Source organism: Gobius niger, assembly GCF_951799975.1.
Source record: "Gobius niger genome assembly, chromosome: 7".
Classification (NCBI taxonomy): Eukaryota; Metazoa; Chordata; class Actinopteri; order Gobiiformes; family Gobiidae; genus Gobius; species Gobius niger.
The window spans coordinates 26,155,598-26,293,461 of NC_136858.1; the positions used below are offsets into that span (position 1 = coordinate 26,155,598).

General features: G+C 39.6%; 15 protein-coding genes and 1 long non-coding RNA gene across 24 annotated transcripts; 6 read left to right on the top strand and 10 right to left on the bottom strand.

The window, feature by feature from the left end:
• Window positions 1–216: 216 nt before the first annotated feature.
• tmem63ba (transmembrane protein 63Ba) lies at window positions 217–27,207 on the bottom strand. Of its 3 annotated transcripts, none has more exons than XM_079559726.1 (24): window positions 26,801–27,207; window positions 20,527–20,742; window positions 20,189–20,268; window positions 18,000–18,044; window positions 14,801–14,891; window positions 14,072–14,109; window positions 13,593–13,735; window positions 12,357–12,408; window positions 12,163–12,271; window positions 12,012–12,082; window positions 10,412–10,492; window positions 10,201–10,324; window positions 8,347–8,480; window positions 8,105–8,242; window positions 6,623–6,776; window positions 6,335–6,441; window positions 6,163–6,249; window positions 5,992–6,057; window positions 5,752–5,914; window positions 4,522–4,627; window positions 4,178–4,345; window positions 3,821–3,936; window positions 3,667–3,738; window positions 217–2,570 (listed from the first exon to the last, which is right to left on the bottom strand). In XM_079559726.1, the coding sequence occupies exons 2-24, from the start codon at window positions 20,716–20,718 to the stop codon at window positions 2,397–2,399; spliced, it is 2,511 nt and encodes an 836-aa protein (XP_079415852.1). In that variant the 5' UTR covers window positions 20,719–20,742; window positions 26,801–27,207; the 3' UTR covers window positions 217–2,396. The 3 variants fall into 3 exon arrangements, with proteins under 3 accessions (XP_079415852.1, XP_079415851.1, XP_079415853.1); XM_079559725.1 differs by having other exon boundaries at window positions 217–2,573; window positions 26,801–27,206; XM_079559727.1 differs by lacking the exon at window positions 18,000–18,044 and having other exon boundaries at window positions 217–2,573; window positions 26,801–27,206.
• A 224-nt stretch (window positions 27,208–27,431) lies between these two features.
• mrpl14 (mitochondrial ribosomal protein L14) lies at window positions 27,432–28,442 on the top strand. The gene is made up of 3 exons (XM_079559452.1): window positions 27,432–27,495; window positions 27,727–27,824; window positions 28,032–28,442. Exons 2-3 carry the CDS (start codon window positions 27,745–27,747, stop codon window positions 28,396–28,398), a joined length of 447 nt encoding a protein of 148 aa, XP_079415578.1. The 5' UTR covers window positions 27,432–27,495; window positions 27,727–27,744; the 3' UTR covers window positions 28,399–28,442.
• Window positions 28,443–28,571: 129 nt separating this feature from the next.
• Window positions 28,572–40,317, bottom strand: LOC306965194 (calpain-1 catalytic subunit-like). 3 transcript variants are annotated; one of them, XM_079559445.1, is made up of 22 exons: window positions 40,148–40,317; window positions 36,633–36,879; window positions 35,903–35,972; window positions 34,929–35,047; window positions 34,616–34,749; window positions 34,319–34,487; window positions 34,079–34,162; window positions 33,910–33,995; window positions 33,744–33,818; window positions 33,288–33,448; window positions 31,678–31,847; window positions 31,575–31,586; window positions 30,982–31,193; window positions 30,867–30,906; window positions 30,728–30,790; window positions 30,602–30,659; window positions 30,372–30,436; window positions 30,212–30,280; window positions 30,063–30,141; window positions 29,879–29,992; window positions 29,734–29,792; window positions 28,572–29,342 (listed from the first exon to the last, which is right to left on the bottom strand). In XM_079559445.1, the coding sequence occupies exons 2-22, from the start codon at window positions 36,876–36,878 to the stop codon at window positions 29,316–29,318; spliced, it is 2,112 nt and encodes a 703-aa protein (XP_079415571.1). In that variant the 5' UTR covers window position 36,879; window positions 40,148–40,317; the 3' UTR covers window positions 28,572–29,315. The 3 variants fall into 3 exon arrangements, with proteins under 3 accessions (XP_079415571.1, XP_079415570.1, XP_079415569.1); XM_079559444.1 differs by lacking the exon at window positions 31,575–31,586 and adding an exon at window positions 38,387–38,404 and having other exon boundaries at window positions 31,666–31,847; XM_079559443.1 differs by lacking the exon at window positions 31,575–31,586 and having other exon boundaries at window positions 28,573–29,342; window positions 31,666–31,847; window positions 40,148–40,316.
• Window positions 40,318–45,047: 4,730 nt separating this feature from the next.
• LOC306965373 (calpain-2 catalytic subunit-like) lies at window positions 45,048–56,232 on the top strand (the record flags this gene model as incomplete). Its single annotated transcript, XM_079559761.1, has 21 exons — window positions 45,048–45,284; window positions 45,447–45,516; window positions 45,856–45,974; window positions 46,410–46,543; window positions 46,700–46,868; window positions 48,749–48,832; window positions 48,906–48,991; window positions 49,077–49,151; window positions 50,841–51,001; window positions 51,454–51,626; window positions 52,131–52,142; window positions 52,241–52,461; window positions 52,545–52,581; window positions 52,828–52,893; window positions 52,980–53,037; window positions 53,115–53,179; window positions 53,435–53,503; window positions 53,591–53,669; window positions 55,601–55,717; window positions 55,787–55,845; window positions 56,192–56,232. The coding sequence occupies 21 exons, from the start codon at window positions 45,048–45,050 to the stop codon at window positions 56,213–56,215; spliced, it is 2,115 nt and encodes a 704-aa protein (XP_079415887.1). The 3' UTR covers window positions 56,216–56,232.
• Window positions 56,233–56,494: 262 nt separating this feature from the next.
• LOC306965414 (calpain-2 catalytic subunit-like) lies at window positions 56,495–71,455 on the top strand. The gene is made up of 21 exons (XM_079559817.1): window positions 56,495–56,776; window positions 57,543–57,612; window positions 58,149–58,267; window positions 58,493–58,626; window positions 58,821–58,989; window positions 59,064–59,147; window positions 59,551–59,636; window positions 60,779–60,853; window positions 60,922–61,082; window positions 62,380–62,549; window positions 62,633–62,644; window positions 64,112–64,323; window positions 65,303–65,339; window positions 65,426–65,491; window positions 66,932–66,998; window positions 67,075–67,139; window positions 67,218–67,286; window positions 69,302–69,380; window positions 69,795–69,911; window positions 70,364–70,422; window positions 71,173–71,455. Exons 1-21 carry the CDS (start codon window positions 56,540–56,542, stop codon window positions 71,194–71,196), a joined length of 2,112 nt encoding a protein of 703 aa, XP_079415943.1. The 5' UTR covers window positions 56,495–56,539; the 3' UTR covers window positions 71,197–71,455.
• On the bottom strand, window positions 59,339–76,133 carry LOC306965416. The gene is made up of 3 exons (XR_013793021.1): window positions 75,743–76,133; window positions 62,356–62,474; window positions 59,339–59,685 (listed from the first exon to the last, which is right to left on the bottom strand). It is a non-coding gene; the product is annotated as an uncharacterized lncRNA (long non-coding RNA).
• cfl1l (cofilin 1 (non-muscle), like) lies at window positions 75,444–77,606 on the top strand. Of its 2 annotated transcripts, none has more exons than XM_079559806.1 (4): window positions 75,444–75,713; window positions 76,375–76,658; window positions 77,047–77,120; window positions 77,223–77,606. In XM_079559806.1, exons 1-4 carry the CDS (start codon window positions 75,711–75,713, stop codon window positions 77,345–77,347), a joined length of 486 nt encoding a protein of 161 aa, XP_079415932.1. In that variant the 5' UTR covers window positions 75,444–75,710; the 3' UTR covers window positions 77,348–77,606. The 2 variants fall into 2 exon arrangements, with proteins under 2 accessions (XP_079415932.1, XP_079415931.1); XM_079559805.1 differs by having other exon boundaries at window positions 75,445–75,713; window positions 76,372–76,658.
• A 2,394-nt stretch (window positions 77,607–80,000) lies between these two features.
• Window positions 80,001–94,200, bottom strand: rrbp1a (ribosome binding protein 1a). Of its 3 annotated transcripts, none has more exons than XM_079559714.1 (26): window positions 93,363–94,200; window positions 91,556–91,710; window positions 91,355–91,477; window positions 90,659–90,811; window positions 90,438–90,556; window positions 90,001–90,154; window positions 89,182–89,320; window positions 88,882–89,063; window positions 88,688–88,722; window positions 88,545–88,620; window positions 88,429–88,463; window positions 87,673–87,745; window positions 87,528–87,568; window positions 86,640–86,721; window positions 86,478–86,567; window positions 86,311–86,397; window positions 85,024–85,113; window positions 84,835–84,927; window positions 84,509–84,559; window positions 84,359–84,439; window positions 83,369–83,452; window positions 83,121–83,198; window positions 82,161–82,244; window positions 81,988–82,080; window positions 80,866–81,015; window positions 80,001–80,449 (listed from the first exon to the last, which is right to left on the bottom strand). In XM_079559714.1, exons 1-26 carry the CDS (start codon window positions 94,186–94,188, stop codon window positions 80,411–80,413), a joined length of 3,213 nt encoding a protein of 1,070 aa, XP_079415840.1. In that variant the 5' UTR covers window positions 94,189–94,200; the 3' UTR covers window positions 80,001–80,410. The 3 variants fall into 3 exon arrangements, with proteins under 3 accessions (XP_079415840.1, XP_079415839.1, XP_079415841.1); XM_079559713.1 differs by having other exon boundaries at window positions 87,528–87,571; XM_079559715.1 differs by lacking the exon at window positions 83,121–83,198 and having other exon boundaries at window positions 87,528–87,571.
• A 6,176-nt stretch (window positions 94,201–100,376) lies between these two features.
• On the bottom strand, window positions 100,377–106,299 carry snx5 (sorting nexin 5). The gene is made up of 13 exons (XM_079559789.1): window positions 106,142–106,299; window positions 105,227–105,331; window positions 105,039–105,149; window positions 104,844–104,965; window positions 104,643–104,766; window positions 104,251–104,346; window positions 104,056–104,161; window positions 103,882–103,957; window positions 103,762–103,801; window positions 103,596–103,682; window positions 102,460–102,619; window positions 102,294–102,379; window positions 100,377–101,260 (listed from the first exon to the last, which is right to left on the bottom strand). The coding sequence occupies exons 1-13, from the start codon at window positions 106,175–106,177 to the stop codon at window positions 101,210–101,212; spliced, it is 1,200 nt and encodes a 399-aa protein (XP_079415915.1). The 5' UTR covers window positions 106,178–106,299; the 3' UTR covers window positions 100,377–101,209.
• A 478-nt stretch (window positions 106,300–106,777) lies between these two features.
• mgme1 (mitochondrial genome maintenance exonuclease 1) lies at window positions 106,778–110,147 on the top strand. Its single transcript, XM_079559796.1, has 5 exons — window positions 106,778–107,442; window positions 108,671–108,908; window positions 109,603–109,735; window positions 109,840–109,970; window positions 110,093–110,147. The coding sequence occupies exons 1-5, from the start codon at window positions 106,911–106,913 to the stop codon at window positions 110,130–110,132; spliced, it is 1,074 nt and encodes a 357-aa protein (XP_079415922.1). The 5' UTR covers window positions 106,778–106,910; the 3' UTR covers window positions 110,133–110,147.
• Window positions 110,148–110,201: 54 nt separating this feature from the next.
• On the bottom strand, window positions 110,202–111,475 carry LOC306965089 (glycine N-acyltransferase-like protein 3; the record flags this gene model as incomplete). The annotated part of the gene is made up of 5 exons (XM_079559333.1): window positions 111,369–111,475; window positions 111,184–111,294; window positions 111,008–111,116; window positions 110,677–110,803; window positions 110,202–110,604 (listed from the first exon to the last, which is right to left on the bottom strand). The coding sequence occupies exons 1-5, from the start codon at window positions 111,438–111,440 to the stop codon at window positions 110,202–110,204; spliced, it is 822 nt and encodes a 273-aa protein (XP_079415459.1). The 5' UTR covers window positions 111,441–111,475.
• A 3,982-nt stretch (window positions 111,476–115,457) lies between these two features.
• On the bottom strand, window positions 115,458–119,390 carry LOC306965403 (glycine N-acyltransferase-like protein 3). 2 transcript variants are annotated; one of them, XM_079559802.1, is made up of 6 exons: window positions 119,176–119,390; window positions 118,673–118,749; window positions 117,987–118,065; window positions 117,791–117,908; window positions 116,786–116,924; window positions 115,458–115,975 (listed from the first exon to the last, which is right to left on the bottom strand). In XM_079559802.1, the coding sequence occupies exons 2-6, from the start codon at window positions 118,726–118,728 to the stop codon at window positions 115,576–115,578; spliced, it is 792 nt and encodes a 263-aa protein (XP_079415928.1). In that variant the 5' UTR covers window positions 118,729–118,749; window positions 119,176–119,390; the 3' UTR covers window positions 115,458–115,575. The 2 variants fall into 2 exon arrangements, with proteins under 2 accessions (XP_079415928.1, XP_079415927.1); XM_079559801.1 differs by having other exon boundaries at window positions 117,987–118,094.
• A 565-nt stretch (window positions 119,391–119,955) lies between these two features.
• LOC306965654 (cystatin-like) lies at window positions 119,956–121,979 on the bottom strand. Its single transcript, XM_079560174.1, has 3 exons — window positions 121,689–121,979; window positions 120,984–121,085; window positions 119,956–120,232 (listed from the first exon to the last, which is right to left on the bottom strand). Exons 1-3 carry the CDS (start codon window positions 121,887–121,889, stop codon window positions 120,155–120,157), a joined length of 381 nt encoding a protein of 126 aa, XP_079416300.1. The 5' UTR covers window positions 121,890–121,979; the 3' UTR covers window positions 119,956–120,154.
• A 1,819-nt stretch (window positions 121,980–123,798) lies between these two features.
• On the bottom strand, window positions 123,799–125,926 carry LOC306965769 (cystatin-like; the record flags this gene model as incomplete). Its single annotated transcript, XM_079560318.1, has 3 exons — window positions 123,799–123,985; window positions 124,159–124,269; window positions 125,705–125,926. The coding sequence occupies 3 exons, from the start codon at window positions 125,924–125,926 to the stop codon at window positions 123,908–123,910; spliced, it is 411 nt and encodes a 136-aa protein (XP_079416444.1). The 3' UTR covers window positions 123,799–123,907.
• Window positions 125,927–126,170: 244 nt separating this feature from the next.
• On the top strand, window positions 126,171–131,481 carry ephx5 (epoxide hydrolase 5). Its single transcript, XM_079560317.1, has 9 exons — window positions 126,171–126,293; window positions 126,384–126,597; window positions 128,031–128,211; window positions 129,469–129,678; window positions 130,209–130,338; window positions 130,578–130,789; window positions 130,865–130,973; window positions 131,068–131,193; window positions 131,278–131,481. Exons 1-9 carry the CDS (start codon window positions 126,271–126,273, stop codon window positions 131,477–131,479), a joined length of 1,407 nt encoding a protein of 468 aa, XP_079416443.1. The 5' UTR covers window positions 126,171–126,270; the 3' UTR covers window positions 131,480–131,481.
• A 244-nt stretch (window positions 131,482–131,725) lies between these two features.
• On the bottom strand, window positions 131,726–133,523 carry mad2l1bp (MAD2L1 binding protein). Its single transcript, XM_079560370.1, has 3 exons — window positions 133,136–133,523; window positions 132,391–132,671; window positions 131,726–132,321 (listed from the first exon to the last, which is right to left on the bottom strand). Exons 1-3 carry the CDS (start codon window positions 133,503–133,505, stop codon window positions 131,785–131,787), a joined length of 1,188 nt encoding a protein of 395 aa, XP_079416496.1. The 5' UTR covers window positions 133,506–133,523; the 3' UTR covers window positions 131,726–131,784.
• Window positions 133,524–137,864: the final 4,341 nt, after the last annotated feature.

The window sequence follows — 137,864 nt, forward strand, 5'->3', positions numbered from 1 at the left end:
TGTAATAAATCGAGTAATCACGTACCGAGGATACACCCTTTTGGAAATACAGACATTTATGGCATGATTTGTGATTATGATTAGATTTACAGAGTATTGCACATCTCTGCTACCAAAATAAGAGAAACAATACACAATATATAAGCGAGTGTAGATGTCAACATCCTAATCATAAGGCGCAAAGAAAAAACAGTTAAAGATTAAATATTTATTGTGTAAAGAGCTTGGGGGAAGTACAGGTCTGTCAAACAGATGGCCCTTTGGAAAAACTGGAGACAGTCTAGTGTTATTGTTTCTATCTAGCAAAAATGCAAAACTAAAAATTAGACAGAAAGCACACACAACAATACATTCTAACAGTGCACAGTTAAGACAGGCATTTAAACACCCATTGTGAGTACATTGTACAAACTGAGAACTTAATCGAGACTACTCGGCTGCTTAGAGGAAAAAAAAGAAAAGTTAAGTAGAAGAAAAAAAAATAGTCAAAAACAGTCATACCACTGTGCTGTTGCCTCCAAAGGAAAAGCACGGACAGATCTTTGCACAAAATGAAATGCCGTAACAAAAAGGAGGTTTAATAAGAAGCCACATATTTAACACTTCAATGTAACCAGAAATGAGACTCAATCTACATTCAGTGTTTCAGTTTTTTGTATCCATTTGCCGAGAGTATTTCCCTGGAGCTGAACAGTAGGTTATTGTGACACGTCGACACATTCAAGAGGTATAAAACAATTAAGAGGTATAAAAATGAAATTAAAATCACCTCATCATGACCAGAAGAGCAGACCCGATGGTGAAAATATAGAGTACCATATTTTTTACACTATACAAGATGGAGGTATAGCATATGAACAGGTTACGGGCCATTCACCCAAGTCTAAGCTCCTCAAAAATGTGTCAATCATTTGAGTGAAAGTTGGATTAGTGCACATTTCCCAGAATAGTTCTCAAAGCAGCAGTGAGATACTTGGTCACCATTTATCAAATCATGGTCCAACGTCAACTGGTCCACAATGAAAAATAGTAGTGGTACTTTTGACTCTGAAAAGCCATCCTACTATTGGGAATACTCAGTGTTAACTTAAGGTACAGATATCCTGAGTTAGTTCATAATCCTATGGGCTTATATATAAACGGGCATGATTGATTAAGAAACAGCTGATCTTTAGCTTTCGTTGCACAGATTGGCAGGTTTTACCACAGAAATTACCACAGTATTTGTGCGGATACCTTTATCTTATTTTAAAGGACTTTAGAAAAAAGAACAAAAAGCTATATAATTAAAATCAATTATTTGCCCAAGACTCAATCCGTGATGTAACCAATTCACTTTATCGTGCAACTTAGTCTAGAATTTGATATGTTAGCTTAAAAAGTGCGTCATTTTAGCTAGACAATCTAGACAATCTCTAATGGAGGCCACCATGAAGATTTATTTTTTGCTGAACATGATTAAGTGCCTATAAAAACATAATAAGACAGAGGTCTACGTGATAGGCTACACATTACTCATTCAATAAACAATGAGCGACCCCCTTTTAGTCAATGCTAGTTCAAGTGTGCGATTTCTACTTGAAGATGTAAACACACAAACAAATAAAGAGTTGCAATTGGTAACAACTGACCCAGAGAAAAGAGGCCTTTCTCCAGTTCGCAAAGCACCACATGTCCATGGTGTCCTTGTGAGGAGTGCCCCCTACTGGAGGAGCAGTCCAACAGCAGTCCAAAATTAATGTAGTGTGCGAAGATTTTGAAGCATTATACTCCACAGTTTAGGATTGCACCTAGGCTGGTAGCATTTACAACATGCCTACAAATAAATAAGTCAGCAGAGGTTATCTTACAGTGCTCTAGCTGTGCAGGCCCAGGAGTGTTTGTAGCAATCAATCATTTAGTTGAAAGGCCTTAATGAAGCTGGAAGAACCGTTTGGGAGCAATTACACAGACCACAGACTCTGCTGGTGTGGACTCCCCTTGATGAAGCTGCTGAAGCGTCTAGAGCAGTAATAAAGGAAACTGGTCCAGTTTTAGACGAAACGTCGGCATCCCGGACTATTGTATCGCTGTGACACACAAGCTTTTCTAGTGCAACACTAAAGAAATAGATCACTTCCCGAACAGTCAAGGCAACCTTTCTTCATTTGAAGCATAAGTCTCTATCACATCAGAGGGATGTTACCTTTCATAGTCCAGAGTAAACTCCCTAAAACATGATGTGGCTGCGATGAGACCGAGCAGAGACTTTGTCGATTTAGTTCTTAGTAGGCGATGTGCTTCTGTTAGTGTTGTCCCTCGAGCGAGGTTGAGATGCTTTGGAGACCCGGGGGCTCAGTTCAGGTAAAATCATATGATCAGTGCACTCTTGACGTTAACCTTGTGTCCCGGCCGGATCAGTGCCGCACTTCATTGTCGATGAGGCTGTCTTCCCCCGACTGGAAGTCCTCATTCAGGCCGTTCTGGTTAATCAGCTCCTCGTCCTGCGAGGAGCCCTGGCCGTCGTCACCGCTCCCTGAACCGCCCTCCTCTGAATTTGGGTCCTGAAGCACCTGAGCAATGTACATCTGCTGCTGCACGAAAACAAGGGTGAAAAAACGGTTAGATAAAGCACACTACCAGCTCTGAAAACTGTAGCTCAGGAGCACACAGTAGCTCTCCAAACCTTCAAGTAACCAAGTAATGTCTGTTCTCAATTTCTACCAAGCCTTTTATGATCCAAATTTCATTCATATATAGCCGAAACAAATCAATATCACTTTATTTTAGTCCTATTTGGTTAATTGATGGTTAATTAGTTTCCTATTTATTAATTCTTAATTTTATCAGCCCAAAATTAGAACGTTGTTGGACATTAATTATAGTGTTAATATGATTCTGGTTATACGGCCTTATTAGTTGTTAACCTGTTATCTGCCAGCTTAGGGTTATCAATTCTGCATATCCAAATCTCAAAGCGTATTGACCATAGAGTTTACAGCCTATATGCCAGTGTGATACCTCATTTGAAAGCAAAGACCTTCTAGTTTCTAAAACTATGTATAAGATCTGCGTGAGCAAAACACAACAACTTGCATCATACTTGTCGTTCTTAACCCTAAATCTAACCCTCACTCCCTGATTAGGGGTACGGCAAGTGACAGGCTATTACAATAATAACATCTCTCGATAAACATGGACGAAACCTTTAGCAAGGAAATAAATCATACGGCCTAAATTATGTCCAATTACCTCTAAGTATTTGTATCAGAGAATATGTTCCCCATTCTGAAGTAATGTGGAAAGTATTAGTTCGTAGCTAGTAAGATGTTGAATAAGGCCGTGCAAAATAGGTGTTAATAAGTGCTTTACAAATACCAATTAAGAGCTAATTAACCATCATTAGTACCCTAACTAGCACAACTGTTGATAAGTGAGTGCTATGTGTATTAGGTTGCATGTATAGATGCTTTTTCTTTTGTGCCCCAAAGTTATAGCTTGAAAACAATCACAATCACAAATATTTAGTTTAGTCTGGTAAAGTTGTAAGAGGAAACTACATTGTACATTTCCCTCGTTATGTTGAAATATCTTCTTTGCAACCATCCTTATACTTAGTCTTCTAGTCCATCTGTATTTTACTTTAACAAAATGAATGAACACAATACGAGATATCCTGATACTTACCGCTGCCTTCGCCGATTCTGCACTACCCATTGCTCGACCATTCTCCATCCCATCCACCTCCTGCGAGTCGATCTGCAGCGAAAGCATCATCGCGATTAAACATATCACAAATAAAAGCATCGTAGACAAAACTGAGGAGGGCGGTGCTTTTTACCTTGTAGTTGTGGGCACTGAGATATTTGAAGTGTCCAAAACAAACGTGGGAGAGGCAGATGATGATCGTGATGATCAAAACTACAAATGTAAACATGGAAGTCGCTGCTGGAAAACCTAGGGGGGGAAAAAAAAAGGGGGGGGAAAGTGTGACCAAGCAATGATAATAAAACAAGGACTGTACATATATTGGCAAAAAATTACACCATTGCTATATCATATTATCATAAACTTAATATGTAAGCATTTCTGTCATAGATAACAAATACAATTTATCAAATAGGTATTATTCATTTGCTGTTTACAAGCAAGTTTTTGTAGACATGGCAGTAACCAGCAGATGGCGCCCTTGTCTTACCTGAACGAACAGTGGAGAAGAAAAGGAGCCAGAACAGACAGAGGATTGGAGCTGCCACGACTTGGTTAACAGCTCCGGAGTGGATCTTCTTGTCCAGTTTGGAAGGCAAATAGGCGTAATACATGTTGTATCTGTCCGCTAAGTGTTTCAGCAGCATGTACATTAGCCCTGAAACACATACAGTGAATATAATGCCGTTAAGACTACGTGATAAGCATCTCAATGAACCAACAGATGCAACATTTGGCCTTTTGTTCCCAGCCCACTCCTCTTATCAAATTAGGGCACTGGCTTAATATGAAACACTACCCCAGTAATAGACGTCGATAAGAGGCAGCACTCACCGAAGGGCACAATGATTGGGCAGGTGATGCTGTAGGTCATCACCACAGTAAAGACACACATCATCCATGCGTAAGCCGCGCCAAACTGGAACTCATATGCTTGGTGCTGGAAACAGAACAAACAAAAAAGATATAACAAGGAGCGTACAAGCCCTGAATCTGGTGATAGTAGTGACGGATAATAATATTTACGCATTTATATAAATCTATGTAACCTCTTCTGCTGATATCACTCAAAGCCTCCTAACCAAGCTCCTAACCAAGCAGCTGTGCCCACATCGTCATTTGCACAGTTTGGATGATCTGCTAGACTTTCAAAACATTATGAGTGGCTGTACTCTACAAGAATCAAACTATCAAGCACCAACAAACCCACATACAATTACAATTTCTTTTTTTTACTGTGTGTGAGAAATACTTTTTTTTAAATCTCACGTTCCCCTTTTGTTGTTCATTTATACTCCCAGTATCCCATATCTAGGATCTTGCCAATATTATTACAGAGTGACCAAAGATTATTCAGTATTTAGTAGTGCGTTGTGTTCAAAATGCAGCTAAAATATTCTCAAAAACAAACCTTTTGCTGAAAAAAAATAATTTAACCTATCTTTCCTTCCCCCTGCTCAAGTATCCCCATGGGTCCAAGTACCCCTGGCTGGGAAACACTGGCAGGTACAATCTGAACTGTGGAGCTTGAACTGGCCAGAGTCTGTCGGAGCAGACAATAGCCTAATATCTAAATCGCAATCTCTACTTTGGTCAATCTCCATAATCGTCTTTATAAATCGACAGGTTTACAGTCATTTCTTTGGCACAAACCGTACCAAAACAGTGGGAGTTTGGTCGAGACAATGGAAGACTTTTGTGTGTTAAATGAGACTTGATGAAAGCATTTGTTTTTGTTTGAGCTGAGGTTTGAATAAAAGATGTATCTAATTGCATGAATCAGCAAGACGTTTTTAATTTATTATTTAAAAAAAAAAATCGAATCGAAAATCAAGATTGATCAATATGGGGAAAATAATCCTACAATAGCCTCAACTCCTATTTTTAATCGAACAGCAGCAGAATGGCGGACTGGCAAAGCAGCTCTATTTACTGCAGTGTGGGGCAGAGCACGCACACATGATGTGGAATCTGGCCATAACATTCATATATGAACCTAGGGGCTGTAATTGATAAGTAGAAACTGCCATAAATGCTATATGTAGTGTGGAGAAATACACCAACCCGCTTGACGTTTCTCCGTTCAGCCGCGGATCGAGCCAAGCACAGGCGGATCATATACATCAGGAGACCCGGTATCCTCAGCAGGTCCATGGCGTTACCAATGAACGCGGAGGCGATCACATAGTTCACAAAGAAGGCTCCGTTGTCAGGAAGAAACACACATCTGGGGAAAAAGTATAAAAAATTACAGAACTAAAACAAGCTGATATTGTGTAATAAATATGAAATGCTGCAACTTACTCAAATCTGACTTTAGCATCTGCCAAAAAGCGTTTATCAAAGAGCCAGCGAAAGAACACATCCAAGCTGCAAAAAGGGGGGGATTTAGTTATCAACATTTTTTCATGACTGACAAGACCACAGACTGAAAAACCAATGGGAGTAATGGAGTGGTAATGGAGGATGTCATACCTGCTGAGTCCAAGGGAGGGCAGTAACAAAACCATAAAGATGAGGAAAGTGTAGCACTTATGCATGGTGGTCCTGTTCTCCCCAGATCTAAGGTCAAAAAGAGAACATAAAAAACTGAACAAAGCTTTAAAAGCCATAATCAGATAAGGTTTGTTTGTAACGAAGGTCATACCGTGTCCAGTGGGCTTCGAAAAAGGCAGAGTAGTAGACAATAGTAGGAAGTAGAGCCGAGAAGGACCACAGCAGCAGGGTGGGAAAGAACTGGGTGATGATGGGATTCTGAAGGACAAAGCACAGACAAAAGAGAAGGTAATTAAGCGATGAAGCTGGAAAATATACATGACATTTTCAAGTGTCCCCAACAAACCTGTGCCCTTGGATATCGCAGTAAAATATACTAACATGTAATATATGAAGCAGCCAGTATGTGGTGCTTCCTAGTGATTTGTGCCGTACTTACATTGAGGTACTCCACTGGTTTGGTGACGTTAAACTTGTCCATGGTGGAGATGATGATGGCCGGAGTGGTGAGGAAGAACAGGAGCAGGAAGAGCACACAGTTGATGATGAAACAGCGCCCCCACCAGTAGAATCCTCCCATGGACAGATGCTCCCTGTGGATTGAAAAGAAGAAAAAAAATGAATGAAGATGTACAAACAGCTTATGCACAAGCTTGATTATTAAGTTAAGAGTCAAGTGGAAACACTCGGAGTTCTGTGAATTACTGAATGACGTCTCATCTTGTTTGGAAATGGTAATATTAACCCAATTAAATGAAATAATAATACGTGAAATAATATGTCATACTGACTGTCTTGAGGGAAGTGTCACATGAGCGATAAACTAAAAATGTAAGTCATGCATCACAATTTGTTTTAATGTCCATGTTCAAGTCTGGGAAATTTGTGACGTAACAAACAATGTTATAATACAAATTATACAACAAAAACTAAGAACTAGTCAGAACTGTAGAAGAGTAGGTTTGAAATTAATCATCAATTATCATAACAATAAACTTAAAATGTAGCGAGGGTATGTTTAACCTGTTAACCCCATCCTGAACCGAGCACTTTTTCTCCAGTTTGGCATTACCCAAATGTAAAAGCTTCTCAAAAAAACAAAAAAAAACCCATAAAATCGCAACAAGAACAAAAGGAAAATGTGGATGAAAACGCAACAAAAATGTGGCAAAATATTTGACAATAATGCAATAAAAAAGTGACAAATATCCAATGACAACACGGCAACAACAGGAAAAAGATCCATTTAGATCAGTTTAGCAGGTCTTAGGTTTTTGTAGACCAGTCAAACCAGCCAGGGTAAAACTGAACTGAAGAAAATGCACATGGTTAAGGTAAGATGTTAATGTTTTATATGAAAAAACAGAAGAAACAGAAGAAAAACACTGTATCCAAGGTACATAATCACCTGATTATTCCTGTTCAAAATGTGATTTTTTTTAATTCAAACTTGTTTCTATCCTGCACATCCGAATTGTTCAAGCAAATTAATTATATGCACGTTTCGCGCCCGTGAACAACTTTGAGCATTGGCAACGTGAAAAAGTGGAGACCACCACCACAATAAATTACACAAATAAACTCTGCTTCTACAATGCAACGCTTTTTTTGGCTGTGTTTACAACATACTCTGACGTGGCAAAAATATATTTACTCAACAACTAAAAGTCAGGTACCCCAGGTTTAAAACATTTTTTTAATTTGACTTATATTTATTAGTTGTCAAGCTGATAAACTGATCAGAAACTAGAACCATGCTTTGGCCTTATTCAGTAAAGTTAAAAAGGAAGTGTTGTAACTAAACTAACTTTCACTTAACTAAAAGGCTAATTTATTCATTCATATTGTGTGTGTCTATGAGCATTTCCGAGCAGTTGTAAAATAAGCATCTGTGTGGGTCGAGTGCAGACTTTTTTCTCACCAATAAACATTTTGTGGATGTGGGGCGTAAGAAACCGCCCAGTTGTGCGTGTGGAGTTTGCTGCTGAAGTTTGAGCTCTTGGGCTCTCGGCGGCAATAACAGCCGTGGCACTTACAGGCGTTAAAATCCTTTAAGATTCTGAAAAGTAAAAACAAAGACAAAGTTATGTACAGTAAGAAGCTGCAAGACCAATGTAATGATCTTTATATAGTTGTGATGAATGGTTTTAACAAAGTACTTACAGCGCAGTTATGGACTCATTTTGGAAGGTGACAAAAGCCATTCCCAGAGGTTTGCTGTTCACTTTTTCACGCTCCTTTCTGTAGTCCTCCCTCAGATGGGCCTCTAGCTTTGTGTAATAGCCTACTGCTTCTTCCTGTGATCATTCACAATGAACAGATAAGAATCAATACGTACAATATTAGCACAAGCAAAAACTATTCGCCAAAAACAGCTCATACATAAATCAAATAACACAAGGTAAATGGTAACTATTCACAAAACCATGTTTTATAAATTACCATCAAGGGCTGGGATTGTACAAAAAAAAATCAGATGCAGCCTATTTTAAAATATAAAATTCAGGACAAACACAAATTACATTGAACGATAAAAGGTTTCAATTTGTGCATCACAAGATTTAATGTCATCATGGTTTGGAAAATATGTACAAAATGCAATAGTGCACATCACGAGTGACCAATGAGGAATTTATTTAAACAGTTTAAAAGTTGGCAAGGCATTGAGTTGCCTTGTGTATGAAATGTGCGGTATAAATAAAGTTGCCTTGCCTTGCCTAGATGTCTGTTTTTTGAAGTCTATAAAAAGTATGACAAAGCCTGTATTGATTTGCACAAAGCTAAATACTTATTTTTATGGAGTCAAAAAAAATTGACATTTTATTTGGGACCTTTGATCCTGCTATACTCAGGCCAAAATGTGAATGGGCTATAAATGCTCAGCTTTTGAGTAAAACAGCGTCACAACAATATTGTAACTTTCTCTAAACTTGAGTTAAGGATGATCATATTGCTATATTGTATAGCCTCAATGTTTATTGTTTATTGTAAAGCTTTGGTATATTGGAATTAGATATTTTTTTGATGGTATTTGGAAGATTAATATTAGTCTCTTCGATGACAGCTCGCAACGCCATATTGTTTACAGCAGCGAACCCCCCAAGGCGCAATGCATTATGGTATTGCGCAAGTAGCCAGACAAAAAAAAAAAAAGTAGGCTGAAGCAAACAATGCTTATTTACAAACTTTACAGTTGCCGTTTGAAATCAGTTTACATAGTCTTCTGATGTATAGAATCAAAGTCTGCAAGAATGCTGTCCTACAATATATTGCACTGTATATTCTTAAGCATCCAATAGTACTAGGTTAACGCTGCCATCTGATACTGCCCCATGTAGTACCAACATTACCATATTTATACAGGTGCTCGTCATTTAGATAGAACATCATGAAGAAGTGCATCTACTTCTGTTAATTAACTTAAACTGTGAAACTAATAATGATGATAGACTCATTACAAGCAAAGTGAGATATGTAGCGGTTATTTGTTATCATTTTCAGTATTATGGCTCAAAGCTTGTAAAAACCCCAAATTAAAAATCTCAGAAAATTTGCATATTTTCAAAATGGAGCCATAATCATCAAAATAATAACATACAACAAATAGAACAACAGAAGTAAACGCACTTTTTCATGATATTCTAATTATATGACGAGCACCTGCATGTACGCAGACAGTACATGTATAAACACATAGTTTTCTTGTGTGTCTTGCATGTTTTGTCATTTGTGAAATGTGATAACAATGATGCTGGAGATTAACCTTTAGTCTTGCACGTTTTATTTGCATTCCTAAAAAGTATAAAAACCCCAAACAATAAAATGATAAATGATTAATCTGAGCTTTCCATCAAATTGCAGCACAGTTTTACAAAGCCGTTGAGACAGAACCACCTGAACTCTCACTCTGAATAAAGGCTTCTCCTGTATGACGCTGTACTTCCTGCTGTGCTTCCCAGAGCCGCCATCTTGCAACGCTACGTGAGTTTTCGACATAGAAGTTAGGTGTGGTCTGACCTGCTCACAGCCCTTGATGATGCAACAGCAGAGGTGTCCACAGGGCTTGGGGTTGATCATGGTGGCGATGTGCTCCTTGCTCTGCAGGTCAATGAAGAACTTCTTATTGCGTTCAGCTTTCTTCCTGTATACAAAACAAACGCTGTGTCAAGCAAAAAGACGACCACTCCAGTGACGCAAACAGCACGAGATGGAAAAGACTGAGATGTACCTTTCAGTGTTCAAATACATGAGCTTCGCCACGTTGTAACAGATGCGAGCTTCCAAGACGATACAGTTTTCATATGCTTGCCTTAGAAACAAAATAGGAAGGTTTGTGATTTAGCAATAGGTTATTATACAGTTAATAGTTCTACATAAAAGAAATCCATCATATTGTCCCTGCCCCACTGCAACTACCACAACTTTTCATACCAAAACCAAATAAGCATGGAATAAGGCAAAGTATTTTCCACATTATTTAACTACTTAGGGTTTGTCCTTGAAGTCGTGTACAAGACAAAATGTTATAGCCAATAATGGAGCAAAACCAAATATGATTTTAGTTAATACTATTTGAACAAAAAAGAAGAACGTGTCCCATTTATTCATGCGGTCACATGACCTGCATAACCTCCCTCATAGGGTTTGCATTACGGATAATTAAGCATATAGACTCGCCATTGTCCACTGCCACATGGGCCGGGGTGATATAGTGATTTTTAACAGGAAGGGGGATGGCTCATAATGCAGTTACTGACTGGAAAGAGGCTCATTTAATACAACTGTGTAAATATTTAGCAAGACATATTTAGCAAATTCCTTCCCTCTGCAATGTTTTGCATATTGTCTGATGTCAGATTGGTATTTTCCACTTTAAAGCCTCTGCACTAGTTCCTCCTTCTACCAAAAACTCCATAATAATGGCAAGACGTGAGGTCTCACATCCTTGTGTTATTTAGGGATGATTTAATTCTGTGATAAAGTCAATAATACACTTGATAATGATGTTCCACAATTAAAAAGGAAACACACATTCTTAGTACCCCAAGTACCTCTCATCACTGTGTGCGGCTGATTTTCACAAAGTAGTGAACAAAAACAGCTGCATGTCAGTAAAATTTTTAGAGAATATACCAATATTGCATAAATATTTTTTTCTAAATTCCTCTTTACTCATTCAGTGTAGGAATTAGGGCTGCAACTAACGATTATTTTGGTAATCGATTAATCGACCGATTATTTTTACGATTAATCGATTAATCGCTTGGCTGTGAAAGGTGCATGGAAATTGTATTTTTTTTTTTCAATTTTTTTATCACATAAAGCTAAAGTGGCGCCGCTTGAGGACACGTGGATGGAGTAAACTTAAAGTAAACGTTTGTAGGAGGCTCTTTGTGCTAATTCTGCTTTGATTAGACGAGACAAAGACAGATATTTATGAATTTTACGATGTACAAAACACTGCAGACCCTAACTTTAAAAAACAAAGTAGGTTTTCATCCAAAATACATAATTGTCATGTCTTTTTTGCTCAATTTTAGTCTGTGTTTACTAGAAAACGATTAATCGATTACTGGAATAGCTGACAACTATTTTAGTAATCGATTAGTTGTCGATTAATCGATTAGTTGTTTCAGCCCTAGTAGGAATCATACAAAATCTGTTTATTAGCTACCTTACTTCCCCTACATTTATACATTTTACCTCATATAAAACATGATCAACCTTCATTTGAATTTAATATTAAAAAAATATTCACTTTCACCTAAACTGAACATCATTTAAAAAATCCGGCTAAGTAGTAAAAGTATGTAAAAAAAAGTCCTCACTCAAAGTGCTGCTTTATGTCCCACTCTTCGGCGTATTTTGATATTCCATTCACAAATAAAGTGCGTTTCACCTGTGAAAAGGCAACATAAGAAAAAAACGTCTGTTCAATGTTCTCAAAAATAAAAAAAATGCAGTGAAATCGACACGCACCAGGTCGTCCTCTTTGTAGTGCATCTTTGACGTGTGTCGCCTCATGCTGTAGACGGTCAGCAGCAGGTAGAGGAAGGCAAAGGTCGTGTGCAGCCACAACAGTGCATTACTAAAATGGGAAAACGCAGACGTGTGACAAAGGTGGCAGAAATGTGCTGAGAAACTAAACATAATATTTCATAGAAAACACTCACTCTGCATCCAAATTTGCAATAGTGGTTCGCCCAAAACTGTAAGCATTATTTTCTGCGAAGCAAAAAATGTGATTATTTTATGAGATTAAGCAGTTACACAGTTACTCTCCAATGATTTTTGGATAGATGTAGAGCAAGGACATCTGTAAAGCTTTTGTAAAAAAAAACAACTAGAAATTGTGTATATTTCCTTTAATTTATTTGATTTGCAAGCAGGTACATTCTCTATAACAGCCCCAAGCCAATGCAAATGATATGTTGTGACATGTTAACAGAAGCAGGAATCATGTAACATTAAAGGAACAGGCCACCGCTTTTTTCAAACTGAGATATGTTCTTCCCTGAGCTTAGACGAGTTGATGCGTACCTGTCTAGTCTTTGTGCATTTGTCACGCAAAAAGACCAAAGATGTTGTTAGCATTTAGCATTTAGCCTCTCCAATTTCCTCATTTAAATAAGGTCACATAAGTAGTTACACGAGCCAAGTATTGTGACACAAAATTAAAGCAGTACCGAGTAACTCTTGCCCCTAGAGGCCATAAGCGCCAGTGCAGGTGTTGTAGCATGTTGCGTTTTTTTACTCATTAATTGTCCGTGAGAGTAAACACTACGCTGACAGAAAAGACAAAGGGAGAGAGGGATATTGTACATCCAATTACACAATGGAAATATTTTTTTTCACTCAAACTTGGCTGTAATACTGTTTAAGTGGCGCTAGCCCACAGTTAGCTTTACCCGTTAGCTTCTCCTTCGTGATTCCATTAGTGTGTATTGGTGACTTCGACATGGTGGCAGCGAAGTTTCTGGCAAGAGACACCGGGGGGAGATGAAAGACCCCCCAATCATCCCATTAACACTTGAATTACCCCCAGAGGGACTACGAAAAGGATTTATTAAGGAAAACAAGTTACTTAGTACTGCTTTAAACATGTCAACTTTCTAAGCAGAGTACTAAGGGGTACTATATTGTAAGGCTATTTAAATAGGGAAAACGTGGAAGAGCTTGGTTGCTTCTAACTTCACCCCGTTAGGCCCCATAAAGGAGGGAAGGAGAGGCTAAATGCTGACAACATCTTTGCGCTCAGTCAAACAAAAAGACCAAAGACCAGACACGCATCAACTCGTCTAAGCTCAGGTACGAACATATCTCAGTAAGTTCCTTTAAGTATGCAAATGTATGAGATAAGCAAACAAGGTGACCCACTGTGGCGCCCATACGTTCACATTTGAACTCACCAAGTAGATTTCCGGAGAAGTTGACGGGCAGAATGATGCCCACAGACAGCACCCCGACCACGACCAGTAGACCAATGATGTGCCGCTGAAAGGACAGGTAGTGCACGGCATCCTCCCCACACTTCTCCCTGATCTCATCGTCTCTGCAAAATACACGCCCGGAGTTAATATCTCAGTTATAATAGAAAAGGAGAGCATGAGGTGAGAAGTTAAAGCCTTTTGGGTCTGAACAATGTTACTAGGTCAAAAGGGTGAAAACCACATTAATTCTGTTTCATATGGTGCTTGTCAACATTACTGTAGCCAGACATTTGCAAACGGATTCGCCCACACTCCCAGAGACTGCCCGTTCTATTCTAGCACTCAGGTCAGTATTTTAGCACCACCGAGTACAGAGAATGAATGAATAATGCATGAAATTTCAAAGCGACTCTGGAAAAGCGCTGTACAGGACTAATGCATTTACAATATTGACTCACTTGATGCGGAAAATTGCCGTCAGCCATGAGCAGAACCCCTAAAACAGAGGACAAACATGAGTGAAAATGATGTAATATTATAAAAAATATTATAAAAAAAAAACAAACATTAAACCTCTTAACCCCCACCTTAACCAAGAGCATTTTCTCCAGTTCAGCTTTACCCAAATCTAAAAGCTTCTTTTTTGTGTGTTATTTGCTTTTGTTTCCTTTTTTGTACAATTTTCATCACTTTATTTCACTTTTTTGTTGCGTTTGTCAATTTTTTTGTTGATTTTTCATCATTTTTCGTCACTTTTTCCATCACTTTTTTGCTGTGTTTGTCTTTTTTTGTTGCACTTCTGTTGCTTTTTTCATCACTTTTTCATCACTTATTTGTTGCTTTTACTTCACTTTCTTTGCTTCTTTTTCATCACTTTTTCGTTGCTTTTTCATCACTTTTTTTGTTGCTTTTTCATCACTTTGTTGTTGCATTTTTGTACAATTTCAATCACTTGTTCATCACTTTTTTCTTGCTTTTTTCATCACTTTTTTGTACATTTTTCTTGCATTTTTGTTACGGCTTTGTCGCTTTTCGGTACTTTTTTATTGCTTTTTCATCCTTGTTTACGGCTTGTTTTTGATGCTATATTAACCCTTTTATCAAGACGTTTTTAGGGATTGGGTAAAGCCCAACTGGAGAACATGTGCCCTGATCGGATGGGGGTTAAGAAGTCATGCAAAGCTTACCGTGTCTCTCTGGTCGATATCCACTGAGCTCGAGACTGACGTGAGACGCTCGTATCTCTCATTGGCTTCAGGAGTCACTGTTGACGCCACACTAATAATAAAAAAAAACAACATGCCGTCCAAGTTACACAACAACCTTGTATCGGCGTTTAAACAGGAAGGATGTCTCAGCACACAGGAATTAGCATCGACATGGAAAAGACGACAACAATGCACACACATATTTCTGCATACTACGCCCTGGAATCCACTGTAGAGATTCAATGCTGTGTGTCCACTCACTGTTTATTAATTCAATGTCATCAATGGATCTCTACAGTCAGATTCCATGCAACGTTAGGACAGTAGTCATCTAAACTACACCACAAGAAGAAGAGGTCCAGGTTAGAACAGGGGAGAACATTCACAAGAGAAAAAGGTTAACAGGTGATTGTATTACGCTTGTCCAGCAGAGCAACTACCCAAAAACAGAAAAAAGTGGACATACAACCCAACAAGTAGTTACAACAACAACTTACATACTGTATCTTCCGGACTATAAGTTGCACTTTTTTTTTTTCATAGTTTGGCTGGGGGTGCGACTTATACTCAGGTGCGACTTATATATCAAAATATGTAATTTCAGATGTTTGTTATTTTTACACTGACAGCCGCTAGAGCAGGGGTGGGCAGTTCATTTTCATAAGGGGCCACATGAGGAGCCTGAATTGAGTCGGAGGGCCGCACCAACAATAACTCAAACTTATATCGGGATATAAGTATAATATATCGGGAGTGTATCGCCGGGGTCCATAAACAAAAGCTCCAAAATAAAAATAAAATGTTTTGATTGGGAAAATACATTGAGGACTTTTTTTCAATAAATCTATAATGATGAGTCTGGCAGGACTGTAGCCTCATTAAAACGGCTTACACTTTACAAGCCTGTGTCACAAGTCTCTGCTACATTGTAGTCAATATTCATTCACTCCGCACTATGTGGTAGTAAGCTACTATTGTAGCCACAGCTGCCCAGGGGCAGACTGTCCATTTCCCACTTGTCTACAATGTGTTGTTTATATCCTTATATCTTATTATGCCAGTGCCCTTTGCTGGACACCTGTGGAATTCTTTACTTTTAATCTTATTTACTCTGCCCCCTAGTGGCTGGAGTGAGCATTCTGGTAATAAAAAAAAAAATCATAACTCCGCACAGGAATGAGCTAGAGACTTACTTTTTTTTTTGACATGCTTATGATTTTATGTCCTACAAGTTATGGGCCGGACTGAATCATCTCGCGGGCCGGATGTGGCCCGCGGGCCGTACTTTGCCCAGGTCTGCGCTAGAGGGTGCTCTAGGCTTGTGTACCAACATCTGCTACTCCTGTACCGCTGGCGAAAAGCGAAGGTTACTCTAACTGCAATGAAGAAAACAATAAAGCTAATCGCGGGCTAAAAGCTAGATAACCGCAGCTCGAGGAACAAGTTCACAAATGGATGCTTGAACAACGTGCTGGCGGGAGAGGCTTGTCAATGGTGCAGTTACGTCTCCATGCCCGGGTTGGTGCGACTTATACTCTGGAGCGACTTATATATGTTTTTTCTTCTTCACTATGCATTTCTTGGCTGGTGCGACTTATACACCGGAAGTCCGGAAAATAAGGTACTTTGACAAATTACAACTACAGTCTATTACACTACAAGAATTAAACTATTTTAAATGAAGAAGAACGGCAAACTGCTTTTTATAGCCTTGAGTTGAGTCATGAGGGAACAGATAGCTGATTAGCTTATTTTAAATGCTTTTCCCCAAAGAAAAGTGTATGGAAAAAAAGGTTGAATATTTACTTCAAGAACCTGAGCTGAACATTCTTTGCGCTGCACCCAATATGACAAAGACTATAATTTGCATGATACTGTGCATATTAAATTTATGTGCTGACTCACTGGCACAGTACACAGGCTCTGCTTGGATCCCTGTTGCTTAATACTGCTAAGAGGATGACATCACCGTTACTCTAAGACGTCTAGTGGGACGAGGAGTGAGGCAGAGCCCTCCTCTGACACATTCCTATAAGTCAGGAGGGCTAATCTTATCTCTAACACAAGGAGCCTTCTGCACTGTGTCTGCAGTGGGTTCACAAAGTTTTCAAACCTCTTTAAGTTATTTGATATTTATTGTGAAGCATCTGATACTAAAATGACTTAAAATTGTTTTCTAATGGTAAAAAAATATGCACTCATCACTCTAAAAGAAATTCTAACAGAAAGTTCATAGAGTGACACATAAGACTACAGCAACTGCATTGTTTTGCTCTCGATTTGTAATTTGTGTTGAAAAGTTTAAAGTCCATGCAGTACCAAATGATACAAAAAGGTACTGCATCTACAAAAGCCTGAGTGAGTGCAGATTCTTATAAGTTTTAGCATTTTTAGTATCAGACGCCATCATATTAGGAACAAATAGATGGATATGAATACTTCCAGAACCCACTGTATGCAGCGGCACAGATCACGAAAGCTTTACCTCTCCCTGTACACGTCCGGCCTGTGTGGCTCGTGTGGTGCGCTCACACTGAAGAAGCTTCACAAAGAGGTCAATACAGAGATTAGCACACATACAGTAGATCTCATTAAGAAGGTGAGAGGGGACAGAGGCGGCCGGTAGAGGGACAGTGCTGTGGGAAAGAATAGGCCTCCGCTTGGATTTTTTTCCTTTTTTTGTCTATTCGTCACATTATAACCAATGCTTTACTTAGGCAAGACACACATTTCAGTCAGTCTACACCAGTAACTTCAGAAACAGCTGTGAAGACTGACCGTGTGTATGTAAGACTGTAAAGTTGGCTTGTTTTGTGTTTTTATGGCGGCTGTATTGTTTTGTATGGCAACCTGTGTACCCAAGACAAGACAGTATCCACAACTGAAGGTGTAGGAATACATAATCCACGAGAATCTAAATCCAAAAGGCGGCAAATGCTTTTTCGCAGCACGTCTTTAAAAAAAAAAAGGAGGAAAAAAGGAGAAAAGTGAGTAGGTCTGGTACAGCGAAAACACCTTAAGAACAAGGGAGAAAGGTTCAACCAAGTGAGAATAAGAAGAACTAGTCGACACCCACCGCAGCCTGGACAGAGTGGGCAAGAGTTAGGTTTAATGTTACACGATAAAAGAGGCGGAGGGAAAGACGTCGAGAGTTCGTTAAAAATCGACGAAAACATACTATTCCCGATCATCCAGGCGACTGTATCTCTGCTGGTCCATTCGTCTGGAGGAGAGAAAAGCAAACAAAGCCACTCAGCATAATTAGAGGAAATGACCGTTAAGGGCTTTTCTGGTTCAGAGGGAGACTGTAAAGGCAACAAAATGAGCAGATACCAATTGTATAGCCAGTAGTCAGGCAGTGTCATTGTGCAACACTTCAACGCTTTTCTTGCTAGGAGTCTTTATTGTCGTAAGAAAGAAATTGCCTGACTTTACCATACATTAGCACTAATATTTAATGTATAATTTAAGGAAGGTTGTAGGAAGGTTGAAGGAAGGTGCTGTACCCACGTTTCCCTATTTTTAAGCTATTTGTATTGTAGAACAAGGAAATCCATTTTACCCTTCTGCAGTTTATTGTGTTTGCAGACAATGGCCTCTATAGTGTGTGCCTGATTATGAACTATTATTGGCGATTGCAAACCCGGAAGTGGCACTGAGGCCAAAAAAACAAAAAGCCTGGTGCAGTCTGGTTGTTTTGTTGCTCTTTTCCCTGTAGGGTTTGAAACATGCTCATTCCTTGGGTGAGAGAAGAGTTTAGAAATGAGTTAGGAATGAGCTCAGACTAAGTAATTTCTTTTGGGGGGGATTTGACAAGGACAAAATACATGGCTTGCAATCCTGAGCACAAAAGTGGAGTTCCAAACCTTTGATCAACTCTAAATGTAAAACGTTTTTCAAAAAATCCATTTAAAAACGTCCAAAATCTCTCGTATTTTCTCACGACCATGGGATGAACCCTGCCTCTTACAACACAGACATACCACCGTACACATAATCCAGGCATGTACAGCACATCAAAAATCCTCATATCCTATTCCCCTTATAGTTTGAGTGATTCATTCTTTGGCTCAAATTAAGATACTTGAAATGTAGAGAGACAGCAGAGCACATCCGCTCATGAAGTGACATGAGGCCATTTCTAATGTGTGACATAACCATCCCATGCTGTCGCCCACGTCCTCCATGCTGCTCGAATCCAGCTGCAAAAATAGTGGCTTTGGACCGTGCACCAGGACAGCAGGAGATGGAGGTGATCGAGCGCAGTGTCAAGTCTTTTCAGGCCTTAGAGCAGTGGTTCTCAAACAGTGGTGAGAGTCACAGTGTTACATAAGGCTGATTCATTCTGACTAAGACCCTGTTTATTCTTGCCCAGCTTTCTGAAGCAAAAAGTCAAGGCCTGAAATGAGTTAAACCTGCTAGAGTCCTGGTCGGGTCTAGTCACTGGCTTAGGCTTGATATAGTCCTTGATTAAGTTCCTGGATTAGTCATAATGTCCTGAAGAAAAAAATCCCTACCGTGACAATAAAGCACGCATTACCTTTCCCCAATCCTATAATTGACTTATTTTGTTTACACAAGCTTTAAAAATGTGAAAAGCATTAATCGAGCACTTTGCGCATATTGCATTAGTTCCTGTCGACCAGACTGTACAGAAAGCAACAATGTCAGCCGCTTCATGTTTTCGTCATTCACCGGCTGCAGCTGTGAAAAAAACGGACATCACATGAGGATCAGGGACTGAGATGTCAATGAGTGCGTTTGTGAAACTTCTTTTGTGTCGCATACGGTTTATGTACGCTTAAGACCGAGCGGGGAAAGAGAGAAAAAGGTTAATAACGATCCTCACGCTGTTATATCTATGGAGGAAAATAAAATAAAAAGCTTGCAAAACATAACCATTTGTAAGGTGTGAAATCTCAGGTCTTAACAACAAAAGAGGAGATTTTACTATATTTAAAACCGTTTCGGGTGGAATTACAACCTCACAAAATACTAATAAGGCATTACACTACATTTTTCCTAAACATTTGAGATCTGGGTTTAGGTTTAGACTGATGGAAACTGTTTCATGACGCCAATATCTGCACACAAAAAAAGCCTCTACATTCACATCAGTACTGTTGTAGCTCTGTATACGATGCCTCAAAGTGTTTAAACTGCTCTCTTTGCTTTTATTCTACAATGATTGTCAAGTGTGCTGTACAAATAAACTTCCCTTGCCTCGTCTAATGCATAACAACTTCTACATAACATTTGAACAAGGTGAACCTGTTTTGTCCCCCTCTAAATCCAAGACACAATTAAAAATCTAAAAAGGTTTTATGATGTGTCACCTTAAAGCCATGTCAGAGCAGCTTTATTTACCTGTCAGCGTCTGTAACCAGAGCCAGTCGCCCGTAGTCCCATGCAACTTTCCTCAAGAACGAAAACACCACCAGCAGCCCCTAGAAGACGCATAGCAAGAACAATACTTAACACTTGTATACACACACAGCAGCAGCGCATCCCTGAGTGCGGCTTTCATTTACAAAACACTGAACTCCTAAACAAGGGTTGTATAATCTGCTCAGGGGTGGTTTTGTTGCATAAAGTGACCTCAGGAAGGGTAGTAGATACATGCCTTACCTGTAGATATCAACAAACGGTACCTTTATAGTATGCAGTGACAGAGTACATAATTCACTGTGGTGTGTTAGACTTACCAAAAAGCACATGAAGTCGAGGGCGAGGACGGTGGGCACTCCTCCGAAGGGCAGCCCCTGGAGCACAGTGCTGCGGATTCGGGCCGAGTAGCAGTAATCCCTTGACTCTGGCGACGGAGTGGTACAGTTGCCCGTGCTACTGCAGCCCTGTGCCCCCCACGCCGCCATCATGAAGACCAGCACTGGGAGCATCACTTACTGCAGCATGGTGGAGATCTGACAACATGGGCCACGAAATCGATTAGAATGGAGCTTTTAGACAATAATACAAAATACAAATACATTTCAAATGTTAAAATCTCGTCTGTCTCTCCTTCTCACCCTTTGCAACTTGCTATACTAGTTTGAAGAGTAAAGATGCCCCAGCCTCGTCTTTACCCCGTGGAGCTAAACGTAAACAAAACTGCTGACATTGATTAACATGTTTTCCACAGAAATGCCTCGTCATAAGTCACATGTTGGTTTTGCATGTCAAACTCAAGTTTAGGCTTTTGCCCTAAAGTACACTTTCTGTTCCCGTTGGGTTATATGGCTGACAAGAGCCACTCAGTTCCACTTTGGTCTAAATCTAAAAAAAGAAGGGGAAAAAAAGAAGTGCGTCGTCTAGAGTGTTAGTAGCCAAAGATTTACCCTAGGAGCAATTCAACACACAAAATTATAAATAATGCATAAAATTCCTTTTCAACTATGTTATAATTATTAAATAGACAAGCTTAGCAATTTGACATGTCAGATGAAACTTGGACAAAACAAATGGGTATTTCCACAAAAACTGTACTTTACTGCATCATTTTGGAAAAGATATATTGATGTGCACAACATTTCGAAATATCTACTACATGTCTAAACAACAGAATTTGGCGTTTTTATACACAAAACCCCATGGAGACAGAATGTCTTGTGTTTCTCAATTGTACAGCCTAAAATAATTGCAGTCTTTGCGATTTGCCAGTTGCACTTTCAAAATCGATGGTGATAACGTGTGCATGCGTGTGGTGAACCCTCCTTACTCTCCACATGTCGCTTGTGGAGGTAAAGCCCTCTCCCTTTGGCCCTGGAGGTCGCTCTGAAGGCTTGAGCCGTGCCCTTCGCCCCACTTCCAGGGTCCGGCGCGGAGCTGCTCATCTGCCGAACACTGACTCATTTATCTGCTGCCTGGAATGTGTGTGACATCACTGTGGAGGGACGCAGCCGCAGACCAACAATAAGGCGATAGAGCCCGGACCGCACCAGCCTTCAAATGGACCCGTCTGAGCTGCCACAACTCAAATCCCTCTGCTACAAAATATGACTGGATTATACGCAGTTTCTCATTATCAGAGGAGACTATAATAGAGCTCTAGTGGAACAATGAACTGAGATGTGAAATTTACATTTTCACTTCTTTTATCACAAAATTAACTAAACTAGTGTTTCTCAAACTGTGGTTTGGGTATAGATGGTGCACAGGCTGCTTCAGGAGGTACTCGCATAGGTGGTTCCTGTCGTTCTGGTCAGAGTAAAATAATCTTAGAGAGTACAATGACTGACTGATGCTGTCACACAGGTAGCGTCTTTCGCCGATTTCTCAGTTTTAAACAAGAAAATCATTCTTCAGATGCCACGCTCATCCAGGAGCTACAGCTTGTGCCGAGTTCAGCTGAGAGGGTCAATCTCATGGCAAGAGCAGGTGCAGAGCGAGGGGCAGCAGGCCAGCCAATTTGGGGCCCTAGGCAAGATTGAACCAGAAATTAGTAACTGGTGCCAAGATGCGCAAAGTCAAACTATGGGCAGCTCAAACGCACGTCTTCGGAAGAAGATTATAGACCTGGAAATACAGGTCGGACAGAAAACACAATTGCTTCAACAACTGCTGGACCAGAAAACACAGGAGCTGACAGAGAATAGTCTCAGGCTCGAACAGTATGCGCTGCGAGACGAGCAATGCTGCAATGATGGAAGTCCACCAGATGGAGGGGGAAATTAAAACTCTTCTGGAAGATCAGCTGTCCATGAATGCGGTTAATGCCAACACCGCAGAACAGGCTAAGGAGACCATTGAGGAAAGAGTTACAAGACCCCAATAAAGGGGATCTGGACTCACAGCAGAGCACAAATCAGACGCTGCAGCTAAATCTCCTCAATAAAATGGATATAATCAACAACTTGGAAGGCATGAACACTTATCTCGCAGAAGAGTTCAAAAGGTCTTAAACGCAAACATTAGAGACCATTGTACGCCTAGAAACGCAGCTCAAGGAGGCCAAGACAGAGCTGGAAGAATCCGCCCAGAAACTCCAAGAGCAGCTGCAGCAGAAACGGAAACCTGATTCTTAAGAGACTCCACTAGGAGAAGAAGCAGGTGGAGTGAGGAAACAAGCGTTCTTCATGAACAGATGGAGGAACTGTATGAGAATCTGAACCAAAGTGTAAATGTCAGTGTGGATTTCCCGTCCCTTTAGACAAACTCATACAACGCAAGAAGACAGGCGTACAGCAACAGACGGACAAACTGCAAGATCAGCTGAAAATCAAGGGGCCAGAGCAGGGCAAAAAGCACAACGTCTGGAAGGACTGCAGGACTAAGAAAGGCAAGGACAAGAAGATTGAAGCCGTATTTAAGACGGTCAAGATTCAAGGACAGAAAAGGATTTATGCCATAAACAGGAGACTCTCTCTCTCTCTCATGAGGTCTGATGAGGAGTCAGAACTCTTTCTCTAGGTCTGATGAGGACAGATCTCTCACTATATTCTCTTTTCCATCTACTCTTTTTTTCTTTCTCTTTCTCTTTCTTTCTTTCTTTCTTCTCTCTCACTCTTCTTTCTCTTTCTCTCTCCCTTTTCGCCCCGTCTTTCTTTTGTTCTTTTTGGGCAAGACACTTCACCCACCTTGACTCCAGTGTCTGACATTGGTGTATGAATGAGAGTGTGAATGGGTGAGTGGTTCCTGTAAAGCACTTTGAGTGCCTCAAGCAGGTAGAAAAGCGCCACATAAATGTGACCATCTCTTTCTCTTTCTCACATCTCTCTGTTCTAAACTGTTCCTAAACGTACTTAGATTTAGAACATTACTTTTGTTCTTTACCCTCAGAGCAACAGCTTGTCCAGACAAGGGCTTAAATTGATTTCTTGATACCATAAAACAAGGTTGTGCAGGCCTTAACTACAAGCAGAGATGATGAAATACTGCACAAACTTGATGAATACATGCAAGATGGAAACGAACATGAAATGAGTCGGCCACAACCTAAAACAATGTCCTCTTGAAACGCTGGTTTCAGATGGCGAAGATTATTTCTTTGAGACTTTTCATCTCCATGGGTGGTAGATATTTCAGTGTGTAACAATCAAATTTTTATGCTTCAATGTGTCTGTCTGTAAATAAGAATCCTTCAGCTGTGTTAATTCACATAAATTCACATATTTTCCAATTAATTCCCATGTCAAATTTCAAGTGTTGAAAATTCCCGGAAGATATCACATAGATCTGTGTATCATCTTAATCCTAAATGAGATTTGAACTTGGACTTGAGATCTGGTTTCCATGATCAATCGTTCAATAGCCCAAGTTTCTGGTGTTTACCAGCAGCACTCATTATAGCATGACTCAGCAGCTCTGTGCCACATTTCCAAATGATGCTGGTTGCTATGTGAGCAGCAGCTGAGGAGAAGATACCCACCAGTTCACATAAAATCTAAGAGGATTTTAATACATGTCGTTTTAGGTTTGTAGATTATGCTAACGTCACTCACTCATATGGAATAGTACTATTACTGTACTGAATATAGAATTCAGATAAGAAATATCCACAAATGTTGAGCTTGATCTTTTATATTAGAAACATGTAAATAATCCAAATACTGTATTACACCCAAACCACAAAGTCTGCACCAAGGCAATAGTCCTTAAACCCACTGCTTCTTAATTAAATTACACCGACCAATAAAAGGTTGCTGCATCGCCTGAAATACAAGGCTTTATCTTGAACTTTGTAACATGGCTTCTTTAATGCTACAAAGTAACATTACGTCTGCACACACACGCCTCGAGTGGAAAAAGGACCTCATTATGGATTCAAATCTACAGAGGCAGCTGACGGTAACATGACGCCGAGTCCGACATGACTGCAATTAGCTACTAAATATTATCAACAACAGCCAGTTATAGTTGTGGTAGTGTTGTGATGATTTTCTCTGGCTCTTCCCGGCATGTGACAGTTATTTTAATTGTTAATTTGGTCGGGATAGTGCATGTTAATGAACATCCATGTTCATTTATGAGCTTGCAAGTATATTGTATTGCAAGCTCATAAATAATGATCATAAAAGTGTCCGCGCTAATATGTTAGATGTATAAGAAGTTCAACAGATCTGGCAGGAAAACCAATCAACGATAAGTTGGTAAATAGACAGGCCACATTCAATACTGTCCATACTACAGTCACATAGTTTAGTGGTTCTCAATATGTGGCACTTGTACCACTAGAAACACCATGTAATTTATGCCTAAGTCATGCATTGGGTGCTTTTTGCCAAAATAAATATATAGATTAACAAAAGTCAATATTTCTATCATTTAAAATCAATTGAGAAAGAAATACAGTGTATTTTAGCCACTATTGGTCTGAAAACAGTGACGTTGACTGATGAAGCAGATAACGCACATTTGCTTTGCATGTATTAGCCTATTAATTATTGACTAGCAGCAAATTCAACAGGTCTTGAGCTTTGATTACGATAACAGATGGTGATAGCTCTCACCATTGCATAATCAACTACCACTGACTGAAAAATAAATAAAATAAACAAAACAAAATGTCCTTCTGCCTGAGGTTGTAGACATACTAGTGTGTCAGGGACGTTGTGTGCAAAACTACGTACATAAACTCATGCATTGCAGTAAACAAGGATAAACAGAAGTCAAGAGTAAAGACATACAAAATAAATATGGTGTGCAGCTTCAAACAAGACAGACATGTTCCCTCAGGTCACAGAATAAGGATGAACAATAAGATCTTTCTTCTTTTTTTAAAGTGTGCAGCAAACCGAATGATGAGGTTAATACATAAGTTGTAAATTTAACTGCAATACTTGTCAGAAAGAAAACTGTAGCCCTAGAGAACTGTGTATCTGGAATGTAGTTACCGATTAAATGTCTCGGAAAGCTCTTAAAAACGAAAACAAATCCCACAGTCAAATTGATGAAGATATAATTGTCAGGATAAATAGGTACAAGTATTCACATGAGTCGACCATAAATCCAGAAGTATTTGATCATGATTTTGTGGTTGGAATTGAAGACCCAAGAAACAAAAAGGCATCAAGAAACTGAAACTCTAAACGCCTTTGCAACTGATTATTAAAAAGGTAAATGGTCTGGCCTATCATACAAGTATTTTGTCTTGACTCTATCACTTCTACTAGAGTCGAGTGAGACCAACATAAGTTTAGGTAGGATGATACTGTTCTTCTGTTTACACACCAAGTTTCAGTGTGTGAATTGTCCAAGTTACTGTCCATGGTCCAAAGTATGTCAAGTTATCTTTTGGTTTTTCCATTTCAATGTTTTTTGGAATTTTTTTAAACAAGCGATATTCTCTTCTGTTGCAAGATGAAAAATCATTAACTTTATTAACATATTTGTTAACAAAGTATATTATTCATCAGTGTAAACGAAATAAATAAATAAAGTAATCTCCTATACCTAACATTATTGATTTTTTTAAAAAGCCTCTGTTTACAATTTACTATTTATTCTAGTGATAAAATCAATACGTAATTGCTTCATTGTTTACTTTACTAGTTTGGATTTAGGCGTCCATTGCTATCTCCAGAAAATATGTTGCCATTCATAAATGTACCCACCTGTTACTGGCTGGGTATTTTCCATAAACTAGTGCATGATCAGAAAATTAAATAGGGAGCAAATCTTCCCAGGGCAGTAGGTGAAGGCCAATATAAGGACTTAATCCAAGCTTACCGCCACTGCGTTAGACATAAATGAAACCTGATCCTCATGCTAAAACATTGCTATTATTATTTTTTTTATGTTATGATAACTGGTGCGTAAATTGTTCGGCCAAAAGTTAACAACACTCAAATGCTAGCTTAACAAATACACACATCAACACTTTTGTTGATAGACTGTCATGTGTTGAGTCCTTTTTTGTTCTGGGAGCAGTCGTGAAGTAGATTTATAGTTTTATACTACATATGTTGGTCCAAATATTCTTAAAGGCACGGCACAAAACAAACAGTTTTCCTTTGGAGAAGTTAAAACATCAAGTATTCCTACCTTAGTGTGGTCCAAAGGGAGAAACTGTCACAATTGGCTAATAGAGGCTAGCAGCCAAGCGTTGCGTTGTTGTCAGAGCTAGCCCAGTTAGCTCCTTCTGTGTAGCGAATAACAAGTGGAAGCTTTAATCCCAGCTGGACTCAGCCACACCTCGTCCACAGGTCCTGCTAAAAACTAAAGCGATAGAGTCCAGCGATGTTGATCCTGTGATTTCACGGCCAGAAGTGACAAGTGAGTACCCCGGGGATGTAAAAGACTGCGCCTGTCAGACAGACAGCGGCTGAACTGTCGCTAACACAAACCAGTCGGACAGGAGTGGAGAGGAGAGAGGCCGGGAGGGTTTGGAGCATGAAGCCTGACGCACCGCTCAACAGTGCGCATGGATCCGAACTGCGCTAATGGGACAGCGGAAGCTCCACAGTGATCTATGGATATCTATGTGGCGCGTTTTTATGACGCAGGAGAAGTTGCATTACAACAAAAATTAAAATAAAACTTTGCAAAAGATGAAAAAATACCAAATAAAATAGAGAAGGCAATTATACATTCCAGGAGGTGTTAATGTCTTTAAAAATTGTATGTCCATTTATTTATTTTTTATTATTGTTATTTTTTTTAACTTTCACGGTCGAAGATTGTGTCGCAGAACGATGACGACATCATTTTGACATTGCTCATGCTGCGCGTTTACGAAGGTAAAACTGCAATCGCTTTGAATTAACTTATTTATTGCTTTATGTTTGATTAACGTGTTATTAACATTTACGTATTGTCCCTTGTTTTGTATAAACATTATCCAATGAAGACTTATTTGGTTGTAGTTGGTTTGTGGAGTGTTCTTTATGTAAGCCTGCTAATGCTAGCCAAAATAAAATAGCTATGTGTGTCACTTTAAACATTTTAACGTCTTCTCAATGTTTATTCAGGTTAAAACCAATGCTGTAATGGCCCTCTTCAACTTATCAAGATGTCTGGTGGGGCTTCTGGTTGAATCTTCGTCAACAATCCAGCAGAGATCATTTAGGTAAGCTGTTAATAATTTTTTTTAATGATGGGACGGACAATTTAGGGTTAAGAAATGTTTAGTTTGCATTTCGCATAATGATTATTTGATAGTCTAAATTTGCCCGAGTCATACTTGCTGCTCACCTGGCATTGTTAACTGACATTATCTATTGTCTTATTACATATCGTGCTGTAATTTGAATTAAATATTGTATTTTTCTCTCAGAGCATCAGCGGCAGCAGCTGCCATACAGAAAATGTCAAGAGTGCGCGTTGTGGATAACAGCCCTTTAGGGAATACTCCCTATCACCGTGCCCCGAGAGTCATCCATGTGTACACAAAAAATGGCATTGGAAAAGTTGGAGATAAAGTATTACTTGCCATCAAAGGACAGAAAAAGAAGGCTCTAATTGTTGGACATAAAATGCCTGGGGATCGTATGACTCCTCGGTTTGATTCAAACAATGTTGTGTTGATCGAGGAAAATGGAAATCCTACTGGAACAAGAATTAGGGTCCCCATACCTACACAACTACGGCAAATGGAAGGCGATTACACAAAAATATTAGCAATTGCAGGCTCATATGTCTAATAACATTGTTTGCAACATACTTTAATAAACTTTGTACAGTAATGTCGGAATGCTTTGTTGCGATTTACTTTAGGTAAAGAACACATACTGGTTATTTAGGCTTACAGCATTTTAAAGAGGTTATTAGAGCATACACATGTTCCAGACACAGTGTATGAAAACATTGAACCTTAAAAATGGGGCAAAGATTTATTTAAGGCACAACATACATTCACAACACAAAAAACAACTGGCACAATTAAACAGTGTTAAACTGATGTGTGTAAGGCATGTGATCCCTTTAAGAATTATAATAATTAAAAGGGACATTTTACAGCATTTCCTAGAGGTCTGGCGCACATATGCTTAAGCTTATTATTAAAATACGATCTAAGTGCAAAAAAAAATGTGCAAAACCTTGATATCGTTGCTGCCATCTGGAGGTGAAATAACAAAACTGCAAGTGTAACATGTTACAATCCTTCCACAGTGTGATTAGTCAAGTCTTCATGTACTATATAATATGTACACCAGTAATAAAAGGAGCCTAAGGCATCGCTCAAAAACATTTTAGTAACATTCAATGTACTTTTTCATCACAGCTCTGAAATTATTCACATAAATAGACCATTGAATAATCTACTTCATACCCTACGATGCACATTGTTACTTTTCATCATGCTTTGCCTCATGCTGTGACAGTGGCATTGTGCCTGCTTCATATATGATTGCATAGTTTCCCTAGTCAGAAATCAGCTGAAAGCATCTGTAAGAAGCGCTTTGGTGTAGCATTTGCAGCTCTTTTGCTCCTTAATACTGAGGTGGGATGTGTTTGATCATTATTTCTCTAAGGCTGGGGGTCTTCAGAGCTCCTGGGTTATGACGGTCTCCATGGCACTGTACCTCTTTATGCTACTTTCATCAAGCAGGATTGTAATTTATCCACACATGGTCAAGCACAGGAACTAGGAATGAGAAACAGGTTATTGTTAGGAACAAGGTAAACCGATTAATCGTTCATCATGGCCAACAACTGTGGAATGGCCTACCAGAGGACGCTGCAAGTGTCCATATATTTAAGTAAACTTAAAACATCTAGCTTTTAGTTAGCTGTTTTACTAAAAACATTGTTCTATCATTTATTTGTTTTTAACACAATTTAATAGAACATTTTAATATAGGCCTTTATTTATTTATTTTTTTAATTTTTTTAATTTTTAGGACAGCTTTTAAGAGCTTTTCATTCTCATTTAGATTTCAATTTATCTGTAGGACAGCAGCGTTGCTGTTAACTGTTTTGATGTGAAGCACTTTGCACTGCGCTGTATGTTTGTTTTTAAATTAATCAAAAAATACCTCAGTCAGAGACATCTCAGCCTTTCCTGATGCTTCTGTGTCTAACAGCTGGAAAGACCCTGTTGAAATGTTTCCACCATTATTTTAAAGTGTGTGGTAAGAGATTGTATTAGACAAACATTTAAATAGCAACAGCTATACTCACTGAACATTGCTTCAAGTTTCACCAAGCAGCCGATGAAGTTGTCAAAATCAATCATTTCATTCTCTGCATAACGGGCTACTAGGATCTGATTCAGTTTATTGTTCAGTTTAAAACCTAAAATCCAACAATCAGGTTAATAGATTTCATAGGAAGAGTTTCTTAAAATAAAGTGCAGTTTTATTACCTGCTCCTTCCACGGCCAGACGCATCTCATACGAGCTCATGGCACCAGACTTGTCAAGGTCATACTGCCTAAAAATTGTCTGAAAGTTGACAGAGAAAATTAAAATTAATATGAAGTGATTTTTCTCTGGGATCACTGTTTGGACTCACCAGCCATTTCCGGATCTTATTCCAAAGGATCTGAAACTCCACGATGCCCAAGCGCGCACTGCCATCTTTCTGAGAAGCAGTGTTAAGAAGTGAAACCAGACAGTCACATATGCTTTACTATATTCATAATTGAAGGGAATTATGTTGAACGTGTGGATACATCCATGAGGTTAACCATGGTTCGACAGGACTCGATACTGAAGCCGTCTGTTTTCAGATCTTTGTCTGTAACACAATAAGGTTGTCAACAGTGAGGACTGAGGCACTAATAACTGAGAAGAGCCATAAACAGAAACCTGCAATGAACAATGGAATCTCTTGGTACAATGCAAGATCTACGACTTGTATGCAAACTTTCCAGGAGAATCTATTTGTCGCTTAAGCACTCACGTTTACACAGCACTCTATTGAGAATGGTTCTGAGCTCGCGAATGGAAATCTCCATATCCTGTAGATGACAGGAGGTTGTTAAATGAAATGAACATTTAAATCATCAGTCTGATTTTGAACACACACCTCTCCAGCAAGTTGCGCAAACATAGCCTTGAAGGAATCGTCAATATCATCTTCTGTAATCTCCTTTAAAGAAGAACATTAAGTTAAAACAGGCGGTATTTTAGTTGATTTAGAACAATTATGCAAAAAGTGGGCTTACTTCATCTTCCAAATCAGCACAGATTTCGTCATCCAGTTCCCTGTCGTGCACAAAATACTGTATATTAGAAGAAGTTATGAACAAAGAAACAAAAGTCAATCTTAGAAATACACACTCTGTTTCTGATTGTTTCTCAGTGAAGACTCTGAGGACAAAGTCGGCCTCTTGTCCCGCGTCAAAAGTTGAGGGCACGATGAGGTACTCCCCTGGGGGCAGCCGCAGCCGTGTGCTCACCTCGCGCAGGTTTATGAAGGTCTCGGAGCGAGCGCAGGACGAGTGGCTCAAAAAGAAATTCTTCTTCAAGTGCACATTTTGGCAACCTCTATACTATAAGAACAAATTAACAGGTTAATAACACTGTACAACACAAGTTAAGAGAATAATCGGTCTATAATCTACAATCTGTCATATTTACACTGGCTTTGTTAACATGAAGACCAAAATTCTGATTTGTGGTGTTTTCAGATTATTGCAGTGGCATGTAAACGGCATAACCTGATATACATCATCTCATGTAGATGTGATCTGATTTCTTTCAGACCTTTCTTAATTATGCATATGCAAACCAGAACACTAGAGCAAAAAGGCAAAGTAATCTCACAAAGATAAAGACTAAGTGTATCTATTCTAAAGTTATCTATTCAACCCAAATTTGTTGACACAGAAAAAGAGGAAAAGACAAACAAGCAGGATTTTGATTTTACTTACCTCTTCAGGAATCTGCCCAAAAGAAAATAAAGGCATATGATTTAATTAGATACAACTGCAAATGTAGCAGAGAAATGATGAAAACGAAAACAGTGACCATTACCTCATAAAGAGCAAATCCGATGGTGTGCATGTCTTGGCCCTGGCGCCTGTACCTGCGACGGTCCTTCTGCATCAGAGCCACCAGGAAACTGCAGGCCACTTCCTCGTCCTCCGGGTCATCGTCCTCCTCCAGTAAAGTGATCTTATACTGGGGGTTGATCCAAAATGTGTCTGAACAAAAAATAATGGTGTGTTAACACTCAACAGCTACACCTAGAAGTCAGAAGCTCTGACATGTAGCTTGTATTGATTTTCTGGTTTGTTTTTGAGCCATGTTTTGTTGAGGCTTAAATTGAACACAATCAAGTTGTTATCATACAGATGTCCTCAAAACTACACTGGAAGCTCTGAATATCAGCAACAGTATATATTTACTAGGGACAACAGGTGGAAATTAACACAAGTGCATCTATTCTTTTGGAGGTCAAAGCAGTACTAAGTAACTTGTTTACCTTAATAAATCCTTTTCCCTCTGGGGGTAATACAAGTGTTAATGGGATGATTGGGGTTCTTTCATCTCCCCCGGTGTCTCTGGCCAGAAAACCACCCTTGCAACATTCCCTGCTCCGACCCAGAGGCGCAATGCACACCAATGGAATCACAAAGAAGAAGCTAACAGGCTAACGGGCAAAGTTAACTGTGGGCTAGGATTACTTTAGGAATGTTTACAGCCAAGTTTGAGTGACAAAAATGATCTCCATTATGCAATTGGGTTGTGGCACAATGTACAATATCCCTCTCTCCATGTCTTTTCTGTCAGCGTAGTATTTACTCTCACAGACAATTAAGAGTAAAAAACGCAACATGCTACGACACCTGCAGTGGCGCTTTCAGCCTCCAGGGGCATGAGTTCTGCTTTAATATATACAGTATTGTAAATTGTCCCAGTTGAAATAAATAAATAAACTAAATTAAACTGAACTACAGAACGCCCACAAAATCAAACAGTGGCTCATGGTGAAATTGTAAGTCCACAGATCCAAAATTCAATAGTTTGCTTCCCTGTGTAGCAGGTCACTTTAACCTCCGCCGTCCTGGGAGATGAATTGACTAAGGCCAAACTATACCCAGGGTATAAAATAGCCTAGTCTTTGGTCCCTTTAACCCCGGGCAAGAAGCTTCAGTCCTCTTGTCTATATGAATGAGGGTGTGGAGGTGGTCAGAGGGGCCACCAACACAATTTAGCTGGAACACTTTCATCAGTCTACCCCAGGGCAGCTGTAGCTCCATACATGGCTTACCACCACCAGATGTGGAGAGTGAATTCATGTCATAATACTGACTGTTGGAGCCATGTGTCACCACTAGGAGGTGCTGTGGGGGTGATCCATAAATGGGGAGCAACACCTTAGGCTCACAGGTGTTGGCAATCCAAAAGACCACACAATTTGTTGACCGCTTCACTGTGTCTGATTTTAGCCCTTTTTATATGGAACTAATTAACTGGATTTTATGATGATTGTTGGAAATTGATATGAATTTGAACTCAATAAAGCAGCTCTTCAGATTTGTATTGAAGTGCACAGTCAGCGTGTCACTTACTTTACCTGGATTTGCTGATTCAAAACGTAATACTGAACTCCACTGTTTGTTAGACCTGTTGGTACTCACTTGGGTTGTTCCTGCAGCCTCCAGCAGTGCTCCCCCTCCTCCACGTGCCGTAAAACTTCATGGTGTTCCAGTGACTGAGACTATCCTCACACAGAGCATCCGGGGTCAGGTTACAAATCTCCAGCCGAGAAAACTGACGCAGGAATTCACTAAATGACATCCTGTGAAAGAGCACAAAGTGTGAGCTGTGTTTCAGAAAACCTCAACAAATCGACATGGTAACATAAAAAACAACAGAGAGATGATTTAAAAAATACAATATACACCCAAATAGGAGCAAACAGAAGTCCTTGGCCAGGATAGATAAGTAAATGTTTGGATTTTGAAAAGATGCACAGAAATGACCAGCGAACAGTTAACCAAATGCAATGAGGCCAAAAATAGACTCACAACATTGTTGCACACAGCTGCCAACGACATGCCAACACAAAAGCACTGCAATAGAAAACGCCTTACCAAAACTCTCCATCCTCCATTTGACAGTTGAGATCTTCTCTCTCAGACTGGTCGATTTGATCCCATTCAGAAGAGCTACACAGAATCAAATACAGCCACACATTGTGACGACAAAATAGAAAAAAAAATATTCATAGAAGATATCCAAAATCTCTTATGGTCTCACCTGTCGCTCCAGGCCCCAGTCCATTCCACTTGGCCCCAAGGATTACGTATCCGGATTAGGCGCTCCATTCGGCCTCGATAATCGACCTGCACAAGAGCACACTCTGACAATACTGTACATTTAACATCATATCACAACAACAAGAATAAAGTGATCTATTTTGACAAACCTCTTTGAGTCCAGTGACAGAGTAAGCGTGACCCTTCACCAGTTTCTTGAATGTGACAGCCTCCATGTCAAAGGCACTGGTAATCTATGGGTGCACAAGTATACTGTAGTTTTTACTGCAATTGATTCATATTCTGTGTATTATTGTGCATAGTGATACATTTGTTTGTGTTGTAGGCGTGTTTTTCTCATTGATTTGTATTATGTTTCTTGACCAGTGTTGGGTGAATGTGCCATTTACATCAATAGAGCAGCCGAGCAGGGACCCTCTGTCCAGTGCCTTCCTGATGATGCGGTACAGATCTCGCGGTGCTTTGCGGAGCTCGTACATCTCAGACACTCCTCCGGTAAAATCCTCAAAGCCTTCTGTGGTGCTGCCTCCAGACAGGGCCTCATAGGACCCATTCAGCCTTAAAACCACGCACAGATAATAACATTAGCCGCAGCATGCCACTGAAAGCCAGTTAGGAATGGACTGACCATTTCCTGTTGTATCCATGAATAATTTATCATAATGGCGGGTTCTTTTATAACCTACTTAGCATAGGCCTTCTCCAGCAGCGCACTCCAGAATTCGTTGCCCTCAGCGGAATGGACAAACATGAGTTCCCCATCTTTGACGGGAAGGCGGTCATCGATCACAATGTCAACCCAGTCGCCAAACTGCCAGAACTGCAACACACACAGCAAATCGATCAGTGGGGGGGAATTCTACTCCTAACACAAATACTCAATGCTATATATATGAAAATGTGCTCTTCCAAAACAGATGCGTGATTCATATTTAGGGCTTAACTTTGTTGCTAACTCTCAAAACAACGCATTTCATTATAAAGTGAATCTCGGGATACCTGGAAATGGAAGATGCCAGCGTAGTCGTCCTGAAAAGACTGCCCGTGAGGAACAACGCGGTGCAGGAGTCGCTCGTTCAAAGTGAGAGAACCGATGGCAGCTAAAAGCCAACAGTCACCTGAAAAGACGACAATTGTGTTTACATCATGCGCTAGAGTAACCTGGTTATTAGGCATATCCTGGTTATGACAGTATTCTGGATACGATGTTTACATGTGTCTGAGAAACCAGGACACTTAAACCCCGGTTACATGAGCAACTACAGCATTCTGGATATTTAGGCTCCACAGAGGGGCGGAGCTAATGACAAATATAGTTAATACTTTATACTAAACACCACGGAGCAAAGAGATTTCAATGTTTTGTTAATGTTAAGAAGATAATCATTTTTAAAAGTACAGGTACCCGATAAAATGGCCGTTGGAAAGTTTTTCCTCCTGCAGTATCTGATTCAAAAGTTCGCACATTCTCAGTTCATCAGCAATGGTGAAAAAACAAGACGCTGTGTTTACATGATACAGTACTCTGGAAACTGTGGGGAAATCCCAGTGCGAGTATCCTGGAAACCAGGAAACTAAAAATCCCCATCAATAACCTGGATACTCAACTGCGTGGAAACACACTCAATGCATTTAGAAATTAAGGACTATGTGTATTTTTAATCTTATTCATACACATCAGCAACCTCCCTTAACCAAATTACTTATTTGAGACTTGTTAATTATTTAGTTTTGTTTGTGGAGACACCTCTACTTTCAGACTGTTGCTTTTTCTATATTTTATAATTGTGAATGTGTAAAAGTGACACATCACGACACTACATAATGAAACGTTTATCATTGGAATAGTGTAAAGTGACCTTACATAAACTACAAGGGAGGCTTTGTTCTTGTATTCACGTGGGCCTAACGTAATAACATTTCAGGTGAGCCTAAGCAGAGGAGCATTTTTAATGTCATCATCTTTAACTTACCCAGTGCTCCCTGACAAATGTCTGTCCTCGTGGCACCTCCCACAATGAACTGCGGATCCCCTGTCAGCTCCTAAAAATACATAAATATTTATCTCTATCCAATTTATCACCACCGTAAACACAAACATTTGATAAATCCGATCTCAGACTGTGTCCCTAATTCAGAGGCATGTTTCAATGCTCCATGTTATCCCCCGGTGTGTGAATGTGGCATGTGTCGTGAGGGAGTGGTCAGTGACAGCTGCGGAGTCCTGCCCCGACTTGTATCATTATGTCTGGACCCGCACGGACAAAATGCGTGACAGTGATAGGTTTGTTTACACGCGGGGCCAAGGGCTCAACAACAGATAAACAACTGGTCAGAAATAGCACACTAGGATATAATGAATCATCTCAAGGTGTAAATTGAGGATAGTGAATTTTCTGTATTCCTAGATTTAGCACAGTAAGTAAGCGATTATTTTATCACAATAAGAGATGAATCCCCTATTCTTCTGCTTGCCTTAACCTTGGTAAAACATTTTAACATTAGATGAGTTGCTCTTCCTGGCACCTCCTTTTTTAAAACCAACAATAAATATAACACAGAACTGAACTAATCTCACTTTTCCACAATACTCAGACAGGACACTGAAAATGCACATTTAAGTATATGATTAAAATCTGTGTGTGTAATCTTTAAACAAAACAATTTCACATCAATTCTATCATTCTCCATCCTCCGTCTCACCGAGGGTCTCATCCACTCCACATCCCTGGTTTTGGCGGAGTGAGGGGCGAGCTCTTTGAATCCGAGGGAGGGAGGTTCAGCCGGGAACAGGGGGTCTTCGAACAGGCTCCCAGACTCCAGACACTCCTGCTTCAGCGCCTCGTAGTCCTGGTTGGAGAACTTGACGGCCTGCTCGTGGGACCCCATGCCTTCTGAGCGGAGTCGTTGTGCATTAATGCTGGCAGAAATCCCCACACTCGAGTACATACTGGCGAAAGATATAAATATGAAGCAGAGTGAGTATGCAACACAGTGCCAGTGGATATTAATAGCACAAGGCTAATCAGGGAGTCAGTGTTACAGCACAGCAATCAGGTTTAGACGGGGAAACGCTGGGTGTGGTAGTCAGAGTAGGACTGGGTAAGACGGGAGATTGCACTTGAAGAGTATATTGTGAGATTTGACTAATATCGATGTTTATTAAGAAGAAAATATAGCAAAAAAATAGTGATGTATGGTATTGTGTAATAACTGAAATCTTTTATTTCCTACAACTTTGAATTATCTCATTTGGAGCAATAGACTAGGGCAGGGGTAAGCAGCCACTATCTGAAGAGCCTCTGTAGTGCAGCTGTTTTGAGCTTTGATCAAAAAATCCTAGATTAAGATTCATTGTCTATATAAAAAAAAGTAAACACATAACATGTATTTATATGAGTGACGATTTGCAATAGTATGAGGCAAAATCTGTGCCAGAACGAAGACTGTGACAAATAATTTTGCAGGGAAGGACCATCCAGATCCACTAATATTTCCGACAATCATTACAGGACCCCAGGAAGGTTAGCCGGCCCAAGGGTGCCGCAAATGGGGATCCTAATAAATAAGCAAATAAAACGTTTCAGACATTTTACATATATTTATTTGTAATTTATTTATTAATTATCGCACTATCGATTAAACAATGTATATGCTTTGTTTTTTGCAGATAAAAATATTTTTGTGGCTCTTTGAAGGATGCAGATGCCTGGACTAGGCCATTGATAAATGAGGCCTTTACAAAGTAAAAACCTGTGCATCTTATTTACAGTTATGACAAAATATTAAGTGGAAAAAGGGTCTTTTTTTATTTATTTATTTATTTATTTTTCAGAGAAACAGGAGAACCAAATGATTCATTATCCGAGTTCCAACGAGTTCCGAATTCCAACAACAAAAGGTAAACTGATAATGAAGTGAATAGGGATGTTTTTTATGTATAAATCTAGTGAAAGCTATGGTTCTCAAACTGTGGTGCTCCAACCATTGCAACCTCTTTTCGGCTGCACTAAGCAGTTCATGTTAAGTTTTGTTTTAGGGATAGTCTTAAATATTTAGGGTTCTTTATTTACTTATTTTTTTAAAATCTTTTTTGTAGTTTTGTCCTTGTTCTGATTTGTTCAGGCTTCATCTTAAACCCCCAATAACCCCCTTAGTGAGTTTTACTTCTGTGGCATTATAGTTTGAGAACCAGTGGCATAAGCAAATTCAAACTGAGCAGCAAAAAATATGGCAGCAAAAATAATAATAAACTAAAGCTTATCTAGTATACGATGGATTAGACATTGCCGTGTGCTGCGGGAACAGTAGTCACCAACGCCCAACGGTGACAGGACAGACACACATAGTGGGTGGGGGAAAGTAGACAGGTACAAGGAAACATTAACCAAGACCAGCATAGCCTCAGGACAACCTAAAACACCACAAGATGACAAAGGGAGTTAGAAATTGGATACCTTCACTGTACAGGCCGGCTGAGAGAGGAGACAAAAAAACAAAATCACACACGAATGTTTGAGTAGTATAATAAGCTGTAGCATGACGTTGCTATACGCAGAGACATAAGCTTTCTCCAGCTGTCAGAGGGCCCCTAATGGCTTTCAGTGATGAGTCTATGCTACATTACAACCACTTACTTTAATTGAGCTACTGATGGTGCAGAGAAAACAAGCTTACAATAGATTTTTTTTAGCTGTGACGACTGTTAAAAGTCATGACATTTTTACACTGAAGTGCTGTGAAAACCATCATGTGGGACGGTCCTTTATGCAGCTCCACTCTAAGGGAATACCAATGAGCCCCTGAGCTGTAAACAACGAGACTTTTCAAAGCTCAGGCTGAAAAGTTGGACAGAGCAGCTGTGACTGTGAATCTATAGGTAACTTTGAAAATGTAGTCCTGCTGCACGTGTGATTGTTGTTTTCATTATTGTTTTTACTCATCAGAGTTGGTTTACTAAGCCATTATGACAGCAGTGCGCAGAAGGAGAAGGAAAGTTTTGCCTAAGGAATGCTAATTGTCAATGCGCAAAAACATGCAATTTTGCCAAACATGAAGAGATAGACACAATGTGAAGACTTCCGAAAAAGCACTGGTTAATGGTAGAGATCAAAAGCATTTTCCATGGGATCGATCTCTCAATGGTGAAGGATGTGCAAGATCATTTCAATTGCTGAAGTTAGTGATACATTCAAAAGCAAAGTATTTTTTTTAAATTCTAGATCAACAAGGGCTCCTCACAGTTAAATTTGTGATATTCCATAAACCAAATCAACGCAGTGCATTCAATTGAATTTAGACAAAAATCATAAGCAATTTGTTCTTTCGTCAAATTGTGTCAAGCCAAGACCTAACAAAAAACAAAAAATATTGTGTACAAAGTTTATGCATAGGCTTTGCACATAATATTTTAGAACATGTATAATAGACTATTTTATAACATGTGTCGTTGGAAAGTACAACATGAATACACTTTGATTGATGGATCACATAATACATTCACTTCATCACTTCACACACTGTTAATAACTTCAAAATAAAAAAGATTTTGGAGAGTGACCATGGTGAGTGATATCATTTACCCCGGAAACAACCCCCCCTCCGCCCCCTCCAGACAGAGACATTGTTTTCATGAACTGTCCCCCACTGTGAGGCCCCCACAGGAATGTCCTGAGGCTGACACATTTTCACAGGATAGATGTTGAATGGACGCAAACAGCATCTTTTTTAGCCCCGGGACCGATGAGCAGAGAAAGGCTGACCGGGGCAAGTCCAGGTTTGATGATATCACCGAATTTGGACTTTAACCTCACGGTGCACTAAATCAAGCACAATGAAGGGCAGATGCCAATGCAAGACATCGAAATGGGTGCCAAAATACAATGTGTATCCAATCAATGATGACGAAGCTAGGAGGGTGTGACCCACAGCATTGTATTCGCAAGCACCTGTTCAGAGGAGCAAAGTGAAAGGTCTATTATTGTCACAACACGCCACTGGGATTTAGTGCAACGATTCACACACGATTTAATATTTAATTTAAAAGCTTAAAAGTACCCATGGTGTTGCACTTAAGCGTCAACATAAACGTATTATTCCAGGAAAGTAGCAGCTCTGTGGCCTACGCTACAATAAACCAAGATAACTGGCTACACCGTTATGTCAAAGGTTCAATCTCAGGATCGGACAAAGAAAGAAAGAAAGAAAGAAAGACCTACCACCGCGCGCAGAACGGGTCTGGGTCACTTCCGGACGAGTGTACAGGGGGAATAATCGGATAAATGAGTGGAAGAGCAAAGATTTACGGTGGTGAAGGAAAGGAGCTGAATCTCACTAACAGCAGAGTGCACTGCAGGCCCTGCCCATGCGGAGACGCGGAGGGAGGGCCCCCTCACGCCCACAGCACGCACGCATGCCACGCACCACCGCTAGAGGTCGCCAAGCCAAAGGGTTGTATCTTATGGAAAGACATCACTTCAGCCCTTTAACGCGTTTACAAAGAGGTGATAATATGATAATACGATTTTAAGATAAGACTCAATGGAGATTTACATTGGAGATATCCATCCATTACAGCAGCTCTGAAAGGTGCAGACAGCTAGAAGAAATGAGTCGGACTGACATTATGCAGCCTATGTCAACCAATCAAAACAACTTTTAGCCTTCATAATCGGCATATGGGTTTTTAGTAGTTCAATAAACCAACCATGCAATTGTAATCAGTAAAACCATAGCCTGATTATAATCTTCATCCAAGGATGTAGCCCAACAACAGGTAAAGGTAGGCTAATAGGCCTATGCCATGGGTGGCTTAAGTGCGGCCCGTAGACCAATTTTTGGTGGCCCTCAGGCTGAGCTGGCACACATCCCCAGAGAAAATACTTTTTTCTGCAAGTTTCATATTTTCACTCAATTAATACCGTAAGAGACTGAGCGGATATTGGTTCCAAGCCTAAATAAAGATGTGGGGCATCTTGAAATAGGCTTCCATCACTTACATGAGAGTCTGTCTTCTCTGAGCTCTATTTAATTCAATACATTTTACATTCGTCTGTCTGTCTGTCCATCTGTCTGTCTAACTTGAACCATGGCTACCTTGCTTAATTACCCACATCTTTTTAGTTCTTCTTGCTCGGCTTATTTTTGCTTTAATCATCTTTTTTATAGCCTACCAAAAAATTGTAAACCTTTTCACTGTTTGTCTTTTATTGATAACACCTACTCAGCTCTTACATTCTCACGTTGTTGTGTAATACAAATACTATTAACTATTAACATCTATTAACAACTATTAACTCTTGTGTTGCGTAATACAACAACTATTAACTATATAACTAGGCCTATTAGTCCACTGTCAATAACATAATTGTAAACCTGTAATGTGGATAATATAAATATTAGTGGTTGTGGTTCTGAATGTAATAAACTGCTTCCTACAAATTGCAAACTGCTGTGCTTCATCCTTCTGTTTTGTTTAACAATCTGTCCCTGTAGTTTTTAAGCTCTCTCTGTTGAAGTATAGCCAGTGTGATCACACAGTAGTACATGAGTGTTCAGTACTACTGTGTGAGTATTCACTAAATGTATTAATTAATTTCCTAACTTTTGACAGGTTGTTGCATAATGCTGTCTTGTTCTTGCATAACAGTCGAAGGTATACACCCCACTTTCTTCAAACACAGGTGAGTGCAGTTCTGTTCATTTCATTATGGAGCTCAAAGTGAAGCAACTAAAAATCGCAGAAACAAAACAGAGACCATTCCTTCATCTTGCACAAAGGGTATGTACTCATATAATGGACACTGTCATCCCATATGCAGGCTTCCCCTGAACACAGTTTTTCCAGGTTCTTGGATCATTGCAGGTCAAAAGTAGAAAGATCAATGCAGACCCAATGAAGATTTTGGACAGACAAATGGCCAGTGTTGTCATTTGCAAACCACACTGCAAACAAGTGACTGAGTAAATAAGTTCATGTGACACAACAAAGAGCCCAGTTTATTATTGAGGAACTACAGTAATTAATAGTGGTTGTTATTCAGTTGATTGTGGACAACTGAAAAAACAACTTATGCCACAAAATGAATATGGCTGGTATGTAAGCTTCAGCATTTATGGTAGCATTTTTGTTCGGAAACTTATTTCTAAAACAGTGAATTGCCTGTAGTGTTAGACCCCTGTCCTCCACATGAATCAATGAAATCAAATTCTAAAACACCATTAACACAAGCTATGATGTTAAAATATTCATATATGCACTGTGCCTACAGTGCCTCTCGAAAGTATTCATACACCTTGAACTTTTGCACATTTTGTCATGTTTACAACCCTAAACATAAAGATTTTATTTTAATTTTTTTACTGAACGTTCACACACAAGAAACCGACAACTGTGAAGCGAAAGCAAAATGATACATGATTCTGTTATTTTTCAAAAAATAGAAAACCGAAAAGTGGGGCGTGCATAAGTATTCATACAGCATGCATGAATACTTTGTGGAACCCCCTTTTGCTGTAATAACAGCACAAGTCTTTTGGGGTTTGACTCTACAAGATTAGCACATGTAGAGACTGACATTTTAGCCCATTCATCTTTACAAAACAACTCCAGCTCTGTCAAATAAGAAGGAGAGCGTTTGTGAACAGCAGTTTTCAGACCTTTCCACAGATTTTCAATAGGATTTAGGTCAGGACTTTGACTGGGCCATTCTAACACATTAATATGTTTTTATTGAACCATTCCATTGTAGATTTAGCTTTGTGTTTAGGGTCATTGTCCTGCTGGAAGGTGAATCTCCGCCCCAGCCTCAGTTCTCTTGCTGACTCCAGCAGGTTTTCCTCCAAAATGTCCCTGTATTTGGCTCCATCCATCTTCCCAACTATTCTTACACTCTCCTCAGTCCCCGCTGAGGAAAAGCAGCCCCACAGCATGATGCTCCCCCCCGTATATTTGACACTGGGGATGGTGCACTCAGGACCATGAGCAGTGTTAGGTTTGCTCCATACATAACGTTTTGCATTTGGGCCAAAAAGTTCAATTTTTGTCTCATCTGACCAAAGCTCCTTCTTCCACATGGAGCTGTGTCCTCCATATGACTTCTAGCAAACTTCAAACGGGATTTCTTATGGCCTCCTTTCAATAATGGCCTTCTTCTTCCACTCGTCCATGAAGGCCAGATTTGTGTAGAGTAAGACTTATACTTGTCCCATGCACAGATTCCCCCAGCTCAGCGGCAGGACTTCACAGCTCCTCCAGAGTTATCTTGGGGCACTTCTTTTTCTTCTTCACAGAGGAAAGGGTTTTGCCAGAGTGTGGTGGTTAACGCTTCAGCAAAGAAGCTTCATGTTCAAGGACTTCCAGTGTACAGCCTGGTTAAGGAGACTAATACAGCCTCCTATGAGCTCTTAACAAGCCTAGGATTGTTAATTGACTGTAACTACCACAGTTGATTCTAAGATGTATGTATGTTTATTATCCTCTCTGAATTGGACCTGTTTCAGCATCAGGAGCAGAGTGCGACCACAGCACAATGTCATGGAACCTAATCTTGAACCAATAAGCCATCGGTTGGATACCCTAAAGTATGTGCATGCTTTTCGCTAAAGCTATGAACAAAGTCAGTGAAATGGTATGTACATATAGATAATATGAATAATAAAGTCATCCACAATGTAATCAAAAATAAAAAGTTCTTGTTCTAACCAGCACTTATGCTACACCACAGATAAAATACAACTCTAGATGGGATGGTGAAATGTTAGTCCTTTGGGTTTAGCTCTGGCTTTACTCAAGAGCTCATTCAACATAAAAGATTCTGCTTATTATTATGATTTGTTTTAATTGTCTTTGTTATTTAAACTTTTAAGCGTGTGTACCCAATCAAACATCCATAATCGGCCATGCTTACTCCATTTAGGGCAGACAATGTAGGTCCATAGATATGTATTTAAGAAATAGATTAATGATACTTGCTCATCATTGATTAACCTTAAATCTGTATAAAACAGGGAGCAGTGGGGTTAATATTCATGTTCTTATTTCAGTGAAACTATGGCCTGACCAGGACAGATGGACTTCCCTGTTATCCCTGCCAAACAGACAATCGTGAGATGGCCACCACATGTGCCGTGGCAGCAGTAGGTATTTCCTGCTGTTTTATTACAGACAAGTGGGCTACAAATGAGTCACAAACGTATCCACTTGCCCCCACCCACTGTCGTCTCAAATTCTGTAAGTCCCTCCCACTCCAACAGGACAATAGGGTTGATTTGTTTAATTCCACATATGAAGAAAAGAAAAGAAAATCCAAAGTCAAACAAAACTTTATGTGCACCTGCTTTGGGTCAGCTGTTGGCTAAGGCGTGTACATATATTGATTCTTGATAAATAAACACTATGACATCACTATGACATTGGTCAGTAAATGATAACCATAAAGGCCTGGCCTGCAATAAGTTCACATAATCATATTTACTATAAAGCTTCGATAAACAAATGTTAAGATTACATTGTGCTGCGATTGGTCAATAACTGCTGCCTCTCGAACTAAATAACTTCATACAATACTCTACTGAAAAATGCTCAGTCATCCATCGTTCCATTTGCTTCCTCTTTGGGGCAGGAGTGTACTATAGGCCAGAATGAATGACAGCGTGTGAGTGAGTGGCTGGTAGTAGGGGGGGGGCGATGGCGCAGATTGGCCGCCTCCCTTTATTACCATCTAGCATATGAAATTGTTAAGTCTGAGACCCAGAAATGATTTATGGACATCAGTCACAAGTCAGAGCCTGGGACGTGAGCGCCACATATCTGGACCTATCAAATGTCTCACGTCAAGTATTATGCACACTCATTAATTTCACATTGAGCAACAGCAGTGGATAAGAGCAGCCTTGTAGGTGTGTCCCTGTTTGTTTTTCAGCTGTGGTCAAGGATGTATCAAGGCAGATTTGCTTAGAACCAGCCACCGTCTGATTTGCAAAGCTCACCTGCCCAATCCAAGCTCCTCCCTTCACCAAACTCCCTTGTCTGCATGTGTACCAGCCCATATAAAAGCCACAGGGCTAGTTCTCGGGTTCAGTTTAACCAAGTACATTATACAGTGACTAGGTAAAAACATGACCTCCATCGCTGATCGACTGGCCAGGGAGAAGGAGAAGGCGGCGGGCGTTGGGACAAACCAGCAGGCAGTGAAGTACTTGAAGCAGGACTATGAGGGGATAAAACAGAAGTGTCTTCAAAGGGGGCGCCTGTTCGAGGATGACAAGTTTCCAGCTGAACGCAGGTCGCTGGGGTTCAATGAGCTGGGGCCGTACTCCTCCAAGACCAGGGATGTGGTGTGGAAAAGGCCAACGGTAAGACATACAAGAATAAGGCCTATCATTGATTCATTATATAAAAGCTTCAAGGATGCCAGGGATAAACGCGTGTATTTGTCTCCTGTGTGTAGCCTATGCATTTGTCTCCTAACCTACTGTATGTGTTTTTATTTTCATAATCCCTGGATTTTCTTTCAGGAGTTGTGCTCACACCCAAAGTTCATTGATGATGGAGCCACAAGAACTGACATTTGCCAAGGAGCTCTGGGTGAGTTAAACACTTCACTGCACACATGTGATTATTTCCCAAATGTGGTTGAAATGGTTAACAAAGTAAAAGGTCAAATTATAATACGAAAAAACGTGCTGTAGGAAAAGTGGGTCACAAACAGCAAATATATCCAGGTATTAAATATTGAGAAAGACTGAATGATAGCCATTGGGAGAGATGACGGATGAGACGTCCTCTTTCCCCATTCCAAACCACTAAACCATAGCATATTGTGTAATTACTATCAAGGTATTGGGCTTGAGCTGGTGTTATTTACGTGGCTCTTGTCGAATAAAGTTGGCTAACCCTGTGGTATTGTGTGCTAATGTTGCACAGGGGACTGCTGGCTGCTGGCAGCCATTGCCTCGCTCACTCTGGACCAGCGGATTTTGTCTCGAGTGGTGCCTCGGGGACAGAGTTTTACTGAAAACTATGCTGGGATCTTCCACTTTCAGGTGTGACATGTACTGGCTCTCGTTGGCCTCCTGTCTATATGTATGTATCCTATGTCAGTCCCGCATGTACCACCTGGAATCGGCCAAATCTCATCCGACAGGTTTGCATGGGAGGAGGGGAGGCCAGTAACAGTGCCAGAGTTGTAGAGCATTGGTCCATGAGAGGTTTGTGTCCATCTTGTGCCTTGCAAGACACTTCAACAACCTTGCCTATATATGAATGTGGTGTGTAAGTGATTGAAGGTGGTGGTTAAAGGGTCCGATGGCGTAGTTTCTTCCAGATCAGCAGCAGTGTGAAGTGCTTTGTGACCATGTTTGTGAGCATTAATCAATTCCCTTCCTTCATAGTTGCTAGGATTGGTTCTGAACAACTGCAACCCCGCAATGGTTAAACATTTACTAATAACTAATCCACTGTTTAATGTGTCTTTTAAGTTTTGGCAGTTTGGTGAATGGGTGGATGTTGTTATTGACGACCGTTTACCCACCAAAGATGGGAAGCTGCTCTTTGTTCACTCTGCGGAGGGGTCAGAGTTTTGGAGCGCACTGCTGGAGAAGGCCTATGCCAAGTATGTATTCTTTTATTACAATTTTACAACTCTATGAATAGAATTTCTATCCTAGCTTTGTCTCAAAACATGCACAAATACGAGGATCGAAATAGTCAATAGGATAAAACTAACTGGCCATAACTACCTCACACTATCCTTCATTAACGTGCTCAGACTGAACGGCAGCTACGAGGCTCTGTCCGGAGGTAATACTATCGAGGGATTTGAGGACTTCACTGGAGGAATCGCAGAAATATATGATCTGCAAAAGGCTCCGCAACATCTTTTTCGAATCATGCAGAAGGCACTGAAGCTTGGCTCGCTCATGGGCTGCTCTATTGATGTGAGTCTTCCATCTTCATTTGCACCATTTCACATAATGGGTGTTTTGCACAGTATGTGATCAAATGCGGTGTCCCCCATCCAGGGGAACAGGGACCCTCAGGGTACATAAGCGCTTAGCAGGGGTAGAATTATTTTAGATGAGAAAAGGAAGGTGGAACTGGATAGTATAGAGAGGACAGTTAACTTTTGATAAAGTGTTTGAGAGTGGGAGTGTTACACCTCTTAACCCCGGCCTGAACCGAGCACACTGTCCCCAGTTTGACATTACCAATCTAAAAGCAACAAAAAAGGGATAAAAAAAAAGGGACAGAAAAGGGACAAAAACATGCCGGAAAAGCAACAATAACAAAACAAAAGAAATCATGAAAAAGCAATGAAAAAAGCCTAAAAAAAGTGACCAAAAAAACAACAAAGCAGCAACAAATGAGCAACAAAACAAGCCAGAAAAGCAAGAATAACACAACAAAAAAGCAACAATAAAGTGATAAAAGAGCAACGAAAAAGGGACAAAACCATGCCAGAAAAAGCAACACTAACAAAATTTAAAAAACACGAAAACACAACAAAAAAGTATTGAAAAGTGACAAAGCAGCAACAAATGAGCAACAAAAACGTGCCAGAAAAGCATAAAAGAATAACACAACAAAAAAATGACCAAAAAAACAAACAAAAAAACTACAAAAACAGTACAGTAATGTGACAAAACCACATCAATAACGCATCAAAAATGTTACAATCAGTTTTCTTTCTAATAGGGCATTACAGTGTTGCTCTAGTCGAGACGCTTTTAGATTTGGGTAAAGCTGAACTGGAGAAATGCGCTCGTTAAGACGGGGGGTAAGGGGTTCGGCATTCATTTGACCATAACACAGTAAAACACATTTCAGGATCGATTTTAAAGTTCTTTTAATGGTTTTTAAATGTCTTAATGGTCTTGGTCCTTCTTATCTCTCAGAACTGCTTTTACCTTACGAACCTTCACGGCCCCTTCGCTCCTCCGGCAGGGGTCTCCTAGTTATTCCTAAAGTCAACAGGAAAACTCACGGTGAGGTGTCTTTCCAGTATTACGGCCCTCGCCTCTGGAACGACCTGCCGGAGGAGCTCAGGGCTGTAGAGAACGTTCAAGTTTTTAAGAGCAGGCTCAAGACCCACCTTTTTAGCTTAGCCTTTAACTGATATTTATTTTTGCTAGGCCTATTTATTATTATTTATCAACACCTTATAATTAATTAAATTGACATTTAATAGTTATTAATCTTTATTTTGTATTTATGTATTTTACCTCTCGGTCTTATTTTTTATTATCCTATTATTCGATTTTACTTACGTACTTTTATTTATTTTAACAATTTTTATGCTCTTCCAGTTTCCTCTGGAGGAGCCCTCTGCCTCGGGAGCGGTGATTGGCTGTGGCTGCTGGGGTGCTGTCTTGTGGGTGTCTGGATGGAGGTGTGGTGTTGTCCGGGCACCCTGTTTTGGTCCCTGTGGCTGCAGCTCCCGATGCAGACGGCTCCTGGATGGTGTTCCCTTACCTGGTTTATCTGCACCCAGCCTTATCTTAGCCTTTTGTCCATAGTCTCCACTGTTTACCTTGAGTGTGTGTTGTGTGCTTGTGTGGTGTGTCTCTGGGGAGGTGGGTGGGGGTTGTGTGAATGCGACAATGTGTCTGTATTTTTGGAAGGAGGTGGGTGTGAGAGAATGTTTTTAAATCTGTAAAGCACTTTGTGTTACATGACATGTATGAAAAGCGCTATACAAATAAAATTGATTTGATTTGATACTAAATGTTAATGAAGGTCATCTCTTTTTTGGCAAGACCCTCGAGATAGGAGGTAAAAAAGGTTGGTAACCACTGATCAAATGTACTGTGTGTTTCAGATCACTAGCTCATATGAGAGTGAGGCAATAACTTCCCAAAAACTGGTGAAAGGTCATGCATATTCTGTTACTGGTGCAGAAGAGGTAACAAAAACATTTTAAGGGTTTTGTGATTCGTTCGCAGTTTACACACAAGTGACATTGCTGTCGATCACAGGTGGATTGCAGAGGCAGGAAGATTCAACTGATCCGAGTGAGAAACCCCTGGGGACAAGTGGAGTGGACGGGCCCCTGGAGTGATGGGTAAAAATATAATTCAGATGCTTTTAATTAATTGTTGCAAAAATTGTAAATCATTATTATTACTGGCAAATATATTTTCCTTTAGATCGAGGGAGTGGAGTTACATCAATGAAGATGATAAAGCAAAACTGAACCATGTCGCTGATGATGGTGAATTCTGGTAAAGTACAAGTTTAGTTTAGGTTCCTTCTTTTCATTTTGAAGGCGGGATAATGTGCTGCTCTTCAAGATTTCCGCAGTGTGATTTGAAATGTATTATGCAGAGTTTTTGACATGTAGAAAAGTCAAAAGCTTTTTACATTTCTACTTTAGCCCGATTAAAGTCAAATTTGACGAATGTCTGAGCAAAAAATATAACCTCTCATATTAAGTCAAGTATTAGAAGGGAACTAGTTTAACAGTGTAATAACCCCCTAACCCATATAAAGACTGAAATGACCAGGAAACATGGTTATTTTCTTGGTATAATATGGAAACAGAATACACCATGTTATCCAAAGATCCAAGCCTTTTGCCTTGTTATTACTGTGTTTTAAAGTAAAATATAATCTGTGGTCTTTCTTTTGGTTGAAGTATCATCATAGCTCCAAACAGTCCAGTACACCATGAACGTTTCTCTCAAGTATCCCCAAAGATTAGAACTGTCTTAACATAAAGTCTACATTTGAACTTATGTAGTTAATTCATATTGGCCAATTGACAAACAATTTAGCTGAAAACCTATAGCAACACTTGTTCTACTTTTCCCTTTTCGAAAGCTATACACCAGCTGTTCCAACCTCAGAATGACAGATATAGGCTTATTTCTATGAGAGAGGCTCATTTGAGGTTGACATACTTTTACTTCATGGGTCACAGTGAGGCCTTAAGCTGAGAAAGTACTGACATGTTGTACATTTCCTGAATCCTCGGAGTCTAGAGAGTTGCCCAGTATCAGAGATTTGTGTCTGTGATGTTCCTGGAAGAAACAGCGTTAAACGTAGTGAAGCATTTTTTTGTGAAAATTGTGAAAAAAAATTCTCACAATTGAGTCTGAGGAGCGATGGTTACCACGGTAATTGCTACAGAGTAGCACCTTTGGCCTCAAATGATACATGACAATGTCTTCTTTACAATTATACCAAATACATTGGTGTAAATCATTATCTAATGGGCTGGAAATGGCCTAAATCAAAATGTGGACCAGTGTCAAAAGTGACTTTTGACAGTTCTGAGGTTCTGAGTCTGTTGATCACTTATTGGTCTTTAAATCATCACAAATCCAATGATTTTGGTCGGATTTTGATCATTTTTTCTGTGGAATGTATCTACAGTCTGTTTAAAATAATGGCATATTGACTGATGCCATAACTGGGTGGAATAGTTGATTGCCAATGAAGTAAAGATAAAAATATTGGGGAAAAAAGCTATAAAACGCCACATTTTATTGCATTAAATTGATGCAAAAATGTGTAGAAATGTGTTTTAAGAGCGATTTTTTCAGTGGATGTTATCAGCACATGTGTTCTGTGTATCTGGAATGCATTTATTGACAGCCTACTCAACCCACTGAGGATTTGAGGGAAAAAAGTCGTTTTTCACATTTTTCTGATAAAAATACAGGGTACATACACTAAAATGGCCACAATTTTTTTCCGCGATATTTCCAGCAGAGCAGACCCTCCGATTATTGGTCCTTAGGGTCAAAGTTAACAGAAAAAACACAAATAAAACATATAGCAGACCATGTCAGGTTCAACCCAATTTAAAGAGCTTTTGAGAGTTTGGGTCCCTGACTACTACTCACCACGTTATTTCTGAACACATAGCACTGCACACTGATTATATTTCTACCGATGCTTTGTTCCAGGATGTCCTACACGGACTTCATCAGGCATTTTTCGAGATTGGAGATTTGCAATTTGACCCCGGACACTCTGGAGAGCGAAGGGGAGGGTCGCTGGAACCACAACCAGTTTGAGGGGATGTGGAGAGTGGGGTCCACCGCTGGGGGTTGCCGGAACAACGCAGGTATGAGCTGACGGTACATCAGCTGTAGCACGTGTGTGGGAAAAAAGGAGTGTTTGAGGTTTAATGATGCAATTGTTATTTCCAGTGGTGGTATTACCTGACGTGCAATATTTTTTAAAGCTTGGTGGTTTAAATGGGTCATAGGCGCATTAGTGTGTTAGAAAGTGTGGAGTGTATTACATCGTTCTTGAATCAACATTCTCCCTACACTTTACAATGACAGCGAACAAAGTAAACAAAACAAAACAAAAAATCAGGTTGGGCCTTTAACCAGGCTATTGTCCTGAACTGGGGTAAAGCTCAGGGTCATTGGGTCACTTTGGCTGATTAGCAACCACAACTCCAGAGCTGAATAAGCCTTTTGAATGAGAGTCCATAGATTTTCGATTCGACAACTCTGAGAGGACACTCAAATAAAGACTGAAGCATGTTAAATGCTTTGTGCTCCACAGCTACTTTCACCTCCAACCCTCAGTTTATGGTGCGCCTGGATGAAGTGGACGATGACCCTCTGGAAGGGGACGAGAAGAGCTGCACTTTTCTGGTGGGACTGATGCAGAAGGACGGACGGAAACGGAAGGAGCTCAGGAAGGACCTTGAGCCCATTGGGTTTGCAATTTATAAGGTGCACACAATACTCATGCAGCTATACCTCTGGAATAATACACCCAAGTATAGATTTTCAAAAGAAGTGATCTGGACAGGGCTGTTCTGATCAGCTTCTTCATCTCATCTGTTCCTTCAGTGTTCTTCTTATAAGGCCTCCCCATGGATTAATGCTTATTATAACCTCAGAACCAGCGCTTATAACCAGTTTGGAGGCTAGAGGAACAGACACTTCTCATATGAGAATCGAAACATCCTAAAACAACCCTACACAATCCAGGAGACAACTTTTAAAAATTCACAATTTGTATTGATACTTAGATAAGTTTCTATATTATCTTCACTCCTACAGACCAATGTCTGTCACAATAACTAAACTGGAGAGAGGGATATAGTTACCAGAGAATATTGTAAAACTGAATTAGGGGAAATAACATATCTAGGGGAAGTTGCCTGATTAATTTGCAACTGTAATATATTTTTGTCATGACTTTATTAAAATTGTTATGTTCTCCTCTTGCAGGTGCCTGACCAGGTGAGATACATTTGTAATACCTTACACTTAGTCTTTTCCCACATATCTAAAGTATCTAAAAACGTCCCCTCAGCCGGAACCTAACTTTGTATCTTTAGTACAAAGGCTCCAGTCGCTCCAGTCACGTCCATCTGGGTCCGGACGTGCTGCTGCGGGAGAGAGCTGTGGCCATGAGCCACACGTTCGTGAACACCCGTGAGATCTGTGACCGCTTCTCTCTCCCCCCGGGGGAATACGCCGTCATCCCGTCCACCTTCAAACCGCACAAGGACGGCCGCTTTTTACTGCGCGTGTTCACGGAGAAAAAGGCCGAGACCAGGTGAGTTTGGACCAGTGTTAGAGCGCCATCTAGTGCAGCAAATGTTCGCTTACAAAGTCTATTTTCTCTCTGTCCTTTGTTAGTCCTCTGGAGGAGAAAGTTGACGCTCAGGTTGAGGAGGTAATTGTTTCAATAGGAACTTCTACTTGAAGGAAATGATTGTTACTCTATACCCAAGGAAATATTTTTGACTCCTCTACCCACTTTGGTTTTAATTTAAGCAAAATTACATTTGCTACATTTGCTACTACACATTTTGAAACCATTTGCATGTCTCCTTTTCTAGACTTTTAAGTTCATGTTGCTGAAAGACCTATAGGCGACTGTTTTTACACTTTTGACACTGACTTTTTATTTCTTCCTCAGGAGGAGGTTTCAGAAAGCGATATTGACCCTCATTTCAAGGACGTCTTCAAGCAAATTTCAGGAGATGTAAGCAATCAACTAAATAATACTCAAGCAACAAATGTAACTGTTTTAAATAAGTAGGAGCCTGCACTTTGTGTCTTTGTTTACAGGACATGGAGGTGGGGGTCTTTGAGCTACTGAGGATCTTGAACAACATTGTGTCCCATCGTAGGTATCAAGCCTATAAACCCATTTTTACTTTATTTATTTTTTAAAGGTTAATAACTTTAATTCTCTTTTTCCAGGGTCTGACATTAAGACTGATGGTTTCCGCATTGAGACAGGCCGCATGATTATCAGTCTGCTGGACGTATCCTTCAAATCTATATTAAGAGAATGCATTAATTTGAACTCAATGTGGATCTCTAACTTTAATTGACCACCAGTCCTAGATCAAGATCAAATCAGGACTAAACCAGGTCCAAAATTAACCTCAATTGGACTAAATTATGGCCTAGCTGTAATGATACAAGCTTCTATTGTGACCATGCAGCACTGGGGCTGGTTGACATAAACACAAAGTCGCCTGTTAATTTGTTATTGTATTAAACTTAACATTTTATAGAAAGATGAAAGCGACAAATTGGGTCTTTTGGAGTTCCACAAGCTTTGGCTGAAGATCCAGAGATACCTGGTATGATCTGAATAAAAGACACCTATGGAAGTGTCACTGTGAATCTACTAATAGGTTTTATGTTTCAATATTTCCATGATTTAACAGGAAATCTTCAAGAACCACGACTCAGACAACTCCGGCACCATGAGCTCACACGAGATGAGAGACGCTGCCACTGAAGCGGGTGACAATATTTTACTCATCGATGTTTGTGTGGGATCTCAGTCATCCAGGAAAATTTGATTGAATCCGAGTTTTACAAATATTGTCAACTGGACAGGGTTGATTGAGGGGAGCATGTTTCCTTCCGTCTTTCCTTGCTCTTGTAGTAAAACGTATGAATGGTAACGCTCAAGCGAGAGACCTATTTAAAGGTGCACAATGCAACTTTTTATGTTAAAAAAAAAGTTTATATTAGTGACCCAGCTATATGGGTGGTTAGCTTAGCACCTTTACTTTCCTATGATGCTTCAGGATCAATTTTATTTCAGGTTTTTAAGGATTTCTGGTAGGTTTTTGGAATGGAAGGCAGATGTAACCATGGATACGGTTCAATCAGCAGTGAAAACCTAAAAAAAAACAACGGAGCATCCTAGAGGCCATTGGGAGGGAAGGTAAAGGCGATATGTTATTCACCCAAGCACCCACTGGGTCACTGAAAGATCAAATACGCATTAATATCAACCTTTTCCCCCCACATAAATAGTTGCATAGTGCACCTTTAAACTCCATTCACAGTCTAATTGAAGATGTTTGAAAGTCTCTACTACGTTGTAACCATCAGCGATTGGGTGTGTGCCGCAACTAAATTCAGGTTAGACAGGTAAGACAATATCCAAATAAACCAGATGCAGGGTAAGCCGGTACAGTCATGAGAGGAAAATGGCGCATCTTATTTAATTCATTTACATCAATCAATTAAATTTGTATAGCACCTTACAGCAGCCAGAAAGTGCACGAGGCGCTTTCCAGTCAAAGCATCACGAGACAACAGTAAATAAAAACACAAATACACATGTGTTATTGCTTTCAGGTATGGGACATTTATAGGTTAAGTAATGATGCCTTTACAAATCTATCAATATTGGTCTGTTGTTGTTGTTGTTGTTGTTTTGGGGAGTTTTGTGTTTGTAATTTGTGCAGTAATCTCAATAGAGGGCGAAAATATTTTTGATATGTTTACTTAGTATTTTATGAACAAAGTTATTCATATTGCACTAATGCAGGGGTAGGCAATGTCAGGTCCGGGGACCAAATCCGGCCCTCTAGCACAAAACCTCTGCCCCCAAGATGATTCTGAGAAATATTATTAATATGCAAAATAGAGATCAAATACCTGTTTAAGTATGAATGTGACGCCGTCAGTCTACTGCAAAAAGTAATGAACTAGATGTGTTTAAAATTCTCAATTTGAGCATAATAATCCAAATTTTAGTTGTTTTGGCGAGTTAGGATGTAGTTGGGCTTTTGACCTAGATCATTGAGATGATTGATCATTGACTATTCACTTGTTAATTTCAATACATTTAGTCTTTATTTCAATTAATTTTATCTGCCAGTGGGGTAAGAACATTGGTCTTGTCCCACTGGCAGTTCTACTTTCTTATGTCAAGTGAGATTTACCTTAGAACTCGTCTGAAATGTCCTCAAACTAGCAAAGTAACCTTGGTCAGATCAGGGAAAAAGTGAGGAAAAAAACAATTTAAGTCATTTAAGCCAATGCTTAAAGCCAACTACTTATTGTAGTGTATTATATATATTTAATGTAATGAATTGGCATTTGCAGAATATGGTTCTTTACTGTGGGCCACAATGGTGAGGTTCGGCCGAGAAAAATCGGCCCTCAACAATGAAAAGTTGCAGTAATTACTTGAGATCTGAAGCTCGGGCTGAAACAGGTTCAGGTGGTAGAATCTCCGTGGCACTGTCATCAACTGTCTCCTTGTCAAACTGAACCATCCAGTTTTCCTTTGAACAAAACAAACACGGGGGAGGCAATGAAACGTGACCCTTTCAAAGTGACTCACGATCTGCTAATGCATGGAGTTCAGACACCGATTCAGTATCACAAATATAATCTGGTACAATCTCACCTAATCTAACATTCAATCGCAGGGTTCCTGGTGAACAGCGCGGTGCTGCAGGTGATCGTGAGCCGCTACGCCGACGCATGCTTTGCCATTGACTTTGACAGTTTTGTGGGATGCCTCATGAAACTAGAAATGCTGTTCAGTGAGTCTCAAGTCAACAAAACATTCATGTATTTTAAACATGCTTGACCTCAGTGTTGTTTTTATTTAGAAATGTTCAAAACCTTGGACAAGCGTGCGTCCGGGAAGATAGAGCTGGATATACAACAGGTGTGGCATTTAAAAACATTGCATTTCTGCCGTTGTGTCAGTAGGCAAGGCTCTTTACACATATTGTGCTGGTTATGTGTGTTGTTGTTCATGTTTTAGCAAATTATGTCTAACCCCAAGTAAACAAAATACAAACTCAGAGCAAAAAAACACTTCCAGCTACCATGTGGTTTAGCTCTGGCTATCTTTGTCAAATGACCCCATTTATTTTGCGGTATGGTGTTATGTTTTTGTGTACTGATATCAAACATTGCAGTAATGATTGTTGTTATATTCTGCTGCTGTACTTTTTTGATGATTGAGATGCTGCCTATGTGTTGATCTATACTTTTCACTTCTTTTACAGTGGCTGTGCCTGGCTTTATACTAATTAAACACAACCAAGACACAAGATCACAATCTGCATGCTGACAATGCCAGCTATGTACACGAAATATTCATAATAAAGATAATGTGCAGAAGTCAAAAAAATAATAATAAACACCTATGACAGATGAGAAATTGTACGCATGAGTTTTTTCATATGGATTTCCATTGCCATCTGGTCTTGAGTATTTGAATAGGCCGGCTCTGAGGAACAAAACTGGGTGTGGCGTGAGACAGTTGATTCACACGCACGTCGATAAACCTGCTTTCCCATTTCCACTGCTGCTGTCAGGTCTTTGCATTCACCCAGAACCTGCACTTTGCAAAAATGACTGGGGTTGTCCAAAAAATTGTGCACTACCGCAATAAGTCGGCGGGCATCGGAACCAACCAAAAAGCAGTGAAATACCTGAATCAGGATTACGAGGAGCTCAAGAGGAGTTGCCTGGAGAGAAGGAGTCTTTTTGAGGATGATTGTTTTGAAGCTGAGCCCTCTTCTCTGGGATTTAAAGAGCTTGGACCGCACTCTGCCAAAACACGGGACGTAGAGTGGATGAGACCCACGGTAGGGTGATGATTGTGCGCACTTTTGACACAACTGAACAAGCGTTTCTGGCATTGGGAGAGCAGCTTTTGTTATACCTGTCTCAGAAGAATGCATGGACTTCTGTTCAAATTGTACGACAGGTTTTTGAGTTGCAGATTTTATTGTCTCTACAAAGATTGCGAAGTCTGTTTAAATAGTGCCGTGGCTATTGAAGAAATAAAGGTTTCAGAAAAGGTAGCCTATAACTGCAGTGTTTGTGAACAGACAGGCAGAATGATGAAAATCAAACTAATCAATCAAAGTTTATTTATATAGCACTTTACAACAACATCAGGACCAAAGTGCTTCACAGGAATGTAAAAAACAATTTAAAAATTATTGCATCCTAGACATAATTCAGTGCGTTCTAAGTATTAAAAGCCAGTTTGAAAAGATGACTCTTTAATCTGAATTTAAAAAGGGACAGGTCTGTGAGAACCCGTAGACTAATGTTAAAACCTTGTGCAGACCCCAGGACCCTATAAACAGACACAGTTGCCTTGGTAACTGCGTCCAGCTTAAAGTTTTTGCCTAATCATTATGCAAAACATTGCAAATAAGAGACAGTGTACTAGAAAGAGATCACTAAGTTGATCCTTTTTGTACAAAAATGTACCTGGTTATTATTATTCCACATTTTTATGTTAGTTGTAAACTTAACTTATGTTTCATGCTTTAATAAATAAATTCAAGTGATCTCAGTCTATCTTACTTCATATGTTTTATTTTGTCTAATCTTTCACAGGAGTTGCATTCCAGACCACAATTCATTTGTGAAAATGCAACCAGGACGGACATCTGTCAAGGAGCTCTAGGTAAGACCACATACATCTGAGTAATGACAAAGCAGCAACGGCTCCCAGGGTCTTTTGTCACAATGTTAGCGTAGCAGGTCTGGACTGAAGAAACAATGCATGTCAAAAACAACAAAGAATCCACCTGTCTGAGTACACCCAGTCTGAGTCAGCTGCATTCCACATGTCCCACGTATACGCCGCACGACTGGAAGCATAAACAAGACTTTACACAACAGCCATATCTGCAATTACAACTTGTCTGAAAACATGTTTTTTATCTTGCTATGTCTTAACATTCTAATAATAATAAGTTCTACTCAGACTTGTTTTGCGCTTTAGAAGCGTGAGCTGACAAGCTTCTCAAAGCACTATCCTCTTGTTACTATACATTCACTCTGCATTTGGTGGGGATTTGCCAGATTCGAATATAGGCATGGTGGGTGACACAAAGACAGTCTTCCACCAACCTTCCAATTCAAAGACAACTTTAACATTGCTACCACATTTCAACCACAGTCTGGAACAGATGATAAATATGTGTATTTCCTGTGCAGGTGACTGCTGGCTCCTGGCGGCCATAGCTTCTCTAACTCTGAACAAAGAGGTGCTTCACAGAGTTGTACCACACGACCAGAGCTTTGATGACGACTATGCTGGCATCTTTCACTTTGAGGTACACACGGTTTCCTTTGTATAGGTTTGTTTGGCCAAAGTCATGGCAATAGGCAGAGCTACAGACACTATACAATAAAGGCTCGATGAGACAATATTTTATTATCAATATGGGTGGTTTCATAAAAAGATTAATACATGACAGGATGCAAGTAAACCTGTACCTACAAAAATAGAAAAGAAAAAATGTGAAAATGAAGACACTGTTGTTTCTGTGCTTCTCCAGTTCTGGCAGTTCGGTGAGTGGGTGGATGTCGTGGTGGACGATCGTTTACCAACAAAGAACGGCGAGCTGATGTTTGTTCACTCAGAAGAGGGCTGTGAGTTTTGGAGCGCACTGTTGGAGAAGGCCTACGCCAAGTAAATAACCCGAATAATCACCAAACAAGCACAACATGACACACAGTCCAGCACATGAAGAACTTGTGATGCTGTAGTCCGGTGCCAAACAATATATCGGAACCAGCACTAAACTAAACTAACTAAACAGACACCACCACATTAAAAGGTTTATCATGTTGTTTTGCCTGATCAGTGGCACACATTCTCTTCAGGTTGAATGGATGCTACGAGGCTCTGTCTGGAGGCAGCACCACTGAAGGTTTTGAGGACTTCACTGGAGGCATAGCTGAAAGTCACGACATGAAGAACCCCCCCCGGCACATGTTCCACATCATCCAGAAGGCACTGGCCAGAGGATCACTTCTCGGCTGCTCAATTGATGTCGGTTGAAAAAGTTTTTAGTTTTTATTACACACCTATTTTCTTTTAATACTCATTGTTTGCTATTTGTCCAGATTACAAACAGCCATGATAGCGAAGCTGTGACATCGCGCAAACTGGTGAAAGGCCATGCATATTCTGTCACAGGGGCTGAAAAGGTAAAAACTAACTTGTCCACATTACAAACAGCTCTGTCTATTATTGACTTTCAGAATACCGGATTAAAAACTAAGATATACTTTTAAGGATGAAACTTTTAAGAAAAACAGTCATGGGGCTGACAGTGACTAAGATGGTAGAGCAGGTTGTCCAATAGTGGGGACACCTCACCCACCGCCTAGCTTTTTCTGGCTTCCCCAATTTCAAATAATTATGTACAATAGGTTCCCCTCTGGGTTAGGAACCACATTTCAAAGTCATAAGCAATAACAAACAAATAGAGGAACTGTGGTCTATGAAATTTAAACATACACGAAATGAGCGACAGAATGAAGGGATGAACAATGTAGTAAATTGTTCTGTACATGGTAGATGCATGTTTACTGAAGGTGAGTGTTGCAGGTGGAGTGCAAAGGGGACATGGTAGAGCTGATCCGCATCAGAAACCCCTGGGGCCAGGTCGAGTGGAACGGTCCCTGGAGCGACAGGTGAGCGCTCACAGCTTGAAATTTGAATCTTGATCGAAAGGTAGGAAATCTAAGAACAAACAAGATTTAGTCATCGCCAAAACAATACCAGTAGATTCCTGTTTTCAGAGGTATTAACATTGTTGCATCCATTTTTAACCTCTCAACCCCCACAACACATTTACTCCTGTGCAGCTTTACCCAAATGTAAAAGCCACCGTGCGTCTTTTGCTCTTTTGTAACTTTTTTGTCACTTTTTGTCGCACTTTTCTATTGCCTTTTTGTGACTTTTCGTTGTGTTTTCATCACACTTTTTTGTCCCGTTTTTGTCGCTCTTTTGTTGCATTTTTCTCCTCGATTTTTTTGTCTAATTTTTGTTGCTATTTTGACGCTTGAAGCTTTTAGATTTGGGTGAAGCCAAACTAGAGAAACAGTGATCAGTTGAGGTGGGGGCTAAGAGGTTAATACATTCCTAATACTGCAAATTTAAATGAAAAATAATTCTTTTCTCCTTTGTGTGACTTGCCTGTAACAAGTTCAGCTACATTACAGTGAGTAATGGGACACAACATTATTTTATTTGTATTTGTACCACCTGCCCTATAGTCACGGCTAGTGCTGACCGACTTCACCTTTACACCTCTCCAAGCATATGAGTTTAATAAGTTGGGAGTTTGTAGCGATGCCTCCCTGGTCGACAGTTGTGCCTAACAATATAACGCCAGTGTTTGGTAAATAATAACTTTAGAAATCCATAGAGTCTTATATAACAACAAGTCCAACAGGAAAGTCCTTTGTGCGTTTGTGTTATGCCAACGGACCACGCCCACTGCAGGTAAATGAGGGATCAAATTTCCATATGTGGAGATGTGCGAGTTAGTGTGTGACAAAATAACTTTATGTCACTGCAAAGCAACAATGCATTTTAAAGGCCGGAATGAATTGAAAGGATATCCTGAAATGGAGGGCAACACACATTACAAAAAAGAGAGAAATGCTGTTTACAATCTTAAATAATAAACCTAAACGTCATTTACTCTTTCAGTAAAATATAGAGTTTTCAGAAATACTGTCATATTTATGCATTGTGGTTTTTACATGGCATTGTATAATCACTAGTCGTGATAAATGACATTGTAACATCCCTGATTTTGGTGTTGCAGTTCTTACGAGTGGCGATACGTGAGTGACGATGACCGAGAGAGGCTGACCAATCGGAAAGAGGATGGAGAATTCTGGTAAAAAACCCAAACTTCAAAAATAAATACTTAAAACCACTGCTAACGCCCTATTATGCTTATTTCAGGATGTCGTTTTCTGACTTCAAGCGGCACTACTCCCGTGTGGAGATTTGCAACCTGACCCCGGACGCTCTCACCAGCAACGAGTTCAAGAAGTGGGCGGAGACCGAGTTTGAGGAGACCTGGAGGAGGGGCGTGTCCGCGGGAGGCTGCAGGAACTTCCCAAGTATTTAACTGTCACAATGAATCCTTTCAACCGTATTAGTCATTAATGACACTTGAGCTAGACCTCGTCAATCCTGTGTGACTTCAACGCCCATGTAATGTTGTTTCATCTTATAATCTGAAAGTTTAAACGGACTAGATGCAAGTTGGTCATTTTATACTCACTACTGCCACCTCAGGTCATAAGCGTAACTGCAGCTTCTATATTAAACTCGTGCATGACGGCACTTCTGACCCAAATTAACAACTTTTTGAGTGACAGTGCAGGATTTTAGAGGCAGTTGTGGTGAACAGGTCTGGGCTCATTCTACACATTAGGACATGGCTGGAACATGTAGGGGGAGGAAAATACTTAGTTTTAACATTTTTAAAGTCCATGTAGTCCCTTTAACAAAAGTTATTTTTAGACAAACTTATGCCATCATTTTCCAAGAAAGTTTGATTTAATCACTGTTTGATTACTATTATTTCAACCTCTTACTCCCCGCCTGAACCGAGTGCATTTTCTCCAGTTAGGCTTTACCCAAATCTGAAATCTTCTTGACTAGAGTTCAATAGTGTAATACCTCATTTGAAAGCTAAGACCTACAAAAGTGATAATAACTTTGTTGTCACATTGTCGCTGTGTTTTTGTCACATTTTTGTCGTGATTTCGTCTCTTTTCTGTCACGTTTTTGTCACCTTTTCATTGCGTTTTTTTGTTGTTGTTGCATTTTTGTTGCACTTTTGTCACGTTATTGTGTCACTTTTTGTGGAGCTGAGTTAGAAATAGGTCTAAAATTTATGAAAAACATATTATCGTTTGGGTAACACTTTGTTTTACAGTACCCTAGATACATGTACACAAACAAAATTTAGTACAAGGTATGAGCTTTGAAACAATCTGTAATAACCTCTACCTGCGGGTTAGATACACAATGAAAGAATATGTATTTGTAGTTGCATTAGGTACATGATGTAATAAGACACAACCCTCGTGTCCTATTACATTATGTACCTACAAAGTACTAATACAGTTATTCCATTGTGTATCTAACCCATAGGTACAAGTTATTACAGAATGTTACAGAGCACATTCCATTGTACTAAATTTAGTTAGGTTTTAACGTATCGAGGTACTGTAAAATAAAGTGATACCATTATTTGTATGGAGTGAGTAAATATTGTCGTGGGAGCTGGGCTGTGCTGGACTTTGAGGATGACTGTCGTAGACTAAAAATATGATACCTTGTGTAACAGCATGTTAACTGTAGAATAACAAAATATCCACTAACCTCGTTATCTACCGTCTCTCACAGACAGTTTCTGGATGAACCCTCAGTTCGTCATTAAGCTGGAGGACGTGGACGATGAGCCAGACGATGGAGAGGACATGTGCACCATCATCGTGGGCCTGATGCAAAAAAACAAGAGGAAGATGAGGAAGATGGGGCAAGACATGGAAACCATCGGATTCGCCATCTACGAAGTACGCCCCTGCTGCGAAGACAATATTCAATAAATAAACCAAATGTTTTAATATTAACTTATTTTTCTTTGTTGTGTTTGCAGCTGCCTGAACAGGTAAGAGACGTCAACTACTCGTGATGTCGATGAATAGATGAATATTACTGTATTTTGAAAAGAAAAATAACAGCACATTAGTTAATTTGCAAAGACAGAAATGTTGGACTGGCCCAGAGATATTCACCACAAGCCAGGTCAAAACCTTTGTAATTCAACATTAACGAGGCATGATCTTCCATGGATCTCTCACCTGACCTCCATCTCAGTGATGATACAGTCTTTATTTTCTGTTGTAGCACTTTGAGGTTTCGTTGAAATGTAAAGTGCAATATAAATAAAATGTATTATTATTATTATTATTATTATTATTATTATTATGATACAACATGGGCTCTTTAGAACAGGGGGTCTCAACTTGTGGGTCAGTACCCAAAAGTGGGTCGTGAAACTGTTTTTAGCCGGCCCGTGCGGAGGGCGCTTGAGCATCTGCCCCTTTTGCTCCATGTCCCTGAAGTGCCCTTTTCCCTCCATACCTTTTATTTATTTGTATTATATTTTCTTTATCCAAAGCATTGCCATGGTCCTTACCATTGGTTTTGCCCCAATAAGCCTTATTAGCCTATATTAATCATCAAAATTAAAAGGAACATGCCCCTTGCTAGCTCATCATGTTTTCAATGCCCCGCCCACCGGCCCTGCAGCAGGTAGGCACTTCCTCCTCAGAGAGAGAAGGAAGTGAGAGCAAAGGCATCTCCTGCACAGAAGAACGATCTCCACACCTTGTGCTTCAGATCGCGCTTTATTTTTTATCAGTCGGCCTCCTAATTGCGGACCAATGAGGTCAACAAGCCGACATTTCAGCCACAGCCCAGTGAAGAGAGTGAAATGAGGGGGACAGTTCTGTAGGGGGCGCTGCTAAGACCCTTGTGGCCTGGGGCAGATGTAGTGCCCTTTTGATTTTTGAGCCCCTGCCCCTCTGTATCTCTCTGCACGGCCCTGGTTTTCAGTGGATGACGAGCCTTACTTTCAATAATTAGCTTCTGAAAAAGTATAGACACACAAGTCTTTTATAATTACTGTTAACTGATCGTTTTTATCTTCATTTCAGCTTTTAGGCTTAATTAATGCTTATTCAACAATAGTGTATGGGGGAACTACAGTCTTTTACATGTTGTAAAACAAATTCTTAAGGCCTGTTATCCAAGCCTCAGGTCGCTACATCATACCAGTTGATCACCACTGCTTTAGAATATAACGTCCAATGAACACAACCTACACTGCAACTTTTACTGCTTCACGACATACAAGAGAGAAAGAGATTTATGCTTCTGTTTTGATTCAGTCCAATCAGTTTCATTTCGATTCTACTACATGTAAATGCAGATTATCATGTTTCTCTCTATCCATTGATGCAAAGACAATAGTTCACAGAGCAATGACAAATACATTATGTACTGTATACATACTTGACGGTGACTACAAACAAAGTCAAATGCTAACTAATAATATTCTTTTTCATTGTAGTTTTCAGGCCAAAAACAAGTTCATTTGAAGAAAAACTTTTTCTTGTACAATGCGTCGGCGGCCCGCTCTGAGACCTTCATAAACCTCAGAGAAGTGTCCAACCATATCAGCCTGCCCCCGGGAGAGTACCTCATAGTGCCCTCCACATTTGAGCCTCACAAGAATGGAGACTTCTACGTGCGCGTCTTCTCTGAGAAGCCAGCGGACTTCCAGTATGTTTTTGATCCAGTTGGAGTACATTTATCTTAGACACAATGTTTCTAATCACATGTGTCTGTAATGACGGTTTAAACTCTTACCTCCACCTGCACAGGGGACCTTTTCTCCAGTTCGACTTATACTAAAAGTTTCTTGAAAAAAGTGTCAAAATAGCGACCAAAACAAGGATGAAAAAGTCACATACCTCCCCAAAAAACAGAACAAAAAAGCCAAAAAAAGAGCAACAGAAAAGTGAAGAAAAAGTGAAGAAAAAGTGAAGAAAAAGTGATGGAAAAGTGAAGAAAATGTGATGAACAAATGATGAAAAAGTAATGAAAAAGTGATGAGAAAGTGACAAAAAAGTGATGAAAAAGTGACAAAAAAGAGATGAAGAAGTAATGAAAAAGTGACAAAAAAGTGAAGAAAAAGTGATGAAAAAGGGAAGAAAAAGTAATGAAAAAGTGATGAGAAAGTGACAAAAAAGTGAAGAAAAAGTGATGGAAAAGTGAAGAAAATGTGATGAACAAATGATGAAAAAGTGACAAAAAAAGGGATGAAAAAGTCATGAAAAAGGGACAAAAATGTGTGACGAAAGCACAACAAAAATGTCACAAAAACGCAATGCGGCAACAATGCGAGGAAAAAGATGAGGCGCTCTAACTTTTTAGATTTGGGTAAAGCTGAACTGGAGAAAACGCACTTGGTGAAGGTGGGGGTTAAGAGGTTAATTGCATTGATTACCCAGGAAAGTACTTTTACAACCAATCTTGCCCAAGAGATTCCTTGTTCCATTCCCAGACTTGGCCGGGGCTTTTCTGTTGGGGGCTGGCAGGTTCTCAGGGTCTGGGTGGGTTTCTTTTGGGTGCTTCCCCCTGCCAAACTAAGTCATTAAAAATTGACTAATCCTGACAATTCACCGACATTGAAAGAATCATTGCAATTAACAAAACTCTTTCCATGGACAATAATATATACCTTGCATGACTGTTTCAGTGAGATTGATGATCCGGTGGACTGCCACATTGAGCCAGTAAATTTTCTCGATTTTACACAATTATTTGAATGTAATATTTAATCATGCATCTAATTAATTTCTGTACGTGTTTTGATGTCCAGATTGACATTGACGAGGATGATATCTCAGCAAACTTCCAGGATGTTTTTGAACGTCTCGCTGGACATGTAAGCAACTGCAAAACAGCCCGAAGCAAAACTATTGGCCCGAATAGCAATGATAGCAGATTGTCGTTTGCCTCTAACGTATCAACCTTGACAAAATATCCAACTGCCCAGTATAGTGTAGTATATATGACCAGTGCTATGATGAATTTTTAGCATTATTAGCAAAAGATTGCCTCTACAAATAATAGTGTCCTAATTGTCACGACCGGCTCAAGGAAGGGACAGGAACAGATGAGGAAGGCATCAAAAAGGGCAGTTAATGCCAGCTTTTATTAAAGGAATACAATAAATATGTGCAAATGTGCAAAAGGTGCTGTTATGGCTGGAGCAGGGTTGAAAGCTGAGCTGAGACCCAGCCAGGTGCAGCCAATCTTCTTAAGTAGGCCCAACCCAGGGAGGAGCCACACCAAGCAGCGGAGAGGGAGGGGCAAGCCAGGAGAGCACCTGCACACAAAATGAGGGAGGAGCAGCAGCAAGAGCAATATATCCTCCCCACACTCAAACACAGGCCAGGGGCCGTCACATAATACAAATCTCAAACATTTTTGGCCGGGAGACGTAAACACCTTGGGACCTTGGTCACGCAGTTGGTAGAGCGGGTCGTCTCGTGATCGGAAGGCCCGGGGTTCGAATCATGGCTCCCACAGATGCACATTGTCATTGTCCTTGGGCAAGACACCTCCAGTGTGAATGGGAGTGCGAATGGGTGAATGGTTCCTTTCCTGTAAAGCGCTTTGGGCCTGATGAAGGTAGAAAAGTGCTATAGTTTACCATTTACCATTGTTATTGCCTCTTATGCAACTTTAGGGAAGAACAACATTTTAAAAATCAAGTGAATATGTATTTAAACAGTTTATTTTTAATATTTGACTGGATTCCACACAAATGATATGCTGTTTTACACTCAAAAATATATCTTAAAAAAACAGAGCCCCACCTAAGGCCCCACTTTGGGAACCACTGCTCCAACAAACAGTGGATAAAAGGTGTCTCTATTACAAAACTTGAATTACTTAAAGGTAATACGAGTACATTTGACATTTGAGAGAAGATTGAAACATGACCTGCTTCAAGGTGCACTGTTTATGTCTTTGATTTGACCTTAGTGACCCAGCTGCTGTGCGGGTGGTTTGCCTTTGCTTTCCATCACGATGTCCTCTATGACGCTCCAGGATCTAATATTTTTTACAGTTACTTGTAGTTTTTTTTCTCCACCTCCATGGTTACGCCCCCCCCCCCCCCCCCTGCATAAACAGTGCAGCTCGAAGCAGGTCATGTTTCAGTCTTCTCTTAAATGCCATTGCTCCTGGACTTTCTCATAAAGGCACTGTGTTTGAAATTTTGATTTCAAAACATTAATACCGGTAAAGAAGACTTAACATTTTGTTTTCCCCCAAATAATGCATTCCTTGTATGATATGTGTTTTTTTTTTCTTCCAGGATTTTGAGATCTCTGTTTACGAGCTGCAGAAGATCCTTAACAAAGTCATATCAAGGAAAAAGACACGTATGAGCAAAAAAGTCGATATTAATAATCTCACCCCTTGCCTGTGTAATGGTTTTCTTTATTTTTCTATATCCAGAAAATAACGTCAAATTTGATGGCTTCACTCTGGCGACCTGCCACAACATGGTCAACCTGCTGGACGTATCTTTTATAAAAAAAATTCTGCTTATGGAAGTGCATGTGTGAACTGTGTGCCGGGATTGCCTTGACTTTTCAAAGAAAGATGGGACCGGTAAACTGGGATTGGTTGAATTCAAAATCTTATGGACAAAAATAGAAAGGTTCTTGGTAAGTTCATTTACATGACAAAATTATTTACACTAAAAATGACAAATGAATATGACGAGTATGCATTTTCTCACCTTAGTACTATTTCCCCAGTTCGGCCATACCCAAATCTAAAAGCTTACAGCCTATAGGCCAATCCAACGCCTTATTTGTTGCCTTGTGGACATAGTTTTTTTTTGTCACTTTCTTCTGTTTTTTTAGTACATCTTTGTCACATTTTTCATCAGATTTTTGCCACTTTTCATAGTTTTTTTGGGTCACTTTTTTATTGCATTTTTGTAACATTTTTATCAATCAATCAAACTTTATTTATAAAGCGCTTTTCATACCGAAAGGTATCACAAAGTGCTTTACAGATTACAACATTTAAAACAATACGCCTGGCACAACCTCCCATATATATATATTTTATATATTAGGATTATAAATAGATTAGTCAGTTAAAAGCTAATTATAAGTAGATTAGCTAATAGCTAATTATAAATAGATTAGTCAGTTAAAAGCTAAGCTAAAAAGGTGGGCCGTAATATTGGAAAGACGCCTCACCATGAGTCTTTTTGTTGACAAAAGACATGCCTCACTGAGGAGAAAGCTTAATCAAGCATCAAGCATCTCAGCATTAACCAGGACAAAACTGTCTAGTGTTTCCTCTGGAACAAATAGACCATCAGATGTATTTAGAACCGTGTTACTTTGGGGAGATAAAATATTACATCTGATAGCGTCTATCTTTCCTCTGAAGTGGTCTGCAACCACCTCACAGAGGGCATCTGTGGGGTTAAAAGGAGTTTTGTTTAAATTAGGGTTTAAAACATTTTCTATCGTAGAGAATAAGACATCATAAAACATCATAAAACATCATAAAAATAACCCAAAAGATGGAAAAGAATTTGTTTCTTGCATTTCTTATTGCTGTATTGAAGGTCTTTTGTTGGGCACGGAATATTTGATAATTTATCGTTTTCTTGCTTTTCCTCCATCTCCTCTCGGCCTTCCTGCAATTTCTCTTGAGTTGTTTTAGTTCCCCGTTTCTCCAAGGGGTAAGGGGTTTAGGATTAATCTTTTTAAGTTTGAATGGTGCAACTGTATCAAGGGCAATGAGTAGTTAACTGTTAAAGTTGTCAACAATTAAATCACAGTTTGCAGGTAAAGTCACTGGAGGAATTTGTTGTAAAGTGTCAATAAATTTTGGAGCCACTTCAGGGGTGAAATTACGTTTCCTCACAGTTTTTGCTGAGGACTTTCGCTGAATCATTAAAAACATTAAAAAACACGCAGTAATGGTCAGAGACAGCCAAGTCGACGACAGAGGACACAGTAGTGGACAGGCCATATGTGATGACCAGGTCCAGACTGTGTCCTTTCTCGTGAGTTGGCTGCGTGACGTGAAGTCTATAAAATTAAGAACATTCAGAAACTTATAGTGTTTTCCAGTCAATTTTATCGCATTTTTGTCATATTTCTGGTCACTTTTTCATTGCTTTGTTGTCACTTTTTTGTTGAGTTTTCCTTTCAATTTTGTCGAAATTTTGAAACTTCAAGAAGCTTTTAGATTTGGGTAAAGCCAAACTGGGAAAAAATGTGCTTGATTCTGGGGGTTTAACATGTTATTTGACTTATTCATGATATGTTTACCTCTGATCTTAATTCAAGGAACTAGTATAAGCAGGCTTTATTTGCTCCATTGGCAGATAACTTAATGTGAAAGTATTAAGAGCAGTCAGTATAACAGGGCCGTTTGTTCTGTAATGGACAAACTCTGGTAGAAAGATTGACACACAAATTAACCTAATAAAATGGACAGAACAAGAATTACAGTGTGATCAAATTAGGCTAAATCCACTATACATTACTCCAAAAAATGCACCAATTTTTCTCTCGGGTCCCTTGTAATTTGTGAGTAGAAACGACTCTGCTTCAGGATGAAATATAATTCAGATTTTAAGTAATTTAATCTGAATATTTTGGCTGTTTCCAAAACAATGAAGATAAAACTGCTGTTTGCGATTCTTCAGGCGCTGTACCATGAGAGAGACACGGACAACAGTGGGTGCATGAGCAGCTCTGAGATGAGGACGGCAGTGGAGGCAGCAGGTTTGTCCTCACAAAAGTATTCTTTTTTTACACCACAACCTCTCAGGCCTATTTCATGTACTGTTTCTTCTACTGACTACTAAAAATTCTAGTTTTATTTCCAAAGGTGAGAAAGATTTATGTGAAAATAGAATAAAAAACATGGGCTACCTTTACTCAAACAGAGATCAGTACAGAAAGTAAATCAGTACTAAGCGCATTACAAGTGTAAGACATTATTATTATTATTGCTATACCTGAACAAAACCAGGACGATTCCTGGACTGAACAAGGTTTGAACCAAGACTAACCCTAAAAGCAAGTCTGGTTTTGAAAATAGCCTTGTTTTGTCCTGAATGGAGGGAAGAGAAGCACAGATGGTGATAGGAATTATTCTATTCTAAATGTTATCTGTTTTTTCTGTTTTTTTTGCAGGTTTCAATTTAAACAATGCTTTGCACCAGATCATTGTGGCTCGCTACAGTGAACCGTGCCTCAACATCGACTTTGATAATTTTGTCAGCTGTCTTTTCCGACTGGAGTCGCTCTTCAGTAAGATTTACTGCTTATTTGACTGCAGCCTAAGTACAATATATCCTCTTCGTCAGTGGTTCCCTACCTAGGGGGCGGGCCTTATTTGAGCAAATTATATGCTTAAAATTGATCAAATATGACTGAGAAAACACTACAGGTGTGTTAAACTCTCCAATTTCAGTCTGTTTGTATGAAAATAAATACTTATTTATGGGGGCTACAGTTTTGGATGGAGTTGCCTGACTACAGCACATGCAGGGGGGCTTAAAGGAAAAAAGGTTGGGAACCACTGCCTCATATGGATGCTAATAGAGATATAGGCTTCTTGAGATAGTTGATGATAGCAGGAGCCTGACGCTTATTGGTTTACTGTACCTTTTTTAAATATATATACACTACAGTAGAACAATAAAAAGCTGTTATGTCATCTAAAACCTTGCAATAACATCTCCTTTCCTTTATTACCACAGCTACATTCAAATCTTTGGATGAAGATGGATCTGGACACATAGAGTTAGACATGAGACAAGTAAGACCACCTTTTATTCATCATTTAAATCAGTGATTCTCTAGAGTCCCTTTGGGCTGGGACCAAAAGTGAGCTGTAGAGCCATTTTCAGACAATCCCAAAAATTACAATGGATGATTTGTTTTGCTAGTTTTGTGCGGTCAAACAAATTGATTAATGCCTAAAACAACTTAAAAGGTGCATTATGTAACTTTTTATGCATAAAAAAGGTGGAATTTGTGTGTATTTGAACTTGTAGTGCCCCAGCGGCTGTATGAGTGGTCAGCATGGCACCTTTACTGTCGATCACGGTGGTCTCTACAACGCTCCAGGATGAATTGTTTTGAAGGTTTTCTGGTGAGAGGGTCCGTCAGCAGCAAAAACCCTCCAAACAATTGATCCAGGAGCATCCTACACACCACTGTAATGGAAATGAAAGACTCCATGCTGACCACTAATACAGCCGCTGGGTCACTACAAGGTCAAATACGCAAAAAAAATCAACTTATTTTTTCACAAATAATGCACCTTTAACTTTGTAAGGAAATGCTGTATTTTGATAATATAACAGGGTCAAACAGCAAAATGTTTTTATGCCTTTTACTGAGTTGAAATCTACGTACATTACAATTTGGGTTGGGATTCAAAGCGGAGAACCACTAATGCACTTGTTCTGTACTTGTGTTGAGCTTTTACAGTTAATTATACATTATATTTTTTGTCTTTCCGGTGAAGTTCTGTGAATTAACCTGTTTTTTTGCTCTTTGACAGTGGTTGTGCCTGACCATTCTGTAGAGAGGATCCAAATCGCAGCAAAGATCCACTCCATCAATAAATAATTAGGGTTTTTCTTTTAACAGTGATTCCTCCCCCACAATCCAAAAACGATGTATTAGGTAAAGGAAGCGTAAATGATGATATCTGTATGTTTCTGTGCATCTGTGTCCACTGAACTGCCACAGGTCACTAAAACATTATGATGCTTTACATAATGTTCTGTTGGTTGTTTTTCTTTCTTCTTTATAAAGATGATTAAAGGAAGCTTCTAAACTTGGCATTGCTTACGTCTTATCATGAATAAATGCTTTACAGAAAAAATGTTATGATATGAAAAAAAAATCTGTCTGTAGAATGAAGACCAGCAACAAGCTTGTATCCAGTTTATGAGTAATTACTTAAAGGGACTATACAGAGTTTGAAATGATGTATTTTCCTCCCCCTACATTTCCCAGCAATGTCCTAAAGTGTAGAATCGTAGAATGAGCCCAGGCCACAACTGCCTCTAAAATCCTGCACTGTCACTCAAAAAGCCGTCATGCACAAGCTTAATATAGAAGGTGCAGTTACACGTATGACCTGAGATGGCAGTAGTGAGTATAATAATGGCCAACTTGCATCTAGCCCCTTATTTGTCTGCCTACTTCCTAGTAATCATTTTTTAAATCATTAATGTATGAAGGTGAATCAGGGTTTGTCTGGAAGGGACAAGATGAAAAAAATGTTAAGAACCATCAGCCTGCATGAAGACAGTCGATTTAATGATTATGCTTACCACTTTTGTTTAAATTTAAAGGGATATTTCAGGATTTTTGACATAGGGACTCATTTCCTAGTTATCCAGAGTTCCAAACGTTGCCATATCTGATTTGTAGAAAGCTCCTTTGTGAATTCCACGTGTAGTAATGCCGGCCGCAGGTAAACAAACTACTGTAGATCCGGTAACCGAGCGGATCACTCCGCCGCTGCGTAGCTTACAACCAGGAAGCTGATGCTGCTCAAATATAAGTTCTTTTAAATGCAAAATGGTTATATTAAAAAAATTATTCAGTCAGCACAGACATTTATATCGGTAGTCTGGGGTTATAAGTGATTTGCTTCAGGTGCACTGTGCTTGTGTCAGACTGTTTTTAATGCAAGCTACTAGTTACCATAGACATGCACTAGCGTAGCACTAGCCTAGCACCACAAAACTCTTCAAATATAAGGACTGCATCAATTTAAAAATACATATATCTCCAGAAATCAACAACACTCTGGATAACTAGGAAATGAGGCCCTATGTCAAAAACCCTGAAATATCCCTTTAATGGAGCATGCTGTATTGAAATTATTTTAGTAAAGCATCGCAGATTTTTCTATTGCCTCATATAATGCAGCCAAAATTAAAACATGAGGTTGGAGGCAGGTGAGGTTGGGTTCACGTTGATGTTCAAGGATCAGAGAAAGGGCCCCCTCGATGGGAAAGTCACAAACGTTTCCTTGTCTGTTGTGCACTTGCCTCTTGACCTCATTTTCATTTCCCAGTTTGGCTTTACCCATATCTAATATCATCTGGGAACATCGTGACCAAAAAAGTGACAAAAAAAGCCATGAAAATGCAACAAAAACAAGTCAGAAAAAAGCAACAAGAGCATCAGAAAAGTGACAAAAAAATAATGAAAGAAAAAATAAAAGCGATGACCAAGTGATGAAAGAGACAACGCAGAGTTTTGTAGGTCTTAGCTTTCAAATGAGGCATTACACTGGGCTTTAATTAGGCTGTCACCTTTTAGATTTGGGTAATGCTGAACTGGAGAAAATGCCCTTGGTTAAGGTGAAGATTAGGAGGTTAATTGTGACCGTTTTGTGTTTTTTATGGATATAGGTTACTTAAAAAAATACAGTATTAGCCCACTTTTAGCCACCAGGAGTCGTGATTCCCCCCTTTGCTTCATCTCTACTGAAGGGGATGTGGCCAAACCAAACATGCACAAAGCTTGCTGTTTTCTGCAGTTCTGCCTCCACTTCCTGCCCTGTGGCTCGTGGCTTGTTTCCTCTTTTGCTTCTATAAAAGGCTACTTCTTGATGCCAGTGGGGCAGCTCTCTGTAGGTACAATACACAACCTACCAAATACATGTAAACTCACAGCTCATCTTGCAGTGTCCCACAGCAGGGGAAGTTGAGGATTTGAAATGTTTTAGACTATAGTGCTGCTGTGTTGGCATTTTGAGTCAGTGAGCTACAGTATAAATGTTAGTCAGGATGTGGGGCGGGGCTATGACAGCCTGAAATAAACCAACTTAGTGCGAACAAGTCAAGACTGCAGAGGTGCTGTTTACGTCACAGCTGGAGACACACCTAAAGAACAGATCAGACCCCAAACAACCAATAATAATGATGATTTCAGCAAAGTCACATTTACTCCGTTACTTTTAGGCTGCTTGAGCAACTTTGAAAAATAGTAACTTTCAACTTTCAAATTTTTTCTTTTTAAAGAAAAGTAAAAATAAATAAAAAATAAAGAATAGTTTTTTTTTTTTTTTTTTAAAGGAGACCCACTCCTGTGACAGATTAGTTCCACAAATATTAATATTGCAGCTAAACATATCAACTGTCAATTGCAAAGTCAACATTATTGAAGAGTTCCAGACATTCTAATACTATACTAAATTATTAAATCATTTCACTTGATTTAGTTTGTGCTGATAAGACACTGAACTTTTATAAAGTTAGGAGTTATTATTAAAGCAATATTGTCCACAAAACTGGCCTTCAATCACCAGTCTGGCCGAAGGGGGTGACAGGTGGTACGATTAGTACGATCGAGGGTTCGAATCCCGCGTCCCAAGGGTGTACACTGCCGTTGTGTCCTTGGGCAAGACACTTCACCCACCTTGCCTCCAGTGTCTGCGTACATTGGTGAATGAGAATGAGAAAGTTTGAATCTGTGTGATCTTGTGCAGCCACATACTCTGAGGTCTAGTGAGGCTGCACTGCTGGCGGTGCCCAGGGCACAAGAGAAGATCGTGCTTTTTCAGTTCATGCTCCCTCCTTGTGGAACTCGCTCCCGTTTAATATATGGCAAGCTAATGCTAAAGCTAAGCATTCATGTGTTAACTATTTAATTCATTTATTAATTCTGTATTGTTTGATGTTTTTCTGTGAAGCACTGTGTAACTGTTGTTTAAAAAAACGCTATACAAATAAAGTTTATTATTATTATTGTTATTATTATGATTATTGGAGGGAATGGGTGACTGGTTCCTCACTGTAAAAAAGTGTTTGGGCCTGAAGAAGGTAGAAAAGCGCTATATAAGTACTATCTAATTGTTTGCATACTATCTGAGATCAATAAAAGCTTATCTTATCTTCTACAGAATACATTTAAACAGCTTAATCCAGATAAACTTTTTTTTTTAAATACTTAAATTAAGTAGCCTACTGATAGAATGTTTTTGGAAGCCACAGCCACAGGGCACCACCACCGGACACCCAGCGGAGGTGCAGCAGAAACACCACACCTCCATCCGGGCACCCAGAGGACAGTGCCCACACAGCCACAGCCAACCACCACTCCCGGGGCAGAGGGCTCCCTCAGAGGGAACACTGGAAATTCTAAAGATGCAAAAATGCAATATGCAAATAACAACATTAGAATTATAAAAACATTTATATATAAAACTAACTAAAAACTAGTATAATAAGATAATTATAAACATAAATAATAATACAAATAACTGAATAAATAAGTAAATAGAAATCAGCTAAAAGCTAAACTAAAAAGGTGGGTCTTGAGCCTGCTCTTAAAAACATGAACGTTCTCTTTACATAAAATAAAAATAAATCAATACAAATAAAATTAATGAATAAATCAAAAAAAATGCTGTGTCATTAAAACCAACATCAGATTTGGAGAGTGCGTGTCCATGCCACAGTATTTTCCACGTAGGGAAGCTGATAGCTACTTATTTCTAATAATATTTGACAATTCATGGACAAAAGTCACTACTTTTATGCCTTAGTTGTAAATTCCAGCAAAAATAATTGCAATACGTTCAGCCATATTTGTACCTGCGCACACCTATTACCATATAAGGAACTCACTATGAGTTTCAACGGGGACAAGTTTAGTGTCCATATATGGATGAAATTTTCAGTTCCCGCCCATGAGCGTCTGTGGAACACCTTCTTTTTAACAGCGTATGGGAACACCTGACGTTTTAGGCAAATCTCGTGTACAGATTCCAAGTTTCCCTAAGTGGGGAAGTGTACAGAAGAAACTCAAACATGTGAAAATTGTAACTCAGATTTTAGTCTAGCTTTCAAATCGAGCCGAATGATTTGATGCAAATGCTGAGGCTGCAGCTGAAACTGTGGCAGATGGGCCCGGAGGAGGCGTACGATGCGAGAGGGGAGAGATGGAGGTGTGCGCTTTTACGCAGTCTCCTCCCCCAGCACTGAGTCAACCTGCTGCTCTTCCGTATAACTCCTTCCACTGCACGGCTGCTGCCAAACCACCATCAGCTCCTACTTCCTCATCTCCGTCAAGATGGTAAGTCGCTTTTCCCCCCCTCTTCATACCTGTCCGGTGCCTTTGACTTCTGACTGTGGGTGGCTTTCGCGGATAGTGCGTAGCCGTGATGTGCCACATCCTCAAGCTCGATGAGTTTGATGGGCGGTGGCGCCTTACGAAACATCGCTTCCGTGGTGGCCAAAAAGTCGATATTTTCAGTGCTAAATTTCCAGTTTCGTGGGTTATGTAGTGGTGTGATGGGAAGGCGTTTATTCGCACAGGCTGGAAGCACTAGTTGAAAGGTGTGGTTTGTATCCAAAATGGAGGGAGCTTTGTTCGTCTTGCTGCAAACTTGATAGAATCCCTCGGGGCGGTCTTTCTTGTGCGAACTTGTTCCACAGTGACTGGAATGTGACACAGCCAAGTCCACGTATTCATAAACCTGTGGCCCCTCTTAGGCGATTTCGGTTCAAATTTGGCCTATAGTGTTTTCAAAATGGTTCCACCTTAAAACTTCAGCAGCCTGTACAGTTTTGATTTGGCCCTACTTCCTGTTTGTCCTCCTCACCCCCCTCCTTCCACTTTTTAAAAAATTCCATAGCATATGGAAGACTTTTTTTCTTCTTTTTTTTTTTTTACATACACTTCATCATATTAGCTTGAACTTGATGTGTTATTAAACATATTTTTTCAACAGGCTGCTTCTGGAGTAAAAGTGGCGACAAACGTGTTGCCCCTCATCAACAGTATGAGAGTCAAGAGAAATACAGACATTCCCGGTCAGCGCGTCAGGATAATGACCCTATGCATCAACACCGAAATCGAAGTGGATGAACTCTATAAGGAGGACGACCTTGTTGGCAAGGAATGTGTGTATGAAGTAGTTCAGGGATTGATGAAAGAAGAAGATTGCAAATACATTGTGTACGACTGCCACTATGAGGTCGAAGATGGCCCAAAAGAAGAGCTGATTTTCATCATGTGGTAAGTTTATAATGGTGCACTTCCTTGACACATGGCTTTCTAGTTCTAAATGCTCAGAGGTGGGTAGAGTAGAAAAACTTACACAAGTAGTCTGCAATGTTACTCAAGTATAATATTGTGACTCGTACGCAAATGTTGGGATTTTTTTTTTTAGGAATACACCATAACAGACACAACTTTCAAGTCTTATGCCATCAACATGAGCTTACGTTTACTCCCTCATAGTGAGAAGACTATCCCTAATATCCACTTGGGTGATGATATTTAATGTGACGTAGTATAACAATTACTGTGTACCAAAGAGCATAATTCAAGTTAATCTAAACTGGTACCCACCTCTGCACATATTATGATTGTCTGTCATGTAACATTTGTGAACGTTTTGCAGGAGTTCTGACGGTGCGTGCATGAGAAAGAAATTGCCATATGCTGCATCCAAAAGTTGCATCATGAAGGCCTCGGGTGTGTGTTTTTTTTGTTTTTTGTATCATTTTGCTGCTGGACCTCAATCTTTATTTGTATCGTCTCATGATTTGGAGATTAACTGTTGTCTTTTATCTGTAGCTGCCAAACACGAGCTTGAGCTCCATACCCTGGAGGATATCACCTTCCAAGGATTTGCAGAAACCCTTGAGGGCAAGGCAAGAACAAAGGTAAAATGCTTGGAGGGCAGGATGTGTCACTGCTAGAAGAAAAGGGAGTCGGGGATTCAAGATCGATGGTGTTTGGGAAGAGATCTTCAAAAGGACTCTCATTTTTTCAAAACAAATTGCCCTAAGATGCAAAATTTTGTCTTGTTTGTATTCATACAGTAATGTAACTATTAACATTCATTTTGGAGCATACATTTGAACACTGTTTTACTCAGGAGTTGTTTCAATGTAATGCTATAATGTAATGTGGGTGGAGTACAGTGGATCTCCATTAAAAATAAATGCAATTCTCTTATGTTGAGTTTCTTCAATTATTGTGTGGTGCTTAAAATCAGTTTAAGGGTAATGCCAATGTTGGTTTGGTCTTTTCATAAGGCTTTTTTAAATGTATTTTAACCCTAGAACACAATCGCTCAAATTCATAACACCATCAGTAACACCGGGTGATTTTTACCCGAACTGATAAACTACTTGTCATCAAAATCTATCAAAACATGACTATGTGACACATTTGAGTAGTGTTCTTTTATATTAAACTGTCATGTCTAATATAAAATGAAAGAAAAGCGTCATGAGAGGACCATATAAAAATGCTCAATTACTGGAAAAAGAGGAATTTGGGAACTAAAAAAATAAAATGGAAACTTGGTTTTTGGTCCACCCATTCCTGGGATATGTGAGACTTCTCTGGTGAAGGCAGTATCCTTGGCACACAAACAGCCGCAGGAGAGGGAAACAAAATATGCCATATTATGAATGGGTATAAATGACCAGCTGACTATAACTATGTGTTCCTCACTTGCTGGGATGCCAGAGACACCAAACTCTGCGACAGGAGCAAAGCTGTAGTTGAAGTCGGCAAAATAAATGTGGCATCAGTGTTGAGCTCAACTGGAACAGCCTCCGGAGCGAGCGACTGCGTCATGTCGCGTGTCTAATCATATAATAAAATGTCAATCTATGCTTACAGAAACAACTTTTATGAATAACAGAGGCCAGGAAATTAATAATGCATTAGTCTTATATAGCGGTGATGATAAGCGAGGCAACCAGTCTGCGCACATTATAGCCACCACCACCAACCACTCACTCCGTTCGCCAGGCTTCCTGACGTTCCCAAACGGTCTGCCATCCAAGTACTGCCAGGCCCTTCCCTGCTTAGCTTCCGAGGTCTGACGGGATCAAGCAGAAAAGGCGGTCTCACCATAACTGTTTATATATTGGTTTTGGTTGGATGTCTTACTGATTGATTGGCCAGAATAAAATAACACTTCTGTAAGGATTTGCAAGAAATTCACTTCAAATATGAAATAGCCTATATTTGGCCGGTCCAGTTTATCGCTGATCGCCTACAATTGCAGATTTATGTTAACAAGCATAGAGCTATTTCTCAATTATTAGGATTTATTAGGCCTTTCATTAAAGGTACACTGCGTAACATTTTGGAGTTGCCATCAATAAAATACACGCAGCTAATGACCACCTCCACACAGAAAATGCCATTTCTGCAAAGAAGGATCAAAGAAAGGATCTGGATGAGAACGAAACCTATCTAAATCTAAAATTCTGCTGACTTTCGGCTACATGTCCATGGTGACGCACCAGAGGGGTACCCACTCCCGGTAAAGTTAGTCAAGCCTTAGGAGAGGTGAGCGGCTCAATGCACATCTGTTTGTACATTTAAGAGGTATTTTTCCCCATAATGAAAATATCTGTCATAAAATAAATGCTTATGTTTCAATCTTATTTGATGAACTTTAAATACATCTTCACTCACAACACTCCTACAAATGATTTTATTATAATATTTTTTTTGGTACAATCGTGGAACAAAACTTTGTAGTAAGTACAAACTTACAAAGTTTGGGGAGAAAAGGGAAGAAAAAAAATGTTGCATTGCTTCATTGGTAATTTCAGCTCTCCGAGGCAGCGGAGGATCCACAGGTGTACCCTTCGTAAATGAGCCAAACGGAGGAGTCGAGCTGCGAGGGGGCGAGTGGTCTGAATGGAATGAACACCACTCGGCGGCGCCGTGATGACGTAAATTACGTCCGAAGTGGTCGAGACGCAGAGTGCTGAAGCTCTCCATGATGCTCAGATAAACGCAGCATATGAAAAATCACATAAATGTATTTGCTTGCAAGTGCTATAATTGGAATTTTGTCAGCACACTTAAAATCTGACTACTACACAAGTAAATGCGTGCAATTGTATTTACTACTTAGCACAGTGTTTGATATGTGTACCAACATCTAGTGGCACTCTGGGACCTCATATTTAATGTAGAACTTTGTATGTTCATATTAAGGTTCGTTTCAGTCTTGAGCTTGTCCTGTTACTCGGAAATTAAAAAAATGTATGGGGTTGTATTTTGTGAAACATTAGTGCTCCTGGACATTTGCAGTGAACAAAAGCCTACATTACGAAACAAGTGTCTAAATTAGATTATGTGCAGCTGCAATCCGTCAATTGTTAGCATTGGAGTCATAGAGCCACTATGCTTGGAAAAAGACTTCAAGCACCTAGATCTTGTAACGCTTGCACTAAGAGGATATTGCAGATTGACAAGACTTCCTGTAAGTTCCAGTTAAGTGCTCTACCCTGGGTCAGTCATGCTAGAATAATCACATTTTAACATAAAAGTACTATGGTAGTTACAGGTGAACACAACTCAAATGAAGTTACACAGTATTTTATTATAAATGTCAACATATCTTTGGTGGCAAGATACAAGCCACAAGCATGACAGAACCATAAAATGTTCCCATTATTAATTAACATAAAAATACATACAAATTAATTGCACAGGTTGATGTACGTCTGACGCACACTCTTTCCCTTTTAACACTGATCTATGGGAGACTTGTTCATAATAAAAGGCAGGGGGGTAGATAACTTCTGACATAGCCAGAAATGGAATGCAATTCTCAGTATAGATAAGGATTTTCATCTCTCTTGAAATGTTCATGATCACATATCAGATTCCTACAATAAACACATTAACAAAAGTACAGGAAAATAGCTTTGGAATGCATAAACCATTAATAAAAATAAGGCATTTTGGGCAATTTTTGTGTTTTGTCTCTGATGACCATCTTCTCAGACCGATGTTCCTTCTTTCAGCTCCTCACCGTCTCCCTTTAAAACAATAGATTAATAAAAGTTAGTGGATTTTCGAGCATCGATTCTCAAACTGTAATCCATACTAACGGCACGGTGACGCGTTTACATGTTTCTGCATGTGTTTTGTAGTGTACCTTTAAATAAAAACAATTTGGGGGGGAAAAAAGGTCTTCCATCAGTCGAATGGGAGACTGGTGATAGATAACCTGTCCTATTTTTAGCCTAGTAGTTATTTGACTACTGGAAGCACACTAGATACTAAGTGCAAAAAAATCCCTAACTTTAAGCAGGGCATCTGTCAAATATCGCTTTAACTAATTGGTCATGATCTAGAAAAGTCCATTCTGCTTTTCCGAAACTAATACCAACTATACTCTCCTACTGAAAGAAGGTCAGGTTATCCCCACAATCGCTGGTTTTGAGGTGTTTACCGGTGTGCTGTTGTCCAGGTGCTCCTGCAGAGTCCTCACAGTGTCCCTCTCTTTGCAGAGCTGGTCCTGAGTGGCTTTGAGGAGCTGCTGAAGTTTGGTGGCTGCCTGTCCCAGATCTTTAGACAGCTTCTTCTCCTTCTCCAAACGCTCCTGTTACAATAGAACATACAAGCGTTCATCTTAAAAGGGACACTGCGTAACATTTTGGACTATACTGTTGCCATCAGTGCAAAACATGCTCCTATTGACCAGCTCAACACAGAAAATGCTATTACTGCAGGGAATAATCAAAGAATGGATTCAGATGAGGACCTAACCTGTTTTAATCTCAAATTCAACTAACTTTAGTAACATCTCCATGGAGACAAGCTGGAGATGAACCCACTCCTGGTAACGCTACAGTCATGTCTTAGGAGAGCTGAGCCGCTCATAGCAAAAACACACGTTTGTTTGTACATTTATGAGGTATTTTTCCAATGATGAAATGATCTATCATAAAATAAGTGCTAGTATTTCAATTTTATTTATGAGTAAAATTCTACGCGGTGTGGCTTTAAGCCCAAAAAATGTATGCTTATAAAAAATATATTTAACATTGACGACATTTGCAGTATATACAATTTTTAAATTGCTTTTGTGGAGAAAACAGCAGTGTTGGGGGTAATGGATTACAAAAGTAACTTTTTTCAGTAACTAAGGAATATAATGTAACAGTACTTACACAACTCGAGTTACAAGAGCATTTAAATGCATTTGCTCTGTGGCATTATTACTATACAAGTAAGTAAGTAAGTAAGTGCTTTATTTGTCATAAAAAAGCACTTGTACAAGCGTACAACAAAAGGGTGTTCAGATGTTAGTCCTGAGCTGCAGTGACTGAGCCGCATGTTCAGTTTACATTTTGCCAAAAGTAACTCAAAGTAGTGTAACTCAGCTACATTTTTGAAACAGTAATATGTAATACAAACACATTACACTTTTAGAGCTGTAATCACTAATATAGAATATATTACAATTTTTAAGTAATTTGCCCAACACTGAAAACAGCACATTGATTGGATACACAGTGCAAAGAGAAGGGCATAATGATCACTTGCAACTATATAATGCACTTTATCCAACCTTGAGTTCATGAACATTGTCCTCTGCAGCCGTTTCAGTCGAATCCTTCAGAAGTTCAAGCTCAGCCTGAAGATCTGTGATAGTCTTCTGCGCCTGTGAAATAGACAAAACGGCTAGTGCATTGAATTTCTTTTTGAATTTTTCTTTGTTTTAATTTGTTGACGATGGCGCACCTGCTCAAACTCCTCCGTTAGCTGCTGTCTTTGGGCCAACTCTTCTTGCAGCTTCTCATTGGTTTGGTTCAAGTCCTGCTGCACCTGTTGAGAACAAAAGGTCGTCAGGGCAGGAGAGACTTAGCTGCAGCGTTTCGGAGCAAACACACAAAGCCGCAGAGTGTCACACAGGAGTCATCAAACCGGTATGCCAGGTTATAGTTGCCGCTATGATCGTGTTAAAAGAATAAGAAGTGTCCATGCCAGGAAATGTGAACTAGGAAGCGCTGGTTAGAGGAGTGAATGTAAAGTCGCACAACATGTTAGCAGAGTCTAAAGAGTACTGGACACTGACTAATAGACCTTTTGAGGCATCTCCTTTAAGGTCACATGACAGGTTTTTGTGTCTAACCACTTTGGTAAGGTAAGTGTGTCTAAAAAGGAAGAAAAAAAAACATCCCAAAATGTTAAAACGGGGGAAATAAGTTAAATTTCTAAACAAACACTCAAATATAATTGCGTTAACCAAGTGTCGGGAATAGGTAGCGCATGTACATTACAGAACAATGCAACTTTATAGTTACATTGTATTACATTTACCCAGTTGGATTAGTAATAGTGACTGCAAGAATGTCTGTAAAAAAATTGTGAAATATTCCTTGGAAGGGACAATGGTGTAAAATTTGTTGCTGCTTTTCATCTTTGGGACATCAAGACACGCAGCCATTATTGTACACTCTATGTTAGTAGATGGTATTGTTAGCATTGCTGAAAATGTTGCAATAGGTCCACTAAATATACAATAAGTCAATGAACACCAAGTACAAATCAATGTACTTCCTTATAATTTAATTCATAATAAATTACAAAGAGAAGCTCAAATATAATTTTTTAGATGTTCCTCTGTTGTTATGGCCTATTGTCCAGGTGCTGTCCAGTACTCTTTATGATACGGGTGCCCAATGATTGCTGCACCCTGACCTGACAATGCTGAACCTCAGATGGCCCATTTTGCTCTTGTTGGGCCCGGACAGCGGCCTCGCCCATCTGCTGTCGTATCTGAAACAGGAAGTCATCGCCGGTTACATAACTTTGATTCTTGAATCGTGAAACCTCACCAAGCAGGTTGTGTGAGTGCAAGAGGGATTTCCACAGAGTCATCTCAGTAAAAAAATGGAGTGCGTAACACAAAGCTAAATGTACAATGGGAAATTAGTCAGAAACGTCACCTGCACCAGCTCCTCCTTGTGAGCCTGGGCGTCCTTCTGGGCGGCTTCTAACTGGCTCTGACACTCCGAAAGCTGCAGTTTCACCTGAGGAAATATAAAGAAAAGGACATGTTTTATAGAATAGAATAGTTAAATATGTACAGTGAGGCTTCAACTTTAATAGCAATCAAACAAAAATTGCAATTTTAATGGTCCCAAGCCAGTTTCAAAGGCTGTGACTATTTGGGTAATGCAATGTCATCCACAAATGTAATTTGACAAAGCAACTTTTACTTTTATTGGAGTAATATTTGATCGGTGATATCTGTGATGTCAAGTACTGTAGCTTTAGCTGGTGTTACAGGTGATACAGGTGACAATAATAACAGAGGCGGCCATCTTTGCCCTGACGAAAGGCCTAGGGCTGAAACGAGTTGGCAGTGTCAATAAAAGCTTTTCCTGTATCGTCTCATTTCTGAACTTTTTGATGAAACCTCTCTTTGAGCAACCAAGAGGGTGTACAGGTCCATGTTCAATAGGATCTAGAACCTCCAATAAACCTCCCATAGTTTAGACCTCTGTGAAGTTACATTTTGGTATTTTTTGTTTGCTCTCAAATGCTCCTGAACAAGTTTCACCTGATCTACACTGTTTTCAAACGTAAGATCTTATTGGAATCCCAACACTAAAACAATAATAATAAAATCCCACATAAACTAACCATTGGGTTAGTATCTTAAAAAGTGTAAGCCATGTTTTTAACACAATATTTTATAGACTTAACTTGTCACCTGCCACTCACCTCTATCTGTGAAAAAAATAATTACACAGGACAAACCAGCTGCTAATTTTATTAGCTAACTGGGCAGCAAAAGAATGCCATCAATCAATGTGCGCTATCCAATAAAACAAGTGAAATTGAATAAATGGGTATCAATTATTAGAGTGCTGATGATTTTCCTAACAATTGTTTAAAAGTTGATAGAAAATGAAAAGGCTTTTTTTCTGTACCTGCTCCACTTCCTCAGAGGCGTCCGGGTTGTCGCTCTGCCGCTCCAGCTGTGCCTCCAGTAGTGCTATCTGCTCCTTCATCTGTGCAGAGGTTCAGTTAGGCCCCAGCTGTTTCTTTTAAACAAATGTTTCAATATATTGTATTTGCACCTGTGAAATACTTTGGTTTTCTGCTTCTAGCACTTGGACTTTTTCTTGTGCCTACAAAAAGAAACAAGTGTCAAGTAAATGTCAATCAGTGTGTACCAACTTTTTGAATGAGGTGCCTCCTGCACTTTTGTCCCCGTTTTTACCCTCAGACAGGCAAGTCACTAGTTTTAATCTCGCCTGAAGTGCATATTGGAGCATCTAAGCACTTGAATCCAACCTCTCACTCATTAAAAAGATGTCGTTCTCCGTCTCAATGTGACCATAATTAAAAATGCTGGAGAAAGCCATCTGTGTGAAGAAAGATTTGCGTGGACACAGAGACCCACCGTCTTCAGCTGTTCCTCTGAAGCCTCCATTTTGGACTTCCACACCAGCTCTTCCTCCTCCACACTCTTCTGCAGATGTTTCAGCATTCCTTCCTGAGAGGAAAAAAACAAAACAAAACAATAGGAGCACGCCCTCTAAATTTGCAATTGTCGGATTAAATTAAAATCATTAGTCTAAAAATAAAGTACCGTTTCAGCCAAGACTGTTCTGTACTGTTCACACTCAGTTTGTAGTGAAGTGTGGCTCTCCTCTGCCTCCTTCAGTTTTCCCAATAACTCCTGAGGAAAAAACAAACATGATCTGATGAGGAAATAACCTCCATATCCATTTCTCTGATAAACCTGCCTGTATAATTCAGTATAAAGACATTTTCTTTAAATGTGTTCAAATATCTTGGCTTCTGACTAAGTCGCATAGTTGCACAAGTATCGACGACTCACAAGTGGCTCACTGCCATTTATGTTACATAAAAGCAGCTCTCGGGCGAAAAAGGTTGGGGATTCCTGGCCGTGTAGTGACTTGTTATACAATTTAAGAAAATGTGCTCGGTTCAGGTGAGGGTTAAGAGGTTAAAATAAAATATTGATCAACATATTTTTAGGTCCTATAATTATCCTATATTTTTTTTGCTGCCCAAATGCTGAAGAAAGAATATATTTAGGTTATTAAACATACTTTTTTTTATTAAAATAAAAAAAAAACATTATTTTCTGTCTGCATTTATCTATTCTTGTATTTATTTATTTATGCATTTATTTATGAATGTATTCCTTTATTTCCACTCTTAATTTTCTTCAATGCTTTATTTTTACACCCTATCATATTCTTTTGATTTCTCTCACCCTATGCAAATTAAGGGGACGGGCTAGCTCCAGTCATTGGTTGATCCTATAAGTGATCCCAGTGCACATGTCTGACTATCTCAAGCCCTATATTTAGACACACACTGTTTACTATGTAGATCTATGGTGCCAAATGAGGTTTACTCTACAACAGGAAAACAATTTGACTACCACAACTTTAAAGGGACTATACAGAGTTTAAAAATGTTAAATTATGCATTTTCCTCCCCATACATGTTACAACAATGTCCTAATGTGTAGAATGAGCCCAGACCTCTTCACCACAACTGCCTCTAAAATCCTGCACTGTCACTCAAAACAGTGTTACTTCGGGTCCAAATTGCCATCATGCACGCACTTAATATAGAAGGTGCAGCTACACGTATGACCTGAGGTGGCAGTAGGGAGTATAAAATGGCGAACTTGCATCTAGCCTCTTTAACTACTCCTTAAAAAGGACAAATTTAAAGAATCACAACCCTTGGAAATCAGTTGTATCTAGTTTAGATACTGGAGTATTGATTAGTATCTAGGCTTTTGACTGAGACGTTGAAGACCGTCATTACCTTCACATGTCAGTGTTCTATAATGTTTTGCCTGATCATTATTGGGTTTCGCACAACAACCACTTACTGGCACTTCCGTGTTTGTCTGAGAGTCCTGGCTTGGCAGGCTGACGACTTCCTTGGCTTTTTGTGCGAAGACCTGCAGCCAGTTTTCCTGCAAAATCACAATCCGCATTAACGTAACAGCAATATTTTTACACCATATAGGAGAGCAATAACATGTGGATTTCTTACTTGCTCCGCCTCTAGAGGTATCTGTGGAAAGAGGGTCTGTAGTGTTTCTTTGGTTTCAGTTTGAAATGTGCTTAGTTGAGACATTGTGCTCTGTTAAAAATGAAAAACAATGTAAATGTCAGAACAGTGGGGGAACCAATAAGAGACAGGGTCAATGTTTACTTCGTCTGTAGTGGCAGCCTTCTCCTCAGCCTCTTTGAGCTTCTCCTGTAGTGTTGTAATAGCCACTTCCTTCTCAGTCAGGCTGCAAATAAAGCACAGAGATGGGAAGATTATTCTGCAAACTCTGTATACACATTTAGGTGCTAAAATTAGTATAGTAAAGTTCTTCAATTAAAAGTGTAAATGCATTTTAAAGTGCATATGGCTTTTGAAAATATGACTTATTTAGAAGGATTATCATTTTATTTCAGCGAAGCAGCAATTTTCATGAAGAAATGTTGGGCAGAAAAGTTATTTTTATTTGAATTTTTAAGCTGCTGACAGGAAGTGACATAGAAGGTAAAATGAAGATTTTTTTATATTTCAAATAAGCCTTCATTGTGTATGGAAAAAAAATAAAATTGGATTTTCATTAGTAATGCTTTTCTGGCATTAATTATTAGAGTAAATGTAATATTTCTTTGTGATCAGATGTTTAAATAGATCCTTGTAGTTGGCTCTACAACTGGTTAAACTCAGCTAAATCCCATCATAGTGAATAGGGCTAAAGTTCCGTTGGACCCAGAAGTAGAGCATCATTAATTAACACAAGTATTGGACTTAACATGGTTGGCACGGCAACAGTTTAAAATTGTTGAACGTCTTCTATGTCACTTCCTGTCAGTGTCCAATAAGGAAGTGAAACTCTAAACATCACAAACTGGTCAAACTTATGAAAGCTGGGCACAATCTTTAGCAAAATCTTGCGTGTGTCATATGTGCTTTAAAGAAAGTCGTTTAATTTTTGACTTAGACAAAGCATATTTAGTTTTCTTACAGTTTTGCTTTTAGTGTAATTTGAAATGTTGTACAGTTCTCAGAATCAAAGCAACCTTTACATTCATTTACCTGGTCTTAAGTGTTTCCAGTTCGGTCGTGAAGGTGTCTGGCTGCTGAAACATAAGAAAATGCTATTTCTTTTTGAAAAAGTAAAAAAAAAAAAAAAAAAAAAGGAAAGGAAAGGAAAGCTACAACTGTTGCATCATTTCCGTACTTGAGTATTCTGTAGTTGTTCTTTGAGGTTTGTAACTTCATCCTGTAGTGTAGCAACGAGTGAGTCATCCTCACTGAAATCACACACGTAAAAAATATACACAATTGTGATTTAACCAAACCTTTCACACCATGTTCAAAATGAGCAAACATTTTGCTTTCGAAATGTAAACCAAGTCTATAAATGGGCTTTACATGAGAATAAACCATTCACCAAAGAACAAAACTAAATTATTACATGGGCCCCACAACTTGATTACACAGGACAGCACAGGGTGAAGGACTGGTTACTGTAAAAAAATTAATAAATTGAATATTACTTGGTTTTTGATACCGATACCTGAACTGAAAAATACTTTTTTTCAATACCTATACTAAATTATTTGTCCTGTAGATGCAAAAAAAACAGATAATATAATGTTAATGTATTCATTTTTCTTCTTCCTTCTTTTCCCAGGTTTTTTTTTCACTTGTTTTTCCCAATTTCTCATTTCTTTTGATGACCAACAGCATCAAAACTTGAATATAAAGATTTTAAATTCCTTTTCGGTACCTGCTTTTGATACTTGTAGTTTTTCGATACCAGCAGTACTTAAACCTTTTTGCTCCCTATACCATACTGGAATCGTATAGCTCAGCTGCCTTACCCAAAAACAGGGCAAATGGACAATACATGCTCTAAATGTGACAGACGAATGCGCAGAGGGGCCTGATTACTGCTTAAAGCTCTCTGTGTGCCATTAATTAAGATAAATACCTTTTACTTTTCTGTAGCTCATTGATAGTGTTCTCCTGGTAAAATAAATACAGACAAGAACATTGTGAGAAATCCACAAAGTGATACTTGTGAGCAGTCATTTCAGCAACACTCACAGTCGTCTCCTGTTTTGACCTCAAGTGCTGCAGCTCCTCCTGAAGCTCATTCAACTGGCCATCTTTCTCTTGAAGACTGTGCAAAGAAAAATGTTAGGAATGCTTTTTGAGTTTTAAAGTAGTAAAAAGCAAGTATGTCTTACCTTTGCCTCAGCTGCTCCAGATCTTCACTGTTGACCTGGAGAGTGAGATTATTGTTGAAATTAAATCGACCATACATGTATTTCTATGTGTGTTTACGTTGTTGCTTCTTATCTATCATGTATCATCTCAATAAGGTTCTAATTATCGATGATGAATTATTATTATGACTTTCAATGAGTCCAGTGCTTGCTACCTGATCGCTCTGCCCCTGCTCCTTGTTTTGAGTGGCCTCCAGCAGCGAGTTGATGGAAGCCACCTGCTGCTCGAGCTGCTCCTTCTCAGACTTCGCCTCATTGAGCTGAGCCCCCAGAGCCTCCACCTGACCGGCCCGATCCCTGTTATCAGACTCCAACTCCCCGATACGCGCTTGTAATTCTGCAAAAACAAACACCAATCAATTTCCACAACAAGATAACAACAAAATAAATGTACTTCAGTTATTCTCATAAGTAAAACCCCAAACAGCTTGATGCACTTTTTGTATTTCACTGACCTGAGATAGCGCCGTTGTCTTGCTGGGATTGCTCCAGTGTGGCCTGCAGGCTGCTGTTCCTGCCCTGTGTGCTTCTCAGCTCCTCGCACACCTCCTCCAGCCTCTTCTGTAGCGCCTGCTCGCTCTCTGCATGAGAAGCCTGCCGAGATAAACAGCAAGAAAGAGTCGTCAAACAACATGGGGCAGCATTGTCTCATGACACCACTATAGCGCTGTATTCAATGCAACACCAACCGGAATGCGTTTAAACCTGCACCCATGAGCTGAAGATTTTATGAAAGATGTTACACTGGCTCAAGCCACTGGTACAATTATTTCCCTCTATGTACGAAGTAGGATTCAAAACTTCTTCTGACCAATGCTTTACACAAGGTGAGTGAAGTTATCCGATGCTAGAGCAATGATTGCGTGCTTTTCTCGTGATTATTGGGTTTGGGAGGGGAGGGAAGTGTTGAAGCTTGCCCGCATTCCTGGTGCTCCTGCTGGGGCACATTTCCCTACGTCCCCTCATTGAACAGCCACATTCCAGACACTAGGCTCTGTCATTACAAGACTATTAAGCTACCTACAGCGTCAGATGAGATATATCCAGACATTTTGAAACCTTAATATCCAAGGGAGTTATATCCCAGTTGTGTCTTGTTAGAAAAGGTATGTGGTAATTCTTAACACTTGCAAATACTTGGCAAAATATATTTGTGTCCTTTATTTTTAGTTTGCATGACTTGTTGTGATGCACTTCAAATCAATGTATGCAACCCTTTACTTTGGCGTGACTACTGCCCACCACTGTGTGAGTTATAAAGAAGTTAGACCAACCTGCGTCACAGCCAGTTGTTTCTCTGTGGCAGAAACCTTGGCCTCCAGGCCTTTCCTGATGTGTTCATCAGCCAACAGACTCTCAGCCTTCTCTCCCAGCTCTTTAGTGAGCTTTGTACATTCCTGACGCAGCTTGGCCAGCTCCGCATTTTGTCTAAGAATAAGATCAGAGAAGCATTTAAAAAACAAAATCTATGTCCCCAGCAGATATGGCAACGGTGTTGATGTGGGTATACACTACAAAAGACAACAAGACATCAGCAATGTTTGTATCACATGTCAAAAAACATTAAAATGCAAACTCTGGCTATTTAAAAAAAAAAGAAGTGTTTTTGTGTATATGCGTTGGTTGTCTATCAAGAGAATACAAAGGGACACAGTGTTAACCCACCTATGATCAAAGTGTGCTCACAGTAAAATGTAAAAAAAGCACTCACTTGCTCTCAGCCTGACTCGTGGCCTGGTTGAGGGCGTCACGGAGAATAGTGTTTTCTTGTTGCAGACGAGCCAGCTGTGCATTGGGGCCTTTATCGAGCTGGTCCTGCAGGCTCAAAACCTAAACAGTACAGTAAGAGTATACATTCATCAGGTGTTTATTATATATTTACCACAACACGGTTTTAGACAGATTTAACGCTATTTTGAGATCGAGACTAACTTTTGCATTGAGACGCTGGGTTTGGGCCAAGTGGTCCTGATAACTGGCCTGCATGCGAGCCTGCAACGCAATCATTTCTTGTTCCCGTTTGCTGAGTTGGGAGCTCAGCCTGGTCTCCACACTGGCCACTTTAGACTTCTCAGCCGACAGTTCCTGGTTCAGACAAAACAGGCACTTAAACAACTGCACCACTATCATATGATCAAGATTCACTTTGGCACTCGATAAGACTAACATGCTGGAACGGGGATGAACTTAACAGACACCAAATTGTAGTTTCAAAGTTTTGTGAGCCGTTTGATTATGCAACAATAATTCAACCAATTGTGTAATAAAAAAAAAACATTGAAGTAAGTTATTTTGAAAAAGATAGGTCACTTCAGGGGAGGAAAAAAAAAAAAAAAAAAAAAAGTGATCCTTGTTTGTCTGTCCTTTAGTGCCACCTGGTGGGCAATGTAAGGAAAGACAATGCAAATGTATATACCCACACCAGTGTCATTCTTTTGCTGCAAAATGATTAAATGCTGATTCTCCATGTTTGGTCTGGTCTTTTGCTCATACTAATATTAAGCCCATTGATCCCTGTTTGGTTCATATAAATTACTTGAACTTTTCATTTGTTCAGTGCAGTGTAAAGTGAACTTTTTATTTCAAGGAAAATCTCAATTGTTTGAACCTTTCAGATTTGGGACTTACCTTATTGAGTTCCCGGAGTCTGTTCTTTGCCGCAGAGGCGTCTTCTTGTTCGGCCGCCAGCTGTTTCTCCCGCTCCTCCAGCTGCTTCTTCAACATCGCCACTGGGTCTCCTTTCTGAGTAGCCTACAATTGCACAGATACAATCACATAAATTAATCTACACAACTGTGCTTTTTTCCCTTCACCGGTACTGCTTCTCACCGTGTGCCATGAGTCCTGAATGATGCCTGCTTTCTCCGACAGGATCTCGATGAGCCTATGGGCCTCTCCTTCACTGAAAACCATGCTGCTGATTGTGGATACGAGAGTCTTGTAGGGCAGGTAGAGAGGCGCATCAGTCGAATCCACAGCTGCAGCTATAAAGACAAAAAAAAACAACCATGAGCTGCTGCAGACAGTTGTTGTGTTAAAAAATTTAATATATACATTTTTTACGTTACCGTGTGTTTTGTTTAAGACTAAAAGAGATTTTTCAATTTATTATGGCTTCTTCAGATATTGTAAATATTGTAAAAGCAGCTGTATTAATGACATTAGTTATGTTTTGTTTCTGTATTCATTTAGTTGGTTCAACATAAGACACTGTATATGGCTGGACACAAGCCAATTCTTTTTGCTACACGATACCTGAACAATACCTATGCTGTGTTCATTCATTTATTTATTCTAAACACACAGGTGCCGTTTAATGACACCCAAGTGGGTAGTACTAAGTTACATTTACTTAAGTGCATGTACTTATAGGACTTTTATAAGTAATTGCACTTTTTCCAAGTAGTTTTTTCATGCAGTACTATTTGAGCAATATCAACATGAAGTATCTGTATCTTCTTACTTAAGTAAAAAAAAAGTTAAAGTTAAGAGTAAATCTAAGTGACAAATCTTCATTTTCACGAGTAAAAAAGTTTTGTTTACTTGTTATTTCCTTGTGATTTCTTATAGGTTTTATGGTAATTTCTTTGAAAATATTGCATTTTCATGTTTTGTTTCTCATGATTTATGTCACAACTGAAACATGAATCAAACTTTTACGCTCGAACAGTTACTGAATACTCACATTACTCAAGTACTTTTTAACTCTTATTTGAGTAGTTATTTGGTCCAGACTACTGTTAACTTCTACTAAATTACATTACTCATTACTCTTACTTGAATAAATATTTGGCTTCTCTACCCTCTGATGATACCCCGCCCAAGGAGAGTGCGCTACTTTTTGTCAAGATTCAAATCCCAAAAAATTATCTGTTCAATCCAAATGATCTGTTCTGTGTTACCGCTCCAATATTGGGAGTCGGGTGAGTACAAGACGGCTGAGAGATACAGCGCTGGCACCAGGCAGAGACAGGCCTTGGGCACAGGACAACTACACCACCCTTCCTATCCATTGTGGGGGCACTAAGAGCCTTTGTCAGCTATCACAACAGGGCAGCCCTGTTTGTACAAAGTGCTCTGCACCCTACCCTCTCAGACAAGTGCCAAACACTGCCCACGTCTGCCCCTGGCACTTCACACAGACATATGTGGGAGAGGGGGACTTAAATGGTGTGTGAAACTATGAGGGTATTTTCCACACAGCTTTATGTATTTGGTGGGAAACCAATTAGAGCAATACAGTTTCAAGGGGTCATATTTTCGCACTTTTGGCTTATTTTAAAATAATCCAGGATTAGTTAAAGGCCCTGATAAATCCTGATATTTTTGACCTGCTACCTAATTTCAGTACAATGCGAGGGCCTTCAGATGATACAACACAAAGTCAAAAATAAATAGTGATTGAATTGACAGGTTTAACAGCTAATCAACAACCACCATGTGATTTAGATGTTTGGACTTTGGAGGATAAAAATAGATTGAGATAGAGTGATAAGCATTAAATTGTAGGAACGTTTGACTGAAAAAGCCTATCCTGACTTTGTTCATAAATCACATAAGAATATAATTACATAACATTGTAAAAAGCCTACGACTACTTAGAACTACTACCAAACTGCTACTTACTACCACTTACCAGGCTCAGACTTCTTCTTGGAGGCCTTCTTCTTTGGTTCCTGTTGTGGTTTTGCATTGGCTGCTGGTGCCGGCTGAGACCCCACCGGAGGTACAGCCATGACCGGGACGTCTTTTGTGACCGTCTCCAGGACCGGGGCGGGTTTGCTTTGAGGGGGGGCAGATTTGGCCGGAGCCGGGGCAGACTTGGTTGCAGCGGGTGCCTGGGACGCCGTGGTTTTAACCGGAGCGGGGGCAGCGGACGCCTTGGTGGGCGCAGCCTGGGCGGGTTTAGCGGCCTCCGGGGCTGGTGTGGACTTAGAGGGGGCCGATTTGGTGGGGGCGGGGGCAGACGCCTGGGCCGGTGCAGGGGCGGAGGTGGGTTTAATCGGAGCAGAGGGCTGAGATGCGGGCTCGACTTTGGCCACTTTCTTCTTCTTCTTGTCTTTGGGAGAGGGGGCGGGCGAGGGCTCTTCCGGGGCAGGTTCGACGACGGCGGCGGCGACTTGGGGCTCAACCTCGGGCTCTGATTCCACAGCAGGAGCCGCAGCAGACTCTGAATCTGCCTCGGACTCCTCCTGACTCTTTTCTGGCTCTGGGATTTTTCCATTGGGCTTCTCTTCCTTCTTTTTTCCACGGCTCTTCTTCTCCGTCGCCTTCTCCTTCTTCTTTTTCTCCGTGCGGGTGGACTGGATCTTGCCCAGCTCTCTGCGCTGCTTGGCCAGTGCTTCTTCGTAAGACGTTTCCTTCATTGAGAAAGTGGACACAAGGGCGATCCCCACAGCGGAGATCACCATGAATCCGCCAAACACCATGATGCCGAGGGTCTGGGGGTCGTAGAGATCCATTTTTTTTCCAAGTTGGGTTTGACCTGAAACATGAAAAAGTGGTACAACACTATAATTTATCTTCAAATGAGACCTAAATTGGACTGAATCATGCCTAATCCGGTAAACACAAATGAAAAGGCATTATAAGAGCATTTAACTAAAAAAAAATCTAAAATTGCAAATGACCCTGAGAACCACTACTGGGAAACACACCTACATTTTGAGAAACACTGAGAGTTATGGGTCTTTTTGTTATGTTTTTGACGCAAGACCCCATTAAGACAGGATATCTTGTTTGCCAAGTATATTGTACTGCCCAAATAACTGCATGCTTTAACAGTTTTCTCATGGCAACCAAAATTTGTATTTTATTGCGATTAATGGTGCAGCCCAAATATTAATCGAAAAAGTGCATCTAATAATGTATCAAACGCAAAAACCCTGTAGTTGAGTCCTCTACAAACAACCCATTTGTTCTTTGATAGTTTAGCAGCTCATATTTCAGTGTATTAAAATGCCCTACTATTACTACTACATGATCACAAATCTTGTAAAATTGTTGTAAATACTACTAAGAAGAGTCCACATTAGGCAGTGTTGCGCTTTCGCCAGTACAGTGTGATAACATTGATATCAAGCTAGAATGTTTATACATGAATGCTATTTAAAATCACTTCAAGTCTTATGGCTTTTACACGGACTGACCTCAGGGTGTCACTGTAACCCCAAAACTTTCATTTTCTTGAGACCAACTATAGGCAGCCCAGCAATCTTATCAGCAAACTGTGAGGTAAACACCAGATGGCCAAAGCTTACTTGCCATATAGATTTGTACCTTATGTAAAACACATGTTCTGTTCACAGTCACCTCTGTACCCTGAGATTAAACGGGCCATATAGCCTTCAGTCAAGTCAGTCAAGTTATGGCTTCAGCAAATGTCATAGATAATCGAAATCAGTGTTTCTCAAACTTTGCACCCAAACCTTCTGAAATATTTGGTTTTCAAAGACCAAAACTGAATCCAGAATCAGCAAGGTCTTAGAGAGTGAAGGCTGACTAAAACTGAGTGGCGACCAGCCTTCAAATGAACTCCAATGCCAATGTCTGATCAAAATGAGAAGCGCAAAGATCCAAAGATAACACCTGCGTACCACCAGTCGCCCCATCCCAGAGGTTAAGAAACAGTGATTTAGACATAGGAGTTTGGCCCATGTGTTGGCTGCTGTTAGGAAATGCAGTCCTAACAGATTTCCAAGTCACACGTGGAAAAAAAGACAACATTCTATAATATACTCATTTGATGCACAAGTATTTGTTAATGTGAACCTTGAACCGTTCTTGAGTGGTGCCTTCGGGGCTTTTATAGACTTATATCACAGCCGAGAATGTTTAGCCGCCCTCTGGGGTAGGAAAATTGGCAGGGGCCAGAGGGGAAGTTAAATACCCCTCTTTGATCTATCCTGCTGCATATTCCTGTTGTGCTGCAGAGGAGAAGTAGACATTAAGAAAACACGGCAGCATTGCAAAGTTTGACACGGAGAGATCACGAAAAGCAAATAAGGGATGGAAAAATGCTGAGCTAATCCACCGCTGGGTCCAGAGTCCCTGCACTCACTTCAGGGAACAGTTTGCACTTTAAAGTCGCGAGGCAGGAGTTCAATATTATCAGCTACCACGGAATTTGTGCATAAAGTTGACATTTTAGAAAAGCGTTTTAATGGATTTTTTGACTAGAAAATGAAAAGGTATTAGTTTATGTGTACATATAGCAGGGGGATGAGAGTAGAAATGCATTTAGCAGGAGATTGGGTCTATTCAACATCAAAGTGGCTGCAGTGAGGTCAGGCACATCTGGAGCTCAGAAAGATGACTGTGGCATTTCATGCAAATCCATCAATAGAAACCGCTATAGTTCAGCTTCTGGCTTGAATGGCCGGTTGGCGACGGTCATATTTAGATTGCCTTGGCTTTAAAATGATTGTAGTTTGCAAAATGATTGTAATTTGAGTCAACATTATGAATCAATGAACTTTGCTAGCATCCCGGGTGGTTACTGTGACCACGTCTGTTGTTACATAATTGCATACTCCACGTAGCAATAATAAAAAAAAAAAGACTTTTCACAATGCCACATGTAACGGGGATTTATTGAACATATCTGATTTTGTTTTATAAAAAGTAGTGAGCTCTAAAGTTAGCATCACTGGCTAAGCTACCATCCCTCTATGAATAAAATTCCACTATTTCTCCACTCACCTCGTTGATGTGGCTACGTCGGCTTCTTCAGAAATGTGATGTGTGGGGAAAGCTTCTGCTGGAGATGCAATGCCTCCCGTTGCCAGCCACCTATCTGCCCGGATATCTAGCTAACTTGCCTTTCAGAGAGGTCCCCCTGCACTCCGCTGGAGAATCCGTGGTCCACTGTGAAGTCGTGGCACTTCGAGCTGGCTAGACGTGTTGGCCCCGTGCCCCAGATAGCGACCATTAATCCAGGAGGCCTCTGATTGGCTGAGAGGCGCTCGGACCGGAAGTGAGCCTGCTGGGAGGTGTAGTTTTTCAGCTAAGGCATGCGTGGTCAAAAGATTTCTGGCCAAACAAAGTTGCTTTGTTTCAAGGAAAAGTTACAAATGGGTAACATTAAAGCCAAAACTACCTTGATATGAAGGTTCCTTCTTGAAGGTTTTAAGTAAACTATATTTTATATATTCTTATTTATCTGTGCCTAAATGCATTGCTCTAGGACAATTTGTCCAGTGAACAACCACTTTCACTCATAGAAGAGATTTATCTATCAACTGTAGACTTAATAAACCATGTAAACCTTGCCAACCACTACTACATTACGTTGCACAAAAAGATTACGTTTTTTCGTATTTTGTAATTTTTTGCCCTTTCCCCCCCTTTTCTTTTCTTTTGGATAGGATATATACAACCCCCAACCAAGAATGTACAAATTTACATCCAATCGGGGCGGATCTAGAAAAAAAATCACAGGGTGGCAAGCAGGGCCAGGGATAATTTCCGTTTAGATGCTGAGCCTCCCAAAATGATATACAAATTGATAATGCTACTAGAATGTAGGTGATTTCTAACTCAGGTAAAAAGCAAACTTTTGTGTAAAAAAAAAGATCATCTTGGAAGCCACAGGAGTTGGCGCCAACTTATTAATCTATAAAGTTGTTCTAATTCTTTGTCCTGTCAAAAAAAAAAAGAGAGTGAGCCTCTTTGAGCACCAAGTAGCTTCTAGAGTAGATGTGAGACGTCGCATGACATCAATGGGGCAGCAGCTGCCCGGTCTAGATCCGCCCCTGCATCCAGTTTTGTAATAATCACATATGTCGGTCCGCTGATTAATTGCTACATTATCAAATGATATTATTAGCATATAAATCTCAAAACCAGTGTACATTTAAACTGTTGTTATTACAATATCGTTTAATTGAGAGAGAGAAGCATATCCAAGCAACTATGTGCCATTGGTAGGACATTTGGTTTTGGTACACCAAATTAAAAAATCAATAGGCAGTAATAATTAACCACATCACTTTGAAAATATTTGCACGTAGTAGGCCTATGACATTGCACCATACTTTTGGCACTTGTCCTCAACTAAGCCCAGAGTTGACTTCCATTAAAGCCTTTTGCTGAATACTTAAGCTTAATATCAACAAGTACAAAAGCAGAGGCCAATAAACAGCAGAAGATGTCGCAGTAATTTGTCTTCCTGCTGTTTCCATTGTGTGACGGGGCTAACCTCATTGTCACCTATGTCAGTCAATTAAAACCTGATCTGACACTCTGTTTGTTCTCGGGGACTATCTGGGCAGGGCAGGGCACGCTAACCTAGAAAAAGTTGCGCTACAGCGTGCAGCTCACAAAACTTTCTGGTCATTTGAGCTCTCCTGTGTTGTGACAGTTAGAAAAAGGACCATTGTCAGCAGCATGTAGTGAGATAGTATCCTGCACTGTACCAGGAGGCTCTGTCCCGGGCATTGTCTAAATTTAGATCTCGCACCATTTTAAATTGAAAGTGTAAATGAGAACTATTGGGAATCCCACGAGCATTGAGTGTCATTTCCTTTTACATGGTTTGTAAAATTGTGGATGCATTCTGTAGCCTACCGTATGTAAAACTGGTGGTACTCGGGGCATTCTGCAATTTTAGACTTTTTCTTTTAATAAGACATGGCCAGGTTATATATGATTTAGAAGAAAATTGTTTAGTGCTTGATTTTGACCCGATGGAACATGTTTTGAGATGTTACTTGGTGTAAAAATCTGACAGCTAGATTAAGGGTGTGACAAAATATTGATAATTTAATTGATGAATGACACCATCCATACTGCCTACTGTATCGATATCAGCATGAATACGTTTTCCAACTAAAATGGACTTTTAAAATGCGATATTTTTTCAACTTTGGAAAACAAAAAACCTGTTTGTACAATGCATTCACATGTAAATGACACTACCATTACAAAAGACGGCCTACTGTACTGTATTATTCAAATTAGGCTTAAAATCATAATGATTAATGTAGATTATAGGCTGTGCAAATCATATTGATGAATGTGAAGGGCTTGTTATTATTACCAGCCTTAAAATGGATTCAACAAAGGCCAGCTCCGCCCTGGGCTGCCCCCTGGACTCTGTGGAGGAGGTGAGGGACAGGAAGGTGTTAGCCAAGCTCACCTCAGTCATGGACAACACCTCCCACCCACTGCACTGTAGAGTGTAGAGGAGTTGAGCAGCTCTTTCAGTGGCAGACTGAGACACTCTCAGTGCAAGAAGGAGCGCAACCGCAAGGCCTTCATCCCCACTGCTGTCAGATTGTACAATCAGACTGTACAGCAACATGTGCAATAACCTCTTTGCAAAACTACATGCAATAATCTCTATCAGCGCCACTTTATTCCCTGTACCAGCAGTTCACTTACTGACAACCTGCACTAAGACTACTTTCTACTTTCCTACTTTTTAAAATCTGTTCACATTTTTATTCTATTTTTATTTATCCTTATTCCCTATTGTTATAACTCCACCCCCTAGGACTTTTTGCTTTTCTTATTGTACACAAGAGACCTCTTTTTAACTGTTTGCACATTTCCTGTATATTTTGCACAATCTGAGTGATCTTATTGAATGCTGAATGTAACAAGGGAATTTCTCCATTGTGAGATCAATAAAGGATTATCTTATCTTAAAGTGAAGAGTATAAGAAATGTTTTATATCCTGCTTTTAGTTTAAAATCTATTCCAACGTAATGTGTTACAACAACTGTCATTTGTGTCAGTTGATTTGTTAGACATTTGTTAAACTACTCAAAAGGCATCTTTGCAGTTTGGTTTATTTCAACAAATCTCAGGCGTACATCTGACACTGTGAAGTGGGTTCATGGCCTCTGGGTCAAATGCACAGTACTTGAGCTTTTAAGAGTTTTCGAAAGCCGTGTAAAGCAGCAGGTCTTAGTGAGTGAACAGAACAAGAGGCTGCCACGTTCACCTCCAAGTGCTTTCAGTTGTTCTGGTATTTTTTTTTTTTACTTCACGTAGCATAGATTAATCTAAATGGATACAAAAATGACACTGGTCAATGGATGTCAAATGAACAGACAAACAAGCAAGCAAAAGGTTTTGTGTAAAAGTAAAAAACCAAAGTTGCATAACTGACATGTGCAGGGCTATATATTTTTGCCTCGTTTGCTAAATCCACGTATAAAAGTGCATTCTGTCTGTGATTCCCTGGAGTATCCTGGCATTTCCTCGAAGCCAACCTAATGTGTATTAGAAGGCCTCGCTTCATGATCCGCGGTGGCCAATGGATTTAACACAACGCTCACAGATACAGCTGTGTCTCACGTCAACCAGCTGCCTGTGGTGAAACACTGCCCTCTAGTGGTTTTATCATTTGTGGACATTCACACAGTTGTCTTCCAAGATTTTTAGATTAAAACTGGCATGTAAATATTTGCCCGAAAGAAGAATAAAGGCTGAAGCAATATAGATGTAGAAATGGCCATGGATATTTAGCCAATTATCCACATTACTCATTGCTGTGAAATAATCTACATGTATATGAAATGTGATATATACAGTTTATATTACTGTTATAGTAGTCCCTTTAATAATCACAACCTTAATCCGCTTGTTTTGTTTGTAATTTACACACATTTAAATTCAGTTTTAAGTGGATATTCTGGTTGATACAAAATGGAAGTAGGGAAAGTAGGATTTATTTATTTTCATTATTACAAATCTAAAAAACACTAATGTTCTCCAATAAAGAATATGTAAAGGCTTGAAAAGAACTGGAATTCACCCGAAATACATTCACTTCTTTATAAAAAACTATAATGCAGTTCGACTCCATCTGATTGCAGTATGTTTTCACCCTTTTAGTGCATCTGTTTAAAAGGTAAACTCTTAGACGAATGGTACATTTTGTGACACAAGCAATTTGACGTAAAATATTGAAAGTAACACAAGGAACACAGTATTTGAAAACACGTTGTGCAGAGGTGTTCAGAATCCTTCCACAAAGGTATTGGGTGTTAACAAACTTAAATAACTTGTTTTGGTAAAGGCACTGATGTCATTGTTTTAGTTCATAATATAAATTGAACTGAGCAAATTATGTGGACATGAGTAACAGTGTTAATGAAGCTCACGCATTGTGGAGTACTTGCATCTATTTTGTATAGAGATTAAGTTGAGTGTGGCCAAATTGAGATTAAGTAACATGGCAATACTGAAACAGAAAGGCAAATGAGGAAAAATCATCACAGACATTGGCAACACATTGGCAGTCTTATTTCGGAAAGCGAAGATTGTACATCCAACACTAATGGATAAAGGATGGAGCAGAGGAGAGTGTAAACATACATGTATTCTGCTTACAAGACACTGGCTCGGTCTTGTGCAGGTTCGTAAAGTGACATAAGGCCCACAGGTAGAAGAGGAGAAGGGTTCATGTCCATCAAAAGCTCTGGAGATTTCCACTGGACATCAGATGGTGATGGCAGAAGCACGTGGACGCATCAGTTGTTGTTGATTAGGTCGATGCACCCTTGCAATAGAGTGGCGTTGTTCTGTGCACAAGGGAGAACAAAGTTAGGCTTATAGCATATATACATAAAGAAAGATGACTGCCATGCCTCTCAAACGGCAGTACAGGTACTACAGGCTCTCTTAATGAAGCCAAGGAGAATTTGAATGAATGAATTTGAACACATTTTTATTTAGACCTTGAAAAACATCCATTGTTCATCCATTATGCCAATGAAAATTGTACATGGAAAGAAAGTACATGTCCGAATGGGAGTGGAAAGAAGCAAGTTTTGTATTAAAGAGGGGGTATTATGCTTTTTTCAATCACATAGCACCAGTCTATAGCACACTACAATGATGACGAAACCTTCTGTTGGTCTGTAAATGCAGTAAATTAGAATAACTGCCTTGTATAAAATTGCTCTCTCTAAATGGCTGTAGCGAATGTCCTGAAATAGGCCTCTGTCTCTTTAAGAACCTCTGACCCTTTCCGACACGCCCCCTCCACACGCTGTCTGTGGCATCAGTGGGGAGGGGGCTCTGCTGAGGAGCAGTGGTTGGTTACTCGGCTGGTGACGAAAGCTCGGAGGCGTCTCCAGGAGGTGGGGGCGTTCCTAGGAGGACTCAGGCAAAGCTATCCCTAAAATGGCTGCCATCAGAGTTTTTACAGATTACTCAAAAATATATGAATGTGCCAAGGCAACACTTCAGGCATGTTTTTAATGAGGGAATGACATAATAACATGATGTAAAGCTTGAAAAAAACGATTTTGCATAATACCCCCCCTTTAAGACAATTTAACTCAAAACGGCTGGTGGTCTCTCCTCACAGCAGGTAGTCTTCTTTTATAATGACCTTTATTTAACAATGACTTAACCACTGACATTAAGAATCTCTTTTTCAGGGGAGCCCTGGAGACCTGAGGACCCGGATGAAACTTAAGCAGACAGGGAGAACATGCAGTCCATTGGAAATTTTGAGAAATCGTAGAATAACATCGGTAATGGTGGTTGGCAATAAAGACATTTTTTTGCTTTAGAAAGGAGAGAGATAAAAGATGGATCTGCACTAACCTTGGCATGCTTTATCTCAAGTTCAGCCATCTCTATGAGGTTTTTCCTGAAGGCCATTACACGCCTGCCCTTAAAATTAGTCAGTTCTAAAGAAAACAACAGAATTTACATACCGTTTGTCCAAGAGCAGAAACAGTTGATGTATTGCACTTGAAGACACACAAACCTTTCTTTCCGGACTCGGAGAGCTTGTCAAACTTCTGCAGACAATGCTGCTGGTTCTCCTCAGCCTGAGGGATGTCCTTACCCTTCAGTCTGGCCTTGTCCAAGGCCTTGTTTGAGTTTTCATAATCGGCCAAAGACCTTGCTCGTCTATACAACAAGTCCTACAAAGAACAAAGAGGTACAAAGTTTAATTTAGTATATTACACAGTCCAAGAGTCGCAACAATGTTGATAGTTGATGTTAGTATGATTTACTTAAAACAATACTAAGTAACTCATGCCCCTAGAGGCCGAAAGCGCCACTGCAGGTGTCGTAGCATGTTGCGTTTTTTTACTCATTAATTGTCTGTGAGAGTAAATACTACACTGACAGAAAAGACAAAAGGAGAAAGGGATATTGTACATCCAATTACACAATGGAGATTTTTTTTTTTTTACTCAAACTTGGCTGTAAATACTGTTAAGGGGCGCTAGCCTGCAGTTAGCATTGCCCGTTCCCCTGTTAGCTGCTTCTTCGGGATTCTATTAGTGCGTATTGGTGGCTCCGGAGAGGAAAGACACCCCCCAATCATCCCATTAACACTTGTATTACCCCCAGAGGAACCACGAAAAGGATTTAAGGTAAACAAGTCACTTAGTACAGCTTTTAAAAATATAAATATTTCCCAAGGTATAGAGAAAATACAACAGGATTACATGTGCAACACCATCAACATGATGTGTTTAATACACAGCAATTGCAAAATTACTGTCCACAAGAGCAGCAGCTTTGAACGGCTCACAGCCCTGACAATTGTGTCCTATTACAATAAAGAGATGCATGGTCTGTGTTAACCATAAAGTTAGAGATAGGTTTAGAGCTATAGTTTTTTATATTTTCAGACAAACTAACTAGCACTAACCATAGTGTATGCTTGAACACTGCTGGGCATAAATGTGAATGTTACCGCATGATACACATTGACAATAGCATAAACTATCGAAATGCTGGTCCCGGCTAAACATCAACTGCCGACTTACCAGTTCCCACCAGGCCTAGATCAAGGACAAGTCTGAGAACCATTGGTCTATGTTATTCACTCCATCGGACCTCTGTTTACTGTAATGCATGATCTTTGTTATGGAATAAATACCTCACCTTTGCAGCCTGAATATCTCTCATATAATATCTTAGCAGCTCTGTCAGTTTTAGCTCCTGGTCCGATGCCACTCGTCCCTCCACTTTCTGTAAAAAACATAGAAATCACTATACATAGGAGTACATAGACATAAAAGATTATCAGATTTAGATAGTTTGTACTTACTCTTAGTTTTTCAAATAGGTCAGACAATTTCTCTAAATGCCTGAATAATAAAATGAGACAACTTTATTGCTGTTTTTATTGCTTTCAACAACAACAGACTGTTCAAACTTTTAAACTTACTTTTTATTTGCTGTACCGTCGTCGGCTGAAATGCTGCTTAAAGTTGACGAGATGCGAATATAGTCTTCAGCAATATCTGTTAAAACACACATTAAAACAAATCATATGATTCAACAGAAATACCATTTAGAGACATTTGTGGGTTTTTCAATAATTGTGAGAAGGATGCAATACTTTGGTGTGACCGAGTCATTTTTTCAGCTTTGGCAGTGGAGTCTTTAATTTTGCTGTAGTAGTCGAGGAGGAATGTCTTCTCCTGCTCAAAAAAGTCATCAACTTCCTGGAAGAAACAAAACGATACACAAAGTTACCGAAGGAAAGGAGCTACTGCATCACTTTGTCTTTGTTCCACATGATGTGAGAACCAACCTTTACTCCCGAGATTAAGACTTCATCTGCTGATTTGACCATGTTTTTGAAGAAACCTCCAAACATTTCCTTTGCATTCTTTCTCCTTACACTTAGCTACAGATTCAAAGAAAAAAAAATCACCCGAGTATAAATAATAAATATATGAGTATTACTGTTCACAAATAAATGTCAAGTTTTAGTCAAGTTTGAGCTGCTTTGTAAACAAACACACACACACACACACGCGCGCGCACACACACACACACACACACACACGCACTCTCTACTATTGAACAGGGCCACAAATGCTGACCACAGCAGGACAGAGGGCATGTGTCACAACTCTCCAGTAAACTCCATTTCCTTTGTTTTCAGGGAAATGAAGTCAGCATTAACATGCAGGCACTTACATCCTGGTCGTACTCTAAGAAAATCTGGAAGTTTCTGTCTTTGCTTAGAATGGGATGTGAGGAGACCCTCTGCAGGAAGATTTCATGCACTTGCACGGTTTTCTTGAACACAGCCAAGTATTCCCTAAAACGGACATAAAACCACTTTGAGGAACTTGTTGAATGTAAAATTACATGACAGTGATGCTTGTGTGTACTCACGCTTCCAGTTCCTGTTTCATTTTAGTGTACTCTTCCTTTGTCATAGTGGCCTCGCCTTCTCCAAGTTTATGCATCTTTTCTCGTGGTCCCTCAAAGTCAGGTTTTGGTGGTGAGGGAGGAATCTTTTTGGAGAGATATGGACAACTATGTTAAAATAGAAGGTGAAAAACTACATTTAAAATGACCTGAACATACAATAAGACCGGCATATTCCTCTGTCTCAACCAGAGTGTCATGGAGCCAAATAAAGTCTTCATGCTGCCGGGGGACAGAGAACTCCGGCTTCTGGAAAGAGCTCAGTGTTGTCTAGAAAAAAATATATTTTAAATGTTTAATGACATGAAAATAAATCTACAATTAGTTTACAATAAAAATGTACATACTTTTGTATGAACAGTAAACTTGACTTTGTCCCTCTCACACAACGCATCAGGAATGTCAATCAGAAGTGAAGCGTCATTGTTCAAGTCCACAGACACTGAACGAAGCTGAGAAAGAGAGAAAAGCAACATTTTAGAGCGGCACAATTGTGGAAACCTAATTGCATGTTTTTGTACAAGTTTTGCAAGTATATTTTTTACAATGTATGTTTTAAATGAAAGAGTCAGCACACAGTGGACATTTTACACATGTCCAAGAGTACTACCATTTCAGAGAAGACATATTCTAAACTAAAACAAATAGAAGAATCACATGCATTTCAGAACACATATGCTCTGGCAAAAACTCAAGCAAGATCACCAGGTTTGAAACATTGTAATAAAAACATTAAACGTGAGGCCAGAAAATTGTACTTCCTAAATAATAGCAATTTTGAGTCGTTTTCGATGCGCAGCTCATGCAAGATAATCAGAAAATCCACCGTCTTTAAATATTTTTTGATAGCAGTTAGTCGACCACAAAATGTATAACTTCATCATTGCATCATAAAGCCTCCAGCTGCAACTCAGACGTACCCCATCTTTTTATAAACAAAAAGGCACATCATTTGAAGCCAGCTGATCCAACCAATCTCCTACTAGGCGAAAAATGTCTTTAGCAACAGTGAGTTAGAAAAGCAACAACGTGGCTTTTTATAGCTGTAAGCAGAGTCTACCAATTCATAAATAGCACACAAACCGAGCACTGAACAATCGCATTTGTTTGATTTCCAAAATACGCGTTGAGTGTCTTAGTTTTGAAAGCAACTTCGCGATTGTGTGTAAGTTAGCCCAGCTGCAACAGTGTAGGCTAACTCGGGAGCTACAAGTATCTTTTTTTTGGGTGCAATTTGGCTGAAAAACAAACACACAACTTACTTTTTCCTTATTGCTTTCGTCTAAAGTGGATGTCATGCTGGTACTTAAAAATACGGGGAGTAACTTATGCAGACGGACAGCAGAAATAGCTAAACTAAATCCAGGAAGCTCTCTGCTGTTGGAGAGATGCCTGACGAGGAGCTGTCAACTATTTTTTTTTTTTTTTTTTTCTTTACCCTCATTTCGATGACGATCATGAAAGATAAAGTCCCGCCTTTGGCCTAATCTGACTGGATAGTGACACGTTGAGAAGTCCGGCGATTCGTCTGTATGCAAATCAATCATAATCAATCTTTAACTGCTCGTTTTAAGACCATACGTTCAGAAATAATAAATAATAAGTAATATAGGAGCAAATGTCAGTCACTATTAACAGCAATAATGATTCGGGGGGGGGAGAACAAGATACAAAAAGATGTATTATAATTTTGTGCGCTACGGCTATATTTAAGTGACGGACCATATTCTCTGGGAAATGTAGTCCTTTTACCGTTAGAGTCCTTTTACAAATCCCCCCCGAAAGACTACAAGTCCCACGTAACGGAAACGTGTCCAGCGAAATGAGCGCGTCGTTTGGAAACTGTTGTGCAATCTGACGATTTTGTTCACTGAGACATGCCTGGGCAAGTACTTGAAACGAAACTACCTCAAAACACGTAAATATACCTCAAATCAAGCGGGTTTATGTTCTTGTGTATGAGCCTAAACAGCAATAAAAGAGTCCTCTTGTTGTTTTCGTCCCCCGCGTTGTTGTGTAAAGTTTACCAGCATGTTCGCCCTCAGAAATGCCTCTGTTGTGGGCTTTTTAGTTCAGATGCCTTGTTGTGCCTCCCACCTGGTGACTCATTTGTCGTCGGGTCACGGGATGTTATCCTCAAAGAGACCGAGCCCATACAGCGCAGTGGATACAGAGCGCTACTCTTCTCTCGTGAAGTCTGTCATATCCAGGGTGAGCTCACAGACCCCCACAACTATGCAGGAGGAGGATGAACACATGTATGGACCTATCATCGGTACCCCGCCGCCTACCGCGACCGCTACGGGAGGCGAGAGGAGGAGGTCACCTAAAGTCCTCCATCCTTTTTTACACCCCGAAGAGACCACAGCAGAGGAGGAGGAGGCGGGGGCAGGACCACTGGCTCGGATTCATCTGAGCAGGGGCCAGGGCAGGAGTGCTGTCCCGAGTGTGACCCGCATCCTTCAGCAGACACTGTCCCCGGAGCAGGTCTTCTACCTGGAGAGGTGGAAGAGAAAGATGGTGCAGGAGCTGGGGGAGGAAGGCTTCAAGGAGTATAGTCAAAGTAAGTATTGCAGCACAAACGCCACTACAGCATCGACTTATTCTGTTACTACCAGTGTTAATTTTGACAACATATTTTAATTTAGTTTTAGTCTTAGTCTTTTGACGAAAATGTAATTCGATTTTAGTCTAGTTTTAGTCAAAAAAATATCTTCAATTTTAGTCTAGTTTTAGTCGACTAAAATTTCAAGTAGCCTAAATTTAGTCGACTAAAATTTCAAGTAAATTTAGTCGACTAAATTTAAGACTAATTTAGTCAACTTTGCATTGATAATATTCATTATAATCATATTTAATCTTCATGGAGCTGCTCCACATGAACAAAGCTCAGAGCTGATCCTTTAACAGAGAATTTACATGATCTGAGGCTCTTTCAGACGGTCAATAGAAGTTTGGATTATTTTAGTCTCTCCCTTTCATTTTTATTTAGTCTTATTTTAGTCGACTGAAACATCTGGACATTTTAGTCATAGTTTTAGTCTCATGAAAAACTTTTAATTTAGTTTTAGTCCAATTTTAGTCAACAAAAATATCACTTTGACTAAAATTAAGACTAAATATTTTAGTCGACGAAATTAACACTGGTTACTACCACAGCAGCTCGAAGTGAAGTTGAGCAAGAAAGATGAGTAAGTTCAGAGATGTAATAATAAAAAAGGCACTGAAATAATATGCGTTTTTATCAAAAAGTTAAACTATAGAGTGCAATCATGCCCATCTTTAAATAGAAATAGAATATGTATATAAGAAACTAGTAAAATCACCCGAATAATGGCTGTTACCTTGCCTACTTTAAGAATTGCTCTTGAGTGACTTAGCAAATTCATATCAGTAGAAAACATGCTTATATAAATCAATAGAGTTCGGGAATGTGACGTCATATAGCTAAGCATTATGGGATTAGCAGCAATTGTAAATTAATGGAGATTTTAAAAGTTCAAATACTGGAGTTATTGTTCACATTAAAACACTTGGACACCACAGTGTGTTAGATGGATTTACCAGCAGTAACTCTGCAGCTAACGGAGCTGTTCCACGGCTTTTTTCCTCCACTTTTTATACAGTTTTTAGCTAATGTTAGTCTATGGAAATGTATGCTAACAGCTGCAAAGATGGCGGATCTCCATGGTAACTGTGGACTTTCCCGAACTCTATATGCTTATCAATGTTACATGTTATAATGACTATATCTTAAGAAAACGACTCTATTTTTAATGTTTTTCTTGCAGATCTTTTCAAACAGGGGAGGACGTTTCATTCTGCATTGGAGGACGTTTTCACATCGGGTGTGAAGTGGGAGGCGGGGAGCCCCTCTGAAATGTCCCAGTATTCCCCTGAGGTGCGCGGGTACATGGAGAGCGTCTCGCATGTACTGGAAGATGTCCGAGAAGTGCGAGCCATAGAGAGCACAGTCCAGCACAGTGCTCTGAATTATCTGGGCATTGTGGACTGTGTTGCCCGCTACAGGTAACTGTCCTAATTTACAGACACAATTTAGAATATTGATGGAAAGGTGCATTAGTTTAAAGGAACAGGAAACCGTTTCTCCATACTGTGATGTGTTCTTACCTGAGCTTAGACGAGTTGATATGTACCTGTCTGGTCTTTGTGCCCGTGGAAGAGCGTGGTAGCTTCCAACTTCACCCCCGTTCGGAGCTATAGGAATATGCTGGGAGAGGCCAAATGCTAACAACATCTTTGGTCTTTGTGCGTGACTGAGGGCACACACAAAGACAAGGCAGGTACGCACCAACTCGTCTAAGCTCATGTAAGAACATATCTCAGTATGGAAAAATGGTGGCCTGTTCCTTTAAGTGGTCAAATAAAAATAAAATGTGTATATCGTTTACTTTCATTGATTTGTAGCGCACAATTCATACATAAGGCAATTGTATAGATTTAATACAAGTCTTTTTTTTATTGTAATCGGGCTGGCTTTCATTCTTTCCATCCAAGTACACGAGTCAGTTGAATTGATAAATCAAAAGTACAAAAATATGTATATTAGCTTATAGTAAGTATAAAGCTGCTGTATAAACGTTTATTACAATTTAAGTACGATGAAAGAAGCCTGTATCTCAGTGCTCGTAAGTACTTTTTCTGTTGATGTTTAAGCTGAAATACTTGGCCGCTTTAAACTCAATTCACTTTTTTCCGACAGAGGCGTCTTATGTCTTATTGATTGGAAGACTTCCGAAAAATCGAAGCCATTTTTAAGCAACACATACGACAACCCCATTCAAGTGGCTGCGTACGCTGGAGCGCTCAACACTGACGTCAACTACAAATACCAGGTGCTTTTTTTTGCTCCTTCATTTTTCTTTGGAAAGAAATAAGAAAAAGGCAAATATTACACTTATCAGTCATGAGCCACTAAATGTAACTTTCCCTCTTGCAGGTTGAGAATGGTCTTATAGTTGTCGCCTACAAAGACGGCTCGCCTGCTCACGCTCATAAGATTAATTCAGAGCTGATGTCAGATTATTGGAAAACTTGGCTGCTCCGTCTGGAAGATTATCATGAAAAGAGGTATAGAAATTCAAATCAATGCCAGTCATAATGTTACAACAATTCACAATTATGTCATATTTTCATTTAAGTGCTCAGGCTGTCATTACTACCACTGATATCGTACATTTCTTTTTGTTTAGGTCTGCCCAAGCTTCAAGTGATGTTTCAGAGAAGAGATGAGATGCGGACAAGCTTTTATTAGACGTTTGTGAATGAGGACAGGTCTTATGTTTGTTTGCAAATACACCATTAATTAGCAATTGGTGTAAAGTCAAACCAAGTGTGTCTATACGAGGGGTCTTCTGTAAATCCTAATCTTTTGAACATCTGGAAAGAGACTGTATTTTCCTCTTCAATGAAGCAAAATACTGGGTATCCTTCAGTGTAGAGTCTTTTAGCCAGTGCGCAGACCACCACCCTGGCATAGCCTTTCCCTCTGTGTTCAGGCAGGGTGTACAGCATCCCCATAGCGCAGGATGCATAAGTCAGAACCCAGGACACGGGCCGTCCCTCTGCGTCCAGCACACAACAGGACGGGAAGTATCTCACCATGTTTTGGATCATGCTCACTGCATTATCTTGCCCAAACTTCCACGTCTGCTTGAGCAGTTGGATGTGGGATTCATTCACGGAGCCCAGAGTGATCCCAGAGCTAAAGAAAATCAAAAGAGTGTTTTTAGATGAATTAAAAAACAAAATAAAGAAGAATTTGTGAGAGAATTACCAGTTTACATCAGGGAGGCAGGACAAGTCTTTTAGGATCATCATGTGACACAGTGACAGATGTCTCCATAAACTTTGTTTTTCTGATGCCACTGCTTTAAATATCTCCCTGTTGTCAAGATCAGTGCCTATTTATTACAGCAAAAAAGGTTTGTTAAATCAACTGAAGGTTTTAAAACACTGAAAGAAAATGTATTTCTCTATTAAATAAATGCTTGTCAGATTTATTTTGTAAGTCACAATAGCAATACAGTGTGGTGTTTATTGAAACTAGATCAAAGTGCCATATATATTGTTAAACTTTAACCCAAAGCATAAAAGTAGTTACCCACCTACACACATGGACTGTGTCCAATCAAAAACTTTGCCGTTTCTTATTGTTTTTTCCAAAGCTGCTTTGTCTTTTACAAAAATGTGTATATCTTTAAAAAAGTCAGTTTCCTGAACAAATAAAGAGTTAAAAATCGTGACCAATAATGAATATTGCAACACATTTATTCTCTGTTACCTGTTCACGGGTTGGCTTACAAACGAGAACACTGAAGTCTGGCCAGTTGTCCACAAACACCTTCATTGGATCTGCGTGAACTCTGGACTTCAGCAGCAAAGTTCCGAACACCTTCACAAAGAGGTGTTATTAGAAAGAAAGAAATAATAATTCTAAAATTCCAATATAACTGTACTTGCACAAACCGCTTGAGATAGGGGTAGATAAGTTTGCAGCTCCATTCTCGCACTTTCCTCTTGTTCTGCTGTCAGTTCCATCACGTGACAATGGGTTAGTGAACAAAATTCTACCTGCAAATAAAACTCCGCCACTTGAAAAGAGCGTGCGGGTCTAAATCAAGGCGCGCTTCAGATGCGGCATGCGCTACATGCGCTATCCGGCACTATACTGTACGCGCTGTACCTACAGTAGCACTCCTGAAGAGAAAACTGAAAGCTTGTCATTGGTTGATTCATCGTCGCACTTTCGCCATAAAAAAAATGCAACTTTATAATGTTTTATAGACTTGCTTAAATGTTCAAGTTCAAGTTCATTCTCGTTGTCAAGAATGTTTTTTTTTTTTAATAACTTTTTACAAAACCAAAAGTTTACATACATTTCGCTAACATTTGGTAGCATTGCCTTTAAACTCCATAACTTGGGTAAAATGTTTTGGATATCCTTCCACAAGCTTCTCATAATAGTTCCATTTGTAACTGAGCCACATTTGTAGGCCACCTTGCGTGCACATGCCTTTTCAGCTCTGCCCATACATTTTCACCTGGACTGAGATCAGGACTTTGTGATGACCACTTCAAAACATTGACTTTGTTTTCCTGAAGTCACTTTGTAACCAGTATTGGCCGTATGCATTGGGAATTGTCCATTTGGACCCATCTGCACCCATGCTTTAACTTCCTGGCTGATGTCTTGAGATGTTGTGCCAATATTTCCACATAGTGTTCTTTCTTCATGATGTCATCTATTTTGTGAAGTGCACCAGTCCCTCCTGCAGCAGAAAAACCCCACAGCATGATGCTGCCACCCCCGTATTTCACAGTTGGGATGGTGTTTCTCAGGCTTGCAAGACTCCATCCATTTTCCTCCAAACGTAACGATGGTCATTATGGCCACCATAATGGGTAACACTTTACATTACGAGCCAGTAAGTCCATGGTACTTTCAGTGGTAATTACTAGTAATAACAGTGGTACTTAGTGTGGTACCTAGAGTAGTAAGTACCCAATAGGGTAATTATGGCCACAATATATGTCTCCCAAATTTAAAATATTTATCCTATTTTTATTTGCAAACTCCAAACTGGCTTTTTTCTGTTTCTTTTGGAGTAAGGGCTTCTTCCTGGCAGAGTTCTCTCTCAGCCCATGTTGATACAGGACTTGTTTCACTTACCAGTTTCAGCATCTTCACCAGGTCTTTTGCATTTGGTCTTGGGTTGATATTCACATTTCGAACCACAGCACGGTCATCTCTGAGACACAGAATCCACCTTCTTTCTGTTCTGTATGATGACTGGTTATTTCCATCATTGTTTAAACCAATAAACGTGGCACCTTTAAGTGTTTTGAAATTACACCCAAGGATGAACCAGACTTGTGCTTCCAAGGTCATGACATCGTCATCTGGGCTTCCCCAAATTATTTAAAGGTAGAGTAATCTTAGTGTATGTAAACTTTTGGTTTTGTAAAAAATAATAGAAAAAAAATGTGTAGAAAATTCTATCTCTCATTCTTGCTTTTGACAAATAGAAGTGTTTTTATTTTATTTTAATTGAATTTAAAAAATAAAGTTAATTCTGGTTTCATGTTAGACAGTGAGAAAAAAAATGCAAATGTGTCTTTTTATAAAGTGCATGTAAACATAAGGTAATATTAAGGTACAGTATTTTCTTCATCTTTGTTGTAAAGCACAAATGACAAAGTAAAGGATTTACACTTTATTATAACTACATTAATCATATTTACATGATGAAAGAAAGCCAATAATTCAGCCAGTAAAAGAAATGGTGGAACGAGCAAGATTTAAGTGAAGGAAACAAATGACAGGAGAAATCTTCAAGGTTGCATAAAAGAGAGAAGTCTCCTCCAACAACAAAATACAGTAAGCAGTCATTACATGTGCAATTTGTCCAACATTAATATAGCCATGGGATAGTTACATCAGAACCTTTGCTATATGCCACTTGATTTTTCTTTTCATGCTCGGTTGGATTATTTGGGTTATACCAATAACTGGCAAAAGTTACTGCGAAAAATTACGACATCCAATACTTCGAGTACAGATATTATGCAGCCCACGTGGGCTGTTCACTTTACGCAAGTCACAATAGCAATACAGTGTGATGTTTATTGAAACTAGATCAAAGTGCCATAGATATTGTTAAACTTTAACCCAAAACATAAACCACTCAAGTAGTTAACTTCACAATCCGCCATTCGAAAAGAGCGTGCGGGTCAAAATCAAGGCGCGCTTCAGATGCAGCATGTGCACCACATGGTGCACTACCCGCCACTATCTACTGTCATAGACTGTATATCTACTGTACACTACAAAAGTACCGCTAAAGAGAAAAATAAAAGCTTGTCATTGATTGATTCCTCAACGTACTTTAGACATTAAAAAATATGCAGTGTTATAGACTTGCTCAAAGGTTCAAGTTCAAGTCCATTCTCTTTATCAAAAATATCGGTCGGCTACACATTTCACATAGGACTATATAACCATTGGAGTCTTTTCCACATAAAATTATTTAGGCCACGACAAATTGATTTAGACATTTCTGCAAGGGTAAATCAATGAAACTTGCAAAAACTATTTTACCGCATTATAGGTAACTATTATGCATTCACGTCTCACCTGTCTGGCAAGTTTGGAACTGTATCTTCCAGTCAGTGGAAAAGGAAAAAACAAACTAAGAGACCAAGAGAAGAATACTCCACGTTAAGAAATGCCTCAGAGTCTGATATGAAGGTACAGTATTTTCTTCATCTTTGTTGTAAAGCACAAATGACAAAGTTTAAGATTTACACTTTATTATAGCTATGCATATTTACATGATGAAAGAAAGCTCCGCCAATAATTCAAAAAGAAATGGTTGGAACTGGAGGAAGATTTAGGTGAAGAGAACAAAGTAATGACAGGTGGAATCTTCAAGGTTGCATAAATGAGAGAGTCTCCTCTAACCACAACAAATCATAGCAAGCAGTCATTACATGTACAATTTGTCCAACATTAAAATAGCCATGGGATACTTCAACTACAAAGTACAGAAGATGACTCAAAAACCTTCATTGAAAATGGACAACTACTGTTCGACTGATAGTTACATCAGAACCTTTGCCACATGCCACTTCTTGATTTTTTTTTGGATTACTTCTGTTATAATAACCAATAGCTGGCAAAGGTTATAGAGAAAAAATGATGACATCCAATACTTGAACTGTGAATCATTGGCCAAGAAAACACGCTGGCCTCCAACATTAACATCAGAAAGAACACTTCCCCAGATATACATATCAAATGCTCATTGTTTAAAAGTGTTGTGTATATTTTGACTTGTAAGACATATAGGGTAATATAGGACAGTGTAAAACAGCAACCGAATGTTTATAATCTGGATATTCATATAGTATAATCAAATCATCATCAACAACATAATTTGATTAATCTAAACAATAATTGTGCTGTGGAATTTGCAATTTAATGGAACTTGCCTGAGAAAGTAACACATTGTTGCCTGTCAATTCAACAACAATGCCCAAATGATCAAACACTTACCCAAAACCTGTTCTTTGTCAATCCCAACAAAATGAGTCGCCACATTTTACAAAAACATCACACAAACATCCAATTTTACATACAGAAAGTAGACACCCTGAGGATTTCTGGGATATATCACATATTGGAAAAATGTTATCAACTGTGGACAAGAGCGAGGTCACAAATGAAAATTACGAAACAATTACCCAAGAGTCCACAGGAAGTTTGTTTGTTTTTTCCATCAGGATTGTTAATGTAAATTCCTTCGTTCTATGTTTAAATTTAGCAAAATGTATTAATGTTTATATGTTTTATTTCCTTCACCTTATTCAGTTATTTTTCATGAACAAATGAAATCAATAGCTCGCCATTGTCTTATCTCTTTCCCAGTCTGAGAGTAAGCTTAACATTTTTTTACAGGTTAAAATGTACTTAAAACATTGAGAATTAAGTTTTCTTTTCCTTGTCATTAGCAGCATTTTGTATTAAAGAGGGCAATACTTTGTTCAATTTTCTAACTACACCTGATACTGTTTTGCTGAAAATCGAGCTGTGTAAATAAAGAATCATGATCAAATCCGTGGGAAACACTAACTGAATATTTGGGTAGGATATAGATATGCCAATTGTTTTTTGTCAGAAGTTAACCTCAAACCACGCTGCTCGGTAGGATGGATCCTCAGTGAATCCCAGGCTCTTGAATATTTTGTATGAGACTGTACTGTCCTCTTCTATGAAACAATACACAGGAAAACCCTCAGCATGAAGTCTCTTTGCCAGTGCACTCACCAGGGCTTTGGCATAGCCTTTCCCTCTGTGCTCAGGGAGAGTGTATAGTATCCCTAAGGCACAATAGTCGTAGGTAAGGATCCACGACACCGGCTGGCCCTGCTCATCCTTTATGCAACACGTAGGGAAGTTGGTGATGAGGTTTTTAATGTTTCTGTAGCCTCGGTCGTTTCCACCATATTTCCAAGCGTTATTCACCAAGTCAACGTGGGACAGGTCCAGCGATGTGATCCTTGATTCAAGCTCACTGTGGGGGGGGGGGGGGGGGGGAAGGGTCGTCATTATTTGGAAACTTTACAATAAGTTAATATTGATCTGGGTTTATAAGCACAATGATTCTCAAACTAAGGGTCAAGGCCTAAAAAAAGCAACCCAATACTCTGGGCTTTCTGGTATTGGACAAATCATCACAAATGTTATCAGATAAAAAACATCAATAATTAGTTTGAATATTAAATGTTTGAGAAAAGGCTATAGCCTCATCGCTGCCTCCGGGTCGGAGCCACCAATACACACTAATGTAATCACAAAGAAGCTAACAGGCAAACGGGCAAAGCTAACTGCGGGCTAGCGCCACTTAAACAATATTTACAGCCACGTTTGAGTGAAAAAAACTTATCTCCATTGTGTAATTGGATGTATAATATCCCTCTTTCCCTTTGTCTTTTCTGTCAGCATAGTATTTACTCTCATGGTCAATTAATGAGTAAAAAAACGTAACATGCTACGACACCTGCAGTGGCGCTTATGGCCTCTAGGGGCATGAGTTACTTAGTACTTTAAATATGATAAAATGTTGTAGCCTATTATTTCCCCCATTTATTTAGGGTGTCTTACCGTTACTCAGGTCAGGTAGTTTTATTTTTTGTGAGCTACTTACTTACCTATTAAGGTGTAACCAGTCAAATAAAATATGTCACTTATATTCCCTGTATCTAACTTTTCAACAGTTATCATTGGTCAGTGTAGTATACTTTTATATGTTGAGATAAATGTTGGGAACCACAGCACAATGTAAAATGTTTCCTATTCAAATGGCTGAGAAGAGCGTCCTCACCTGTCGACAGCGGCCGGCCTTAAATGACTAATGTCGGGCAAATACATCAAATGAACTGATATATTTGTAAATGACTTCAGGTTGACACCTTTCATGGCACAAACGTCCTTGATAATGGAGAGATTGGATACGTCAAGGGCTATGAGAGAAAGAAGAGTAGAGGGTAATGTTACGGTGCAATATCACTTTTTCTTTTTTGAAAAATGTAATTGGATTTTATGCTTTTATACTCTTGTTATTTTGTTGACATTACATTGGATCACGTAATGAGTTGTTTGAGTTGTTTCACTGTCACACATGCTTTTTGTACTTATTTGGTGTTACTTAGTTTTGGTATAGCTTCTATGATTAACAAACAATTTATTACATAGGCGTGGGGTGACGGTGGCACAGCAGGTGGAGTGGGTCGTCTCGAGATCGGAAGGTCGTGGGTTCGAATCCCAGCTCCCGCAAATGCCCACTGTTGTCGTGTCCTTGGGCAAAACCCTTCACCCTACCAGTGTCTGTATACATTGGTGTATGAATGAAAGTGTGAATGGGTGACTCGTTACTTACTGCAAAGCGCTTTGGGCGTGATAAAGGTAGCAAAGTGCTATTTATATTACCATAAATGTCATAAGTTTTAATGACTGCATGAATTATCGCAAATGTCTACTACAAGTGTACATGGTATGGCAAGAAGCTCAGAGGGTTCATGACACATAGATACATTTGGGGCCACTAGTTGATCATTAGTAAACTAGCCAAGTTCATCTAAGGACAACACTTTCAGTCACAAACGTGATGCAATCCACTGCAGAGAGAACAGCCCGCCACCAGCTGTCACCAGCCACTAATAACCACAGTTTTTTCCCATCAATGAGGTCAGTATTTTAGACAAAGAGAATAGTTTGAAAGAGAAGTGAAGAAGGCTATGATACTGGACTTGGTACAAATCTACTGGATACTGGAGGTTTGCTTAAATCTAGTGTATGATCAAATATCAAATCAGTATCAAAAATGTACCGCCAAATATGAAGTTATGGCTCCAATCTACACCCTCCTGTGCCAGCATTTCCTTCAAAATGTGCTGATCCATGCTGAAGATTGTCACTTTCAACATGTAATCCATGGCACGCCTATTCTGTGAAATTAAATGCACATTATACTTAAAATGCTCTGGTTTAATAGTTTGAGATTGATCAGATGACTGTGAACTCACCGCAAGGTCAGGTCTGCAAATGATTACTTTAAAATCCGGCCATTTGTCCACCACTACCTCGAGTGTTGTGGGTTTGTCTCTGTTAATGCCGTACAGGAAGCCATAGACCTAAAATAGAATATTTAATCATTTTTTGCGTATTGAAACATCTTGTGTATGTGTATATTTTACATTTACATAACTTTACAAAATCCTAATACAATGTAAATTTTGACCAATTACAGGTTTCTTGAGTTGATTTAATGTAATTACTCCCCTCAAATTCAAATTCACAGCCAGTAGGTTCATGTGTGTGCTCTGTAACCTTTTGGCTTGTTTTTTTTTGGGTTAGTGTGACCAGCTATAACATGAATCATTTAGGCTCCAGTGTGGGTTGTGTAAGAATTAATTTATTTTGGGATATTTGACTTACATTACTTGTGTAATGTTCTATCCACATAAGCAAAAGGGCATGAACATTACATGTCTGGATTTATCTTGAACTAAAAGCATTTTCTCTGTAGATGTATACATCCAAGTTAAAATGTTGGTTGACTGGCAATCTCCCCAATTTCCATATGAACAGCTCCAGCTCAACAAATCCTTCTATTAGGCAACACAGTATTATAATAAGAATCGTATAACTGGTCAAAGAACATATTATCTGTCTATTACAGTAAGAAAGTCTTGTCCATGACTCCCAGTACCTTATAGCTTTTCGGCAGGTGCTTCTTGAGGACTTCTTCAGCCACTTGGAGTTCATACTTATCAAGAGTCTTCATGTCTGAGCACAGGAGTGGTTTGTGAATCAACCTTTACAAAGGTTAATCTGCCAAACATTGATGTTCTCTTCTGATGTTTAGTAAGAGGATATTCATATGTTATATGTTTTGTTCATAAATTTCAGATTATTGAAGTTTGCTTATTAATATTCAAATTTGCCTTATGTCGCTACTAGACAATGCACTTATTATTTTGTGCGTAAACTGTGGCATAATGCACACAATAGTTACAAAAAAATAACGAAACAACAAACAACTGTAACACAGAATTATAGTTTTCTTAAAAACTGCCAATGATATATATGACTATACACACTCAGTAGACTGTATTAAGTTACAAGGCATGGATGAATCATTTGTCACATGAAAAGAAACTAAAGCAAAATAAAGCAGTTTAGATGCATTTAGTGTTGAAGATAATACTTTACCTTGACACACAAACCTGCTAAAGCAGTACTGCACTTCTAACTACTGTAGCAGTCTCTGCACTCGTTTCCTGTTTCTCTTTTCTGCTCTCCCGAATTATCTGTCCACAGCTTGTATAACGTCACTTCAGTGTGCTGGAGTCACATGAGCAAACTCTGCTTTCTGATTGACTGCTGCATTAAGTGTTGGGGCGGGACCATCCCAGGCCTGCTGACAGCTGCTGGTTCAATGATGAATCTGCATTTCCATTGACATTTGATAACACTGTCAGGTGTGAAAACACCTGGCTGGAACATATATGCCAAGTCGAAATACTGACCTAAAGTTGGGAATGGCAGACAATCCAATAAAGTAAGCTAAAGTGTCTGTCACTACTCTTATGTTAAGTAAATCTCAACTTACATGAATAGTTATGAATGGTCATGAAAGCCAAGAGGCGTCTGTCACATAAATGAGTGTCACATGGGAAACAAAAAACTTGGCATTCTGATTATTACCTATGGACATAGTAAAGAGAAAGAAGCTGTGACTGTACTGCATGGTGTGTATATACAATTACACACCATGGGATCAAAATCAGTATCAAGTATTGCGCTATTTTGCATCAAAATCCTGTTTAAAATTTTAACAGCGTTTAATGAGATGAACGTTCCCTCATGATCTCTCCTCCCATCTAATTCATCCCAACACGTGTTATGCTCCATTTTTCGCGACAATCATTGCAACAAGTAAACAGCAGGTTCATTTCATGTACTGCACAACAATAATACACAAACAATAAGTGACTTTTATCGTCAACAACGGACTTTTATTCTAATACTGTTTACAATAAGCAGTGAATTACTATCATTAGATTTAAAATGTTAATAAAATGCATTTCTCTATTCATTTAAAAACACTGGCTTTATGGCTTGATTAAAATAATTGTATTGCTTGTTTTTGATTTGCTATATAAGTGATGCAAAATATGGGTGTAAAATTCTAGGGACATGTCTCTTTCAGCAACTTAATCTCACTCAACCAGGGGCGGCTCCACACAACGAATGTGCACTGGTAATTCTGCAAGAGAAAAAGAGTACCATGCAGTCATTATACAGATAGGGATCATTTGTGAGTATAAACATTCTATAAGCTAATTATGTCATATTTTTAAGAGCAGTCATCAACATCAATGGGGTTACATCAGTCAGAGTAGTCAGAAAAAGAGCATTGAAGCAACTGCATGGTTAAAATTGAACACAAAACACACCAACAAAAGCCAAGATTATGTTTGTCAAAATTTGTATTTTCTGTTCTGCAAAATATTTATTCTCTAAACCCAGTAGTTCACAAAGTGGGGTTTGGGGCCCCCTGGGGGGCCACAGAGGCATGACAGGGCCCCGCAAAGTTTGTCTATAAAACAAGTACTTTGAAAAAAAAAAATAATAGTAATAATTTCAAAGGAAAAATACACTTAGTTGCTAAAATGTAGAATTTAAAACCAGTATTAAGCCAATAGTCATTTCTAGATGTTGCTTTTAATGTAATTTTAGCAATAAGATAATAACAAATTCCTTTGAATAGAGTAAATTATTATTGTGTTTCCTCAGGACAATTAAGTATTGGTAAGGGGGCTGCGATGTCTCCGACTTCAGGAATGGCTGTCTTACACCAACTGGTATTCGAGGAAGAGTCTCTATTTAAAATGGCTGTAAATCTAAAATCATGGCAACTATTTTTTGCTACTCTTTACTTCTATTGATCATATTCATATCACAAAATTATATTTGAGGGGCAAAATATAGGCTATTGTTTTATTATTAAAAAATACCTCGGGTGGGTCCCTGTGTCCACAGGCTTCATCGGCCCTGTTCTTTCTGCAGTTGGTCCTGGACATTTGGACAGTGATGTAATACTTCATACCAGACACCACCTGCAAAAAGAGAAAACAGTCAGTAAACCTTGGGTGACTTTTGTTGATCCTCGGAGTGAAAACACATTTTAGCCATAGTATCCTACTACAATACAGAAAGTGATCATACTAATATCTTTGTCTGATAGATAGAACTCCTAAGATTCCAATTTTAGTGTCTTACAATACAAACCTTTGGACACAAATCACTTTTTCAGAATCTGTATTACACTATATTATTGTTTACAGTCTATAGTCGGTACATTGTTGACAAACAATAGAACGGACCATTTGACTGCCAATCCCCTCCCACATGAATCACTGGCGAACACTGAACAGGCTAGGACGAGTATGGCGCATTAACTAAGAGGATTTTACCAATGGCGTCCCTGATTAAACCAACCACATAACGACGCAGTTACAGAAAACAGCACCGGGGTACATATTACTTTAGCTTATTTGATCCACATCAGTGATTTCTCAACGCAAATTCATTTCAGCCACATAGTCGTGTTTTAGCCACGTGACCACGCCTCCTGAAAGGGTTGCCAATGTAAAGACAAAACATAAAATCGCCGAAGGCAACTAAAAGCATAAGTTGTTAAAAAATGTTCAAAAGCTGACCTGGGACTGAGCCTTCAACACTTCCACCATGTCGTTTCTGAACGCGTCGTTTTTGGCGGCGTTGTGTTGGTTGACGGCAAATTGCGCTGCATCCAACACGCTCGTGTCGTTCAAGTCTACGTTTTTAAGCCCACCAGTCATCGTAGACCAAGCACTGGCTATGAAAACCATTGCAAAAACGGCAACAACTTGGGACTTCATTGTGCCTCGTGTGTCGCTGCTGCTGCTGCAAGCCTCAGCAATAACAATGATGGACCAGAGGGGAGAACACAAAAACAACAGCGGTCTGTGCGGAGTTACGTCACGGCGCGCGCGGGGCGTCTCCAGTCACGGTCTATGGTTGCGCCATGGAGTGTTACGGGAAGAGCAGGACTCCAGTTCATTAAACTTTGTTAACCGCTTGACTCCCCCTTGAACAGGGAATGTTTCCTTCAGCATTACCCAAATCTGAAAACTTTAAAATAGCTACGAAAAGAGACACATGAAAATGCAACAAAAAAAAGCATTGAAAAGTAACGACATAGTGTCAAAAAAGCTAAACAAAACGTGATTAAAAAGGGATGAATTTACAAAAAAAAAGAGTTACAAAAGCACAAGTGACAAAAACACAAGAAAGTTACGATAATGACAAAAACACTATAAAACTGTAACAAAAAAGGGTGAAAATATGACAAAAAGTGAACAATGCAACAACACAAGAAAAATCTTTTTCATTTTGAAGGTCTTAGCTTTCAAATGAGGCATTTCACTGGCCTATATAAGCTCTCCAGGTGAGAAGGTGGGGGTTAAAGGGGGGGTATTATGCAAAATCAACTTTTTCAAGCTTTACATCATGTTGTGTCATTCCCTCATTAAAAACATGCCTGAAGTGTTGCCTTGGCACATTCATGTATTTTTGAGTAATCTGTAAAAACTCTAATGGCAGCCATTTTAGGGATAGCTTTGCCTGAGTCCTCCAAGGAACGCCCCCACCTCCTGGAGACGCCTCCGAGCTTTCGTCACCAGCCGAGTAACCAACCACTGCTCCTTAGCAGAGCCCCCTCCCCACTGATGCCACAGACAGCATGTGGAGGGGGCGTGTCAGAAAGGGTCAGAGGTTCTCAAAGAGACAGGCCTATTTCAAGACATTTGCTACAGCCATTTTGAGAGAGCAATTTTATACAAGGCAGTTCTTCTAATTTACTGCATTTACAGACCAACAGAAGGTTTCGTCATCATTGTAGTGTGCTATAGACTGGTGCTATGTGATTGAAAAAAGCATAATACCCCCCCTTTAAGAAGTTAAGGTGTCTCAGGCATGGATCTATTAGTCTTCTTGCCTTCAGGGATTGAGCGGCTTCCAAATAGATTTTTGCATTACTATATGAGGACTGTGTTGCCACAAAGCTAAGATACACAACAATGTACAAAACGATGGTGAGAAGAGTTCACGGAAGGGAGCGGTCCAAGTGTCACAACACACTTCCCCAAACAAGGCCAACACTACAATTACAAAGAACGCATACAAGTGAAAAATCATTCAGGTTATTTGTCCAATCTGTTGAAAAAAGTTGAGAGAATTAAATCTGCACACAAACTTGTGGCCGTCAATCTCATCTCAAAGAGACACACACAGAAAAGACACCATACAGCTGTTCATTTGTAGCAAAAGATAGGTAGATAAGAACTTAGGCTGGTGAAAAAACAATTATCCGTTGAATAGGCTATGTAGGATTTTACAGCAGGCAGTTTCAAAACATCTGAGCAGTCCAATTTGTAAAGATTAGTTCAACTCAACCTCTGCAGGTCGCATATTCTTCTTATGTAGTTATTAATAGTGAAATTGTGCTACAATAGTATGTGTGAGCAATATGTTTTACACTCCCCAACAAACCAAAATGATGCGAGTTTAGTCAGATCAAATATTTGCTCAGAACATTCACACAGTTATGGAGCACACACAATGTTATGAGCAACGCTTGGGAAAAAAAAAAAAAAGGATGCAAGGATTAAGAGATAAGAAACATTGATAAAATAATAACAAAAAAACATTGGCCAAATGACATTAAAAAAAACTTTTATTGTAACAATTTGTGTTTACAGTTCTTAGTTCCATAATGTGAAGAGAATACTTCAAGAATGGCATAATGAAGAATCAAAACGCTTGTGTTACAGATGTTTTTCCAGCAAAATAAGTATTACTGCAAAGAATGAAACTTGCCTGCCTATCAAAAGCATATTTAGTAGATGCATTCTTCTTTGAAAATTCTTGAATTCAACCATGGGCGGCTCCACACAGTAAATTTGCATGTGCGAGTCTGCAAAGACAGGAAAAACACAACAGAAGACAATTACAGGTTGTGCACTAAAAGGCATAATGTTGGTAGATTCACTGTAGAAAAAACATGTGGTTATTTCAGAATGTACTGAGTGATGTTGAGTATTTGTCTTGGGCATTAAAATATGGGACTTAATATGACATAATTTGTACCTGGGCATTCTCGGGCTCCTGCACAATGGTGCACACTTCTTTCTCAGAGTCCTTCGTGCAGTTTGTCTTTGCCATGACTACAGTGAAAATATATCTGATTCCCTGCACCACCTTTATAAAAAATGGACATAAAACAAGCAATAAGATACGTTTTATTGTGGGACTGAAAAATCCATAGCCCTGTTCACGCTAAACATATCTTATCGCATGTAGGCCTTTGTCACCCCTATTTTACCACATCAATGACCCTAACAACCTTTTCCAACAACAACTGTTTTCCATGACAAACAAGTGTATTTTAGGCTAAATGTATAAGGTATAAGTATAGTCAGGGAAGAAAAGTTAAGGTCCTACTGACACCAAAGGTTTATGATGCCTGGTGGGCCCTTTTTTGTGAAGTCACAAACAATGTTACTTTGTAACCCCAACACAAATAAATGTGTTTGTTTTTTTGAAACGTAGGAACAAAAATCATGTTTTGTGGAGATCCTTGGGAGTGAGCAGGCCTCTGCTCAGGACTTTTTATGACTCTGTGGTAGCCTCTGTATGCCACTACGCTGCCGTGTGCTGGGCCCCGGGCAGCACAGAGCAGGACAAGAACAGACTGAACAAACTGGTCAGGAGGGCCAGCTCCGTCCTGGGCTGCCCCCTGGACTCTGGAGGAGGTGAGTGACAGGAGGGTGTTAGCCAAGCTCACCTCCATCATGGACAACACCTCCCACCCACTGCACGGGACTGTAGAGGAGCTGAGCAGCTCTTTCAGTGACAGACTGAGGCACCCTCAGTGCAAGAAGGTGCAGGTCCTTCATCCCCACTGCTGTCAGACTGTACGAGACTGTACAGTGACATGTGCAATAACCCCTTTGCAGTCACTTTATCAACCACTTACACTATGATGTAAACCTATACTGCTAATACTGGCTTTACATTTTTTTGTTATGGTCTGTTTACTTAATTATTTACTGTTTATACTTTTGTCCCCACAACGTCCTTGGTAGTCCTTGTACATAAGAAACCACTATTTTACTATTTAATAGTTTTTTTGTTTATTTTCTCACATTTTCTGCCTATTTGCACACCCTGCGTGTTTCTAAGAGCTTTATGTAACAAGTACATTTCTCAGGCTATCTTATCTTATGTATTAACACCATCATGTTGAAAGATACATATTTGAATTCACTAAGGTGCTAGAATTGTAAACCCAAAGAGGCTGCTTCCTCTGAAAGTAGGAAGTACTTTGTCCAAGAAGAAAAGAAAAGGTACGCAGGAATACTTTTAGGCCTATATTATTTTCAATGGTTAATAAATATAACAGCTTGAAAAAACGCACACAAAAAAAACCAAAAACAAAAAAACTGTTTATCCGAATCATCCAGCTAGATAATCAAGCCTAACGAGCGCTCCAGCTGGAAATGAAATGCTGTATAAATATTGACATTATTTGATACGGAAAAGTCCAATTACTCTTCTGGATAGACCAGTTTTGAAAGAGTCATAGCAAGTCAACAAAGTATTTAATACGAATGTAAGAAAAAGAAGTGTATACCTGGCTCTGCGCATTCAACACCTGTGACACATCACTCCGGTAATTGTCAGTGGTGTTGTCGTTGTGTTCCTGAACGGCGTAGGTCAAGGCCTCTTTCGCGCTTTCGTCTTTATTTATATCAATATCTCGCGGCCCTCCAAGTAAACGCATATGTCCGGTGGCACCGGCACTTGCTACGAACAGCAGCGCGCCGCAACAAAACGCCCAAAATGACTTCGACATGATGTTTGTTTGACGCCGGCTTCACGCGAAGCATTCGACGTCAACGTCACGTTTTGTGCTGGGAGATGCATGTCCTCCAACCAATCAACGATCTTTGTAGCGATTTCCCCAAAGCTCTCATGTTCCTGGAGCAGTCGGGACACAAGCCAGTCCCACTCCGTGAAGTGCGCAGTTTCGGAAAGGCAGGCTATTATTTTCCTCAATAAAAAAACAAAACAGGAATTAAGGTAAATATATAATAATGCAATATCTTGGAATTTGATGAGCCTGGATTATATTGTGCGAGAATAAGACATCAACTTGGTGTCCTTAGTGTGCGGATCTTCATTTACCTGCGCGACACAATGCAGCGCCTACAGGTTCTCAAGTGAGTCATTGCAATTCAGTTACTTTCTATTGAAGCATTAAACTGTCAAAAGCGACTAATCCATTGCTTTGTCTAATCTAAATTCTGCAGGGATAGTTTCTTGGCTTTGGATGTCGTTCAGCAGAGACTTGTGATCGGCTCAGCGCTGGCAGCAGGGGGGATACTGGCTTACTTTGTGCACAAGAAGAGGGAGAGAAAGAGTATCCCTCTTGGTGAAGGATGGTGGGGAGCTGGGGTGAAACCTCTGTCAGAAGACCCCAAAATCTACAGCTTTAAAGTGGAAACGTCAGATGAAGAGATCCAGGTAAATGATCAACCTTTGAGTGAGACTGTGCCAAAGTTAATAGTGTGTAGATAACAAATTGAGTCACTTGTTTTCAGACGTGGATAGAGTAAAAAGTAAAAAGTAGTGGCAAGTAAAGGTAAAAAAAAAAGTACGTACTTGGATAAAATGTTTGAGTCTGATTTATGTTTCAGTTGTGGCATAAATTAGGAGAAACAAAAGTTGGAAAATTATACTATTGCCAAAGAAAATGCCATAAAAATGTACAAATATATTTCTAAAGAAAAAGGGGCACGAAACACAAACTACATGTATTTTAGGTCCACATGAAGCGTTTGTAACTTGAACCTCTTAACCCCCGTCTGAACCAAGCACATTTTCTCCAGTTCGATTTTACCCAAATCTAAAAGCTTCTTGGAAAAAAAAACTCATCAAAATAGCCACAAAAATGAGATGTGAATGAGGCAGAAAATGCAGCAAAACAGGCGACAAAACATGACAAAAAACCATCAAAAATACAACAAAAAAAGTGGCGACAACTTGAGGAGAAGTCTTAGATCAGTTTTGTGGGTCTTAGCTTTCAAATTATGTGTTACACTGGCCTATAAGCTGTCCCAGTCTAGAAGCTTTTAGATTTGGGTAAAGCTGAACTGGAGAAAATGTGCTTGGTTAAGGCGGCGGTTAAGAGGTTAAAATTTACTCACAGTGGCACAAGTAACTATTACTATTAAAGGGGCTAGATGCAAGTTAGCCATTTTATACTCACTACTGCCACCTCAGGTCATACGTGTAACTGCAACCTTTTGGAGCCGCGACCCCCATTATAACAGTTAAAGGGGTTCGTGACCCTCCGCTCGGGTCACACCGTGAGGAATCGGATCATTAGCCTACATAATTCTTAAAAAGCAAATAAAAAATCAAATGGCTAGAATAAAATAAATCAAATAACGAACATATAATGGCACTCTGGTAAAATAGCACACACAAGCGACAGTAAAATATAATATTTTATGCTAAAAAAAGTATGTATATTTTATCTACATGATCTGGCGACCCCCCAAATTTGTCTCGCGACCCCCTTGGGGGTCCCGACCCCCAGGTTGAGAACCACTGAGCTAGTGCATGACGGCAGTTAGGGCTGAAGTAACACCTTTTTGAGTGACAGTGCAGGATTTTAGAGGCAGTTGTGGTGAATAGGTCTGAGCTCATTCTACACAGTAGGACATTGTTGGAACTGGTAGGGGGAGGAAAATACATAATTGTAACATTTTTAAACTCCCTTTAAACTATAGTCCCTTTAAGTAAGTAAATACACTTCATTACAATATTACTAAAGTAGATGTGAAAAGTATTGAATGATATAGCTATTCTAATAAGTGCAGTTTCTCCAAAATGTTGCTGAAGTACTTGAGTAAATGTAACTGAGTACTACCCGCCTCTGCTTGATATTACAGGACCTGTATGAGCGCATTGATAAGGCAAGATACACTGATCCATTAGAGGACAGCGCCTTCCACTACGGCTGCAGCAGCACCCATTTGAAGAAAGTAGTTTCCTATTGGAGACATGAGTTTGACTGGAAGAAGCAAGTGGAGGTGCTGAACAAGTATCCACACTACAAAACCAAAATTGAAGGTAAACAAATACAACAGGAGGTCTTAAAAATGTCCTTCATTTACTAGTCAAAGGTCTGTACGGGGTCAAAATAAGGTCTCAATGTGAGCATGACTATGCCGTGACCAATTAGTATTGAGCATTGAGTTTGAGACCAGACTTGGACCCATGAATGACTAGGGCAGGAAAGGTGGATCTAACCCAGAATTAAACCTTTGGTCTTTAGGGATTGAGAACATAGAGAAGAACTGTGTGCTTAAATAGGCTAGTTTGAGGCTTGTTGTGTGGTAAGTTTGTCATTAACATTCAAGACATTGAGAAGAGTCAGACCTAGAGGGAGCTAGCCTGCAAGACCAGAATGATACTCCTCTGTATTTTGTTTCAAGGAATAGGCCAAGCTCTTCCACGTTTTCCCTATTTTAATATGGTTACACGATCCAGAAAATCGACATGTTACTATACTTGGATTGTGTAACTGTATTTAAATAGGAAAAACGTGGAAGAGCTTGGTCGCCTCTAACTTCACCCCCGTTGGTCCCATAGAGGAGAGGAGGAGAGGCTAAATGCTAACATCTTTGGTCTTTTTGCGTGACTGAGCGCACACGTAAAGGTACGCATCAACTCGTCTAAGCTATGGTAAGAACATATTTCAGTATTGGAAAAACGGTGGCCTGTTCCTTTAAAGGAATAGGCCACCGTTTTTACATACTAAAATATGTTCTTACCTCACTTTAGACGTGTTAATATATCCCCGTCTGGTCTTTGTCCGCGATCTCTGTCGCGCAAACGGAGCACATACGCAGCCTCTCCCACATGTCACATAGCTCCGAAAAAGCTCACGATAGAAGCTACCAAGCTCTTTCACGTGTTCCCTATTTAAATAAAGTTACGTGAAGTGTTTTCATGCGAAGTATATTTACACAGAAATGTAACATGTCGATTTTATAAGCAAATAAAAAGGGGGACTATATTGTGAGGCGTAATGATACGAGGAGTAAAACGTCCGCGCAGTAACTCCTAAAGGTTATTGACGGAAGTGAGCGGTATCATTCACTGGTATAGCGGTGAATCTGGTTTCCAGGCAAGGAAGGAGCAGAGATAATTTGGTGTGACTAGAAAATTGGGGAAAAAAAGTAATCTATATTATCTATTTAATTGAGTACTCTATCTATTTTAGCCAACCCTAAAAAACGACATGTCTAAAACTATTTCCTAAAGCCTTTAACGTGTAACAAAACAAAAAAGTCATGCCTTCTTCTTTCCACACTTGTATCGTAGGTCTGGATGTGCACTTTGTCCATGTGCGGCCACAACACCATGCCCACCAGAGGGTTTTGCCTCTTATGCTTGTTCACGGCTGGCCAGGGTCCTTCTTTGAGTTCTACAAAATCATACCACTCCTCACTGAAAACCACGATGATGTTGCATTTGAAGTGATATGTCCCTCTATCCCTGGATATAGTTTCTCTGAAGCACCGCATAAGAAAGGTTGGTTGTTGTTTGTTCTGACTAAAGTGCTGTTTATTGTTAACTTTTATGTATTGTACTAGCCATGTCATCACTGCTGAGGCTATACTAACACATTATCTGCCTATGACCGTAGGAATAGGAGAATAATTTAGCATTTGATTTATCTTTTCTGTTATTTGACTTTGTGACCTTAGGAGTCTTGTAGGAACCGATAACATAACGGTCGATGACGTAATAACAGCCAATAACGTAATAAATTGGTTGGTGGTCGATCTACCCCAAGTCAGATGGGGCTATAATAGTGGGAATCTTATTTGTGCAGGTCTTGCATGATGTTGGAATTAAATGCTTTAAAATAAGTGTTTTGTTCCCCTAATTAGCATATTGCACAAACCCAAAAGATGTAAGTGAATGTAACCACATTGTGTTAATACATCAAATATTACCTGATTATTGTTACTACATTATTGGCAGCAGGTATTTCATTATCAAAGAATTTTCAGCTTGACATTTTAACATTTTATAAAAACTCTTAATGTACTTTTCAGGTTTTGACAGTCTTGCAGCTTCCCGTATTTTCCTGACCTTGATGGAGCGCCTCGGCTTCTCAGAGTTCTATCTGCAGGGAGGAGACTGGGGCTCCCTCATCACCACCAACATGGCACAGATGAAGCCTGAGTAAGTCCAGAGAAGCAGAGTTACAAGTTGTCCTGTCGATTGGAATGTCTATAAACCAATTTCCAGAAGATGCAATTGTTGCAGTGAAGCTTAACAATGAACACTAACTTCATTGTGTAGCATTTATCTAAAAAGCTGACTCTAGAAAATCATGGAATGCACAAGGAAACTATGCAACTAATCTACATGTTGTTCAGTGTGTGGAGCATCTTTGTTTTGAACGTTTATTTTGATTTTAGGTGTGTAAAAGGACTACATTTGAACATGTTTGTAACACGAAGCGGTTACAAAGAACTCCTTTCCCTGGTAATTGGCCCTTATCTTCCATTCTTGGTTGGATTTACTCGTGAAGATGTCAGACGGCTGTTCCCTTTCTTTGAGAAAAATGTTTGGGAAATATTAAGAGAAACAGGCTACATGCACATTCAAGCAACTAAACCAGACACTACAGGTGGGAAAAATAGCCTTTTGATGCAATACATGTGAAGTTTCATGTGACATTAATCCCTATTGATCCCTGACACAGGGTGTGGAGTGAATGACTCACCTGTTGGCTTGGCTGCATATTTACTGGAGAAGTTCTCAACGTGGACCGACTTAAATAACAGAGGCCTTGAAGACGGTGGTCTGGAGAGGTACTCTTTAAAAACTTATAAAACATGCATGTTCAAATCGAGTGGTTCATTAATTAATAAAATGACTAAGGAGAGAAATGTTCTGATCTTACAGGAAATACACTCTGGATGAACTATTGACAAATATCATGATCTACTGGACCACAGGCTCCATTGTGCCTTCGATGCGATTCTACAAAGAAAACTTGAACACAAACCCTGACAAGAGGATAGATGGCTTGTAAGTATTAATAGTAATTGTACAATATTTCAGTTAAAATAATTTTGAATTGCTTTAATGTGGGTATATTTTGTTTTTGTTCAGAACAAATGTGTTTGTCCCAGCTGGACTGGCTGCATTCCCCAATGAGCTCATGCACTGCCCTGAGTCTTGGGCAAAAAATAAGTATAAGAATGTTTATTCCTACACATTTATGCCTCGAGGTGGGCATTTTGCAGCTTTTGAAGAGCCGCAGTTGCTCGCTGATGACATTTTTCGTTTTGTTAAAAAAGTGGAAAAGTTGTAAAAGATGTATAGTAAAAATGACTTGAGTTGTTATATTTCATCATTGACAGTGGCACTTTATTCATAAAATAAAACATAGCACTATAATTAGTTCATGCATTTGTTGTTTATAGTCCTCTTCCTATTTGTACTTCATAATTTAATAGCCGACAAACCAACAACATTTCCTTGTTTATAGCATTTTATTTTTGTTTCACGTTGTTTAATTTAAATCCTTTAAAATAAAAAATAAAAATAGGTATTTAGTATGTTCACTTATTTTTTCAACCACAACTTAGGGGTTGGCTACATCTCATTCAAGAAAGTTTACGCTTTGTAGTTGCTGAAGCCCTTGATGGTCATTGGAGCCTGAAACCAGATGTAGTCGTCCCAGTCCCACTCATCCCTTTTTAGATCTTTACAGGTGCAAACGTCAGAGCACAGAGCCACGACTTTGCTCTTCACTCGGGTGGGAACTTTAAATTGAAGTTTAGGGCGGAACCAGCCCACGCCACAGTCTCTGTGAGCAAGCACTAACACAGTGGTGGGCATTAAACGGACCGGCTTGGTGTCAGACAAAAGATCAGCCACGAACAGGGTGCGGAAGATCTGCCTTAAACAGGACGAAACACGGAGGCTTTTGTCTCCTGAGGCCAAGACCAGAGCCTCCATGTTGATCTCGTACAGCTCTTTTGGGAGGACCAGTGAGCCGCCCATCAGCAGCAGCACCCGAGGGACTCTGCTCAGTGAAAACAGCACCTCCAGCTGCTGCAGCACCTCTTCCAGCTCCTGTAATGTCTGTTGGCATTTTCTCCTGTCCGTGTCTGCGGAATGCACTGGCCTCCTGCTCACGGTGTCTTTGTCCTGAAAACGCACAATACATGAATGCGTGACCTTTGATGATGAGTAAAACATGTCCTAATTTGTGTTTACCTGAAGCGATGCCTGTTGCTTCTTTTGAGAGTACACGAGCTGGTCATAAGTCATTGGTAGCTGCTGCCTCTGATAGAGAACACACTTGAGGATCTCACTGACAAATCGGCAGCACCCGTCCTGAGTGACAGTCCCAGGAAACACCACATTCACGCAGCCTTCCTCCTGTGCTCTTTTCTGGATCTCAGGGTCCAGAGCTTCATTACTGCTTTGTTGTTCCTTAGTGGCCACATTAGAGTCGTCACTCCTTTGCTCCAGTTTGTGCTCCTCCTTGTTATTGTCTGTCAAAATGAAGTATATGTATTTTCAAAATCTTTGTAAGTGTGGAAACTTGGCTAGTTTAGAAGAATTTGAGCTTTACGAACAAAACATGCTTATGTGTTTCAGATATCTGCTGAGACTACAGGTGAAAAGCCAATCCTCCAATATTCTGATTATTTTCACAGTTACTTTTTTTCATTAGTATAATTATTAGCATGTAAATGAGCACACTTGTATCATTTTTCATATACCGAATTCATTATTATATGCAGCTTATTTTTAGACTACAGGGGCACCATAGTCTCCTCAATTCGAGCCAGTTTAGAGGCTATAATAAAGTTATTTGCAGAATAACACCTCAACAGATGGTAATGTTTTAATGATTAGCTCAATCAAATCTGGATCAAATTCAAATGTAATAGTTTTTTTCCCTTTCACAATTAAATGGTACAAGATGTATTTCAACATTGGTTTCAATATTCACCCAGTGAACTGGTCCCCGGCGTCGGCGACTCGTTGGTGTTTTCTTTATTTTCCGTACAATTTTCATCCAACTGTGCAGCATTTGGACTCGGTTCAGACAAGTCCTTGTCGAAATCGTGATCGTTTTTCGCTTTAAAACAAGGTTTCACAGACTTCTCTGTTACCTCCCCGTTGATTTCTGCGGAGAGTTTGTCTGATGAAAGCGTCTCGTCGGAAACACTTTGTAAAACGACTGGCGGACATTTGTTGCTGTCATTTTCTGATAGGGCCGGTTGTCGCTTTTGTGGCTCATCAACCTCGCTGTCTTCGCCTGGTGAAACTTCGGTATTTTCATGGTTTATTGGAGTTAAAACGCTTATGTTTTCTTCCATATTTTTGAACGTCGGCGCCGGAAGTTTCCCCGCAGTGCATCATGGGAAACGGGAGTGACGTCATGCTGCGTTCGTGAACTGGTACGAAAAAGGCCAACAATTAACAAGAAATTCACAACTCTTGCTTTTGGTATGCATTTCAATGAGGTAAAAATATCTCTGGGCACAGAAACTAACATTCTTTATAATTCTAATTCTAATTCTAATTATAATAATAATAATAATAATAATTATTATTATTATTATTATTATTATTATTATTATTATTATTATTATCATTATTATTATTATTATTATTATTATTATTATTATTATTATTATTATTATTATTATTATTATTATTATTATTATTATTATTATTATTTGGATGCTGCGTTTACGTGCTGTCGGAGTCGAGGGAGCTCTTCACAGGTGCCGATGATTAGATTTCAGTTTCACGCGCCGCGCTGGTGCCTCTGCGACAGAACCTGCGAGATAGTTCAGAAAAGACCACATAAAGCAGATTCTGGCTGTTTTCTGTCCAACAAAGTATGGCCTCAGTGCGTGTGGCAGTGAGAGTCCGCCCCCTGGATGAGAGGTAGCCTTGCAGAAGTTCTTTAAATAATTAAAATAAAGTAATGTGTTGACATTAATGATTTTTATTTCATTAGAGAAAAGAAGCTGTGTTCAAAAGCTGTCGTTGAAGTAAAGGCAGATGCTATAACCATTTATAAGGTAAGGTATAGCTTATTTTTGTAGCCTACGTAATAAACCAAAAATATTTAAAATAATCCAAAAATGTATTGCCATAAAACATAGATGGTAGTAATGTAAAAAGTTTAAATGCATAAATAAAGAATAACTACAACATGCACTGATAAAACAGAGCGCCCTGAGTTGGTGGATGTGACCAGGTAGTGTAAATAGGCTAATCAGTGCAAATAACAGGTGCAGAAAACAAAGTTCACATGATGAGTTAAATAAGTAAGACCTTCTTAGAGTGAAACAAGACAGTAAAATGTTTTATTCAAAGCCCATAGGCAACTCTAATCGAGGAGAAGAGCCCAAGACATTTTCATTTGACCACTCCTATGATTCTATCAATCCACACAGCTCATCATTTGCTTCACAGGAAAAGGTAAACTCAACCCTGACACTGTTTGAGAAAGAGTTCAATATGTCTGCAGTTAATGACACTGTTAATGATGACATCCCTGAATTCCTCCTGTTTGCAGATTTATGATGACTTGGGGTCTGGTGTCATCAAAGCTGCATTTGAGGGTTTCAACACCTGCATATTTGCCTATGGACAAACTGGGTCTGGAAAGTCTTATACTATGATGGGCCATGAGGTAAGCGCGAAGGCATAACCTAGACCAAACATTTTAAGAACTGATTTTTTTGTGTGCAGTGGCTTCAATGCATTGAAACCATAGTTCATCAGCTATCCCTCTTCCGTGTTTATCTCTATGCTGCTCTTTTAAAAGCAGAAAGTGATGAGAACAGCAACCAGCAGCTTTTCTCGACTCTTCCCCTCGTTCGACAGGGGAAATCTCACCCGACCAATAGGGTTTCTTGTTTTTTGCCAGGAGATTTGTACAAGATTAACGCCAGGGCTGTTGTCAATATGCCAGATAATTATATAGGAGTCTTGGCATTTACTATCAGTTTGTTTGTAATTAAAACAAGGGGACATACTGCTCAAAGTGGAATTGCTTTTATGCTCCATTGGCTGCATATGTGATGAGTTGTCGTTCAGCAGCTCAGGGTTGAGCAATGGTCACATCTCTCCAAATTAAAGGGCTTAATATGAATAAATTGAATAGTTATTGAAAGATACTATGCACCCTGAGGGTGTTAATGGTTTAAATGTCTCTTCAGGGAGATAAAGGTCTGATCCCACGGATATGTGATGGCCTGTTTGAGCAGATCTCGGAGAAAAGCAAGAATACAGAGTCCTTTCATACAGAGGTCAGGTAAGACACATTAAGATGTCATAATACCCCAATACTGAATGACTATGTTTCAAAAAATATTATCCAGCTACATGTCACTGTTACACAAAATCAAACGCATTTAATCATACAGAATTATGTTAAATACATAATGCGGGATGATTTGGGAATAGCAGGGCTGTTTCACATCAACATTTCTGTGAAAAATGAAGCAAGGGGAAGATGAAATGAGCTCCAAAAGGCATGAAGTTAGAGATGAGACATTCCCATAACATAACACACAGAAATGCCTTATTTTTTATCTTTTACATCTTCAAAAAAGACATGAAAGTAAAAACTACACAGAAAGCTTAGTAGCCCCAAAGGCCAGTATAACAATGCGCAATATGGTTGTCATATTGTGACTCAGTGTATAAAGAAGATCTATGCTCAAATAGACACTTTTCAGCGTTTACTGCTCCTGCTACTTGGTCTCTTTTAAGATGGGGGATTAAAGCAGTCATTGTGAAGTGTGAACCTTCAGAAGAAGCACAGGGCTACTTGCCTCTAAAAGGCGATATACATATACTCAGTGCACATAAATCATGATGAAATCAAAATTGTGATCTAGGCCAAAGGAAATCATGTCCTCCCATAATTTCTTGGCACAATGGATTCTTTAGCTTTTTATTTTGCTGTGTCCATATGTGACTACTTTCCTTTCCCCTCATTTATAGTGCTGGTTGCCTTACTTCCTGTATCCTGTTATAGACGTTGACTCCTTTCTCTATGAATAATAAATATGCTGCGTTTGACTTAACTGCAGAAATACCACTGTTCAGGAGCATCATCCTTCTCCTGTACTTCTAGTTAGGACCCTTGCCTCCGAGCTCACCCTATTGTGTAGTTCGTCATGGTGCCAAAAATCTCTGGCAGCTGGATACAGTGTGTTCATTCCCATTACTGTCACGCTTTCATAAATCTTAATTGCTCCCTGCCTCGTATTGTCTTTGACTCAGACTACAGTATTTGTCTTTTCACGCTCACACCACGGTATTGATCGACATTTTCTGCCAAAAGCTGCTTTGCATGTTTGTTTTATTCATTGCCAAGGCAAGCAGAACAATGCAGCCACAATAAACTAGCTCTAAAAACCACTGCTCATCTCTCTTCAAAGAGAATTGGGTGCAACTCAAGTTTTTTTCCCTCCAGTTTGACGCAGCGTCAACCACATAAATAGTCAAACGGTTCATTTATTTGTGGCATTTTTTCCACAATATAGGTATCTCATTTGCATTTATTTCTGTCTTTGCTAAAGTTTTATGGAGATCTACAATGAGCGAGTGCAGGATCTTCTCCAAAAGAATACAACATCCACTGACAAAACCCAATTGAAAGTCAGGGAGCACCCAAAGGAGGGGCCCTATGTGCAAAGTAAGACCATTTTTTTATGCAGCTCAAGGGTTACTGTAGAGTATCTCTTTTTAGCCCAATCATTTCCTTTTCTCTGCTTTCTTCCTCTAATCTTAAAACTGAAATCACACATTCACTATCCCTTCTCTGCACTTCTCTCAGACTTTTATCTTCAAAACATCTTGGTGTAACTGAGGTGTAGTGGTAGAGCATTCACCACTAACCTTCACAATTCTGAAGGTTGTTGGTTACTTAAGTCCTTGCTTCCACCAGTGCAAACTGCTGCTTCCCTTGGGCAAGACATTTGGCACATCTTTCCTGTAGGGCTGCATGATGTTAAAATACTTGCTTACATGTAATACAGGTGGGCAATGTTGGACATTGATATTCTTGCCATATTTCTCATTCACCTGAAGAAATGCAATGTTACTGTATTAGTGAAATATGTTCCTCAACATAATAAGAATGTTAAATGTACTACTTGATTAGGTCTAAACCGTGCTGTTTGTTGACCCAATACTTGTAAAATACCTGATGTGTGTGCTGGAAGACTAACCCATTGTTGTTATTGACTTGTCTTGTTTGATTTAGACCTGACCAGACATTTGGTGCAGAGCTACCATGATGTGGAAGAACTGATCTTATTGGGAAATGCAAACCGTACAACTGCGAGCACAGACATGAATGACACCAGCAGCCGCTCTCATGCCATTTTCACCATTCGATTTACTCGAGTAAGTTTAATGTCATCCTTATTATACGCTGTATGGTTTTTATTTTGTTTTTTACTATACACTTCCTGGTCTAGACCTTGAACTGAGCCCAACAAGTTTCATTCTAAGGTGTCCATATAATAATTCTGAGTTGGAGGGCAGGCCACAATTCTTGAACCCGCGCTCTAGACAGAAGCCACTACAAATGTTAAGGTTCATCATCTAGTAGATCCTCTGTTTGGGACATGCCTCATCCATAATGTATATGGGGGTTTCATTCCTTCATCTGAAGTTATTGACGTTCAAGACTTGAGAACGTG

What these genes read in the sequence shown, in the direction of transcription:
- LOC306965414 (XM_079559817.1), top strand. Translation starts at nt 56,540, where the DNA reads ATGACTGGGGTTGTCCAAAAAATTGTGCACTACCGCAATAAGTCGGCG. An exon ending in AACGGTCCCTGGAGCGACAG is followed by an intron (nt 59,637 to 60,778) that starts GTGAGCGCTCAC and finishes TTGGTGTTGCAG; the next exon opens with TTCTTACGAGTGGCGATACG. An exon ending in TTGAACGTCTCGCTGGACAT is followed by an intron (nt 65,492 to 66,931) that starts GTAAGCAACTGC and finishes TTTTTCTTCCAG; the next exon opens with GATTTTGAGATCTCTGTTTA.
- LOC306965403 (XM_079559801.1), bottom strand. Translation starts at nt 118,747, where the DNA reads ATGAAGACTCTTGATAAGTATGAACTCCAAGTGGCTGAAGAAGTCCTC. An exon ending in TTTGCAGACCTGACCTTGCG is followed by an intron (nt 117,909 to 117,986) that starts GTGAGTTCACAG and finishes TTAATTTCACAG; the next exon opens with AATAGGCGTGCCATGGATTA. An exon ending in CCATAACTTCATATTTGGCG is followed by an intron (nt 116,925 to 117,790) that starts GTACATTTTTGA and finishes TTTCTCTCATAG; the next exon opens with CCCTTGACGTATCCAATCTC.
- mad2l1bp (XM_079560370.1), bottom strand. Translation starts at nt 133,505, where the DNA reads ATGGAAGAAAACATAAGCGTTTTAACTCCAATAAACCATGAAAATACC. An exon ending in GCCGGGGACCAGTTCACTGG is followed by an intron (nt 132,672 to 133,135) that starts GTGAATATTGAA and finishes TCATTTTGACAG; the next exon opens with ACAATAACAAGGAGGAGCAC. An exon ending in AGCAACAGGCATCGCTTCAG is followed by an intron (nt 132,322 to 132,390) that starts GTAAACACAAAT and finishes GTGCGTTTTCAG; the next exon opens with GACAAAGACACCGTGAGCAG.
- snx5 (XM_079559789.1), bottom strand. Translation starts at nt 106,177, where the DNA reads ATGACATCCACTTTAGACGAAAGCAATAAGGAAAAA. An exon ending in ACCTATTTGAAAAACTAAGA is followed by an intron (nt 103,683 to 103,761) that starts GTAAGTACAAAC and finishes TGTTTTTTACAG; the next exon opens with AAAGTGGAGGGACGAGTGGC. An exon ending in GAGATATTCAGGCTGCAAAG is followed by an intron (nt 102,620 to 103,595) that starts GTGAGGTATTTA and finishes TGTTCTTTGTAG; the next exon opens with GACTTGTTGTATAGACGAGC.
- rrbp1a (XM_079559713.1), bottom strand. Translation starts at nt 94,188, where the DNA reads ATGGATCTCTACGACCCCCAGACCCTCGGCATCATGGTGTTTGGCGGA. An exon ending in AGGCTGCCACTACAGACGAA is followed by an intron (nt 86,568 to 86,639) that starts GTAAACATTGAC and finishes CATTTTTAACAG; the next exon opens with AGCACAATGTCTCAACTAAG. An exon ending in AAAACCAAAGTATTTCACAG is followed by an intron (nt 84,440 to 84,508) that starts GTGCAAATACAA and finishes ACCTCTGCACAG; the next exon opens with ATGAAGGAGCAGATAGCACT.
- ephx5 (XM_079560317.1), top strand. Translation starts at nt 126,271, where the DNA reads ATGCAGCGCCTACAGGTTCTCAA. An exon ending in CGTCAGATGAAGAGATCCAG is followed by an intron (nt 126,598 to 128,030) that starts GTAAATGATCAA and finishes TTGATATTACAG; the next exon opens with GACCTGTATGAGCGCATTGA. An exon ending in AACTAAACCAGACACTACAG is followed by an intron (nt 130,790 to 130,864) that starts GTGGGAAAAATA and finishes TCCCTGACACAG; the next exon opens with GGTGTGGAGTGAATGACTCA.
- tmem63ba (XM_079559725.1), bottom strand. Translation starts at nt 20,718, where the DNA reads ATGCTCCCAGTGCTGGTCTTCATGATGGCGGCGTGGGGGGCACAGGGC. An exon ending in AACCAGTGGAGTACCTCAAT is followed by an intron (nt 6,442 to 6,622) that starts GTAAGTACGGCA and finishes TTTGTCCTTCAG; the next exon opens with AATCCCATCATCACCCAGTT. An exon ending in TTCGAAGCCCACTGGACACG is followed by an intron (nt 6,250 to 6,334) that starts GTATGACCTTCG and finishes TTTTGACCTTAG; the next exon opens with ATCTGGGGAGAACAGGACCA.
- LOC306965654 (XM_079560174.1), bottom strand. Translation starts at nt 121,889, where the DNA reads ATGAAGTCCCAAGTTGTTGCCGTTTTTGCAATGGTTTTCATAGCCAGT. An exon ending in TGTTGAAGGCTCAGTCCCAG is followed by an intron (nt 121,086 to 121,688) that starts GTCAGCTTTTGA and finishes CTCTTTTTGCAG; the next exon opens with GTGGTGTCTGGTATGAAGTA. An exon ending in GACACAGGGACCCACCCGAG is followed by an intron (nt 120,233 to 120,983) that starts GTATTTTTTAAT and finishes TTTCTCTTGCAG; the next exon opens with AATTACCAGTGCACATTCGT.
- mgme1 (XM_079559796.1), top strand. Translation starts at nt 106,911, where the DNA reads ATGTTCGCCCTCAGAAATGCCTCTGTTGTGGGCTTTTTAGTTCAGATG. An exon ending in GACTGTGTTGCCCGCTACAG is followed by an intron (nt 108,909 to 109,602) that starts GTAACTGTCCTA and finishes TTTTTCCGACAG; the next exon opens with AGGCGTCTTATGTCTTATTG. An exon ending in ACGTCAACTACAAATACCAG is followed by an intron (nt 109,736 to 109,839) that starts GTGCTTTTTTTT and finishes TCCCTCTTGCAG; the next exon opens with GTTGAGAATGGTCTTATAGT.
- mrpl14 (XM_079559452.1), top strand. Translation starts at nt 27,745, where the DNA reads ATGGCCCTCTTCAACTTATCAAGATGTCTGGTGGGGCTTCTGGTTGAA. An exon ending in ATCCAGCAGAGATCATTTAG is followed by an intron (nt 27,825 to 28,031) that starts GTAAGCTGTTAA and finishes TTTTTCTCTCAG; the next exon opens with AGCATCAGCGGCAGCAGCTG.
- cfl1l (XM_079559805.1), top strand. An exon ending in GAGCTGATTTTCATCATGTG is followed by an intron (nt 76,659 to 77,046) that starts GTAAGTTTATAA and finishes AACGTTTTGCAG; the next exon opens with GAGTTCTGACGGTGCGTGCA. An exon ending in TTGCATCATGAAGGCCTCGG is followed by an intron (nt 77,121 to 77,222) that starts GTGTGTGTTTTT and finishes TTTTATCTGTAG; the next exon opens with CTGCCAAACACGAGCTTGAG.
- LOC306965194 (XM_079559445.1), bottom strand. Translation starts at nt 36,878, where the DNA reads ATGTACTCGAGTGTGGGGATTTCTGCCAGCATTAATGCACAACGACTC. An exon ending in TGCTCGGCTGCTCTATTGAT is followed by an intron (nt 34,163 to 34,318) that starts GTAAATGGCACA and finishes GTGCACCCATAG; the next exon opens with ATTACCAGTGCCTTTGACAT. An exon ending in CCATGGTTAACCTCATGGAT is followed by an intron (nt 30,281 to 30,371) that starts GTATCCACACGT and finishes ACTGCTTCTCAG; the next exon opens with AAAGATGGCAGTGCGCGCTT.